A 115,013-nucleotide genomic window follows, 5' to 3' on the forward strand; every position below is an offset into this window, starting at 1 on the left:
CCTGTTTCGGAGTGAAACAGTTGGGACTCCTTGGACCATGGTGGAAGTGACAGCTACTCACCCTGCCCAGGGTGAAGGTGCCGTGAACTTCCGTGGTGACTAATGCGGGTAAAATGGACATCTGTGTAGGGACCTGGTTTATATGCCTCCCAACCCTGAACTCATCTTTTTTTTTTTTTTGAATGTACTTTAAGAGAGAAGAAGAAACCCTAGAAAACTAAGGTGGTCCAATCAGCCCTCTCCCTTCAACCTTACGTTACAGCCGTTGGTGGGACGCCTTCCATAAACGACCTGGGCCCTGGGGACCCCACGGCATATCCTGCTGCTTATTTAAACAGCCTAGAGCCCCCCCTTGAGCGTGCCTCCTACTCCCCACATCTCCCACAAACCACCTTCTTCCCAGACCCCAGAGTGGGTGGGCACCTCAGGGGATTTTACAAGCGGGTCTTCAGTGCCCGACGTGTTGAAAAATGCACGCTCCTTGTTCGGGGGAAGCTCCTGGCGTGGCTAGGAGGCCCTCCTCAAAGCTGCATGTACATACTGTCTTCTTTTCTCTGTCATTGCTGTTTCTTTATCCCAAGTCCTGAAGGTTTCCACACCCCTTGTCCCTCCCTCTGCCACTAGGAAGCATTGAGACAGGCCAGTCTTGGATGTGAGGGCTTTAATTTATCTACCTCAGTTATTTTTATTTTTGTAGTCAAAAAAAAAAAAAGTCTCTATTTTGCTATTTTTGTGACCACCAAAGTATTTCCAGGTCTTAAACCTAAGAGCTAATGTACTGGTGAGTGGGGCTGGGTGATAAGTCTTCATGCTTAGTTCTGTGCCCTTTGTTTTTAATTGCAGTTCTGTGTGTGTAATGATTTTGAACAGCTGTTGTAACAGTGTCTTGATGGTTCAGTGAGGAAGGAGAGACTTAACTTCTCCAGCTCCTGGGTAGACAGTTCTTCCTGCCCTGTTGAAGGCCTTTGCCAAAATGGAGGTGGAGACGAACGGTCCATCGGAGTCTCCTCTCTTTGTTCTTGCACCTGATTTTAGGATCCAAACTTTTTGTTGTTCTTTGCCAAGTTGTGCCTTTCCTTCTGGGATTGTAAGTGAACCCTGCGTGAAGGTGTTCGCCCGTTTGCCTGTTCACCTGTTTACACTGTGAAGTGGGTATTGTTACAGAGAACACACCAGCCGTGGCTTGCTCACACCCGTGAATGAATGTGTGGACTATGCTGTAGTTTTACCTGCTGATGCTGTCTGTCTGAAAATAAACTGAATGTTTTCCCCACCACCACCACGTCTGTGTGTAAGTTTTTCTGGTATGTTCTGCTCCCAAGAGTCAAGAAAGACTTTGTTTCTTGTGGTTAGGGGTTTGTCCTGGACCTGTGGGGTGGGGTTGCAAGGGGAAGTCAACCGGGCTGCTTGGCCCTCCTTTTCCCGGGTCTCATTCTTGGAGTGCTTATGTGTTTATGATTCATTCATACTTAACTCTTGGTCCTGATGGACACACCCCGGCACTTTCACTTGATCGGGACTGGGAACTTCTGGTTCCAGGCGTTGCTTGGTAATTGGGGTGGGGATGGGGTTGGTGATGTCTTAGGAGCTGCTTTGTGATCTCGCATTATGCTCAGAGGTGGATTATGCTCAGAGGTGGCGTTCTTTGGTGTCCTTTAAGGAGCCGGGGCTTTTGCTAGTAGATGCTCATCCCTTTAGCTTTTCAGAGCTGTGAGGTCAGCTAGTCTTGCCTAAAAGGAAATTGCTGTAGGTTGTGCTTTTGACTATCATGCAAAGTCTAATCAGCAAAATAAGGCTTTGGCAGTAAAGTGTGTCAAAGGCTGTCCCAAAGGATGGTAACTTGTACTTTCACCTTATGAATAAGGCCCTGGGGTAAACAGTCCCCAGCATAGTGAACCAGAGTAAGGCTTTAAAAACTGGGAATCCTGCATTCTAATGCTAAAAGGCGTTTGACCTTTTTTGGGAGAAAAATGAACTTCCAACAAATTGGACTTCTCCTATCTGCGTTCTCCGCCCTCCAGCCCTCAAGCTAGGTGGAACACTCCAAATGACATGCTCGCAGGTATGTTGAAATGAATTTACAAACTGAATGGAAGCCCAGCTAACCCCCACAGGGCAGGCCCTCAGCAGGTGGAAACGTCTGCATTTCCATTATAGCCCTGGATAGCAAAACGGCTCAAAGCGAATCAGGTCAAGGTCATCCTGAAGAGTGGACGTCCAGACTTTTCTCCAGGCCTCCGCTGACCTTCCAGGAGATTCCCCGCCAAGAAGCAGTTTCTTTTCCTGTTGACTGTAGTGTCTCGCGTCTCAGTCCCTGGACAGCTCAAGCCCTCGGTGCGCCACTGAGATAGGATCTTCCCTTGGAATCCCCTGCATTTCCTGGAACACTTTCTGGAAACAGCAGTATTTGAGTTTAAAGCCAGGTGTGAGCCCACACCCATAAAAGGGTAGTCTGGGCGGCATGAGTTTGAGAATAGCCGTTCTATCTTGGTTACATGGTGTCGCCCTAGGAAGCGTTGCTTTCCCGAAGCAAAAAAGGGGAAGAGACTGGGGTATTTAAACTCAGGCAGGGTATGGGGGCATTCACCTTTTGGGAGGCTAAGGCCTCTGTGAGTTCCAGGCCAGCCTGGGTTACATAAGCAAGTCCAGGACAGGCTCTAATACAGAGAAAAACTGGCTCAAAAAACCAAAACCAAAAAAAAGTTGAACTCCATTATTGACACTGGGTGTGTCTCAAACCTGTGATCCTAGATCTTAGCAGTGTGGAAATAGAGATAGAAGGATCAGGAGTTCAAGGCCAGCTTTGGGCCTTTAATCCCAGAACCTGGGAAGGGGAGGCAGAGGCAGGTGGATCTAAGTTTGAGGCCAGATCCAATTTCTAGGGCAGCCAGGGCTACACAGAGAAACACTGTCTAGAATATAGAAGTTGAAAAAAAAAAAAAACCCCTCAATTTTGCATGACTTTGATTTCACTATGCAATTCAGGCTGGTCTGAAAATTTTAGCATTTATTTGGGGCTGGAAAGATGGCTGTTCTTCCTGAGGTCCTGAGTTCAATTCCTAGCAACCACATGGTGGCTCACAACCATCTATACAGATACCTGTTGCTTTCTTCTGGCGTGCAGGTGGACGTGCAGACAGGACATTGTATACATAATAAATAAATCTTAAGAAAAACGAAAAAACAGGAAAGATACATTTATTTGCCCAGTGGTGGTGCACACCTTTAATCCTAGCACTCAGGCAGAGGCAGGTGGATCTTTGAGTTTGAGGCCAGCCTGGTCTCCAGAGTGAGTTCCAGGATGGCCAGAGCTACACAGAGAAACCCTAAACCCTGTCTTGAGCAAGTAAGTGAATAGGAAGATAGGATCTCACCATAGGCCTGGAGCTCAAGAGGTCTGTCTGCCTTTGCCTCTTTAAGTCTGGGATTAAAGGCAAGCTCTATCATGCCTTGCCCAAAATGTTTTCAAAAGTCGCACTTGTGCTTGAGCATCGGAGTGTGCATGAGCTGTGCGTGTGGAGGTCAGAGGAAACTCAGTGGCAAGCACACTTACATGCCCTTGCTCTCTCACACCTATGTGCGTGGGGTGGATCAGAGAATACCTTCGTGGAGTCCATTCTCGCAATCCCACTTTTCTGTGGCCTTGGGAGCCAGATCACTGGCCTGGTATGGTTCCCGCCTTTACCTGCTGAGCCGTCTCACCAGCCAGATGTCAAGAGTTTTGATTCATCCTGTCCCTGCCAGCACTCCTTACAGAGATGTAAGCAGTCCACAGCGTGGGGTCCACTATCAATTAGAGGCTCCGTATAGCCTGAAACAGCTCAAGTGTAGTCCAGTTCATACCTGTTGCCATTTCTGGAGGATGTCGGGTGAAACCCACGGGTGGGTGTTTCTGATTTCTGGAAAGCAGGTACTGGTGGAAGGCACAGCTGGGCCAAGAAGATGGTTCTGTGTGCCTGAAGCGGATCCCGTGATCCTGCGCTGTGCTGCTCTGTCCCTCCCTTAGGCTTGCCATAGGATACAAGAACAAGGGAAAAGGCTCATGGGGGTGGGGCCATAGCTCAGTTGGCAGTGTGCTGGCCTAGCATAGAGGAAGCCGGGATTACTGCCCTGGTACTTCAGGTCTGGTGGCACACACCCGTAAGCTCAGTTAGAAGCGGGGGGGGGGGAGGGGGGGAAGGGGTGATGAGTTTAAGATCATCCTTCGAGACACAGAGTTCAAGACCAGCCTGAGCTATATGAGACCCTAGTCGCTATAGCCAAGCTCTAGTTCTACAACCATAAATGACAGTGATGTGCTGTGTATGTTTTATATTATATCGACTGCCCAGAGGATCTCTTGCTTTTCTCATCTTATGGAAACATGGACTCTCACATGAGCTGAAAGGCTCCCAGTTGTTATGGTTGTTTTTGTTTTCTGAGACAGGGTCTCACCATATAGCCCAGGATAGCCTCACTGCAAACCTCAGTATTCCTATACCACTAGGCCCAGCTTATACAAAGTCCTTAAATGTCTCTGTCCATGAGAAGTTCTTTTATTGGGTCAGGCTTTACTGAATTCCAGCACTCAGGGGTCTGAGGTAGGAAAGTTGGGAATTTGAGGCCAGCCTGGGCTACCAATGGAAAGTCTATTTCAAACACATTTTTTTTAAGTTTATTTATCACAGCCACATTCTTGCTTCCCTGGAGCTTTGTCCACACAGTGCTTCTGACACGTGCACACACACACACACCAATGCTAATGACTGACTAATGCTTTAAACTCCTTCCAACACTCCCTGAGTCCGGAACTGTCCTGAGCTCTATTATAGACAAGGAAGCAGACCCCTGCCGAGTATGTAGCTTGCTGGAGGAGTTTCACAGCTGGAAGGTGCTGGAGGCCTACAGGAGCCTGGCTGACCTGTAGCTCCTGCTACAGTGCGGGTCCCGGGAGGGCAGCATGGGCCGCTCCAGGAAGCCAGGGAGAGCTTGACATGTGTGGGATCTTGTTGGCTTGGCGCTCCTATGTGTGATGATGACTGGTGGGGAGGCCTGGTTTCAGGGGACTGCAGTGTGAAAGGCTGGGGCCTTAGCGCCCGCTCCCTGGCAACCTCATGGGTTTGTGCAGGCAGCTCTGAGTTTCTGTGCCTTGCTCATGAAGTGGGTTTAGTTCTTTGGATTTAGTGGGCAGGGGGGCTACTGGGACTTCTGCAAGCTTCTGTAGCTGAAATCAGCTACAAGACTGTCTTTGGCTGGGCAGTGATGGTGCACACCTTTAATCCCAGCACTAGGGAGGCAGAGGGAGGTGGATCACTGAGTTTGAAGCCAGCCTGGTCTATATAGCAAGTTCCAGGCCAGCCAGGGCTACATAGTAAGACCCTGTCTCAACAGATGAGGACAGATGTGGGGGTAGGATTTGCTGTCTCACTGCATCGGGTCTACCTAAACGCACTTTCTGAGCCCTTGACTGTGTAGCATTCCACACACATGGGGGGGTGCGTGTGTGTGTGTGTGCATGTGCGTGTGTGTGAACGTGTGTCTTGATGCTGGGGATGAAACCTAGGACCTGGCTCTGACATACCATTCTGGAAGAGAGCAGGAAGCAAGCTGCCGGGTCTCCTGGTAGAAGGATGCTATTCCCCCCCAAAGGTGCTTCTGATGCCTCCTTCCTTGGGGAATTTTTTGGACTCTCAGTCACGTTTGGTTGGCATCTCCCTTGCTACACAAGAACATCTGGTGATTCCCTCAAAAGGCGGGGACCCTGACAGGAAACAGCTTCAGTGTTGCTTATGTTGGTTACTGATTGGTTAAATAAAACAGAAGGAGCTAATGGAGAGATGAAGCTATATTATATAAATGCAGGTTTATTGGGAGCAGCGAGGGAGGCAGAAGGAGAGCACGCCCTGGCGGGGGCTGGGAAAAGAAGAGAGGGCCAAAAGGGGGCGAGGGAACCAAGATGTCTGGTTATAAGGTGGCGTCTGGGAGCGTAGCCCCGCTCCTTGGTGGAGGGCAGGATAAGGCAGTCATGCCCTGCAGCAGGCAGGGACTTTAACAGTTACATGGCGTTCTATCTTGAGGGGCTTGAAAAAATACTCATTTTTTAAAGTAAGTGTTTAAAAGATTTGTATATTTTTTATTCTGTGTGTTTTGCCTTACCTGTATGGCCGCATAACATGCATGCAGTACCGACAGTGGCCAGAAGAGGGCATCATTCCCCCGTAACCGCACCACAGACATTCCTGCGCAGATGGGTGCTGCGACTCGAACCCAGGTCCTCTACAAGTGCCCCTGGTGCCATAACCCCAGAGCCATCTCTTTGGCCCCCTATATGCTGATTTTTTTTTTTTTTTTTTTGAGACAGGGTTTCTCTGTGTATCCCTGGCTGTCTTAGGCTGTGGAGACCAGAGGCCGGACGGCCTGCCTCTGCGTCCCGAGTTGCTGGGATTAACTCCCAGTTTCACTCCCGCGTGAGTGGGTTTGTTTTCCTTAGGCTTTTACCTAGCTCGTGCCTGTGTGAGTGTAGGCCACATGTGTGCAGGTGCCCTGGGAGGCCCGAAGCAGGTCTTGGATCGCCCGGGGCCGAGGCTGCAGGCGGGTGGACGACGGTGGCTGCTCTTCAGTGCTGAGCCAACCTACGCAGCCCTGAGTGAGGCGGACAGACCGACAGACGCAGACCCTGTGCGTGCGACCAGGGGTGGCGCAGGGCGGTGGGCTGGGCGTTCGGGCCAGCTGAGAGTCTGTTACCGTGATTTAGGAACGCAGCTGACGCGAGGGGTGTGACGGATGCTAGAAAAGGTGCGTGTGGGAGTCTGACACCTGCCCGTCTCCCCATCCCCCTACCCGGGCCCCGAACCCGCGGCCCGCCCGCTGCGGGCCCCGAGCGTGAGCGAGCCGCAGGGTGACGGCCGAGGAGGGAGGCCGCGTGTGCTCCGGCCGCGGCGTGGAGGTGGGGTGAGCGGGGCGGGGTGTGTGCACACGGCCCGGAGCGCGCAGGAGAGAATGCCCGGGGTGGGGTGAGTGCGGCGGGGCGTGCGCGCGCGCGCTCGCGCCCGGGGACGGCGGGGGGGCGCGTGGCCGGGGTGGGCGCGCGTGGGGGAGGGAGGGGGACGCGCGGCGCGGACCGGGGCGGGGACACTGCGGCGGCCCCGCGGCCGGCGGGCGCGCGCGTGGGCGCAGCGCGGAGCGGGGGCCCATGGTGCGGCCGTGTCCGTCTGTCGGGCCGCGCGGGCGGCTCCGCGCGTGGCCCGGCGCTCGCGATCTCGCCCCTGCGCTGCGGGCCCGGCCCGCCCGCTGCCGGCGCCTCCTCCCCCTGCCCCGGGGCGGCGCGGAGGCCGCGGGGAGCGCGGGGGGCGCGGCGGGCGGCGACATGACGGACAGCATCCCGCTGCAGCCCGTGCGCCACAAGAAGCGGGTGGACAGCAGGCCGCGCGCGGGGTGAGTGGCCCGGCCACGGGCAGGGAGGGGGCGACGCCATCCGCGGCCCCCCGAGAGCCTGCCCCGGGGCGCGGGGGGAGGCCGGGGCGGGTCCGGTCCCCTGGGGGGACGGGGGTCGGGCTGGTGAGAATGCAGAGTCCCAGGCTGCGCCCCGGCCCGCCAATCAGAGCCCCTGGGGGTGGGACCGGGGAGGTGCGTTTCTGCGGGCAGGTGAGCCGATGCGGCTGGGCGGGGCCTGCGGCGCCGGCTCCGGGGTCCCCCCCGCGGGACGCCGGGGCCGGGTGGGGCCGCTCGGCAGGTATCCGTGTCGTGAGGAGAGGTGCCAGCTGCCATCTTGTGGGCTCTTTGTGCCTGGCTTCCCGGAGGCCTCGGGTCTCAGGCCCTGCTCCGTTTTTTCTTTACCGAGTGGGAAACGGAAACGGAAGGCCCTGGGGGTGGGGGCGGGGGTGGGAAGGTGCTGGAACGCGGCCCCCACGCTTCCTGCCCCACGCTTTCCTGCGGGTGGCGTCCGTGTTGGACCGGCTTTCTTATTGTCTTTGGGCTTTGGCGGTGCTAGGGATCAAACCCCGGTCCTCGAGCCTGCTAGGCAGTCACTCTACCACTGGGCCATACCCCCGGCTCCCCAGAAGGTGTGTTTTTGTGAAGACGCTTCGTTAGATCTCTGCCAGGAACCCCACCCCAAGCCTCGCAATAAATACTTGAATTACTAAGCTCAGCAGACTCTGATGTGCTGTGGTTGGTTCGTGCCGCCCTCCTAGGTGCCAGGTGACCGAGATTGTGGGCTTCCTGACTGGGGCAGCTGTAGGGGGCTTCCCTGGGAAAGTGGACCCCCATCCCTCGCCCCATTCAAGGCTTTGAAATGAGACTCTGAGGCCTGTACGGTGGCCTCCGTGCCCACAGACTCAGCCACCTGCTGATACTTGAAATGTGGGAAATGGAAATCGCCAGCGTCCTGAACCAGTCAGCGTTGCCCTCCAAGGCCCGCCCAGTGTGATTCTCTTTGTGGTATTTACGTTTTACTGAGCGCCGTACAAAACAACCGGAGTGGGAATTCTGTGCCGCCTTTCTGGAAGGCCCTTGGGTTCCGGTACTGGAGGTCCTGGGCACACTGTGGAGGCTCTGTGTGTGTGTGTATGTGAGTGTGAGTCTTCTTGGCACTGGTGATTGGGTGCAGGCAGGAGGCCCAGCACTCAGTTGTAGCTTCAGCTTTTTCTGCCTTTTATTTGAGTTGGAGTCTCACCGAAATTCTCCTCCTGGATCTGAATGCCCAGGAGGGTCATTTAAAGCCCGAGATCCTCCTGCCTCAGCCACCATAGTAGATTAGCTGGGATGACAACCCTGTGCCACCAGGCCTGGCTTTTTGTGTGTCTTTCCAAAGGCCCTCCCGACTGATTTTAAACAGGAGTCCTGGTTGAGAAGCCCAGGGTGAGTGCATAAGAGAAGACTTTGAGCAATAAATTAGTAAGAGTGGTAGTTTACGGGATAGAAATATGCCCTGATTTTCATAGGCTTAGAGGAAGTAGGGCAAATCATTTTATATTAAAAAAAAAATCGTGGCTGCTGGTGGTGGCGGCTGCAACATAGGCCTTTAACCCCAGAATTTAGGAGGCAGAGGCAGGGGGATCTTGGTGATTTCAAGCCCACCCTTGACTACAGGTGGGTGCAGAGAACTAGCTCCCCCAGGCTGGCCTCTGACCTCTACATTTGCACCTCGGTGCTCCCTTGCATACACACACAGAGTAAATACTTTTCATTCTGTGTTATTTAAAGACTGATTTAGGAGCCGGAGAGGTGGCTCAGCAGTTAAGAGCACAGTGGTTCTTCTAGAGGGCCCAGGTTCGATTCCTATCAGCTACGTACATGGTGGTCATGACCATCCATACTTGTTCCAGGGGATCTGAAGGCCTCTCTTGAGTTCTGGGAGCTCCAGGCACTCACCTGGTGCACATATGTACACATAGGCAAAATGTGTATACACACACATAAATATACAGATGGGTTTGTTTTTATTCTACACATATGGGTGTGTTTGTCCCCCACCTCCTCCCCCGCCTCCTCCCCCGCCTGTATGTACATGTACTGTGTGTGCAGTGCCGGCAGAGGTCAGAAGAGGGCATCCGATCCCCTGGAACTGGAATTTTGGGGATGGCTGTGAACCACCGTGTAGGTGCTGGGGTTTGAACCTGGGACCTCTGGAAGCACAATTAGTGCTCTAAACCCACTGAGACGTCTGGGTAGTCCCCCAGATAAGTAATCATTAAAGAATTCTAATTGAGTGTGGGATGCCAGGCTGTGGAGCTGGGCCACTTCCCAGAGAGTGACAGGGACTCAGGGTTCAGTCCCGAATCTGAAGGGCCTCGTGCTGGCTGCCTTGTATTTTCCATATATTGTCTGCATTTTGGAAAGTAGCGATGTCAAGGTGAGATTTCTAATTTTTTTCTTTTAAAGATTTATTTAATTTTAGTCTGGCACAGTGGGCTGCACCTTTAATCCCAGCGCTTACAAGGCAGAGAGGCAGGCAGCTAGGTCTCAATTTTTGTTTAATCTTTTATTTTATGAGCGCCTCCTTACCTGCATATGTGCGCACCATGTGTGTACATGTGGAGGCCAGTTGACCTCAGGTCGCCCTGGACCTGGAGTTACAGACAGCTAGCTGTGAGTCACCGTGTCCGTGCTAGGAATCGAACCCTGGCCCTCTGCAAGCACAGCCAGTGTTCTTACCCGCTGAGCCATCGCTCCAGTGAAAGGTGAGAATTCCGGGATTTGGAAACACAGAGACGGAAGGCCTTCCTGAATCCTAACCCGCCAGCGTGGTTAGCAAAGAGGAAACTGATGTTGGCCCCAGTCTGTGCTGAGCCTCGTGCTAATCCCCATAAAAATGTGAGATCTGGGCCGGAGAGGTGGTTTTTGAGTTTGAGGCCAGCCTGGGCTACGTGAGACCTTGTCTTACACAAAACAGGGACAAGGTGACACAGCATGGAGAGTCCTCGAGTGCTGAGGCTTCTGCCGGCCCCGGAGGGAGCTTCTCACTATCGGCACGCTCTCAGAGGAGCACTGTTTAGGCAATTCAGTTGGTCACCTGCACCACACGGCTGGAAACCATTGATGACATCATAGCCTTAATTCTGGCTGAGTGGCATTCCCTTCCAGGTCAAACGTCCTCGTCCTGGACTCTGAGTCTGAGAGCTGGGTTCAAGGCGATTGCTGTTTCCCAGTTGTGAGAGCTCAGAAAAAAATGCTTTAAATTCTCCTGCCTGGGTTACTTTCTTTTCTCCCCAGCGGATTTTGTTTATATTTGTTTTGTGTGTATGAGTACTTGCCTGCATGTTTGTGTGTGTGCAGTGTGTGTGTGTGTGTGTGTGGGGCTAGAGGAGTATTGGGTCTCCTGGGACTGGCACTGACCGGGGACTCTTGTGAGCCACCATGTGGCGCTGGGAATCAAACCCTTCGTCCTGTGTCCTGTGCGAGAGCAGCCAGTGCTCTTACTGAGTCATCTCTCCAGCCCCAGAGATTTTTTTTTTCATCTTTAAAGTGGGAATAATAAAAATCAAATGCATATTTGTTGGTTTGTTTTGAGACTTAACCCATGTGAGGTTCACGACAGTAAGCGCTGACATACCTCAGCAGTTGCCTGGGTCTGAGGGTAACCCAGAGATCCGCCTGCCTCCGCCTCCTGAGTGCTGGGATTAAAGGGGTGCTGCGCTGGGCATGGAGCCCAGGGCTTCCATCCTGTGTGCTAAGCAAGTGCCCACAAATGAGTGACAGCTCCAGCCTATGGGTGTTCTTTGGAGAGGAGAGGAGAGGACCTTTGATGGAGGGGATTTAGAGACGTGTGACTTCGTTGTTAGTATAGAAAAGTACTCTGTCAGAGTGAGTCCACATGTGAGACCACAGGAAGCCCAGAAGCTTGGCCTCCAGCAGACCCAACTGACCCAAGATCTGCCTGCCTCTGCCCCCCAAGTGCTGGGATTAAAGATGTGCACCAGCGCCAACCAGCTTCTGACCTAAGGCTTACCAGGCCATATTTACCCCATTTTGGCAAGAAGGCCTTGACATTTGCTGTATTAACATTTGGAGACTATGGAGTTCTGAGCGTGAGTCGAGTTGATAAAGAAGAGCTCGTGGTGTAAATACACATGCATTTTATACATGTGTATAGTCTAAAACAGTATTTTTGTCTTTGAAACAATGAGCAGCTTTGAAACTGGCACCGAGGGTAGAGTGTGTGTCTGGCGTGCGGGAGGCCTTGGATTCAATCCCAGCAACTACATCCAACCAGAGATGATGGGGAATGCCGGTAATCATAGCTCTCTGGGAGGCAGAGGCTGAAGAATAAAGTCAGGGTTATCTTCATCCATTTAAGGAGTTCTAGATCAGGCCGGGCTATGGAGAAAGAGCTCTGGTCTCAGAAAACGGGTGAAGGGGTCCCGTGGATACAGCGCAGTTGCTGGGGTGTGTAGCATTCAGTAAAGCTGGGGATCCATCCTTACGTTGCATAGATGAGGTATAATGGCACATGCCCGTCATCTGTCATCTCAGCACGCTGAGTTCAGGCAGGAGGATCAGGACTTTGTTGTCTCATTGTAGCTTGTAGTCTGGGCTATATGAAACTCTGTCTCAGGAAAAAAAAATGGGTGGTGGTGGTATGGTGGGCGTGGCTCAGAAGTTAAGAGTATATGCTGCTCTTCCAGAGGACCTGAGTTCTGGGTCCCCAGGGCCCATGCCAAGGGTCTCACAGTGGTCTGTGCTTCCACAGGCACCTGTACTCAGGCGCACATACACACGTTCACACATACACATGGTTAAAGACAAAAAACATTAAAAAACTAAGACGGTGTGCTGGCTGATTTTTATGTCAGCTTGACACAAGCTAGAGCTATCTGAGAGGAGGGAGCTTCAGCTGAGAAGATGCCTCTGTAACGTCTAGTTGTGAAGGCAGTTTCTTGATGACAGATGTGGGCGGTGCCATTCCTGTGCTCCTGGAGCCTGGGTTCTCTAAGAAAGCAGCCTGAGCTGGGCGTGGTGGCACACACCTTTGATCCCAGCACTTGGGAGGCAGAGGAAGGTGGATCTCTTGAGTTTTGAGGCCAGTCTGGTCTACAAAGTGAGTTCCACGAGAGCTGGGCTACACAGAGAAACCGTGTCTCAAAAACCCAGCCCCAAACCAAACCAAACAAACAAAACAAAGAAAGCAGGCTGAACGAGCCATGGAGAGCCGGCCAGTGAGCCGCAGCCGTCCATGGCCTCTGTGTCAGCCCCTGCCTCCAGGTTCCTGCCCTGCTTAGTTCCTGACCTGACTTCCTCCCTGGATAGACTGTGATGTGGAAGTGTAAGCCGAATAAACCCTTTGCTCCCAAGCCTGCTTTTGGTCATGTTGTTTCCTAGCAGCAGCAGAGACCCTGGCTAAGACAGAGATGCCGAGAGATGGCTCAGGCTCCCGCAGCCAAGCCTGACCACCTGCGTTTTAGTCGTGTGCCCCAGGTGACGGGAGAGACCTGATCCCTGACAACTGTGTCCAGACTGGCACTCGGGAACCTTGGCACAGTTTAAACGCTTTCTTTTGTCAGTTGCTTTGGTTGTGTGTTTTGTCACAGCAATAGAAAAGTGACTAAGTTAGCCATTTAAAGGAAAAGTGTGTTTAAAAACAAAACAAAACAAAAACAGCGATGCTGTGTAGATAGATGCCAGGAGTTGCACGGTGTGGGAGGCCTTCAGAAGCTGGGAAACAGCATGCAGAACACAGCGTGCCACGGAGACACAGCCAAGAGAGACCTTGGGCAGTCCCTCGGCCCATTCCTGAGGTGCTGCCGCAGTCTAGATGGGGCCCGCTGGCGATGGGGTGGGTTCATGGCTTCTGTAAATTCCATACTGTTGGGACCGGGGTGGCGTGGGGTGGAGGTGGGTGTGACATATTTTATTTAAGACCCAAGAAAGAAAGAAACACTCTGGAACCGCTGCCATCTCTCCCCAGCCCAGTTTTGGCCTTTTCTGAGATAGGGGCTCCTGTAGCCCAGGCTGGCCTCAAACTGCAGGCTACCTTAGGATTCCTGCTGTGAGTTATCAGACCCAGAGTGTGTTCAATAGACTCCTTTGTTCAGTGTGAATTGGGTGCCAGCATGCCTGGTGTGCAGGGGTGTGTCTGGGGAGGAGACTAGAGCCACCCTTCCTGTCTCCTGTCGCCTCCTCCCATTCGGGTTGAGGTGTCTCTAGAAGGGCTCAGTGCGTTCTTGGCCGCGGACAGTGGGAAGAAGTCTTGGCAGTGGGCCATCAGGAAGTGATCTCCATGCCCTCTGCCAGCTCTTCTTGTGCCATCCACTGCCAGCCGCAGAGTCCCGCCCTCTGCCACTCAAGGAAACGGGACGCGCCTGTCCCTGTGGAGACCAGAGGATGTGTGGATGCCAGCCCAGGTAGGGCCCCAGGGGAGGGGGAGGAGGGAGGGGAAGCCTTTGGTGCCAGTCCCTGAGGAGAGGAGCCACTGAGATCTGACATTGACCCGAGTCACAGCAGTAAGGAGCCAGATGCCGAGTGGCCTGGGCTTGGACCTTCTGCTGCCTTCAGAACGCTGCGTTCTCTGTAGCACTCCGGTTCAGTCACGGACAGGAAGCGCCCTCTGCCTCAGTGAAGTGCATGCTGGTGTTTATTTGTTTCGAAACGGGGTCTCCTCAGCACGTTCCAGGCTCTGGGTTCTGCTCTCAGCACTGGGAGGGAGAAAAAGAGGGGTAGGGCACTCCCTGTGCAGTGCAGGCTGGCCTTGAACTCAAAGTCCTCCTCCGACTCCACCTCCAGAGAGCTAGCACAGCAGGTGTGTGCCGCCGTACCTGGGGTTTTGAGCAGTGCTAGAGATGGAACTCGGTCGGGCCTCATGCGTGCCAGGCAAGTGTTGTGCTAGTGAGCTATTGCTGTTGTTTGTTGAGAAGGGTTCTCTGGGTAGCCCTGGCTGTTTTAGAAAGCTATCTGTAGACCAGGCTGGCCTTGAACTCAGATCTGTCTGCCTCTGCCTCCTGAGTGCCGGAGTTAGAGGCGTGCACCACCATATCCAGCTTTGGTTTAGTTTTTAAAGAAAAAGATGAGTTTTAAAAAGATTAAAGAAAAAGATTGGTTTTAACAGGCAGGTGGTACACACCTATAATCCCAGCCCTTGGGGAGGAGGAGGCAAGAGGATCAAGAATTTTAGGTTAGCCTTGGCTACATGGTAAGTTTGAGGCTATTCTTGGCTACTTGAGATCTTACCTTCAAAAAGGATTGGTTGTAACGTTCTTATGGAGTACTGCTAGCTTTTTTTTTTTAATTAATTCTCGTATATTACATTCTGACCTCAGCCTCCCGCTCCCCTCCCCCGTTCCTCCTCTGTTTCCCTCCAGGAAAGGGCAGGCCTCTCAGGGATATCAAGCAATCACAGCAAGTCAGGTTGCCAGATCAGGCACCTCCCCTCATGTTAAGGCTGGTAGCTACAGGTGCCTGTCCTGTGGTTCGTGTAAGCTGACAGGTTCAGTCCACGCTTGCAGAGACCGGCCGCCGGGAACGTTGATCGATCAGTGTGGTCCCTCAGTGCCTAGCGATGTTTGTCTTCTCTTTGCAGCGGCGGCAGGAAGTCTCTTTTTACAACCCAAAGGAAAACAAGGGCCGTTTGACAGAAAGCCAGGCGGCTGTCCAGATGCTGGGCGCCACGGCTGCCGTTCAGGGGACAGTGGCCCGTGTTCACTGGCTCTGGCCAAAGGTGTAATGTTCCAGCCACAAGGTCCTGGGAGGAAGTGAAAGAATTGCACTGTCAGAGATTTTTAAATTTTAATTAATTAATTAATTAATTAACTTTGTGACAGAGTCGCAGGTATCTTAGGCCTGTGGTTTGGTGTGTAGCCTGGTATGGTCTAGAACTCCTGACCCTCCTACTGCCATATGGTTCCTAAGTGTTGGGATTACAGGTGTACACCCCCACACTTGGTCTGTTTGGTACTAGGGATGGCGCCCAGGGCTTCATTCACGGTAGGGTGTCTCCCAGGCCGGAGAACCTTTTCTTTATTTTAAAATTTAATTTTGTGTATGTGTCAGCCGCTGTGTGCAGAGGTCTTTGGAGGCCGGAAGCCAGCATCAGATCCTTGAGTCTGGAGTGAGAGGAGGCCGTGAGCCACTTTGTAGGTGCTGGGATTGAACCCAGGTCCTCTGGGAGAGCTGGAAGTGCTTTTAACTGCTTTTAACAGCCCTGGGCTGGGAACCTTAATGTTCCCTTTATTTCTGTCTTAATAGAATTTGAGAGGAGAGAGAGAGAGAGAGAGAGAGAGAGAGAGAGAGAGAGAGAGAGAGGAGGAGAGAGCTGGAAGGGACACCACGGGGAAGGAGGCTTCCAGCCAGAGCTGGGAAGGCTGGCCGCCTGGAGGCAGAGGCTTCTGCTGTCTCTGAGAGCAGCTCTTGGCTGCTGTCCCTGAGGAAGAGGCGGTGGCCACAGCATCAAGCAGGGTCTGCAGCCAGTGGTCCTGTGGGCACTCTGTGGTGATGGTAGATGAAGTGAGCTTGGCCAGGCCGGGCTGCCGGGGTTGCTCACCCTCAGCCCTCAGCAATACTCAGGGTTTGGTAGGCTGCCCTTCTATCATGGAGTGTGTGGTATCATGCCAGGCCAGGCCCCACCCACTGGATGCCAGCACCACCCGAGCCCCTACGCTGTGACAGCCAGCATTGTTCCCAGGCTTTGCTAAATGGCTCCTAACGGGACAGAGTTACCCTGGCCTCACGCTCTGGCACTCCCTTTGAGTGGCCCTGTTCCTGTTGTTCTCTTAAAGCATCTCATCCTGTCTTCCAACCAAACCAAGCTTTGTGGAGTCCTATCTGGACCATTGCTTTCCACAGGGAGGTCAGCCTTTTATGTTAGAATTGGAAGGAGCCTCTTGTTTCGCTTTGCCGCTTAGGCCAGCCCTGTGTCTCTGAGCCACACCCCCTGGTCTCTCCTCACATTTTATTTTAACACAGGGTCTTTCCCCATTGTCCGAGTTTGCCTTAAGCTCACTTTGTAGATGGGGCTGATTTTGAACTTGGGGTTCTTCTGCTTCAGCCTCCGGAGTATCTGGATAACAGGCCTGTGCCTTCCGCAGGTCTGGCTCCAAGGTGCTTTGAGCTCTTAGTAGGGTGTATTTTAGAGGTGATGTGGACTGTATTGTGTTCCCTACCCCCAGATTCCCATATAGAAACCCTAACTTTGAATGTGAGTGTATTTGCAAGGCCACTAAAGAAGTGCTTAAGATAAAACACGGTACCCATAAGATAAAAAGAAAGCATGGTCAGTGGGTAAAGGGGAGTCTGATGACCTCAGTTAAGTCCCAGACATGGAGAAGGAGACAATGGAGTCCTGAGAGCTATCTCCTGACTGCCACGTGTGTGCTCTAACAAGCGCGCGCGCGCGCGCACACACACACACACACACACGTAACGACATACAAATGTAATAAAAATAGCGCAGGATGGTTAGGGTGGCCTAGACCCAGCCTGAGACACCAAGGAAGTCCAGTAGATGGGCCCAGCCACCTGCAAACCGCTGAGAGAGGCCCCAGGGGAAACCAAATTACAGCCACCTTGATCTTGATTCACCTTGATTCATGCCATCGTAACTGGGCAAAACGGATTTTTACTCTCTAATGTCTAAACTTAAGATAACAGCACACACACACACACACACACAAAAAAAAAAAAAAAGGGCTGGAGAGATGGCTCAGAGATTAAGAGCACTGGCTGTTCTTCCGAAGGTCCTGAGTTCAATTCCCAGCAACCACGTGGTGGCTCATTAGCCATCTATAATGAGATCTGGTACCCTCTTCTTGCCTGCAGGTACAAATGCAGGCAGAATACTGTATACATAATAAATAAATAAATCTTAAAAAAAAAAAAAGATAACAGCACAAACATATAATAACTGCTGGTTGTGAGGTTGGCAGGAGTTCCACCTCACCGTTGCAGATAAAACTTTATTTTGAACTTATGCGATGAGTTCAGTAGAGCTTTTAAGAACTTCCTAAAACCTTGGTGCAGGTGAGGTAGATGGCTCAGCAGGTGAGGGCGCTTGCTACCAAGCCCGATGGTTTGAGTTGGATTCCCCAGGACCTTTAAGGTGGGGGGAGAGAACTGACTTCCTCAAGTTGTCCTCTGACCATGAGCGTGAAATGGTACCCGTCCCTCCCCGCCACCCCACTCACATAAATGAGTAAAAATGTAATGAACTGATCATGCTGCTTCCACCTCCTGAGTGCTGGGTGCAGACCTGTGCCGCTGCTCTGGGCCTTTGTGGGGCCGGATCCTAGGGCCTCGGGCGAGCTGGGCAAGCATCCTGCTGACAGACCACCACCCTCAGCTCAAGCTGGTGACCTGAAGTGCTCCCCAGGCTGAGCAGGTAACACTAGCAACTCATTCCGCAGTCTCTGAAACGGTGTCTGTTCTCAAAGGTCTGCACCACCTGAGTAATGTTTATGTTGATGAAAGAGAAAATAGAAAATACTTAAATGTCTGTTCTCAGCTTTGTTTATACTTATTTTTTAATTGCTGAAGCTACTTATGTTCTGATTGCATGTATGTCTGTGCACAAGATTGCATTACCCACAGAGGTCAGAAGAGGGAGGCAGATCCCCTGGAAATGGAGTGACAGATGCTTGTGAGCCATCATGTGGGTGCTGGGATCTGAACCCTGGTCCTTGGCAAGGGCAGCAAGTTCTCTTAGCCATCTCTCCCACCCCCATCCTATTCTCACCCTTTAAAATGGGATCATTGACTTGGAACACACTTTAGCTTTTTTTTTTTTTTTTTTTTGAGACAGGGTTTCTCTTTGTAGCCCTGGCTGTCCAGGAACTCCTTCTGTAGACCAGGCTGGCCTCAAACTCAGAGATTCACGTGCCTCTGTTTCTCAAGTGCTGGTATTAAAGGCAGGAGCCACCATTGCCTGGCCACATTTTAGCTTTTATACAGTCAGACTTTAAACTTAAAAAAAAAACCCTTTATGCACCACCAGTTGTAGAGGTACACTGCCTTAATCCCAGCACTCAGCTGGGAAGCTGCTCTCCATGAACTTAAGGGCATGAATTCCTGGTCTACTTATTGAGTTCCAGGGCAGCCAAGTGTACACAGTAAGACCCTGTCTTAGAAACACAACACAGAAAACCGTGCATAATGAGTAAACATGTTCATAAATATGCCGCATACACGCCTCTTCACACACAGAAAAGGTATAGAAATAGCGCTTGCCTAGCATGTGGGAGATGCTGGACTCAGCCCTCAGTACCACAGACAAATGCCCCAAACCCAGATAACAATAGCAACAATCACGGAAAGATTGATATGGAGAGAGAGAAGCGGCTGAGGGGGTCCCATGGTGCCTGATAATGAGCCAGCATTTCAGGTTTGTTGATAGAACGGGATCTTACTCTCTGGTCTAGGCTGGCCTTGAAATATGGTAATCCTCCTACCTCTTCCTCCAGAGCACTGGGATTACTGATATGAGCCACCACATCCTGCTGATTTTTTTTTTTTTTTTTTTTTCATTTTAAGACAGTATTGCTTTATTAGCCCTGGCTGGCCTCAAACTTGCCTCTGTCTCAGAGGGCTGGGGTACCAAGTGCACACACATCATGCCTGGCACAAATAACATTTTAAACAACATTGCAGAGGCTGTGGGCGTGACTCAGTGACAGAGTATTTAGCTAGTACCAGGCCTAGTTCGAGCCTTAGGACTGAAAAGGAAAAAGAGCAAAAAAGGCCCGTGCGTTTCTAGTTTGCGGAAAGAGAATGTTGCATTTCCCCAGGCTGGTTCCGGCTTTGGTCCTGAACTCTGCAGTCCAGAGCACAGTGGCAACAGAGGCAAATCGGGGAAGAGTTGGGGAGAGAGGCCTCTCTCTTGTGTGGGTAAGCCAGCCCAGCCCAGTAGCACTCCCTGGTCCTGTCTACCTTCTCACAGAAGGCCAAGCCAAGGCTCTCCTATCTGCCCCCTCCAGTCACCCAAAAGCCAACTGAAATTTATAGCATAGCACGCAGACTAAAAATAGCCCCCGTGACTCAGGCATTCATGCACTTCATAAATATTTACTGTGCACTGACTCCTTGGCCGGCAGGGCAGGGTCGGTGCTGGGGACACCAGAGGCAGACTCCTGGCCTTGGCAGCTTGTGTGGCCAGGGAAGGCTCGGGAGGACCTGGAGTCTTAGGTGCCAGCACCCTGCCCTCGGCGTGTAAGTCTCGTCTGGGGAATTGTGTGTGTGTGTGTGTGTGTGTGTGTGTGTGGTCCTGCTGCTAGGTGCCCCAGGAAAACGAGGCCTGCAGAGCTTAAAGACCCAACTCCAGGGGCTGGAGAGATGGCTCTGTGGTTAAAAGCTCTTGACTCTTCTTCCAGAGGACCCATGTTCAAATCCCAGCCCCCAGATGGCAGCTGACAACTGTCTGTAGCCTCCAGAATCTAACACCCTCACACAGACTTAGATACAGGCAAACCACCAATGCACATTATAAAAAAAAAAAAAAAAAAAAAAGACTCAGCCAGTCACTCAGCATTTGCATTTGCCCCGAGGCTGCTCAGTCTTCCTGTCCTTTCTGTTTGCTTTCCTCTCCTTCCCTTTGCCTTTCCTTTCTCTCTCGCCCTCTCACCCTTCTATAGCCCTTGTTTCTGTGCATATGTGGGGTTGCCAGCCCCTTCTCGAACCCTGGGTCACAGATTGCAGACTGAGCCCATACCTGCCTGCTGGCTGAAGTGCCCTGGTCCCCACCCCAGCTGGTGTGGCACCGAGTTAGCGTAACTAAGATCTCCCAGCTAACTTAACCTCTGGCTGAGCCACAGGACAGTCACCAGTGTCCCACCTGCGTACAGGGGGTGCTAGAATGATGGTCTGTGAGTCCAGGGCCTTGTTAAGAGGGCCCACAGGGGCTGTTGAACCAGGAAGACCTTGCACAGCCCGGAACTACAGTGAGAACCCCTAACCCTGGGGTCCTAGTGGGATGTGGAGGTGCGGCTTCTCGTAGCCCAGGTTGGCCCCATCCTGCGTTTTGTCTTAGATTCTGGCTAGTTGCTCATCTCACCCAGCTTCCCAGTGGGAGTTTTAAGCAGCAGCGCTTCCCCCTGAGTATTAAAGTGATGACACCTGTTAAAGAAGAGGTAATGGTGCGCTGAATGTGACCCTGAATGGTCACTAGCACCACTTCCTGGTGCTAGGGTTAGAATCCGGGGCCTTTGCTTTTGCTATGCAAGTGCCCCGCTCCCCAGAGTTATAGAAAGCTCAGCCTTCGGAAGTGTGTGTGTGTGTGTGTGTGAAGGTGTGGGTCCTTGAAGCTGGGTTTGCAGGCAGTTGTGAGCTAAGGATGTGCACGCCTCAGCCTCCATTGTTAACACTTAGGTTTGTTTCCCTCCAAGGCGAGTGGAGACTGGGTAGTCATTTAGTTCAGCTTGTTTTTGCTCTTGTAGAATTATAATTATAGATAACTATATAATTATAAACTTTGTACTGAAGATATCTTGACAAGCTATGTATTTTTTTTAAAATAAAAAAAATTAGATATATATATATGTAATATGCTAGGGTAGTGCACGACTCCAATCCTGGTGCTTGGGAGGCAGGCTGGTCTCTGGGAGTTGGAGGCCAGCTTGGGCTACACGGTGAGCCCTTGTGTAAATAAATAGACAAAAGTTTTACTGTTGTGGTGGTGGAGGTCGGAGGGCGGCTGTGTGGAACCTGTTGTCTCCTTCCGTCTACATGGGTTCTGGGACCTGGACAAGTCATCAGGCTTGGTGGCAAACGCCCGCACTGCCAACCCTCTCGGGGAACCCTGTCTTCGGAGGAATTTTTATTGGCCGCATTTTCAAGTCAGTAGATGCTCAGGGGCTCTGACCACATTTTATTATGTGGGTTTCTGGAAGGTTCTGCGAAAGCCTGGATTTCCTCCCGTTTGAGGGTTAGGACCTGGATCGATGGCCTTCACTGGCTGCTGTTTGATGTAAATGCTCTGTAGACCCACTGGGTGGCTTAACTCATGGCGTGTTAAGTGGCCGTTTAGGAACCCGTGGCCTGTTCAGTGTTTGTCAGATGAGTAAAACTAAGTAAGCTTAGTCTGTCCTTTTCGAGATAGGGTTTCACTAGGTAGCCCAGGCTGGTCCCAGAGTCTCCATATGAAGGCTGGGATGACAGGCATGGGTAATAGTTTGTCACCTCAATCTGTGGCGGGTGAGAGGGCTGGGTGCGATCATGTCTGGCTTCCCTGAAGAGGAGGTGGTAGGAGCCCAGGGGCCTGTGTCCCTGGCAGCAGGAATGGTGGAGACGACCAGAGTGTTCCTTCTGCCTGCTGAACACGAGACTGGTCTCATGCTCAAAGCCTTCCTGCTCTGACTCCCGGGTGCAGCCCCCCTCCTGGGACAGGCGCAGCATCCCTGTGGCCTTTATTTTGTTTTGGAATGCAACGTGAGCGTGGCCAAAGATGACCTTGACCTCCTGCCTCATCCGCCTGAGAGCTGGGGTTATGGCACCTCCATCCGACTGTACAGGGCTTTGGCAGGCTTCGCTGTGGCCAGGCTGAGGCTTTCCTGTGCCAAGGCCCTCCCTGCCCACGTTACAGCCACACTGTGGCAATGCTGCTGGTCTCCATGGGAGCCAGGAACGGGAGAGGAAAGTTCAGAGTGAGGTGGCCGTTCCCCAGGGCCTGACTGGCTTCAGAGACTGTGACTGTATCCAAACAAGACTGTGCGGTTCAAGTTTAGGCCATGCTGCTTATATCCACGACCTGGAACAAGTAAGTTCCTCTCTGAAAAGTGGCCAAGTTAACAACGCTCAGTGCTTTGTTGTTTGAGATTTTTGTTTTACTTAAAAAAAAAAAAAAAAAAAAAAAAAAGACCTTGCTAATTCCTGTTATGTGTGTGAGTGCTTCGCCTTTGTGAATGCATGTGCACCACGGACCTGGTGTCCGGGAGAGCGTGTCAGCGCCCCAGGGACTTGAGCTGCAGAGAGTTGTGAGCTGTCTGGAAAGGGTGCTAGTCGTTGAACTCTGCTCCCCTCCAACAGCAGCACTTTGACTCACCGAGCCATCTTTCCAGCCCCAGCTGTCCCTCCATTTATTTATTTATTTATTTGGGTATTCGTCCATTCATTCATTCACTTTACATCCTGATCTTAAGTTCCCCCCCCCCCCGCCACCCACCCTCACCTCTGTCTCCTCTCCCAATCCCTCTTCTACTTCTCAGAGAGGGGAGGCCCCACGTAGGCACCGACCCATCCTGATACATCCAGTCCTTGCAGCAGGACCCAGGGCATCCTCTCCCGCTGAGGCCAGACAAGGCAGCCCAGCTAGGGGAAGGGAATCAAAGGCAGGCAGCAGAGTCAGAGACAGCCCCGGATCCAGTTGTTAGGGGATCTACATGATGACCAAGCTGCACATCTGCTACATATGTGTAGGGGGCCTAGGGCCAGTCCATGCATACTCTTTGGTTGATGGTTCAGTCTCCATGAGCCCCCATGGGCCCAGGTTAGTTTATTCTGTAGGTCTTCTTGTGTGTCCTTGACCCCTCTGGTTCCCTCAGTCCTTGCCTCTACTCTTCCACAAGACTCTCAGACCTTAACATAAAACTGGATACACTAAGTCTAACAGAAGGGAAAGTGGAGATCAGCCTTGAACTCATTGGCACAGGAGGCAACTTCCTGAACAGAACACCAACAGCTCAGGCGCTAAGATCAACAATCAATAAATGGGACCTCATGAAACTAAAAAGCTTCTCTAAGGCAAAGGGCACTGGCGCTCACTGTCAGTTACACAAAATGACAGCCTACAGAATGGGAAAAGATCTTCACTAACCCTACAGCCAACAGAGGGCTAATACTTAAAATACATAAAGAACTTAAGAAATTAAACACCAACAAACCAAATAACCCAATTAAAAAAGTGGGGTACAGAGAATTCTCAACAGAGGAATCTCTGATGGCCAAGAAGCACTTAAGAAATGTTTAACATCCTAAATCATCAGAGAAATGCAAATCAAAACGACCCGAGATTTCATCTCACACCCGTCAGGGTGGCTAAGATCAAAACCACAAGTGACAGCACGTGCTGGCGAGGCTGCGGAGCAAGGGGAGCCCTCCTCCACTGCCGGCGGGAGTGCAAACTGGTACAGCCACTCTGGAAATCAGTCTGTTCGTTTCTCAGAAAATTGGGAATAGTTCTACTCCAGGTTGGTTTTTTTTGAGACTTGGTCTCACTGTGTAGCCCTAGCTGGCCTGGAACTCAGAGAGATCCCCCTGCCTCTGCCTCCTGGGTGTTAGAATCACATCTTGTGTTCTGCTTTTTTTTTTTTTTTTTTAAGACATGATTTCACTGTGGTGATCTTCCTGCCTTCCAGTGCTGGCAGCTGCTCATTGTACGGAAGAAGGAACACCACTGTGTAGCACCCTTGGACCCTGAGTCTTGGCACCATGATGGGTGCACAGAAGTGGGTATTAGCCACCGTGGGGAGGTGGGAGAGAGTCGGGCAGGGCCGCTGCTGGGGCGTGTCCTGCCTCTGTCCTCAGGTCATCAGTCTGGGAGCTCAGAGGCAGCACGCCACAGTGGGGTGGCATGGCAAAACCCAGGACCTGTCTGTCCTTTCAGTTTCTCATGGGCAGGAGGGGTTGGCTGGAAGCCACCCGTGGCTGCTCGGAGGCTGGAGGACTCATTGGTATGCATGTACAGACCGTGTTATAACTGACTGTTTTGATATCCAGGGGCAAACGGATTTTCATCTTTGTTGTTTTGTTTTGAGGCACCGTCTTGTGTAGCCTAGGCTAGCCTTGAACTTGCCATGTAGCCTAAGCTGCCTTGAACTCTTGATCCTCCTGCCTCTGTCGCCCACGTGCTGGGATCACAAGTCATGCTCCACCACACTTGGCCCTTGCTGGCACTTTCTAGGTCCCCGCTGTGCCTAGTGCTGGCTGTGGGCTGCATGCTACACCTGTTTCACAACCTGTGGCCAGATGGCCTAGATCACGGGCAATGTAGGCAGTAAGGAAGCAGTTCCCAGAGCCCGGGGCATGGGAAAGGCCTGGAGAGTTAATCATCAACACAGACAGGACAGACAAAGCTGGCGCCGTGCCCTGGCGGAAGCCGGTGAGCTGGGGGAGTGCCGTGAGACAGGAGCAGTATGCTTTATTTTGCAATAAAGGACAGAACCTAGAACCCCACAGGAGCCGAGTAAGAACTCTGCCTGAGATACTGCCCGAGCTGCTTCTTTATTTAGTTTGAAATGAACTCATTTTAGTCTCTCCAGAAGGGCTGGAGAGATAGCTCAGCGATTAGAACACCGACTGCTCTCCAGGAGGACCCACATGGCAGTTCACAACCCTCTGGAACTCCCAAGATCTGACACCCCCACAGACACACGCAGCCTCAACACCCGTGCACATGAAATAAAAATAAATTACTAAGAAATAAGTTCAGAAGGGTATGTGCATCCAGTTGACCTTCCTGTCAGCCCTCTTAGGTCACTCTGTGCTCCTTTTGGTTTCCCCCACCGCTTCTGCGTTACTTTAGAAAACACCTTTAATCATTTGCTAAAAATCACGTGTACTTTTGCATCTATGTAAGTCTATAGGTGCACACATAATTTTCTTGCTGTGCTGAGATCAGAACTCCTGTCTTCAATATACTGGGCAGGTCCTCTGCCAGGGGTCTGCACTCCCAGGCCCTCAGCAAACCTTTTTTTTTTTTTTTGATAGGGTCTTCTTGGCTGGCCTAGAACCTGCTGTGAAGACCAGGCTGGCCTCAAATTCACAGAGATCCTCTTGCCTCTGCCTCATAAGTGCTAGGATTAAAGATGTGTACTACCTGGTCTGGTTCTGCTTTTATTTTTATTTTTAAATAGGTGTGTGTGTGTGTGTGTGTGTGTGTGTGTTGGCTTGAAACCTGATCGGGCCCATAAGCCCAGGCTCTGCGGGAATGTGCCCACCCCTCAGCCTCTTGTCCTTAAAAGGCTCTGTCTTGTAGCTCATCTCTCAATTCATTTAAAACGTGGCATAGAGTCTTTGTGGTTGTGGCATGGCGGTTCCCTTAGGTGTTAAAGAACACCCCAGCAGGGCTGTGGATGTCGCTTCCTCCAGGGTGGTCTTGTCTAGTGGTGAGGCCTGAGATTGGATCTGCAGTACAACATGAACAAGGATGGCGATTAGAAATCCCAGCGCTTGAAAGGTGGAGGCAGGAGGACCGGAAGCCCAAAGCTGCCCTCAGTTCCGTAGTGAGTCTGAGGCCATCTTAGAATGCGCGACACCCTGCCACAGCCAAAGCAAAGAGCAAAAGCAAGGTGTGGGCTTATGTAGGAGGATCCAGGGCTCAGGGCAAGCCTGGGCTACAAAACACACAAACAAAAGAAAATACAAATAGAAATAGAGCCACAGGTCCTGAGAGCACCTGGTGTGGGTGATCAGCCAGGTGAGGGCTCTCTGTCTGCTGTTGCTGCTCAGCAGGAGGTGAGGCAGAGAGAGCGGTGGCTGTTAGGAGGTCACGGTGTACCCCTGGTCTCTGGCAGCTGTGATGAAGGGGTGTGGGAGCACCTAGCTTTTGCAGCTGGGAGCAGTAGGTGGGAACATGGATTTATTCAGCATCTGGAGAGTGCGCACGTCTAAGCCACAGCCTATGGAGGGTCTGTGCCAGTCCCCCCAGACCGCCCGCTGGGACCACCTGCAGATTTCTTCATTCAGAGGCTTCCTTCTTCTCCTGCCCCTCTCCCTCCCCTCCACTGCAGCACCTTTTCTGCCTAGTCACCAAGGTGTGTTCTTTTTTTTTTTTTTTAAGTTGGTGTGTGTGTATGTGTGCGTGTTTACATTTATTTAGTTATTTTGTGTGTAGGGCTTGTGCATATCACAGTGCGTGTGCAGAGGTCAGAGGTCAACCTACAGGAGTCAGTTTCTTCTATAAGGAAGTCCAGGGGACTGAACTCAGGTCGTCAGGCTTGGCGACAGGTTCCTTTACTCACTGAGCCGCCTCACTGGCCTCAGGCCAGTTTTCAAAATTAAACCAAGAGGCTGGCACGATGGCTCAGTGGGTAGAGGCACCGGCTGCTCTTGCAGAGGACCTGGGTTCACTTCCCAGCACCCACATGGCAGCTCATGGCTGACCGTAGCTCCAGGAGACCCGTGCCTTCTGACCTCTGTGAGCACTGCATGGATGTAGCACACATGCACCTACACACAGGCAGACAAAACATGAAAGGAAGCGTAAAGAGAAATTTAGAATGTAAAGAAGGCCCCTCCGGTCTGCCGCTGCGGCTCCAGTGAGCTCTACTGCACGTGGGTTAAGACCCACCCTGGTGATGTGACCCTGTCATTTCCACCTCGGGTCCTCGGTTGCCTCTACCGGGGACGTGTTTGGTACTGGGACCATGAAGGAAAAGTCAAAGTCAAGGATCTCGTTCTGGTGTTTGCTATTCTCAGGACTGAAATATGCCTTTTTTTTTTTTTTTTTTAAACAAAGACAGGGTCTTACTTAAGCTCAGACTGGCCCTGAACATGCTCTGTTCTGCTGTCAGTGGGTGGGTCCTTACGATAATGAATATGACTGGCAAAACGACAAAACAAAACATTTAGTCTCCTAGCCAACACCTACATAATGTTAAAAACACAAACACAAGTGAAGTGTGTCCAAGTCTGTTGCTGGCCTAGAACTTGACAAGTAAGTTGATCTGGAAGCCCCAGGAACCTGCCTGTCTCAGCTGCTTCAATCCCGGGGTGAGGAGCATGCTATCATGCTTGGCTGTTTGTCTTTTAAAGGAAGGAAGGGTTTATTGGGGGACAAAGTCTGTAGTTACTAAGGAATAACAACCTGATATCTTGGGATGTGGAACCTTTTGTCAAAACAAAGCAGAAAAGTCCCAAACTTGAACAATTAACTGAGGTTCTTTTGTTTTTGTCTCATTGGATATACGGCACACAGTATCTTCTAGTGACTCACCTGTCTTTATTCTGTTACTTGTTCGTGTGAGTGACATAAGTGTGGATATCAGAGAACAACCCTCAGGGAGAAGTTCGCTGCTGCGGGTTCTGGGAATTGAACCCAGTCCGTCAGGCTTGTGGAGCAAAAGCGTTTAGCCACTTCACCAGCCCTTCAACAGGATTGCTGGGGACTGAGAATTATCAGAAATGTTGTACCTGTGGTCTGCCGCCTGTGAGTTGAATTCCTCCTTCCATCTCGCCCCCTCCCCCTCTTCCCTAGCTTCCTAACATTCAGTTGCAAGGCTTCAGCCAGTGTTCCCTCGTGGCCAGTGTAGTGTGTACCTGTGTGGCTTCTGGCCTTAGAACAGCTTCCTGGGCAGCAGCGGTTACTGGCTGCAGCACCTGTCTGTATCCCAGCATGCTCCACCCAGCCGAGTTTACTGGAATGAGGGTGCTATTTTTAAGAAAGAGCATTATGTTTCATCATGGAAATTTTGAGTGTCTGAGCAGGCAGCTCGCCGGCTGGCTCCGCTTCGAGGTCCTGCTACACATGGACCCCATGGACTTAGCTCTTATACCCCAGCATCCTACCCAGACCGGACCTGCAGGAGGAAAGGGAAAAGGAGGGTCCACAGCGGACCAGTCATTATGTGAGTCATAGCAGCTATATCTGGCTGGTTTCGCTTTGCTCGGTGATATCGCAGGGACCGGCAATCTGGGAACATCCTCCTCCTGGCCCGTGCATGCAGGAGCATGGAGTAAACATTGAGACTGTGTGTGTGTGTGTGTGTGTGTGTGTGTGTGTGCAGCCAGAGGGGGCTTGTGGTTGTCATGTCCCCGGTTGACAAGCTCTCCTGAAACAGGTTTTCACAGTGGCTTTACTGTGCTGGTGGTAGAGGCCCCTATGTTCCCTTGGCTTGTGTGAGGTGACCTGGAGCCGGGATCTAGGTGCTGGATGGTTGGTACCAATGACCAGTGCTTTCCGGAGAGCTGGGCGGGGGTCCCTGCTCCTGCAGCTGGCTGTTGGCCCATCTCCAGGTTCTCTACGCACACAGACATGGCCTTTTTGCTGTGCGCCTTTAACGTGTACTAAAAAGAGAATGGTGGGGGTGGAGAGGAGATCCCCCACTATCCTTTATGTAATAGCTGTGCTGAGCATGGGAGCCACACAGGTTAGGTCGGATCTGGCTGTTGTTCATATCATGGCTTATGGGCATCATTCTGCACCCCCTACTCTTGTCAATGTACAACAGCCAAAATAATTCTTACTGAGGTATGTAAAGCTTCTTGGTGTAAATGTGTGTATATACACATATATATTATTTTTAGAGGACTGCTTCTTTTGAAATAGTTTTGGGTGTCAGAGTTGCATTAGTTACACTTCTCGATGGTGTGAATAAATAACCTAACAGCAGCAGCTTAGGGAGGAAGGATTTACAGTCCATCCCGGTGAGTGAGGTGGCTGGCTGGTCACACCATGTCTGAGGTCAGGAAGCAGAGACCAGCAAATGCTGCTACTCAGCTGGATCTCTCCTCGTTGTTCAGTCTGGGAGCCCGTGATGCCGTCCACAGGCCCCTGGTGCCGTCCACAGTTAGGGTGGTTCTTCCTAACCATGTTCACCCAATCCAGTAACTCCCTCACAGACAAGCCCAAGGGCTCCGGTTCGGGATGAATCTTTTCAAGTGATCCCAGGGACACGGCACCTTCTCCTTGGGCCACACTGCATCTTAGGTCAGTGAAAGTTGGTTGTTAGCCCAGATTGAATGGCTGTGGCCCTGCCCTGGCCAGGACCCCTTAGAGAAAAGCATTATTCGGAGAGTGGACAGGTGTGGGCGTGGCCTGGATGTGTGGGCGTGGCACTGATGGTGTCAGTTCCGCCTTGGTGAGGGTTTCTGGCTCTTGTAGGCAGGGCCTTGATGGTGTGGGCGTAGTCTTGGTGATGTGGGTGTGACTCAGATGTGGGTATGGCTTTGATAACAGGGGTGTGGCCTTGATCCGATGTGGGTGTGACCTCGTGGTGCATCTTTCCCACAGGTGCTGTGAGTGGCTGAGATGTTGCGGTGGAGGGGAACCCAGGCCCCGTACTGTCTGGTTGGGACACCCCGAGAAGAGGGACCAGCGGTACCCTCGAAATGTCATCAACAACCAGAAGTACAATTTCTTCACGTTTCTTCCCGGGGTATGTGCAGCTACGTTTCTCTCTTTTCCGCCATGAGGTTATGCCATGGTTCCTGTCCTAGCAGACTGACTGGACTCTCTGGGGTAGAGCTTATGAGCGTCCTCTCTGTACCGTCTTCACCACTGACCCTTCATCATCCCCGGCCCCCATCTTCAAGACCATGGCGTGTAGAAAACCTCATTGTTAATTGGGCATTTTGGAGACAGCATTATAGTCAACATGCCAAACAGACTGTCTGTGCTTAACTTGTTGTTCTGTGCCACTGCAGTCTAGTGCCACTGAAATCTATCTATATATAAATACATGTTTCAGGAGAGCTGGGGAGATGGCTCATTTGGAACAGTACTTGGTACCAACATAGGACCTGAGTTAGGATCCCTAGCACTCCTGTAAACCTGGGCATGGTGACACACAGCCCTAATCCGAGAATTCAGGGAGCAGAGACAGGAGATCCCAGGCCTCACTGCGCAGCTTGTCTAGCCAGTGAGCTACAGGGTCAGTGAGAAGCCCTTCTTTAAAAAAAAGGAGCATGATTGAAGGAGACACCGACGCTGAGCACTGGTCTCCACGCTGAGCACTGGTCTCCACGCTGAGCACTGGTCTCCACGCTGAGCACTGGTCTCCACGCTGAGCACTGGTCTCCACGCTGAGCACTGGTCTCCACGCTGAGCACTGGTCTCCACGCACACTTGCACACACATGTACATGTACACAGCAACATGTAAACACATGCCCACAGGAGCCCTAACACTCCCCCTTGATCATGTGTAAACCGGAAGCCATGCACACACTCACTGCCACTGAGAAGCGTCCACAGTTGCTTTGGGGCCCCAGTTCAGGGAGGAGGAGAAGTGACAGTGACGGGCACTGAGCGAGGGCGGAGGTGTGAGCAAATACATCTTGGTCAATTCAAGGCCAGTGTGAAGGGACTCTCTCTTTCTCTCTCAGTCATAGTCATAGACTGTGTAGCTCCGGCTGACCTGAAACTCTCTATGTAGACCAGGCTGGCCTCAAACTTACGGAGATCTGCCTGCCTCTACCTCCCAAGGGCTGGCATTAGAAGTGTGCACTGCATACCACCAGACCTGGCCATGCATTAAAAAAAAAAAAAAAAAAAGATTTCATGTATATGAGTACTCTATCTGCATGTACCTGCGTGCCAGAAGAGGGGCACCATATCACATCATAGATGGGTGCTGGGAATTGAACTCAGGACCTCTAGGCAAGCAGCCATTGCTCTTAACCCCTGAGCCATCTCTCCACCCCCCCATGCATTATTTTTAATTAGCTTATATTATACATCCTGTATAATGTATTTTGATCATATTCACTGCCTTGCCCTCTCTCTTGTCCCACTCTCTTCGTTCCCACTGATTCTTCCTCTTCCCAAATAGAATCCCTTCTATATCCCTTCCAGGCCTTTTTTCTTTCTTTTTCTTTTTTTGGTGACCCACCGACTTCATTAGGCTTCTTTACCAGTGCATGGGCACCTTACTGGTGGCTGTACCACTGAAGAAACCCTCTCCTTCTCCCCAGCAACTGCTAGTTGCCAGTAGCTCTTCAGAGAGGGTTTGTGGCCCAGTGAGCCCATCCCCAGCCCTGATGGGGTGCTAACAGGTCCTGTCTCCATCGCCTTCCTATATGCTGTTAAAATTCTGTTGTGGGGCTGAGAGATGGCTCAGCCCTTAAGAGCACTTGTTGCTCATGCAGAGGATCTGGGTTCAAGTCCCAGCACCCACTTAGTTGCTCACAAACATACATAACTCCAGTTCCAGGAGATCCAGCGCCCTCTTGTGGCCTTCTTGGGCACCAAGCCCTCATGTAGGGCACAGATCTACCTGCAGGCAAAACCCGTATAAAATAAAATGAGTATTTCTATTATGGGCCGGGTGTGGCAGGGCACACCTTTAATTCTAACCCTCTGAGGCAGAGGCAGGACATCTCAGAAGCCAGAAGCCAGCCATCTACACAGTAGTTCCAGGACAGCCAAGGCTACACAGAGAGAGCCTGTACCCAGGAACAACATTAAAAGAGAAGGTCTTCCTGGATCAGGGAGATGGCTCAGTGGTCAGGGCATTTACTCCCATGCCTGGTGACCTTAGTTCCATCCCAGAGACCCATGTGGTAGAAGGAGAGAACTAATTCCTGTACTTTGTCCCATGGGACAAGTGTTCCTGCAAACACACACAGATAAAAAACAAAACAAAACACAAAATCCACCTCAGAATCTGACTGACATAACAACATGGAGAGTGTGATTCTCTCCATTAGCTGCTCTTGCATTCAGGGTTTGCTTTTTGAGACAGAATTTCACATACTCCAGGCTAGTCTTGAACTTCCTGTGCAGCCATGGATGACCGTCAACTTCTAATCCTTCTTCCTCTATCACCTAGTACTGATGTCATCAGCATGCACCACCACGCAGGTTCACACCATGCTGGGATTGGAACCCAGGATGTCATGCGTGCTGGAGGTGGGGTGGGGGGCAGGGGAGGACATGGATGGGGACTGGAATGAGGTCAGTGTCGATTATGACGATGATGACGACACAAGGACAATGAAGATGATGTTGGACACTTTACCCGCTGTGGCCATGCCCCCAGCCCCTGCAGCTCTGATTTCTGTTGCCCACATCGGCCTTCCTAGACCACACGGAATTGTTTAAGCCTTGTGTGGAGCAGGCTATCGGCTGCTCTCTCTGCAGGAGCGCTTCGTCCTTCCTCTGGGCCCATCTAGCTCTGTCATCCCCAGAAGATGCTGATGTCCCCCATTCTCCACTCCAGGTGCTGTTCAGCCAGTTCAGATACTTCTTCAACTTCTACTTCCTCCTTCTCGCCTGCTCCCAGTTCGTCCCAGAGATGAGACTTGGCGCCCTGTACACCTACTGGGTTCCCCTGGTGAGTGGTCAGCCCCAGGTTTTTTAACAGGAAGTTCTTTCTTTCTGTCCCCTGGGCACCCAGGCCTGAACAGTGGCCTTTTAAGGGACATGGTACTTTCTCTCTTTCTCTCTCATATTTCTTTTTATTTTATGTGCATTGGTGTTTGACTGCACGTATGTCTGTGTGAGGACGTCAGATCTCCTGGAACAGTAATTACAGACAGTTGTGAGCTGCCATGTGGGTGCTGGGAATTGAACCCGGGTCCTCTGGAAGAGCAGTCAGTCCTCTTAACACCTGAGCCATCTCTCCAGACCCTGGACATGTTGCTCTTAAGCTAACACACTGGGCAGTCCACTCTTAGCATTCTGGCTGCAGTTCAGGTGCCATCAGGATCACACCACGAGCCCAGTCAGGTCAGCTGCCAGCTCTGTCACCCCCTCCTTCAGCAGGGCCTTCCTGACCTTGCCTTCTGTGGCATGAGGTTCCAGATTTGAGTTACAAGGGGAAGACAAGCTCTTGGTCCTCACCGATGCCGGGTTGCTTTGTCTCACTTTGTCCCAAGGATCAGGAGAACACAGCTGGCCTCGGCAGGGCTAACCTCCGTCCCTTCTCTCCACAGGGCTTCGTGCTGGCTGTCACCATCATCCGAGAGGCGGTGGAGGAGATCCGATGCTTCGTGCGTGACAAGGAGGTCAACTCCCAGGTCTACAGCCGGCTCACATCCCGAGGTCAGCCTATACCTTAGGCAGTGCCTATAACTTAGTCGCTTGCTGCAGACAGTGCGGGGAGCACAGTTGTGGGTCCAGCCTTGGGACAGCTGCTCAGACACTAGGGGACGAGCTCAGGTCACTGCCACTGTGTTCTGGGAGTTAGCCCTGTCAGTTAACCTGGGCTTCCTCTGGCTTGTCGGCTCACCTTTCCTTCCCTTTGCCGGCCGAGAGGGAGGGAAGGTGCCTCCTGTTCACGTGGTCCTTGAACAGCTTTATTTTGCTTTTAGAGTTAATTTATCATGTATGTGTGTGTTGGTATATGGGGCAGAGTTTGAGTGTCTTATGGCTTGTATATGGAGGTCAGAGACCAGCTTGCAGGAGTCATTGCTTCTACTATGTGGGTTCCTGGGCTCAATCTCACGTTGGTGACATCAAGTCTCTGGTGAGCCATCTTGCCGGTCCCGGAACAGCTTTTAAAAATATATTTTTGGAGTGGGGAGAATAGGCAAGTCAATGAAGTGCTTCCTTGCAAACAGGAGGACCTGAGTTTGACAGCGCGTGCTTAGGGTCCCAGCACTGGGAAGGGGGATAGGTGGGTCTTGGGCTTCCGTGTTGCCTGTCCTGGCTGAATAGATGAGATCCAGGCCCGTGAGAGGCTGCCTCAAAATACAAGGTGGGGTCTGGAGAGATGTCTTAAGCACTTAAAAAACGCTCACTGCTTTTACCCAGGTTCAGTTCCCAGGACCTGTGTGGCATCTCACAAAGGCCTGCCACTTCAGCTCCAGGGGACCTGATGCCCTCTCCTGGCCTCCGTGGGCACTGTGCGCACGGCACACACATGTGCATGCAGGCAAACATACACATACAAATAAATAAACACAGACAGCTCCTGAGGAGCAGCGCTCAGCACTGTTCTCTGGACTCTAGGTGCACGCGTGTGCGTGCGCACACACACACACACACACACACACACGAACGGACACTCACAAAAATTAATAAGCGACAACTTTCAAAGGTAGCGTTCAGCCGAAACTGTGTGTAGTCGAGCATTGCGGCCTAAGCTTCTTGCAGAGGCAGCAGCTTTATAAAACCGTGTACCTGTGGAGACATCCTTGCAGGCTTCGAAAACCCTGGATGTGGTAGCGTGGTCACGCTGTAGTCTTAACCCAAAGAGAAGTCACCGGCTACCCTCCCGTTCGTCCCTGACTCGTGGCAGGATACGTTTCAAATGGGGGAACTTTGATTTATTGCATATTTAAATTTTCGTTTAACTTAAAATTTGATGTGTATGTGTTTGGGGGTGCATAGTGCCCGCATGTTTGTCTGTGCACCGCTCTTACCTCCAAGCCTGTGGCCTGTATGTAGGAGCCGGGGATTGAATCTGGGTCTCTACAAGAGCAGCCAGCACTCTTAACCTCTGAGCCGCCTCTCCAGTCCCAACTTTATTATGTTTACAAAAATATATTCTGTGTGCGTGCGCGTGTGTGTGTGTGTGTGTGTTTGGGGGAGGGGGAGATTCAAGAAGAAGTTTCAGGAGTCGGCACTGCTCTTCACCATGCTGGTTCCAGGATGGAAGTTTTCGGGTTTGGTAGCGGGCATCTTTACCCACTGAGCCGGTTCACCCATCCTGAAATGATAGAACTTCAACCGCCCCCCCCCACATCCACCCATGGAGAAGCCCAGCCTTGATCCCAGCTCCTGGCTCCGACCAGGTTGGGGTGTGCACTGGCTCAAGAGTGCACTGGACGTTGGTGAAGTTGGGTGACCTCACAGGCGGCAGGAGCGTTCCAAGCGCCCCGAGAGCACCCACCCCACTCAGCGAGGGCTGTTCTTTTAGCAGAGACCCAGCATCAAAGGGTCCTGTTTTCGGGAGATCGGGAATTGTGAGAGGGACAAGCTGGACGCCTGAGAGCCCGTGAGACGCTCAGCGTGGCGGGCTCGGCAGGCAGCCCCGTTGCTGGGGTCAGAGTCCTCAAGAGAATTCCCTCCTGGGAAACACACGGGGGCGACGCACTTAAAACTGTTCTATTTTGTCTCAAGACGTCTTCGAGGTTGGTGGTCTGAGAAGCTCACCTCCCCGGAACAAGGAGAGATTTGCGTTAGGCTGGGACCGCCTTGGTGTGGCACAGCTACTGTATTTCGGACAAAGGTCTTGATAGGGGCGGGGGGCCGTGGGGCTTTCCACGTGGCCGGTCAGAAGAGCCCTCCGCAGGGTGCTCTCTGGGGTTGTGTATGTTAAATCCCCTCTTAATAACATTCTTCCCACAATGTTAAGACCCTTGGCAACCAACAAAGCCGCACCCGAGATAAACGGTGGCTCTCTTGAGAAGGCGAGCAAAGCGAGCGAAGCGGCCTCTGGGCTCCATTCAGCCAGCCAGCGCCAGCCCCCGCCCTCCTGTGCCTCTTTTCATATTTCAACTCGCTCGCGGTGAATGATTCTTCAGCCCTCCCCTGTGCGCCCGGTTTCCAGCTCTTGCCTCGATTCTGCTCGGCTGTTGAAAAGACGCTAAGAAGAACTGGCAGATGGCTCCAGCATGAAAATGTGTCTTTTGTCGGCCCCCGCCTCCAGTGCCACCCCAGTGTACCAGCAGAAGAAAAACATGCAGCTTTGAAGGCTGGCCCAGGCCCTGGCTCTGCACTTTGTAGTGGAAGTCCAACAAAAGCCCCAGGAAACTGTCACCCCGGAAAGGGGTCCAAGGCAGCTGACAGACGCTGGAGGGGAGAAACAGGAAGCCTGCCCTCCCCAGTATTGAGCTAATGTTTCCTCCAGGGACTCGCTGAAGTGGGGGGCGTAGATGCGCCCGAGTCTGTTCTTTTCACTGCAGGATTTATTTGTGTGTATGTGCGTGCGCGCGTTTGCACAGTCGCGTTCAGCAGCGGGGATCAGAGGAAAGGGTCGATGATTACGGGTAGTCCAGTGTTGGCCACAGAGAGCCCCTTTACCCTCAGCGGCCCCTCATCACAGTAAAGCCTAGTGAGTAGGTGGTGTTACTTACTTAAAGAGCCTGGGTGACTCCCCCACCCCTCCAGACAGTTGTGTCACCACAACCTCCCACCCCGATGTGGATGGCACCCTCACGAAAGCTGCATCATGGGATCCCCACAGTAAGTCTTTTGTTTTTTGTTTTTTTGAGACAGGGTTTCTCTGTGCAGCCTTGGATGTCCTGGACTTGCTTTGTAGACCAGGCTGGCCTTAAACTCACAGTGATCCTCCTGCCTCTGCTTCTCTGCGTGCTGGGATTAAAGGCGTGTGCCACCACACTCGGCTCCCATAATAAATCTTTTTTTTTTTTTTTTTTTTTTTTGGTTTGTTTGTTTGTTTGCTTTTTTTGAGGTGGGATTTCTCTGTGTATCTCTGGCTGTCCTGGAACTCTCTGTAGACCAGGCTGGCCTCAAACTCAGAGAGCCATCTGTCTCTGCCTCTGGAAGGCTGGGATTAAATTAAAGGTGTGTGCCACCATGCCCAGTGTACTGCTTAGAATTTTGACCGGTAGATTCCAGGGCATGGTACTTATCCACATTGGCTCTCATTTCCTGGTCAATTTTATACAAGTATTAAAGTTTTGAAAAAGTGCTTTGAAGTTTTTTTTTTATTAGTATGTATTAATTATACATGATGGGGTTTATTACATTTCCATACTTATATATGATGTATTTTGTCCTAATTCTATTCTCTTTCTGTCCGCTTTCATCCTTGTTGATCCTTTCTATCTGTCAGTCTTTATTTTACTGACCCAATGAGTCTCATTAGGTTGCTTTCGGGAGCACATGCTGCCTCACCAGCATCTGTCTGTACCGGTGGAAAAAAGTTCCCTGTAACCATTAACTGCCAATACATTCTCAAGGTATAGATGCCAATTAAAAAAAAAAAAAAATGTCCTTCCTCACAGTGATGGGTTCAGCAGTGTTTGCAATCAGATATGTCAAGCACCTTGGTCATATGCATTTCCTGTTGCTCTTTTCAGTCTCCCTCTCCCCACCCCCTGAAAATCCCCTCCTTCCCAAATCACCACCCTTGACCTTTCACGTCACATGTCTCTGTGTGTGTCTGTAACTATATATGGAATCTCCAGCTACACAGGCATGCACAGGCAGCATTGGTCTGAGTTTGGGCCAATCTAATCCCAATCCTCTAGTTCCAGCCACTTTCCTGCAGGTGACATGACTGAGTTCTTTGCGCTGTTGCGCTGTTTCTTTCTCTGTTCATCTGCTGGGGGACACTGAGGCCCGCTCTGCCTGGCTTTGCGAACAGTGCTGCAGTAAACACAGATGTGCAGGTGCCTCTGGGGTACTCCAACTTAGACTCCTTCGTCTGTACCAGCACTGGTACCCAGGTTCACAGGGCAGGCCTGATTTTATTGTTTGTGAGGAAACATGAAAGTTTTAATGCTTTATTTCTAAATGGCAAAATTTTCTACCAAAAAAAAAAAAAAGCCAGGAACTTTAGGAAGCCCTTTTGGTCTAGATATATCAAATTTTGTTTTTGAGACCAAGATCTGAAGCCTGATGACCTGAGTTGGATCCTGGAACCCACATAAAGTTGGAAGGAGAGAACTGACTCCGCAGAGTTGTCCTCTGACCTCCACACACGAGCTGCGACACGTGTACCAAAAATAATTGAAGTGTTTCACTTTAATAACAAAATTAGCGACCACTGTGGATACAGTGCATCTTTACTCTTCGAAAAGAACATTGACATCTCCGTCCTGTGCTACGTGGATGGCGGCTGGCTTTATGCATTACAGAGTTTCGTGGAAACCGTCACTCTGCTGAGGAACACAGGCATGTGGACAATACCGGAGTTGAAAAAAGTAATGATTCTACTGTGTGGTAGCTGTCCTAAAGGATGTCGTGTGTGTGTGTGTGTGTGTGTGAGAGAGAGAGAGAGAGAGAGAACTTGTGTCCATGGATGTGTGTGCATATGTGAATGTGTGTGTTTATATGTGTGCATGTCTGTCTGTGCAGAGAGAGGCTGGGTGCTGGTTTCAGTTGTCTTCAGTTGCTCTCTGCCTTAGCGTTTGAGATGGGCTCTCTCACTGAACCTGGGAATTGCTGATCGGGCTAGACTGGCTGGCGAGCAAGCCCCGGCATCCTTCTGTCCTTCTGTCTCTGCCTTCCAGCACTGGGATTACAGACACATGCCACAGCCCCCAGCTTTTTCTGTGGGTTATGAGAATCCAAAGTCACGTGCTTGTAATAACTGAGCCATCTCTCTGTCTGCTTTTTTTTTTTTAATCAGGGTCTTACATAGTTCTCGTGGGCCTTACAGTTTCAAGTTTTTTTCTGTAATCATTGTGGTTGGGATCCAGCCAGCTGGTAGGCTGGCATGGTGCTTAGAGCAAGTTGGAGATGGTGAGAGACTCAGCAAGACTGGGCCTGGTGTGGGCTTTTGAAACCTCTAAGCCCACCCCCAGTGACACACTTCTCCTAACAAGAAGGCCACACCTCCTAATCCTTCCCAAACAGTTCCACCAACTGGGTACCAAGCATTCAAATATGTGAGTCTATGGGGGTCTTTCTCATCCAGACTTCCACACCTTGCTTGTTTTGTTTTGTTTTTGAGACTACAAAGGTGTCACTTTGTAGCCTTTGTTGGTCTGCAGCTCAAAATTCTCCTGCCTCTTCCTCTTGAGTGTGAGAATTAGAGATTCGGTGTGCCTAGGTTTTACTGCGTCCCTGCTTCTTAGCAGGTCCTCACCATCAGCACAATGGTTCCAAGGTCCATGCTTTGCACTGTTTCTCGGTTTCCCTGCCATATGGGCTGGTCCAGCTGTGAGTTCACCGGGGCTCGTACAGTCTCTACCTGGGTGCACTGCTGTAAATGTTTCTCTCGTGTGGAGCCTTGGTGTGTGCTGAGGAAAGGCTGTGCTCTGGGTGGTAAGCGTGCTTCATATGTGTTAGTAAATGGAAAAGAGACATGAGCCCAAAGTTCAAGGCTGGAAGAGGTGGCCCCCACCCTGAGTCTCACAGGACACAGGGGTCCCTGGTGAAGTGAAACAAGGCCCATGTACGTAAGGGTTTCATCCAGCTGTGGTACCTCACACCTGTAATGACAGCTTCGGGGAGGCTGAGGTAGTGGGACGGTAAGTTCATGTCTGGCCTGGGCCACTTGTAAGATCCAGTTTTAGTCATGCATGCTGGCATACACCTTTAATTTCAGCATCTGAGAGGTGGAGGTAGGTAGAGCTCTGACTTTGAGGCCAATCTGAACTATATAGTGAGCCAAAGCTAGGCAGTAAGACCACGTTTCTAAACTAAACAAAACAGAACTGTGTGTGTATGTGTCGGGGATGGGAGTGGTTCATAGGCAGATGTATTGATGACTTTTGTGTTGTTCTGACCAAATTACTTGACAGAGACAATTTAGGGGATGAAGATGACCTTGGCTAAGAGGTTCAGTCCACCTTGGTGGGAAAGGTTAGCAGGGCTTCATGAGTGTGTGGGGTGAGGCTGTTTGCATGTTTATATCCCCGGGGACCAGGATGAGAACATGAGGCTGCTGGAATCAGGGTAGAAGTCACCTTCCAAGGCCAGCCTCTAGAGACTGTCCTCCATCTAGGCCCACCTACCAAAAAGCACCACACTCTGCTGAATAAGCATTCCAGAACCCGAGCCAGCGGAGGGGAGATCACATTCAAACCACACAGACAGGTGTGTCCATGCCTGAAGCAAATCCATAGGCAGGGTCATTCACACCGTGATAGCTCCAGCCACTTGGGAGGCTGAGGCAGGAGGATTCCTTGAGCTCAGGTGTTCAAGAGCAGTTGGAGCAACATAGGGAAGCCTTGACTTTAAAAAGGAAAACAGACAAAACTGGGTATGTTGGTACATGCTGAGAACACCAGCACTCAGGGTTTGGAAGCAGGAGGATCAGAAGTTCAAGGCCAGTTTAGAGCTAGACTGAGCCATAGGAAACCCTGTCTCAACACTCCTGGGCCTGGGAAAACAGAAGGAATTTCAAGATGGTTCTGGTGGAGCACTGAACCCAATAAGGAACCTTCCGAATGTGGTCTCCTGCTTGTTCCAGTTGCGTGCTCAGCTCGCCCTGGGAAAGAGTTCCACAAAAGCCAGATGTGGTGGCACATGCCTCTGTCTCCAGCACTCAGTTGGATCTCTGGCAGTTTGAGGCCAGCCTGATCTACATAGTGCGCTCCAAACCATACAGGGTTATAGAGGAAGACTCTGTCTCAAAAAGGAAAAGAATTCTGCAAAAATAACAGGTTGAGTATAGGGCAGAACCAGTGAGGCCCCGAGGCCCTGGGAAGGTCAGTTCTGCGACCTTATGTACAAACTGTGGCACAGGAAGAAAAGGGCACTGGGAATTGGGACTATCCTGTCCCACAGAGGGAGACGGGACTGCCTTTCCAAAGCCATGCAGGCACCAGTGCAGGCCTTGTCAGCTGGTTTAAGTGACAAGAAGGGAACTCTCGGGTGTGTAGGGGAGAGGGAGCGGAAGGAAGAGTTTTCTTTTTTTCCCCATTGCTCAGGCTTTGGCTGAGGCTCTGGAATAACAGGGAAACTCTGTATCTGAGAGGGCAGAGTGAGGTCAGGGCAGAGCTGAAGAGGCAACCCAGGCCTGCCGGAACATAAGGCGGCTCCTCTAGACGCAGGTGCCACAGTGCAGGAGCCAAGGGAACGCTCAGTGTGTGTGATGAGCTCAGCTGCTCCTGCGTGTGCAGCCCTAAGGCTAGTGTTACGGAGGGCTCTTGCTCTCAGGCTTTACAACTTTTCTGTGTGTGTGTGTGTGTGTGTGTGTGTGTGTGTTTACATGTATGTAGGCCAGAGAATAAAACCAGGTGTCATCCTCAGGATAGCCATCTACCTCATTTGAGACAAGCACATTTCTCTCTCGCTCTCTCTCTGTTTCTCTCTCAGACTCTATCTATCTATCTATCTATCTATCTATCTATCTATCTATCTATCTATCTAATCATCTATCTATTTATTTACTTTCAGAAAGGGTCAGATAGTCCAGGTTAGCCCCAAGGATAACCTTGAACTTGTAATCCTTTCTGCTTTCTACTTGGAGATTAGAGGCGTGTACCCTCACACCCAGTTCTGGGGACCAACCCAGGCCTCTTCCATGCTAAGCAAGCATTCTACAAACTCAGCTCCTACTCCAGTCTGGTTCTTAGATATTCATGGATTTTTATAATACAGCTGTCTGCCAGGCAGTGGTGGCTCACACCTTTCAATCTTAGCGCTTGGCAGGCAGAGGAAGGTCGATCTCGAGTTCCAGGCCAGCCTGGTCTACAGAGTGAATTCAGGACAGCCACGGCTACACAGAGAAACCATTCCTCAAAAAAAAAAAAAAAAACAAAACAAAAAACCCAACCAACTAACCAACCAGCCAGCCAGCCAACCAACCACCCAACCAACCAACCAACCAACCAACCAGCCAGTCAACCAACCAACCGTCTTCCCCAACTAACAGTATTGAAGCACTCTGAAGTTCCAGCAAGTGAGGCCAGAAAGAGAGTGAAGGAGAGAGCCCAGCAGAAGTTAGTTGCTCAGAAAGATTTCACTTCACCTCAAACTGCAGAGAGCAAAACAGCAGCAGAAGACGCAGTTTGGGTGAGGAAGGGCCAAGCAAATGAACTTCTCTTTAGACTTTTCTAGTTTATATTTTTCTAGCAAGTTTGATTCTTGGGGGAGGAGCGGCTGTGGTGGTGTGGGGGGGGGGGTGAGAGACACGGGCTAGGGCTTGCATTTTCACACATGAGTACCTGTTTCTTCATGCGGGCCCGCCTTCCCAGCGAACTCCCCACACAGGGCCAAATGAAGCTGAGGTAATTAGCCTTGAAAGAAAGCGCAAGCAGAAACATAATGAGCACAGTGGCCTCGCTCCTGCTGGGGACATCTGGGTAGACGGCAAGTCATCAGTGTTGAGCCAGAGGCCCATGCCTGGTGTCCACACCTCAGCCATTTTTTCTTAGGGTGGTGCTGTATACTAAACATGGTCCCTTGCCCTCTCCGTTCGCTTCTACTCTGTGGTGTCCTGTGAGCACAGTTAGCTCAGCTACAGAGTACCTGGGGCCGGAGGGCTCCTCTTCCTTTGAGAACCCCTGGTTCAGTTTACCAGAGTCTCTTGTGGCTTGTTTCCTGGGGTGACCTTCTGTCTCTTCTGACCTGAGTGTTCCTGTGTTTCTTTTAGGGACTCCTGTTCCACTGGCTTTAATCACCATGAAGGGAACTTGTTCAGTTAATCATTAACTGCAGCACTGCTTTTCTGTCTTCATATATGGACTGTGTTTAATGACTGAATATGGACTTACGTGCTTTTAAAAAGTACAACCACAACTATCATCATTATCCTCATTATTATTATTAGAGACAGCATTTCACTGTGTATGCCAGGCTGGCCTTGAACTCACATAGATCTGCCAGCAATCTGCTTCCTAAGTGCCTCCTCTCTGGGCTAAGTTTTTGTTAGTTTGTTTGTTTTGTTTATGGCTGTTGTTTTGCCCATGTGTCTGTGCACCATGTCCATGGAGTGCCTGCGGAGGCCAGAAGAGGGCGTCAGATCACCCAGAACTGCAGTTACCGGTGGTCGTGAACTACCATGTGGGTGCTGGGAATCCAGTCAGGTCCTCGACAAGACAGCCATTGCTCTTGACATCAGAGCCATCTCTTTCGCCCACTGCTTCTTTATTTTTCAAAGGAGAGAATTTTAGTTATGGGCTTTGAAACTTCTTTCCTCTAATTTTAGCTACCAGTGTCTGTTGTGTGGGTGGGTGGTGGGGACCGGACTCAGGATATCAGGCTTGCGTGGGTGAGTGCTTTGTCAGCCGAGCCACGCTCCTGGCCCCAGCGATGGACTCTTCTCCACGTTAAGGTCTTAAAAGTCCTGCAAAGATCTTTCAGGATTTGGTTCAAGGCTGTTCTTCTCCTGAGCCTAGAAAGAACTCCCTCCCACCCCCACCTCTCCCCGTTTCCCCCAGCCCTATAAAGTTCAGGCCAGTAGCTCCACTGAGTTTTATTAAGACAGACCTACCACAGCCTTTCTCATGAGGTCAGGCAGATGACCGCAAGTGATGCTTCAGGTTTCTCTTTACTAATATTTCATCCTTATTGTAATTCATTGGTAAATGGATCTATTGTCTAGTGAAAAGCAAAACAAAACAAAAAACCCAAACACTATTTCACATTAAATTTGTGCAGTTATTCTTTTCAAATCACATGTATTTCTTTCTTTCTTGTGTGTGTGTTGTGTGAGAGTGCCTGGCACACCTGTGGACATTTAGGGACTGCTTGAAGTAGTTCTCAGCTTTCTCCATCCGGGTCCCAGGGACCCAGCCCAGGTCAGCAGGTGTGGCAACAAGTTCCTTTACCTGCTGAGCCCTCTCACCACCCCCTGCACTGCTAATTTTTCCCCAGTCAGGCTGTTAGCTTGTTTGTCGTTTGGGACATTGTCTCCTGGTGTTGACTGTTGATATATTTATTGAAAAGTCTCTATAGCTTATAACTTGAATATAAACTTATACTATTTAAAACCCAGTCTTTCTTTCTTTTAAAGTTCTTAACTGATTTAAACAAAGGTGCAGTGTGACCACACTTTTCAACCTTGGCTTGCTTTTCAAGTGAATCTTTTCCTGGGTTTGGAACTGCCGCTATTTGAATATGAAAACCTCACCTATAAGCCTCTGAACTCTGGGCCTGTGGAGGTGTTTCGATGTCAGCCACAGGAAATACACACACGAGTGAAATTTACAACTTGTCGCTGCCAGTTAGATTAAAGAGTAATCCATTAGCAGGGGCCCAGGAGGCCAGACCAGGACAGCAGTCACTGTCCTGTGCTCACGATGAAAAATAGAATTGCAACTCGAGGTGTTTAGGGTAAAAAACAGGGCCCCACAGACCGGTGCCCTGGAATTTGTTGAAGGATGGTTTTCACTCCTCTGGGGGGAGGGTTGGAGCGTGTGTAGATCTTTCTGAGTGGTCATTTACATGCTTCAGCCCAAGGAAACATCTGGCGTCTCCCTGCCATGGACACAGGCCGCCCTTATTCGGGGGCCGTCATCCATGAAAGGCGGCTTTAGCGCTGTTGGTTTGCTTATGAAAGGCTGGGGGCCAGCGCTGTGGAAATAAACAGCTGTGCTCACTGGCCATTTGGCCCCTGTTGGAAACCCACTGCAAGCCTGCTGGGGCGAGGCGGCGAAAGTGGATGGGATGGATTTATCAGAAGCTGGTTAATGGTCAGGGATGTGTCTGGAAAGTTTTCACTTTTGTAGGAATCTCACTCCAGCTTCTATCAGAGTCTCCCACAGTGCAGCAGAGAAAAGCCTCAGAGCCTTGGGCAGGATAGCTTAGTGAGTAAAGGCACCTGCTGCCGATCCCCATGACGCGAGTTCAACCCACAGACTCCACATGGTGGCAGGAGAGAACCAACACCTTTAAGTCACCCTCTGACCTCCACACGGATGCTGTGGCACACAAGCACCCACACATATGCGGAACAAATACAGAAATGAAATCTGTGTGTGGAGAAGTCTTAACACCTACAGGATCCCGGAGGGGAAAGGGTGGGTTCTGGATCTCCACTTCTCAGGGTGTTTTCTGAGGAAGATGCTCTGGCTTGTTGTCTTCCCTTGAGCCAGCTCTAGAATAGGCAGGGCTCAGTTCCAAATGAAATGCAGGTCCCGTGTTGAGATTTAAGAATTAGAAGTGTGTGTGTGTGTGTGTGTGTGTGTGTGTGTGTGTGTGTGTGTTGAGGTCAGAGGACAACTTTCAGGACTTGGTTCTCTCCTACCTGGGATCAAACTCAGATCCCAAGACTTGGCTTTACTCACTGAGCCACCTTCCTGGCCCTCCTTTAAGGATTTTAAGCTCCTGCCCTGGCTGCTCCTATGCTTTCTGCTCCTGTTTCTGAGCCTCCTGTTCCTCCCTCCTCCCGCTCTTTCCTCTTCCCCTCCTCCTTTCTGGAAGACGGTGGTTGGGAGTTGTGGATTCTAAACAGCCTCCATTCTGGGACTTAATCCCAGCTGCTGACCACTGGCCCCTCCTTTTCAGTGACTCGCAAAATAGGGCCAGTGAGGCAACTGAGTGGTTAAAGTCTCTTGTAGCCAACTTGACAGTTTAAGTTCTCTCCCAGGACCCATACAGTGGAAAGAGAAAACCAACTCCTAAAAGTTGTCATCTGGCTTCCACACACATGTGTACGTGAGCACACACGAGCACGCACACACACACACACACACACATACACCACCCCCACCCCCACCAGAACATATGAGGTGGGCAGTCCAAGTTTCCTGCTTGGCCCCCACAGCAGTGTAACAGGTGTGGATCTAGGTATCTCTTTTTCCTTTTTATGCTTTCATTTTAAGTGTGTGAGTGTTTTGCCTTGAATGTATGTCTGTGTATCACACGTATGCAGTGCCTGTGCGTGCCAGAGGGGTCGTCAGATCCCCTGAAGTGGGAGTTAGAGATGGTTGTGAGTCACCATGTGGGTACCGGGAATAGAACCCTAGCCCTCTGGAAGAGCAGCCAGTGCTCTTACCCGATGAGTCATCTTTTCTGGCCTGGGGTCTCTTGAAGCTGTGGCTCATCCTCAGCTCCTTTTGTGACCGTCTCTGGTTAAGCAGCACAGGGTCCCGGCCATGTTTGGGTCCTTGGGTCCCCTTGAGATCTTGCTGGCTGGGTCAGGCTTGCTTGCGTGAGGGACGGACCTTCAGGGGAGACCAAGAAACTGCAAACGCCTGGATTAAAGGGGTTTGCTGAGGTAGTGCAGATGGCCTGAGGGAGGCAGAGTTTAAAGGAACTGATTGTAATTCAGGACTGGGTGTAGAAGGCAAAGACTGTGGGCCTGAGAGTTTAAGAATTTTGGTTTTGTGTGTGTAGTTGGAAAAGCAACCTACTTAAACGCTTATTGTAAAAAGAAAAAGTGTGAAGGATTTAGAAGTAAATCCCCAAGTTGCTAGGACGAATCCCTGACAAGCCTTGGAGAGCCAGATGCTGTTCCCTGGCAAGCCCACACACAGATCGAGGGGTGACCGGTGAGCGCTAAGACAGGCCTAACCATGGGTGGCTGAGAGCTGAACCCAGGTGTGGTCATTTGAGTTAGGCCATTGGCATGTGTTTGCTGCTGAAAACTTCTATGTAAATTTAGGTTTGGTAAAGATGATACGAGGGAAAGTTCAATGGAGCCAAGGGTGGGGCTTAAGCTGTCCAGAGACTGAAGCCCTGAGTCCACCAGAGCTCTGATCCCCCGCCTGCTGGTGCTGTGCCCCTGGTGGACAGGTAAATGGGCCAGGCTCGTTTCTCCATCTCAAATTCCACTGGGCCCCAACTTTTCCATCGCCGGAATGGTCTAACCCTCTGTGAAAAAGATGTGCTGTTTATCGTGTATTTTGAGATAGGCTCTCACTATGTAGCCCAGGCTGGCCTCTAACTCCCTGAGCTCCTCTGCTTCCACTTCCCAAGGGCTGGTATTAAAGTTGTGCATCACCATTCTTGACCTTTAAGAAAGAAAGAAAAAAAAAAGCGTTATTTTGTGGGGGGGAGGGGAAAGATGTTCTCGGGTGCTGGAAAAGGCCCAAAATGGACACCAAATCCCCCTGGAGCCAGAATGACAGGCAGTTATGAGCCATGAGTTCTAGGGACTGACCTCAACCTTTGAGGGAACAGCAACTCCTCTGAGTGGCAGATGTCCCTCTGGCTTGTATGTAGGTCCTGTGGGTGGGATTCAAGTCCTCGTGTCTGTGTGTCAAGGACTGTACCCACTGAGGAGTCTCGCCATCCCTGTGCATTTGATCGTGGTGATTTATTAATGTATTTGTGAACATTAATTGTACCCGTGTCACTGATTGACTGAGAAATGATAAGCTATGGCAGGGACAGCCGGTCTTTCCTGAAGTGCCTGAGGTCTCCTGGTGCTTGGGAAGTAAAGACTGGGCTTCTGAAGTCCCTGCGGCCAGACCTCCTCCTCATGAGGCAGAGACGGGATGTGGGCGCTCTCGGGCCTTGCTACCTGTTAGAATCTAAGTGGTCCGAGACAGTGATGCATCGGTCTGTTGCTTTGCAGGGACCGTGAAGGTGAAGAGTTCAAACATCCAGGTGGGAGATCTCATCCTTGTGGAAAAGGTGAGTGGAGGCTGGAAGCTTCTCAGGGTCTGGGCATAGGTGGGAGCGGTCCATGGCTGGGTCCAGCCCTGGCTGTGCTGCCGAAAAGAAACCCTGGGATGCCGGCAAACATCTCTGCCCTGCGAAGAAAACCCCTATCCCCTGAGACAAACACAGAAAGATTTCCCAACATACCTGTGCTCTGGGGTGCTCGTAATTATAAACACAGGATAGGTCCGATTTTCTGCCTGCTGTGTTTGTTGGGGGTGGGTTCAGGAAGAAAAAATCCCCACTTAATCAAATGTCTTTTCTACAAGACAGCTTGGCACAATGACACTTAAAAATATTTACTGAATTCACCTTTGTGGATCCGTTAACCTGCATGTCCTGGCTCATGATGGCCGCCAACCGTTCTGTGTAGAACAGGGCTGGAGAGTGACGAGCATGGCAGAGTCTGTGTTGACATTTGTCACTTGAACTAACGTTGACTTACTGAGTCTTTTTGGAAGGTGGGAGGTTTGGGGGTTGGGGTGGAAAGCCTGGGGATGATATTTGGTCAGAAAAAAAGATGCTGTCTTAACCTGCTTCTGTAAGAATTATGGGGGGGGGAATGCATTTGTTAGCTGGTTAAGCAGTTACTCAAGGTTAACTTAAGGGAAACAGGAATGCCTGGGGTCAGAGCCCTGTCTACTGTCAGATTCCTTCTTACCACGGCCACACAGGGCTGTTGCCCCCATCTCAAACCCCGTGTATTTGTTTCTGTTTATTTATTACTTGTTTCTGAAAAAAGGTCTTACTGTATAGATGAGGGAACCCACATACCTGCCTGCCTCTGCTGGGATGAAAGGCCTACACGCCACATCTGGCTTTCCCTCTTTATTTTGAGACTGGCCTTAGTTACTTCTCACAACTGTACTTCCTTATGTCCAACTGCAAGCCAAACAAGAGGACAGGGAGAATGGTTAGCCACACAAAAATAAGAACCCAAGTTTGGTTCCTGACATCCATGCAAAAAAAGAGCTGGGTGTGGTGGCACATACTTCTAATCCCAGCACTGGGGAGACAGAACCAGGCAGATCCCTGGGCTCACTGGCCAGTCACTTGGCAAGTTTTAGGCCAGTGTCAGATCCAGTCTCAAAAAAAACAAGGACCTCTGTCCTCCACGCAAATACACGCACACCCACAAATGTACATATACTCTCATGCATACGTGCACACCCACACACATAGGAAGAGAAAAGCCCAGTTCGGAGCGGGGCTGAGGTGGTAGAGAGTGCTCACGTCTGCCTTCAGTGCCCATAGCTGGGGTGTGTAGGGTGGGGCCAGCTCTGGCTACAGGTTCAGGAGGCAAAGGCAGGACTCTGGGAACCCCCGGAACCCAGATGACTCATTGTTGGTGGTTGGAAAGTGCTTAAGAGTGTGCAGGATCCTGCAGACTCCAGACAAGGCAGCCCTGAGCTTAGCCATGACGGAGGCTGGGACGAGACCCCACTGTGGCCGCCACACTGACGGGGTTCCTTTCATTTCCCAGAACCAGCGGGTCCCTGCTGACATGATTTTCCTGAGGACGTCGGAGAAAAATGGTAAGCATCTGATGGACACAGACAGCGACCTTTCCACTGATAATCCGGCAGTGTCGTTGTTTGGAAATGTCACCCAGGCGAGCCAGAATGTCTCTGTAGAGGGGTCCTTCACCGTTAGAAGTGTATTGGGTACTTGTAGGTCCATGAGATTTTATCATTAAAAACACAGACTACTTGGCTGGGGGTCCCCGATTTAATCCCAGCACTTGGGAGGCAGAGGCAGGCAGATCTCTGCGAGTTAGAGGCCAGAAAAACTACATAAGTTCCGGGCCAATGAGGGGCTACATAGTAAGACCATGTCTCAAACGAATGAACAGCCTCTCCCCCCAAACTAACAAAACAGCAAAACACAGAAGGGTTGGTTGGTGACATGGCTCAGCAGAAGGCATTTGTCTCCCAGCCTGTAGCCTGGTGTCTGGGACCCTCATCATAGGAGAAGAGAACCAGCCCCATGCAGGTTGCCCTCCAGACCACGTACGTGCCTGTACGCCCCCACGGAATAAAACAAAAGAAGCAAAGAGATGTCATAGAGATTTAAGAAAAAACAGCACAGTAAAGCCGGGTGTGCTGATTCATGCCTGTAATCCCAGCTTCCAGAGACTGAGGCAGGCGGATTGCATGGATTGGAGGCCAGCCTGGCTCAGTAGTGAGGCCTTATGTCAAAAACAAAAACAAAAACACCCCAAAAATCACACCGGAAACCTACATGGCTATTTGTGTTCGGCCTCAATGTGTGGAAGTTTTTTGTACTCCCCAGGATTCTCCTGTCTCGGTCTCTGTTCCTGGAATATGAAGGCAGGGAGTACAGCATGCCCTACCTACCGCATCCCGTTTTACACGGGTTCTGGGGATCTGAACCTGGATCTTCACCTTCACAGGGCAAGCACAATAAAATGAAACCCTCTCCCCAGCCCGGGGGCTTGGAAGTGTGACCTGCATGTCAGTGAGAGTCAGTGACCTGGACTCACTTCCTGTCTGACCCGCTGTCCCAGAGCTTATGACACAACTGAGGTTTATGTCCCTAGAATGTGCAAGCCTGTCTTCGTCAGTGTCCCTTACAGGACCAGAGTGTTTCAGGCTTGAGATTTTACGTATGAAACAAAGCTTTATTGTACAGGGTTTTTGGGATGTGACTCAGTTTGTAGAGTGCTTTCCCAGCATGCCCCAGGCCCTGGGTTCCATCCCCAGCTCAGCATAAAACTAGGCACGTGACGCACCTGTCAGCCCAGCACTCAGGAAGCAGAGGCAGGAGAATCAGAAGTTCCAGGCCAGTCTGGGATATTTGAGACTCTAAATCAGTTAGTCATCGATCAGTCATGTTGGATTTTGAAGCATCATGGATTTCGGGGTTCTGCAGGGGTTTACTCTGCAGTGAGAGCAGGCCCTGGCATGGTTTTTCCAGTAGCCATGCCCAGCAACCATGGCTTGGCTTTTTAGCCCTTGTATATCCCTGGAGGGTAATCTTTCTGTCTCCATTCCTACACCTCGGGAACGTGAGCCTCAGAGATACCAAGTCAGTAATCGACAAACTTTGGAACCAAATCCAAAGCTCCTAAGAAGGGTCTGGAAACTCTTGTGCCCCAGCCTAGGAATGGTCAAGGAGTGACTGTCTCTGTGTTGGCTACTGTCCTGTCACTCTGCTGGACTGTTACAGTGGTCTCACTTTTTATACACATAAGGGCAGATGATGGCTCAGCAAAGTCAAGGGCCTAACCCTAGACCCTACAGTGAGTGGTCGAGTGAGGATTTGAACCCAGACCTTGTAGAGGAAGCGGAAAGTGGAGATTTATTTTCCCTGTAAGTCACTGGCCATTTGATGGGCCATTTCTTCAAGGACCAGAGCAGACAGTGTCCTGGAGCTGCTGAGGGAATTAACATTCCATACTTGAATTACAGACATCAGACCGTGCCCAACTCTCTCTGCAGGGTCTTGCTTCTTACGCACGGACCAGCTGGATGGAGAGACGGACTGGAAGCTCCGGCTGCCGGTGGCCTGCACACAGCGGCTCCCCACGGCCGCCGTGAGTAGCTTTTCTCAAAGAGCTGCCTGCTGGCCACTGAGTCACAGCTGGTTTTCACACTCAGATGTACTTAGAGGCCAGAGTCCCCGTCCGGTGGTGATGGGGGGTGGGGGGCAGTGGCGTGTGAAGGGGGCTGGTGGGGAACTGGAGAGCCTTGAGCCTGCGTTGGTTGGTTCACTTACCTGGTTGTACCAAAGGCAGCCCCAATCCCATATGAGGTCTGAGCGTACCGAGGGTGACCCTGCCGGTGTGCTGGATTGGCAGGGAAGGCCTTTTCTTCTTCTAGGGGCATCTATAGCAGTGGTTCCCACCCTCCCTACCGCTGCGACCCTTTAATACATCACGTCGTGGTGACCCCCAGCCATAAAATTATTTCCTTGCTACTTCATAACTGTAATGTTGCTATTGCTATGAAATGTAATGCAAGTGTCTGATATGTAGGCTGCCCTCTGTTTGACCCCTGAAAGGGGTCGCAACCCCCAAGTTGAGAACTGCCGAGGCGGCACTTACTCAGGTCCTGTTCTGCAGGTGTGGTGGTTTGAACAAGACCGGCCCCTCTAAGCTCATCTATATGAAGGCCTAGTCATCACGGAGTGGCACAACTTGAGAAGGAGTAGGAGGCATGCCCTTGTTGGAAAAAGTGTGTCACAGGCGGTGGGCTTTGAGGTTTTAAAATCCCATGCAAGGCTCAGTCTCCCCCTCTCAGCCTTCGTGGGTTGGGATGGCAGCTCTCGGCCACCTCTCCAGCAGCGTGTGTGCCACCGTGCTGTCCCCATGGCGATCATGGACTAGCCCTCTGAGACTGTAAGCAGGCCCCCAGTGAAATGATTTCATCTTATAAGAGTTGCTTTGGTCGTGGTGTCTCTTCACAGCAGGGAACAGTGACTAAGGTATCAGCCTTGCCATTGTCCCCAGCCACAGGCACTGTCTCTGCTCTGACCTTGGCGGCCACCCCTCTGACTGCTGGCTCCTGGCTCAAGTGTATGTCTGCCTGCCTTGGATTGGTACTTCCTCTAGCAAGATGCTCTTTCCCAGGGGTCATCCTGGCAGGCCCATCACATAGGCTCTGCACAAGTGTCTCTCCAGCCTATAGGCACTTGTATGGATTTTGTTTTTTTTTTTTTCTTCCCTTTGTTCATGCTGGGAATAAACCTAGAACCTTGCACACAGTAGGTAATTGAGTTACCATTGAGCTGCATCCCACATTTCCTGATCACTCTTACCTGGCATCCTCTCCCTCCCCATTTCTAGGTAGTGCCCCTACCAGTGGTCACCAACAGGCATGTACATTTCTGTGTCCTAGAACATAAACCTAGGTGGCCACAGAGCGAAGCCCCTGTCCAGAGGCTTGGCCCAGCAGCTGGCTAAACTTAGTTAGTTTGTTTGTTTCTCTCTCTCTCTCTTTTGAGACAGGATTTCTCTGTGCAGCCTTGGCTGTCATGGACTGGCTTTGTAGACCAGGCTGGCCTGGAACTCACAGTGATCTGCCTGCCTCTGCCTCTCTTGAGTGCTGAGATTAAAGGCGTTTGCCACAACACGCAGCTTAAATTTATTTCTTACTTTTAATTTTAATGTATGTGTGTATGCGTGTGGGTCCACATGTCTGAAGGTCATAGAACAACTTGTGGGCATTAGTTTTTACTCTCTACCATGCCAGTTGGTCCCAGGGATCAAACTCGAGTGGTTGGGGTTAGGGTTAGGATCGGCTGTGAGAGCCTTTACATACTGGGCCATCTCAATGCCCCGTGTCAGATATAGATGGCCAGAGACCAGCTTTCCCTTAGCATCTGGAATGGCGAAGTGGAATGCCATTCTTCCTGGGCTCGGAGTGGAGAGGAGGCGTGGGCAGGTGCAAGTTCCGTGTGTGTCATCAGCACGACGATAAACATGTCCCTCACACTCACCGGCCAGAGACGTCCTTTTCTGTAGTTCATTTTAGAACGAGAAACCCCAGAATGGTTCTGGCCATGGTCCAAGAGCCCTGACAGCCTCTTCTGCTTGGGAGAGAGTTAATCCAAGGGTGGGACTCTGTTCTTCTCTTATGGGCCTGTGTTTTATTTCCTGGTAGGAGTTTCCCCAGAGAAAGGAATCTGACCCTCAGAATGATGGGGAGGTTCAGGTACCAGAGTCGGAAGCTAAGATGGCAGAGGGTTCCACAGCCTTGGCTCAGAAGTGTCTTCTGGTTTAATAGACACTCATTTTTTTGGCCCAGGCCTGGGGTGGTGCCATTAAAAATAGATAAGATACTGTTGACTTTGCAGTTGGGGAGACAGTAATTGCCTTATTGGGGTTAGGAGAGCAAGAGGAGCAGGTTTTTTTTTTCTTGTGTGTGTGGCTGATTTGTTTGTTTGTTTTAAGAGTAAAAGTATTCTATCAGAGCAAAGAAATCTACCGGGACAACCTTCCCCAGCAACTCCTGGCTCTAAAGCAAATGGAGCTGTGTAGAAAGCCCTGGAGAGTGGGAAGTCCTGCTCCCCAGCCTCTGTCCCAGGCCTTATCTGTTCCAGAGGGGATTCTGTAAAGGAGGTGCTGATCTTTCCAGATCTTTCTCAGGCTTAGCATGTGAGCCTTCCGACCCATGGATGATGGTTTATGGAGATAGGACCCTGCTACTCTGACTTTCCCCTGCTCAGAGTGCAAGGAAATCTGCAGGTCTTTCCTTATCAGTGCTGAGATCCGCAGTGCCTCCTGGACACTGCAGCCTGCCTGAGGGCTGCCAGTGGCCTTCTCTAGCTCTCAGGGCCTTCTCATGCCAGTCCCCAGTCTGCTTGAAGCCCTGGTTATTTGTGGAACTATTTACTTTTTTTCTTTTTTTTTTTTTTTTTTACTGTTTTGAGACAGGACTGCAATTTGTGGCCCAGGCCAGCCTCAAACTGCTGATCCTTCTGCCTCTGCCTCCTAATTGCGGGGGTGACAGGTATGTGCACATGACCAGTCTGCAGTCACTCAAATTGTGATGTAGATCATTAAAAATTCTTATTTCTTTGCATCCACAGACCTCTTATAACCAGGCAGCTCGGTATGTTTACTCTTTTGTTTTGTTTGTTTGTGAAGCCAGGGCCCCACATGTCTAGGTGCCGCACTGGGCTATATGCCAAGCGTTTTGAAGTAAGGTTTCTCGGGCTGGGGTGTGCTCAGTGGGTAGACTACTCACCTGGCATTCGTGAAGCCTGGATTAGTCCCCAGTATCACATAACAGGACATGGTGGCCCGCTCCTTAGTCCCAGCACACAGGAGGTGGAGGTAGGAGTTCAAGGTCATCGTTGGCCTAACCCGTGAGTTGAAGGTCAGCCTGGGCTATGTGAGGTCCTGTCTCTAAACACACAAGCAAATAAATAAAGATCTGTTTAGTAGGAGAACCCTTGTTTGCCTTTTCCCCGTAAACCATTTCCGTATCCCCTTGAAATAGCAAGTGAGGGGGAGGTAGGAAGACACTTTTCAAGGAACAAGAGTCAGGGTAGCCCTGGGTGGGGCGCTTGCACATGCGTGATGCCCCAGAGCCGGTGACCTGAGCTCAATCTGGGCACCCACACAGTAGGAGGAAGGGAGTGCCCTCTGACCTCTGCATGTGCACTCGGTACATATATACTTGTTCACAGAGGTGAATAAAGTGTGGGGAAAAAAAGTCAAAATAAGTAGAGCAAAGAGAGGGAGAGGCTGTATTAGATGAACACGTGTGAGGGGGAGGTGGGCACAGTGAGGCGGTGCCCTTTGTCAGGGAGCCTCCACTGCAGGGCAGCTGTGGGACCTGGCCCTCCCCACGTCTTATCTTATTGTAGTACTTTGCTCTGCAGTGGTGGGTACGGTCACATCCCAGGTAAGGGTGCGCAGGCCAAGTGCAGTGGTGATGGCCCTGTGAAGGAGCTGAGATGCCGTCTTGCACCAGATGTTTCAAGGCCATAGCTGCCATGGGCAGGTGATTGCCCAGTGAGCAAAGCTACAAGAGCGAGCAAGGCTACAAGAGCAATCAGTGGATGGTTTCTGAGTATGTGGGGCCGTGCCTGTGGATAGTGAGTGATTGACCAAGGCCAGGAAACTTGAGCTCTCAAAGCAGATCCTGTTACTCTGTAGCAAAAGCTTGAGAAAATGAAGTTAAGATAATGGCTCAGCGGTGAAGCTCTTGCTGTCATTCTTTACATTTCTAGGACCCACAGGGAGGAAGGAGAGAATCAGCTCCTGCAGGTGGTCACTGAGTGAGTGTGTGTGTGTGTGTGTGTGTGAGAGAGAGAGAGAGGTGTCTCCCACCTAAAGACACAACACAAATAAGAGAATACATTTAGTAAATTAACTCTTCCCCTTGGAGAGTGGCTGCTTCTCCTGCCTTTTCTCCCTGCCTGCCCCCAGGCCCCCATATTCTTTGTTTTACAGGGGCAGGGCTGCCCCTCCCTGTCCCTGTCGTTTCCGGTAGCCATCTTCTCCACGCTGCAGCTCTGTGCACTGGGGTGAGACACCCAGGCCATCTGCCCTGCCCGTTCTCTGCAGTGTAACCTGTGCTGGGTGGATGAAGTCAGCAGGTGTCCACACAGGGAATGTGCGGTTTGTACACCACAGCTTCTCCCTAAGGGAGGAGTTTTGAGGGTCTGTTTAGGAAGTCACAATACGTTTGCTTTTGAAACCTTGGCTCCAGACTGCTGTTTTTAACCGTGCGTTTTCCCTCTGGAATAGGACCTCCTGCAGATCCGCTCTTATGTGTACGCTGAAGAGCCCAACATCGACATTCACAATTTCCTGGGGACTTTCACCAGGGTGAGTGGACCTGAGCTCTGGCTTAGTGTGTGGCCGTGACGGTGCCCCAGGCTGGTGCACACTGCTGCATCCGTCTGAGGCTCCTTGCCAGAGCCCCACCTTGAAGGCTGATGGATGGACGGCTTCTCGGTGGGGACAGTAACAGCTAGAGTGTTCTTCCAGTTCTGAGCCCGAGTTCTAGAGCAGCAGGTGTTGTCATCCAACCCCTGTCTTCTCCAGGCAGACGGGGCCTCTTCTGTCTTGCAGATCCTCTCTGCGTGTGTCAGCATGTCCCTAGAAACCCAGTACTGAGGCAGGAGGACTGCTGTGAGTTCATGGCCAGCCCGTCAAAATGGACAGCCCAAACGACAATGAAATCAAGCCCTACCTGCCAGCTTTGAATTTGAGCTCTTTTCAGATCTTTTATAACAGAAAGTATATTTGAATTTGCTATTTTTAGAATATAAAGTTAAAATCCACCTGTGGAACAGAAGTTAAATACCCTGTGTTACCGCTTTCTTTTTTTGAGACAGGGTTTCTCTGTGTAGCCCTGGAGGCCTGGAACTCACTCTGTAGACCAGACTGGTCTCAACTCATAGAGATCTGCCTGCCTCTGCCTCCCTAATGCTGGGATTAAAGGCACAGGCCACCACCACCTGGCTGCAAAAATAAATCTTAAAAAAAAATAGGGAAGTATACAAATCAACTTGGGTTAGTTCCGTACAAAACCCTGCAATTTCTGGTGCTGGAAACCAAACCCAGTTCTTCCTGAATGCTCAGCAAGCACTGTATCACCAAGCCACGCCCCCACCATAAAACTGCCTCTGGGTCTAAGTCTGGATGGCCCTGACTTATGACCCTTCTGCCTCAGCCTGCCACCTAACTTACGTATGTATGTATCTGTACATGTGTGTGTATGTGTGCGGTGTATTTGTGTGATGTTAAAGATGGAACCCAGGCCCTTGTGTATGTCAGTAGACCTCTACTACCCCCAAAAGCCCCAAACCAAATCTGCCATTTTGTAGAAAGGGTTTGAACCCTGTTAGACATTGGTGTCTTTGGGCCTCGGAAAGTGAGAGACGACTGTCAGTGAATGTGTGTGTTTGGTCTTTTCAGGAAGACAGTGACCCTCCAATCAGCGAGAGTCTGAGCATCGAGAACACGCTGTGGGCTGGCACCGTCATAGCGTCAGGTGAGACCTGGCTAAGGAATGTGGGAGCCATTGAACAGGGAAGACAGCTCTTCTGGAATTAGAATCATCACCCCGTCAGCTGGGAAAATGAGCTGTCAGTCAAATGGAGTTGCCCATTTGCTCTAGCATTTCTGGGGCCTGAAGTGACATCTGACTGTGTCTTAGACACGACATCAGATTGTGTCTCGGACACTTGCATACACGTGCAGCCCATGGGCCTTCTGCAGCATCCACCCTGGAAATGGCCCATAACCATCACTTCAGTTGACATCACAGTGCCAGAAATTGAAGTGGTGTGCATGATCTGGCTGGAAGCCATGTCCACGGGGGCTGTTCTCTTTTCAGGGACTATCCACCCTGGGGTAGAGGCAGGAGAGTACCAGGAAGGCAGGGTCTCTGTGTTGAAAACAGCAGAGGGAGGTGGGAATTGTCTTAGTTTGGGTTTTGTTGATGTTTCGTCAAAACACTCTTTGTAAGAGTGAACCATAGGACAGAGTCTATCCTGGGCCATTTTGAGATCTCATTTGCAAATGTAATCAATCTAAATCGTTTTACGTTAGCCTCAGGCAGACTCTTTGGACAAGGGCAAAAAGCAGCCATATTCTTCACCAAAATATCACAAGAATGATCTAGGCAGAATACGAAAATCTTCTCCTTTGAAGCCTCCTGTGCCAGGTCCCACAGGTCCAGTCACCTTCAGCTTTCCATGTTCCTACTAGGATGGCCCATTAAGCCCTGGTTAAAGCATTCACTGATGTCCTAACCCACAGTCCCCAAATCCACATCCTCCAAACAAAGGCATGCCAGGCCTATCACAGCACTCCTGGTACCAGCTTCTGTCTTAGTTTGGGTCTTATTGTTGCCAAGAGACACCTTGACCAAGGCAGTTCTTATAAAGAAAAACATTTAATCGGGGCTGGCTTACAGTTCCGGAAGTTTAGTCCTTTATCTTACTGGGAATCATGGCAGCACGCAGGCAGACTTGGTGTTGGAGGAGTCAAGAGTTTTACATCTTGGTCTGAAGGCAACAGAAGAGGACTAGATTCCATACTGGACAGAACTTGAGTATCTGAGGCCTCAAAGCCTGCCCCTACAGTGGCACACTTTCCCCAACAAGGCCAGACCTACTCCCAGCAAGGCCACACCTACTACAACAAGGCCACACCTCCTAATAGTGCCATTCCCTATGAGCCAAGCGTTCTGACACATGAGTCTCTGGGGGCCATTCCTATTCAGACCACCACAGACGAGACGGCTTTGATACTGATTTCTGGAGTGACTATGAGCAGAGGGGCCCGTGAGCCAGGCCTGGTCTGCAGCAGCAAGGATTTATACTGGCTGCATGAAGCCTGGCGTTGGGTGCTGCTGGGTGTCACCTGCTCTCAGCGGCACCCAGACTGTAGTTATCATATCTACAGAGGAAGGACCTGAGCTCCAAGAGGTCAGAGCCACATAGTGGGTCAACTTCCTCAGAGGTCAGGGCTGCATAGTGGGCCAGCTCTCTGCGAGTCAGGGCCACATAGTAGGCCAACTCTTAGAGGCTAGGGTGTAAGAGTCAAAGGCAGAATGAGGAACAGAGCTCAGGTTGTCATCTTGGGGTGGGTGGGAGGGGACAGTTGTTTCAATGTGTGGGGTGCTGCAGTGTGGACAGAGTGTCTGATTATGTTGCATTCTAATCCCAGGACAACTCTCCTTTACTCACAAAGGGCTATTTTCCCTGCTCATCACCCCTCACCCGTTTCTCTAGGTCGATGTTTCTCATAGCTGTGGTATAAAGACAGGTGGGGATTCCGTGACTTTGGCAGTGACCAGACATGTACGGTGTGCTCAGAGCAGGATGCAGAGACCAGCACCTCTGGGGACAAGTGTCTCTTCCCTTGCCATCATCTGCTTGTGTTTGCACCACACTCGGCAAGGCCCTCAATTTCCCTGAAGTGAGAGGTTGGTCCTGCGGAGTCTGTCCTCCCTGGGCCTCCCAGGCCTGGCCACGGTGCCGGGGCCTGCGGTGCCCTCTGTTTCACAGGGCAAGCAGCAGCCCATGCCCATCCTGCCACCTCCTGTCCGTCTCTCAGTGCCCCTGTGTTCCTAAGAGTTCTGTGCTTTTAGGCCATTCATTGGTAGCTCTTTATTTGTGATTGTGAGACTGGTATGCTTTGATGATTGAAAGTAAGATTCTCTTTCCTTGGAAATTTTTATTTATGTGACTGTGAGCAAATGCCTTTGGAGCCCAAAAGACGACATCCATCCCCTGGAACTGGAGTTACAGGCAGTTGTGAGCTGCCTGACTTAGGTGCTGGGAACAGAACTCAGGTCCTCTGCAAGAGCAGCGGTCTTAACTGACAGTCTCTGCAGCCCTGAGGTTCTCTTTTTACCCTTAACAACCTTAGTTCTCAGGAGCCATGACTGGAGGGCCACCAGTTCAAGCCCAGCCTGGGCTACAGTGAGAACCTGCTTTTAAAAATAAACAAAAATCAGGTGGGGCCTGATGGCGGATACCATCAAGAGGCAGAGGCAGTGGGGTCTCTGTCAGTTTGAGGCCAGCCTGGTCTACATTCAAGGAGAGCCAGAGCCATGTAGAGAGAGACAGAGCCATGTAGAGGAGGTATAGCTTAAAAACACAACAGAAAACTAAAGAAGCAACTGGTGTCATTTCCAAGGCTGCCTGGGGGTTCGGTCATCTTTGTTTCTGCCTCGTCAGTGTTAGTCGTTTTTCTGTCATAGTCCTTATATTTTTCTTACTCATTTTTCAAGTGTTTTTTTTTTTTTTTTTAAGACATTTATTAGGTGAGACCAGACGAGGGTGTCTTATTCCCTGGGCCTGGGAATTGCAGATGGTTGTGAGCTACCATGTTGGTGCTGGGAACTGAATGGGGTTCTCTGAGAGAGCAGCATGTACCACACCGGTGAGTGTGTGGAGGTCAGAGGGAAACTTGGAGGAGTCAGCTTTCTCCTTTCACCGTGTGGGTCCCGGATCAAACTCAGTTCAGCAGAGTTGATGGTAGGGCGCCTTACACCTCTGAGCCATTTCACCTGTCTCTCTGCAGGCCTTTGTTGTGCCTCTGTTTGACACCACGCTGTTACTTGGACACTGAATGTCGAAGACATTTATGCAGCAGGCACTTTACAGAGCTCTGCAACCATTTTCTTCTTCTGGCTTTATAATAAGGAGGCAGCCACACAGAGCACGAAGCTGGGACTTGCATCTCTGGTCACAGAGCTTTCTTTAGTGCCGAGCTCATGGAAGCACTGCCCTATTAGAGCCAGATTGCCGACAGCCCACGTGGCTGTGCTGGAGTACGGGAATGTGTCCTTTGGGTGCTGCTCATTTCTGTCACCCTCTCCCTTGGGCATGAGGAGGGGGGTGGCCCAGGCAGGGCTCTGCACTGTGTAAGAGAGCATGGGGGGCCACATGGCCACCTCAGCTTGTCCCCGGCTGGGGTCCCGCTGTCTAACCACCTGCTCCAGCAACAGGCTGAGAGTGGAGTGCCCTCATTCCCCAAAGCCGGCCATCTGCTGAGTACGATGCTCAGGGCCCTCCTGCTCGGCCATCTGCCGAGCCTCCCGTGTGGAGCCTCATTGTGCGTTCAAGGCAGGCGTGGCCAAGCACGTTAGACTCTGGTCATTGTCCCATCGCAGCCCTGCCACATTGGGGGGCGGGGGGACTCCTCCCAGATGTCTTTAAACCCATTCACAGTGGTGTCCTGATGGGGAGGGGCAGGGAAGGGAGGGGAGGGATTTGCTTTTCCTAGCAGGGAACACGTTGCTCTTCTTCTGACTTTCCCAGTAGGGCCTGCCTCTCCTCACCTTAGACTTACACCCTGGGTGCCTTCAGCTCTGACACCTGTCTCCACACGCTTCCCCTGCCGGGCGGTGCTGCGGCTTCCTCTCCTTGCCTCTATGGAGGCGTTTCTTGCCTTCCTCATCAGGCTCTGAGCATCCGCATTCTCACAGGCCGGGAAAGGGAGTTACACTCAGACAGCACCGTTAAGCGTCCATCACGATAGATGGTACCACCGTGCACACCAGCCGCCAGTGTGTGCAGCCAGGTCCGTTTCCCCTCTTTCTGGCCAATACCAGATGGTGACAGCCTTTCAAAGCGTGGGAAGATGCTCCTGACAGCTTGCTCGGTTGGGTGTTTTCCTACTCACCTTGCTGTTCACATTTCTTCTATAAACTGTTTCCCCTTAGCAGGCGTAAGGTGAGAGGAGGATGGAGGAGGAGGGAAGTTCTGGGGAAGGATTTCCTTCAAGGGGCCAAGTTAGGTAGATATGCAGAAAGCAACCGGGCAAGAGAGTGGGCCAGGGACAGAAGGGAGGTGCTTTTAAGTTTCCATGTAGATGGGAATGTTCTGGTTACTTCTGGATTAGTCCAAGGCTAGTGGCACAAGAGACATGCTCCTATCCCGTGACTCACCTGCCAGGAGAGGAAGCTGCCTTCGCAGGCCAGCCCTGGCCAGAGCTGTAGGTAACGGCAGGAATGCTGTGCCTTCACGGAGGCTCGAAATGGATGCTGGCCCCACGTGGCTAGTGAAGGCTTCTGTGTGTCTGGGAGCTGAGGGTGTTAACTCTGCACCCGCAGAAGTTTCAGCCATCGCCTGGGGGCTTGTGGCACCGCACTGCTCAGTGCCACTTTGGCTCAGCAGCTCCTGGAACTCCCATGCCCTGGCTGTGAGCAGGATGTGAAAAGCGTCCTCAGGCTGGGATGGGCTTGTTTAGAGACCTGCCTCCCTCCCTGCCTCGGTGTTTATGTGGACGTGGTTTCTCTTTTCCAGGCACTGTGGTAGGTGTTGTGCTTTACACGGGCAGAGAACTGCGCAGTGTCATGAATACTTCTGACCCCAGAAGTAAGGTATGTGAGACTCCACGTCCATCCGTGCTGATGATAGGCACCGGTGGTGAGGGACCGGGCTCTAAATCTGTCCTGCACTAGCTGAGTGTCTGTGTGCGCACGTGCGTGCGTGTGTGTGCCTGTGTGTTCCCGTGTGTAGCCACTGCAGGCCTGTGTCCCATCAGCATTTCATCTCACTCCCCTCTTACACACACGATTCTCCCCACCCCCTTGCTTCTCCATCCTTTCAGTCAGAATGTTGCAAGCAGGGTGTGGTGGTGTCTCCCCATTATCCCAAGGCGGAGGTGGGCAGATTGGGAGTTTAGGGCTATCCTTGACTAGAAGAGAGAGGGCTAGCCTGTGTTACAAGAGGCAAGACGGTTTATAAAACAAAACAAAAGTAGAATATTGTAAGGAGGTTTATGGTATCAGTAGCACAGATGGACTATGTTTCTCGGACTTCAGTCAAGTTCACCCCAGCACTGACCTCATCCTGTTGTTGATCGTAGACCGGGATTTTAGGGGTGCGGTGTGGGACTGAGAGTGTAGGACCAGCGTAGGGTCTCAGTGTAGCATGGTACGGACCGTGCAATGAAGAGTTCAGCCCGGCCCAGGGGTCACTTGCTTTTGTGTTTCCAAGTGTGAATCTTAAGTGAGAAGAGACATGGGTGGTGAGGTTCCCCAGTGCGCCCCGGAGGTCTGTTAGGAACTCGGCCACGGTTCCTGCTCACAGGTCCCAGCTGTAAGGGTGGCGCCTCCTCATATCCCACACCTCCCTGGGCGGGAGTGTGGTGTGGTGATGGGGGCCGTACCGAGATCCTCTTTCTGTCCTGGCCGTGGCTGCGCCACCACCGTCTGCACCCTGCGCTTTGTCTCCAGATTGGCCTGTTCGACCTGGAGGTGAACTGCCTTACCAAGATCCTGTTCGGCGCGCTGGTGGTGGTGTCCCTGGTCATGGTGGCGCTGCAGCACTTCGCCGGCCGCTGGTACTTACAGATCATCCGCTTCCTGCTCCTGTTCTCCAACATCATTCCCATCAGGTGAGCTGCGGCGGGGCGGGCTGGGTGGGCTGAGGGAAAGACGCTCCTCTTGACTCACTCAGGGCTTCTGGTCCTGGCAGGATTATAGACCTGTGGTAGGCCCATTGTCTGGCATAGGCAAGGCCCTGGGCACCTTTACCCCCTCAGCTGTGTCACCTGTCCGAGAACCAGTCATTAAAAAGGAGACACTTCCCCTCCAGTGACTCAGTGACTTCCGTCCATGCAGAATGGGTGTGCAGACTGCGATGTCTCCCGCTTCTGGCCGGGGTTCCGGCCGGGGTTCTGACTCCGTGCACACAGCACACACGTGCAGTCCCCGTGCCTTACAGATGCCCCGCTCACCCTCTGCTCTGTCCCCCGCCCAGCTTGCGCGTGAACTTGGACATGGGCAAGATCGTGTACAGCTGGGTGATTCGCAGGGATTCGAAGATCCCCGGCACGGTGGTCCGCTCCAGCACCATCCCTGAACAGCTGGGCAGGATTTCTTACTTACTCACAGACAAGACAGGTGAGCGCCTCTGCGGGAGCAGAGAGGGGCCGCCTGGGATTCCACTGGGCTCCCTCTGGAGGTGGGAGCCGTGGCAGCAGCTGCCTTCCTCACTGTTGGATGAAGAGGGAATGTTCGGTACTGGTGGTGTTGCCGACACACACCTGCTGGACTGCTGCCCGCACAGCCTGCTCCCTGTTCATTCCCGCACGATGCCATCCGAGTCAGAAAGGATTTTTATGCAGGACACAGATCAGAGGGACAAAAGTGTCCCTCAGAGGCACAGAGCCCTGTTAACCCAGGCGGCCTGGCCACGCTCACTGCTCCCTGCTTTACCCCGTGCTGGGCTCCGAGCTGCCCCCTGGTGGTGAATTCAGGGATTGGTGGTGGGAGACCTGACCGAAAGGCTTTCTCTCTGGTAGCTGCAGAGAGTGAGAAGCCAGCACCAGGATGGGGTGGCTGACTGCACTTGGTGCTTTTGTTGCTATAACAAACAAACAAACAAACAAAACAAGAAAGCAAATGTAAAGGAGAAAGGCTGTATTTCAGCCCCTGGCTTCAGCCGTCTCGGTCCATGGCCAGCTAGGTCTGTGCTTTTGGGTCTGTGGGGAGGCAGGTGCACTGTAAGGGTCTAAGGGTGGCGGAGGAGGACAGGCGCTTGCTCATTGGCTGTCAGGAAGCAGGGGGAAAGGTCAAGATGAACTTGAGGTTATGGTTTCATTTCTGTTTCTGTGACAGACCCTGACAGCTTACAGTTCCAGGTCACAGCCCGCCAGGTAGGGGAAGTCAAGGCAGGAACGCTCAAGCCACTAGTCACAGAACATCCGCAGTCAAGATCGGGGAGAGTACATGCTCACACGCTTTCTGCTCAGCTGCTTTCTTCTCTCTTACACTGTTCAGAGCCCCTTGCCTAGGGAATGGTGCCACCCACAGCTGGGCTGGTTCCTCCTATACCGTTTGGTAATCATACAGCCCCCTCAGCCACACCCATGGGCCATCCTGGTCTAGATAATTCCCTATCAAGACTCTCCTCCCTGGTGATTCTAGGTTGTATGAAGTTGACAGATGAAATATCCCATGAGGAGCCTCCGCTGTCTCCCTTCCTGATTCAGCATTAAATCAGCAGTGGCTAATCCACTGATGAAGTTAGTGCCCCCGTGAGCCATCAGCCCTCCACAGTGCCATCAGCTAGGGACCACACCATCCACTCTTGAGCCATTGGGGTCATTTTATTTCTGACCCAAAACACTCATCAAGGTAGCAAAAGCCAGGATCCCGCAAGGAGAGAAACGGGAGGGTCCCAGTACTGGGCCTCTGGCGTGGTCTCTGGGGCCTCTGGCATCATGTGGTCACGTGTCTCTGCTCATCTCTCCGTGTGTGTATCTTCCTGCTCAGTGCAGGCTGATGGGCCCAGTGTATGCCATGTGCTACCCCCTTAAGTCAGGGAACAAGGCCAGCACCTCGATTGGCAGCCCCAGGGAATAGGTACAGTCTTGTCCTCCTGGGAGCTAGGATGCTCTTTTCGGAAGAACAGTGGGTCCCTCTCCTGTCTCTCTGTCAGGGAAGCAGTGAGGCTAGTGTGTGATGCCAACTCTGGGAGAGTGGAAGGAGTGCCCGAGTCTCTTGTGTTCTAGGGACCCTGACCCAGAACGAGATGGTGTTCAAGCGGCTGCACCTGGGCACCGTGGCCTACGGCCTGGACTCCATGGACGAGGTGCAGGGCCACATCTTCAGCATCTACACCCAGGTAAGGCCTTGCCCTCAGCACTTCAGTCAATGGCTGTGCATTATTTTTAGCCCAGGCTGGCCACACACTCACTGCATAGCCACTGGACCTCGAATGCCTCATCCCCTGCCTGTACTTTCCAAATGTTGGGATCACAGGCTTATGTTGTGCTTGGGAATCGAACCCAGGACTTGGTGTGTGCTAGGCAAGCCCTCTACCAACCAAGTGAGAGCCTCAGATCTCCTGAACACTAAAAAAAAAAAAAAAAGGATGTGTTCTCTAGCTTTTCACTTCGTGTGTGTGTGTGTGTGTGTGTGTGTGTGTGTGTGTGTGTGTGTGTGTAGGTATGTATGTATGTTTTTGAGATAGGGTCTCAGTATGTAGACCAGGCTGGCCTCAAACTCACAGAGATCTCCTGCCTCTGCACCCCAAGTGCTGGGATTAAAAGTGTGTGTACCACTTTGCCCAGCCACAGTGTATTTTTAAATAACTTCTGAGATATACTTCATACACCAAAAGTTTCAGTCATGTTCAGCATGATGACTTAGGAGTCATCAGAACTGGCATTTGCTTCATTTGTTTGTTTGAAAGGGTCTCACCGTGTCCCTGGATGCCTGGGACTCACTGGAGTAGCTTGCTGTGATCTTCTGCCTCTGTCTTCCCATGCTGTTGTTCTTCTGTGGGTTCTGGGGACCAGGCCACGCCCTGAGCCACCTGACCCCCCTAGTCTTTAGTGGTGTCTGCACCCCCAAGCCAGATGATCCGGGTCAGAGCTGGAAGCCTGCTTGTCACCCCCACACTCTTTAGCAGGTGAGCCCCGAGACTGCACAGGCCAGAGTAGCTGCGGTGAGCACCGCTGGGGGAGGTTCAGCTCACCCTTGCTCTCCAGAGCTTTGGTGTATGACCCACTGGCGCTCTTTGCCTTTCTCCCTCCCTAGGATGGCCAGCTCAGGGAGTTTTCTGCAGGACAGAGAGCCAACTCTGTGGGTGCTGAATCTGCCTTTGGTTTTCCCTTGGTATTTTTTAAAGTAAGAAGAAATGTGTGTGAGTTAAAGAGTCTGTGGGATGGTACATGGTGTCAGGTGACAAGCTCTTCAATGTGGGAGTGTGCAGCTGTCACGGGCCTGGCAGAGTGATCACCATCAGAGGCTCCGTGATACACGTGCATGCATACGCGAACACACACACACACACGCCTCTACATATATACATACAAATACACACATACAGGCCTCCCTGTATATACACACACATATATACACCCTCCACAAACAGCCCCATAGACCCAAACACAAACACTATACACACACATACTACACACATATACCACACACACAGATAACACTATATACAGACAACATACATATATATACCAAACACACACAACACATACAGACAAACATATTCACCACACACACATAGACACATACACACACACACACACACAAACACACACACATACATATATATACACACCACGCCCCCATACCCACATGCACCCATAAAGTCTCCCGTAGAGACTGATGATGGCGCAGGCTGGTGAAGGTGCTCGCTTCCAAGCCTGTCGATCTGGGTTGGATCCCGAGGGATCCACGTGGTAGAAGGAGAGAATCAGCCCCCCCAGCTGTTCTCCGACTTCCACACATAGCGTGGCGTGCACACTCATGCCTCCCATCTCCAGAAAATAAAAATCAAAATCGTAAAAGTCTGATGTAGTTAGGCTGGGCTCCACCTTACTTTTAGCTGAGGCTAACCTTGAACTTCTGATCCTCTTGCCTCCACTCCTGGGATTACAGGTGTCGGCCCTGCACACCTGGTATGTGTAGCACCGGGGTCAATCCTCAGACTTGATGTGAGTTAGGCTCTACCGGCTGAGCCTCACTGGGCTCCTGTGAGGGAGCCACTGATCCAGTGGAAAGAGGTGGTCCCGAACTCATGCTCACTTCCTCTCCACCTTAGCCGTCTTACCAGGACAGGGGGAAGGTGACGATACAGGAAGGTAGGAAACGGAGGTGATCCATGTCCTCCCCTCGATGCCCAAGGAGCACTTCCCTGCTTGGGGATTGCAGTCTCCGGCAGTTCTGGCTCTCCTGGCCAGGCCTGGGACGTCTCCCAGAGCACAAACCGCCTGGGTCCCCAACAGCAGTGGATGCGCTGGCTTCCAGCGGTCCTGCTGTGCTGCTAGCCCAGCACCCCGAATCTGTTAAGTGCCCCTCCAGGACTGCCCCTCGAGGTGCTCTGCTCAGCTTCCCACCGGCCTCAGCTGCTCCCGCTCTGCAGCCCCAGCCGCTGCCCTGCCAGAGGCTTCTCTCTTGACCCCGATCTCAAACGATGATTCAGTCCAGGTGCCGAGGGGTGTGGGCAAGAATGAAAACATGTCTTGGTGGCGCCATCGCCTACATTTAATAGAACGTAAATTATAGACGGACAGAAAGTGTCATTTCTCTGGCAGGGGGACCTTCTCTGCAAACCTTCGGTTCCCTGTATAATTTTAAAGTAAAAAAAAGAAATCTTCTTAATTAAAAGCACTCGGCTAATGACCCGTTGAGGCTGGAGTTCTGATCCCTCACTCTTAATTATTGTTACCATGTTGCGCCCTTTGACCTGGAAGTGCAGCTTGTGTGCTCTTGACACCAGAGGTTAGCAGGGCAGGAAGCCGGAGGCCTGTGGGGCCCCCAGTGTCCAGAATAATTTAGTAGTTGTCTAATTACCCGAGGAATCTAATGCCACTGCTAAAAATAGTATTAAAAGTTAAATGAATGTCACTTTCTTGTTTCTCGGGCCATCTGTTCTCTGTTGGGGCTAACCACGTGGCGTGGGTACTAAGCATCGCGCGTGGTGAAGTCTCACGTGGCTTGTCTCCTGCTGGGTGTGCGCGCCTTTCATGGAACATGGAATCCGGGAACCCCAGAAACACCTCTAGCTCCCTCTTCAGCGGTTATGGGCGCCATTTGTCCAGAGCTCAGCTCCAGTGGTGTGTGCGTGTGTGTGCGTGTGTGTGTGTGTGTGTGTGTGTGTGTGTGTGTGTGCGTGCGTGTGCGCGCGCATGTGCCAGGGCACACACGTGGAGGTCAGAGGACAAGCTCCAGGACTGTGTGCTCTGCTCCCTGTGGGTCCTGGGAATTAAGCCTGTGTCGTCAGACTTGATGTCAGGTGCCTTGACCCACTAAGTATTTATTTTTTTCTAGAAATGGAGGGAAAACATGCTGAGAATCCCCCCACCCCCACACACTCCAGCAGTTTGCTTATTATTTACTTACTGAGATTGGGTCTCATGTAGCCCAGGCTAGCCTCCTTGAACTTCTGATATCCTGCCTCTGCTTTTCCAGTGATGGGATGACGGGTGTGTCATGCCTGATTTTATGGGATGCTAAGGATGGAATTCACGGCTTCATGTGTGCTGGGCAATCACCTACAAATTGTGCCATAACCTCTAAGGAGAAGATCCTTAATTGGTCCATTTGTTCAGCAACATCTCCCCTGCCAGGCACTGCTCTGGCTTTGGGGAACGTGTTGAGTAGGGCACACTGACAGCCTCCATCCTTGAAGGCCAGTCGGGGGAAAGTCACCCTCGTGAACAAGCCAGGCTTAGGTCACGAAGACATCAAGACACCAAGAGCGGCAGGCCTGAGCTGCTGGGAGGGGGAATGGATCTGAGAGCACTCGGGGCCTTCTGAGGCCTTTCTGAGCTTACCTTCAGACAGAGGCCTGTTGTGGTGCGACTGAGCAAGCCGTTCTTGCAGAAATCCAGAGGGAATGGTATTCCAGGCAGAGGGTGCTGGAAAGGCAGAGGCTCCAGGGCAGGAGGAAGCTGGTCAGGGTGGCTGGTGCAAGGAGGGAAGATGGGAAGATGGTGTGGGATCCTGGAGATCTGGGCAGCGGCCAGTCCAATGGGTCTGAGGGACAGGACTTGGGTTTTACTGAATGCGGAGCCATGGACCCATGTGATGTGATGTGATCTGTGTGTGTGTGTGTGTGTGTGTGTGTTGACATCGGTGTCTCCCTCAATTGCTCTCTGCCTTGCTTGTTTTCTTTCTCTTGTTTTGCACTGGGGATTGAACCCAGAGTCTGGAGCATGGGTAAGAGTCCTGCGTGCTGGACAGCACGAAGAAAACAAACACTAACCACCGTTACCATAACGTGATGTCCAGACCCCCATCTCCCTGCTCACCTCCTCTGCCCTTTTCCTTTCCGGTAGCAGTCTCAGGAGCCACCGGCTCAGAAGGGCCCCACGGTCACCACCAAGGTGCGAAGGACCATGAGCAGCCGTGTGCACGAGGCCGTGAAGGCCATCGCCCTCTGCCACAACGTGACACCCGTGTACGAGTCCAACGGCGTGACGGACCAGGCTGAGGCCGAGAAGCAGTTTGAGGACTCATGCCGCGTGTACCAGGCATCCAGCCCAGATGAGGTAACCCCGGGGAGGGCCGCAGCCACGCCACGTCCTCCATCCCTGGACTTCAGACGCAGCTCTGTGTGGCCCTTGACTGTCCATGCTCCAGGCTTTGCCTTCTTGAGTCCCTCCCTCCTCCCCACAAGACTCAGTATAGAAACAGTTTTTGTTTCTTTGGGACAGCGTCACGTGTCGCCCAGGCTGGTGGCCTCATAGTACCAGCGCTCTGCGGCTCACAGCGGCTGGGATCTGGCACCGTGTAAGCATTTTTTATTTGAGACCATAGGTAAAGGACTATCTCCCTTCCCAGACCTGTCACGTTTCTCCTTTTTGAGAAGAATTTGTCCCTGGGGGAGATTCCTCCCCATAGTCTACGTGGTATTGTGGGGTAGCTCAAACCAAAAAGCCCCGTACATCCATGTCCATTGACAGGCGTTTTAGGGGGGGAATGTGGCTGCTTCCAGCTTGGGAGCCGGGGAATACCGTATAAGTGGAGGGGATAGATGGGGAGAAGGGGCAGGGCAGGGCCCTGCTGTTGTAAGTGATGTCACTTACAACTGGGACCCTTTGGGGTTTGGGCTGTGAGAAAGGACGATATTTTCTTTTGGTGGTTAGTGACCAGGAGCAGGTGTAGGTGTGTGATGACATTGGAATCTGAGGTACTGACGCTCTGCACGGCCAGCTGTGGACCCTGTGTCTTCTGTGGAGAAGCGTCAGGTTCTGCTGGCCAGCTTCGTCTCTGCTGAGCATCGCTGTGTGTGCTTTAGGTTCGTGGGAGGGCGTTCCCTGGCTTGCTGTTTCACGGATGCCGGGTTTGGGGGCTTTGTGTAGGGAAGCTACTTCTGTTCTTCTAAAAGGTATTCATGTTGTCTTGTTTCTCTAAGTTTCTGATATTTGTTTAAAAACAGAAAAGGCATGGTTTTTTGTTTGTTTGTTTGTTTGTTTTAATTTCTAGAGTCCTTCGTAGCCCAGGAGGATCTGAGACTTAAAATGTTGATTAATTACATTTACTTACTTATATGTGTGTGTATTCATATGTGTGCATGTGTGGGGGTCAGGGGACAACTCTCAGGAGTTAGTTTCTTCCTTCCACCGTATGGGTTCTGGGGCACAAACTCAGCTTGTCAGCCTTGGTGGCAAGCACCTTTATCTGCTTAACCACCTTGCCAGCCTTTCTTTCTTTCTTTCTTTCTTTCTTTCTTTCTTTCTTTCTTTCTTTCTTTCTTTCTCTCTCTCTCTCTCTCTCTCTCTCTCTCTTCTTTCTTTCTTTTTAATTCAAACAAATTTTACTATTTGTATGTATGGGTGTGAGAGTGTGGGCTGTGGTGTACATCTGGGCTCAGAAGGGAACTTGTGGGGATAGTTTATCTTCTCCTTAGTGGACTCTGAAGCTTGGCTAAGTGAGGACTTTTACCCATTGAGCCGTCTTAAACCAGCACCCTTACACCCTCTTTTTAAAAGCTACTTTTTTGATTTTTTTTTTTTTTTAAATGCAGCTTCTACCATTAGCACAACATAGATAAGAAGAGAAAAATAGCTGTGGTCCACAAAGGCTGTAGCCGCTGTTAATCCCATGTAGGTCTGCCTTCTACACAAAATACCAGCACGTTTATATAAACATGCCGGAGTGATGGGAAGAAGGCTTGATGTGAGATCTTCAAGAAAGCCCCGCTGTTCTGAGTCCCTGGGGGATTCCCCTTGAATTTGGCTCTCTACCATGAATCCCCTGACTAGGAAAATAGCCCACCCCTTCTATGCTCAGCTCCCAGCTCAGTGGCTTTAAAACTAAAGATTTTATTCATTTTATATATATGAGTGCTCTATCTGTATGTATAACTGCATGCCAGAGGAAGGCATGAGATCCCAGTATAGATGGTTGTGAGCTACCATATGGTTGCTGGGAATCCAACTCAGGACCCGTGAAAGAATAGACAGTGCTCTTAACAACTGAACCATCTCTCCAGTTCTGGCTTTTTCTCTTTTCAAGTATACGTGGCAACCTTGAAGGTGTGGGAAAGGGATGTGGCAATGAGGCGACTTTTATTTTTTTTCTGCCTGAGACAGTGTCTCAGTCTGTATCCCTGGCTGTCCTGGAACTCACTTTGTAGATCAGGGTGTCCTTGAACTCATAAAGATCTATCTGCCTCTGCACCCTGAGTGCTGGGATTAAAGGCGTGGGCCACCACATTCAGCAATGACAGAAGGAGTGCTATTCTGGAAGCTGGAATCCACCCTGTCAATCTGACATTCACCTGAATTCTTGCTATTAAAAAAGCCCCGGGACCATGGTTGTCCTAAATTGGCAGGCTGCTGTCTGACACGGCTCTGGTTCCATTTCCAGGATGTGGTGGTGGCACACGCCTGTCACATCACCAGATAGAGGCAGGAGGGTTAGAAGTTCAAGGCCACTAGCAAGTTTGGAGCTAGCCCGTGCTACATGCAACTCTTACCCTCTGAAACAGTCTCCTTTAAATGCCTCAAGGTCCACAACTCTTTGGGCACCTTTGAAGGACCACAGTGGAGAATCCCACACCTGACCCCGTGAGAGGTCAGCCTCAGAATGAAGGTTCTCTCAGCACCATGTAAGATGATCTTTGGGCCACATGTAGAAGGTATATGTGAAACATGAATGATTGTCCTGTTTACACGTGGCTCCTGTTCCCAGGGGATCTCATTATAAAAGTACCAGGATCCCTCCCCAAACCTGAGATCCAAAATACTTGTGGCCTTAGGCATTTTGATTGAGAGATGATTCCACCTGAATTTACCACCACTGTGTAATCACCTCCATCTACTAGCTGTATGCTGTGTTACCTCTTTCTTTCTTTTATTTATTTATTTATTTATTTATTTATTTATTTATTTATTTATATGTGTCTGGGTGTTTGCCCGAAGAAGGGTGTCGGATCCTCCAGAACTGGAGTTAAAAGATGGTTGTGAGTGGCTGTGTAGGTGCTGGGAGTTGAACCCATGTCCTTTTGAAGAGCAGCCAGTGCTCTTAAACAGTGCTGAGCTATCTCTCCAGTCTTAACCAATTTCTTTTTTTTTATTTAATAATTTTTATTTTTTATATTAATCACAGCTTATTTACTTTGTATTCTTTTTTGATTTTTCTTATTACATTTCTTTCTTTCCTTTTTTCTTTCCTTATGCTCGTACGGTTTACAAGCACATCAGGGTGCGCATGTGGAGAACAGAGGTCAGGTTGCAGGAGTCAATTCTCTCTCCACAGATTGAACTCAGGCCAGCAGCTTTTGTGGCAAGCACCCAGAACCATCTCACATGCCCACAGGGATTATTGATCACCTCCCCCCCGCCCCAGTTTTGGAGATTGAACCCAGGGCTCCCAGATCTAAGGCAAGCGTTCTTCCCCTGAGCCATACCCCAGCCCCGTCCCGTCTTACCTTTTTTTTTGAGGCAGGGACTCATGTAGCCCAGGCTGGCCACAAACTCTGCATGTAGCTAAGGATGACCCTAAACTTCTGATCCTTGTGCCTTCACTTCCTAGGTGCTAGGATTGTAGGTATATATTTCTGTGCCTGGTGCTGGGGACGGAACCCAGGGCTTCAAGCATGCTGGCCAAGCACTTTGCCAACAAAGCCGCGTTCCTCCATCACTCGTCATCTGACTGTGCATGGCTGTGTAGACACAGCTCTGATGACTTAGGTCTCTCGAGCGTCCCATTGGGAGCCTCCCCACCTCACCGTGGTCGCGCCTCGCGCTGTGGCCGTGCAGGGATCTCGGCTGTCTTCCCTGTGCTTGTAACACTTCTGTGTGACTCTGGGGAGACTCCATCCTGCAGCCCTGTCATGGCTCTGGGAGGTCTTTTCCCCACAGTCATTCACACCCCAAATGCTTTCTTGTTCCCTGTGAGCTCCCGGGACAGTGGCAGCATTCAGACATGCCACAGCTGTGCTGAGAGCAGAATGTATCAGAACAGCTATCTAGATTGTGTGCTCAGACCCACAGGGCGAGGCCAAAAAACCAGACCAACAGGATATTCAGGTTAAAATTCCACAAGATCTGGGCACGGGGGAGGGGGACACATGCCTCTAATCCCGGCACTTAGGAGGCAGAGGCAGGAGAATCTCTGAGTTTGAGGCCAGCCTGGTGTATGTAGCAAGTTCCAGGCCAGCCAGGGCTACACAGTGAGACCCTGTCTCAACAAGACAGAGAAGCCTTCCACGAGTGTTATTTCTCAACCATTGAGGTGAGATCTTGACTAGAATTCAGAAGGGGTTAAAGATGTGTGAGGTGTTAGGGCTCAGGGGATAGCTCGGCTAGGAAAGTGCTTTCTGTTCCAGGATGAAGCTCAGATCCATCAGCTACAGTCGTCAGTCAGTCAGTCAGTCAGTCAGTAAAGAGTCAGGCACAGTGGTGTGCCCATGAGCCCTGTGCTGGGAGAGGAGCTAGCCAGTTCTCTGGAGTTTGTTGGCCAGGCTGTCTGGGAGAAGCAATGAATTCCCAGTTTAGTGAGAGACCCTGTCTCAGAAAATAAGGTGGAGAATAATAGGAAGAAGTCAAACTTGCAGTGGGCCTCTGGCCTCCACATACATATGTACACATTCACACGCATCTGCCTACACCCACACTCACATGTATGCACAAAGAGCATGGATGGACACACACACACACACACACACACACACACATTCTCTCTCTGGTGTTAGCTTATCCATGCATCATACACTCAGGCATGTCATTTCTAAACGACTCAGTTTTTTGTTTTTTTTTTTGAGTTAAGGTCTAGAGGTTGAATGTTACATCCCCGAAATCTGGATCCGCTCAGCCCCAGTCCCAGCCCCAGCCCCTGACTCCTAAAGGTAACAGGCCTTTCTGTTCATTGCATGGTGTCTTTAAATTCTCCCTTGAAATAGTACTTTAAAAACACCTCCATCTTTTCTGAAGATAGGCTTCTATTGGGAAGGGTCAGGTGTAGAAATGCCAGGTAGCACCTAGCCAGTCTGCTTCAGCTCTCTGGTGGTATTGCCTCAGCTTACCCTGGCCTCTACATGCCTGCTTTATTCCTGTCTGGTGGCTGCTCAGCCCCAGCTGGCATTGGAACCTACAGCCACCATCTGAGTGTGTCTGGATGCATTTCCCGAGAAAGGAAGGGATCAGGGATTGCTCAGGCCTGTGGTAGATTTATAATCCTTTAGGCCAGCTCCTCCATGAGCCCCCAGTCTATCCTACTGAAGACCACCAAGGAGTTCCTGGAATGAAATGTCACATTCTCCCTACAGAGCACACCCTGTCTCATTAACAAGTCTGTAAGCGGACAGGAGGCTCCTGAGTGTGACCTGGCCTGTTAAGTGCACAGGCCCAGGTACAAAGGGCCATTATGAAAGCTTGTCATGGATGGTTTACCACCGACCGATAGATGAAAAGGCTTCAGGGTTGGCTCCTGGCCGAACGGGCACTTAGAAGGAAAAGTAAGGTGTCTGTCCCCCCGCCCCCCAATACCCTCTCCCACTCGAGGGCACAGCAGGCTCCCGAGGCAACATATCCCGGCCCCAGGTCTGGTCCAGCTAGCTGCTCACACATCTGCTCACCACCAGCTCTGATGAGCCTTCTGTCTCCGTGACAGGATCTCACTATATAGCTCAGGCTGGCCTCAGACTCCCAGTTGTCCCGCATCAGCTTCTCGGGTGCTGAGACCACAGGAGTGTGTCATGCCCACCACATGGCCTCTTTCTCTGCTTTTGGCCTCCAGACCCCGGCTGAGGCGAAGGCTGCCGAAGCTGAGGGCCGAGGAGCGATTCCACTCTCTGTGGAAGCTCAGAATGATGGGTAAGGATGCGCTCTGTCTCTATGGCATCCTGTGTGGAAAGGCATGTACCCCTTAGATATCCCACCAAGCACGCCGAGTCCTCTCAGGAGGACTCCAGGGGCTCACATGCTGTGGAAGGCAAGCTCCCCAGGAGATACTGACATACATCTGTGCCTCGTCCCTCCCTGGGGACGTTTGTCATGTTAGAGCTTTGTAGACCCACAGTTGGGCAACTCCTTCTTTGTAGCTCCTGGGGCTACTTCTCTTCCGGGTTCTCTCTCCACTGAAGTAAAGAGCAGGCTCAGGGGTATTGGTGCAGCTCATGGAAGCCTCAAACTACATAACTGTAATTTTGCTACTGTCAGGAACCATAATGTAAGTACCTGTGTTCTCTGACAGTCTTTTGGGGGAGCTCAACCCACAGGTTGCGAGCTGCTGCTCTAAAGGGTTTATTTTTTTATTTTTTTATTTTTTGGTCTGGCCTCAAGCTGGTCTCAAACTTGCTGTGTACCTGAGGAAGATCTTGACTTTCTGATCCTCCTCTCTATCTCCTAGGTTCTGGGATTAAAGGTGTGTGTCCGAATGGGCTGTTTTATCTGGTGCTGGAGACAGAACCCAGAGCTTCGTGTGTTGTTTCAACACTATCAGCTAAGTCACACCCCAGCCCTCCGTAAGCGTTCTCTCTCTCTCACTCACAGACGCAGGCGCGCACATGCACACACGATGGAGGCTCAACTGTAGTGCCTGCCTGGCATGCACAAGGCCTGGGATTCTGTCCCCAGTACTAGACAAACCAGAAACGGTGGTGCATGCCTGTAATCCCAGCAGTTGGGAGGTGGAGGCAACATGACCAGGAGTTCAAGGCCATCCTTAGCTCCACAGGATGTTTGAAGCCTGGACTACATGAGACTCTGTCTCAAAAAAACAAAACAAGACAAAAAAGTGAAGACATGTATGTATCTTCACTGTTCAGAGCTGAAAGCTACTTACTCCTGGCTGACTGAGAGCATTTCTCAAAACAGGGTTGGATCATGGAAGTAACTTCTTGCTAATGTTAGGTTCATCTCCACAAACAGAAACCAAGATAAAGATCTATGGCTAACCTCACTTAGACATCTAAGTCAAGATGGCTAAAGATAGGACTAAAAATTTCTTAATAAAAAAATTAATGTGTATGGGTGTATGTCTGTGCATCATAGATATGTGTCTAAAGCCCAAGGAGGCCAGAAGAGGGCTTCATCTCCCCTGGAACTGGAGCTTCAGATGGTTGTGAGCGACCATGTGGGTGCTGGGAATCGAACTTCGATCTTCTGCAAGAGCAGCAAGTACTCTGAACCACTGAGCTGTTTCTTTCCAGCCCCTAAAGATAGGATTCTGCAAACTGAGAAGTTTCTGCTTGAAGTTACTTATTTACAGACGCTTTGAGGACATCAAAAGGGACCCAAGACTTGAAGTCCAGAGTGATCCACCTTAGGGACCAGCAGGTCAGCTAAGGTGACACCAACGCAATATGGAGCTGACCTGGGAACAGCAGACCTGGGAGTCTCACGGGCCTGGAGGTGGGACTCAGGAACGCAGTGTTTGACTGTGGACCCATCCTACCTTTGTACAGTGCTGCAAGCCAGTGCGCACTCGGAAACTACTTTGAACTTTGACCTCCCCTGAGCTAGTCTTGCTTGTGTGATATGGTCCTGTCTCTGGGGCACTTGTGGGGGTACATCTACCAGCCACCCCACTACTCTAGGCAGGACAACAGGTACCATCTGGCTGAGCCAAGGATTGCAGTGGGTTTTTGCACTTGATAAAATTTCCCCTCAGGGTGTTATGATTGCTTTCTCTTAATTCTAGCAGGCAGCCCAGTGTCCCCTTTCCAAGTCTAACCACGGTCATCAAGGCAACCCTCTGCGAACTTGTCTCCTTAACACCCTTAAGACTAAGCTTTATAGCAAGCTGGATGTCTGTCTTCCTCATCACCATGATCTCCTGTTAAGATCATGTCAAGATCCCCTCAAGAGGATGGCCGTGAACCTCTGACCCTGCTGTCCCCATCTCCTGAGTGCTAGGATTACAGGCGTGCCCACCATACTCATGGTGCTTATGCAGTACTGGAGCTCAAGCTCGGACTTTGTGCATTCGAGGCAAGAGCTTTACCAACCACCTCCAGCCCTGGAAATCCTTTTTTGCATTGTTGCCTGTGTCTTGCCAGCAAGTGAGTGGGTGTGAGAAGCTTTAGGATGAAGCTGTTACAGTCCGGTTCTTCAGGTCTGACAGTCTCCCAGGCTTCAGGTCAGACTGTGGCGCAGCCTTGTGCCTTCAGTCCGATCCAGACACTAGGGTGCTTCCTGCAGGCTGTACATATTAGTCACGGTTCTCCAGGGGGTCAGAACAGATAGATTGAATTTATATTCTATAAAGGGGATTAATTGGAATGCCGTACAGCTGTGGTCCAGCTAGTTCAACTGGCTGTCTACCAACGGGAGGTTATAGGATCCAGTAATTGTCCAGTTCTCGAAGCTGCGAATTTCAGATGGTCTTCAGTAGATGCTGGAATCCGGAAAAGGTAGGCTTTAAGGAGGAAAGAATGAGCTTCGACGTGGAGAGCAAGGGCAAGCAGAGAGAACAAGCTTACTCCTTCCATGCCCTTTATATTAGCTGGCAGCAGAGGGTGTGGCCCAGATTAAAGGTGGACCTTCCCACCTCAAAAGATCCAGACTAGAAGTGGGCCTTCCCATTTTAAATGATTTAATTAGGGGTTGGGGATTTAGCTCAGTGGTAGAGTGCTTGCCTAGCAAGTGCAAGGCCCTGGGTTCCGTCCTCAGCTCTGGGGAAAAACAAAAAAACAAAACAACAGCAACAACAAAAACCAGGTAACTAATTAAATGATGTAATTAAGAAAAAACAATTCCTTAGCTGGGCCGTGGTGATGCACATCTTTAATCCCAGCACTCAGAAGGCAAAGGGAGGCGGATCTCTGAGTTTGAGGCAAGCCTGGTCTATGGAGCAAGTTCCAGGACAGCCAGGGCTACACAGAGAGACCTTGTCTAAAAATACCAGAATAGCAAATAAATGAATAAATTCCCCACAGGTGTGCCCAGCTGCTTAGGTTCTGGCTAATTCCAGATGTTGACAGCTGAGCATAGCCCTCACACTGCATTTCCCTTGCTTGCGCTTCCTTCCCCCATTTTGGAAGTCTCCCTTGTCCCTGCATCTGCTCCCATCAGCAAGCATATGTCCCTTTAATTCTTACTGTTTAAAAGTTTTTATTACTGTATTTGTTGTACAAAGTGGTAGGTCCTGTCATGACATTTTGCTGGATTATATAATATGTGGGCCATATTCATATACACATTCGCTCATACATGTATACATACATACACACATATATACTATATACTACATACATACATACATACATATATATGTTCTTTCTTGTTACTCATCTTTTCCTCTGTCCATGTAAATTCTTTGGGTCCTGCTGGCTGAGTTAGTAATTGTTTGATTACTCAACAAATTTTCTTAGTCTAGAAAATCAGTGTTTTTTGCATGTTGTGATTTTCATGTGCATGAAAGAGCAGGGCTGAGAAATAACAGAGCATGAACACATACACGTGTATACATACATGTCCAAGTATAGATCTAGGCTCTACCTGCTTCTTCTCAGACTCCTAACATTGGGAGTAGGGTTCTTGGCCGGCTCTTGGGACCCCCTTTCTCCTGGATTGCCTCGTCCACCTCCGTATAGGGTATATGCCAAGTCCTACTGCAGTTTGCTATGCTGTGTTCGGTTGGTATCCCTGGGAGTCCTGCTCTTTTCTGAAGGGGAACAGGAGGAGTGAATCTGGGTGAGACAGGAAGTTGCAGGGAGGGACTGCAAAGAGAGGAGGGAAGGGAAACAGCAGTTGGGATGTAATCTATGAGAGAATAATATTTTTTAAAAGGGTACACATATTTGTATGAGTTTATTTCTAATTAAAAAAAAAAAAAGGCTCTCTAGTGTCAGTGGAGGTCAGTCTCTGGCCACAGCCTGAAAAGCTGCCCGTGAGTCATCTAGGAAAACCTTCCGTGCTTAATCCCACCTGCGCCGTCCATATTTCAGGAAAGGGACTTTTCCCCATGGGCCTCTTTATCCCGTCAGCTTTCTAAGGGTGGCAGAGGGTCCCAGTGACACAGGCTTATGTGATTCAGGAGGGGGTTTCCGACTGGCCTTGGATTGGGATTCTCCTTTGGGCCTCCTATGCATCTGCTAAGGTGGATCCAGGCTGCCTGAGGCTGGGGGAGAGCCAAATGGCCCTCCAGGTGAGAACACCCTGGACTTTTGACCCAGGCATGGTTACAGGTTTCCTCCTGGCCTGGCCCTTGCCACCTCTCAGCTCCCTCCATCACTGGCGGGCAGTTCTTTGAACTTCTGGGAGTCTCTGTTTGTGGCTAGTGGACCAGTCCTTGGCTCTGGCCTTGTGGGGCTGTACCTCCAGGCTCTCAGTAGTACCTCCTTCCCAGTTGAGGTAGCCATAAATGCCCCAGATGGTGCTGAAGGTCCCGTCTCTTCGCACCCTACTGGGCAGGGTGAGGGGCGCAGAATCACCCATTAAAGACTAGAATATGTCTAAAGGAGAGCCAGGGGTGAAGAGCCCCCAGTGCTCTGCTCCTTTTTGCCGTAGGGTCACAGGCTTGGTGCAAAGCCTTCCAGAAGTAACTGCTTCCAGGGTCCAGAGGAGCGTCTGCCACAGGCCTGTGCTATGCAGCTTGCTTTAGGGCCTGCCAGACCAGACGAGTCCCTCCTGCCTCCCTCTTCCCTCCTCCTTCGGTGTTCGTGCGCAGGGTGCCTGATCTCCCATGCTTCATTACCTTCAGGTGGCCCTGGTCCAGTGGACGGAAAGCGTGGGATTGACCCTGGTGGGCCGAGACCAGTCCGCCATGCAGCTGAGGACCCCCGGCGACCAGATCCTGAATCTCACCATCCTGCAGGTCTTCCCCTTCACCTATGAGAGCAAGCGGATGGGCATCATCGTGAGGGTGAGTCCAGTCCACACCACCAGCATGCAGCAGGCACCATTATGTCTTGCTGGGGCCTTGTGATTGTCACCCAAGGCTAGTAATTGCCTGAGCAGGAAGAAAGAGACCTCTCTCTCTCTCTCTCTCTCTCTCTCTCTCTCTCTTAGCAGGTCTTAGAACATTTTTCATCATGTCTTAAAAAATTACATTTTTATTTAGCATATATGAGCAGGAGTCAGGGAAAACATACTGTGTGTGTGTGTGTGTGTGTGTGTGTGTGTGTGTGTGACAGTCAGAGGAAAACTTGTAGGAGTCAGTGCTCTCTTTTTACCATGTAGATCCTGGGACTCAGATTTACACCATCAGACTCAGCAGCAAACACCTTAACCCGCTGAGCCATCTCGTTGGACCTCACATTTTTCTTCTCTCTCTCTCTCTCTCTGTATGTGTGAGTGTATTTTGCTGTGTATGGGGAGTTCAGCATCTTGCACATACTAAGCCATCAACACTCCCGGTCTCTATATTTCTTTCCTTTTTTTTTCTCTTTCTCTTCTTTCTTTCTTTTTTGTTGTTTGTTTTTTCAAGACAGGGTTTCTCTGCGTAGCCCTTGCCTCTGCCTCCTGAGTGCTGGGATTAAACGTGTGTGCCACTACAACCTGGCCTATATTTCTTCTCTTAAAAAATAAAGAGATTTATTATTTATGTGTATGCGTACATGTCTGTGTGAGTGTATGCTGCCTTCATGCAGGTGCTCAGAGAGGCTGGAAGAGGGGGTCAGATCGCCTGGCGCGGGAGTTGTGGGTGGTTGTGTGCTGCCCAGCATGGGTGCTGGGATCTGAACTCGGATCCTCTAGAAAGAGCAGCAAATGTTGGAAACCGCCGAGCCGTCCCTCTAGCCTGCCACCTGTATTTCATAGGTAAAACTCACGCCCACTCTCTCCGTGCTTGGGAAGCTGAAGCAGGAAGCTCGCTGTAAGTTCCAGGCTGACCTGTGCTATACAGACTGTGACCCTGTCTCCAAAGAACAGAAGTGCAATAAAAAATTCACTCAGTGTAAAATAACCATTTAAAAAAAAAAAAAAACGTTTAAAAGTTGCTGTAGTTTGAAGGTGCAGTGCTCCCTTGGCTCCTGAGTCTGCACTCTTGGCCTCCCACTGGTGGTGGGGTTTTAGACAATTCAAAACTTTTAGGAGGTGGAGCCTTGCTGGGGGAAGTGCATCCTTGAGGCGGTTCTTGAAAACCCAGCCCCACTTCCTCTTCACTCTTGAGTTCCCGAAGGAGGCAGTGTGATCAGTTGCTCTCTTTCCTGCCTCCATGCCTTCTCCCACCATGGTGGATGTAGAAGCAGAAGACGCTCACCCTCCCTCCCTCCCTCCCTCCCTCCAGTACCTTTATCCCTCTTCTCATTCACCTCCCTCCCTGAAGAAGCTTCTTCTCAGGTATCTGGTTATAGCAAAGAGAAAAGTGACTAACAGAAAAATGAGTACCTGGGCTGGTGCCCTCCTCATTTGCTGACTTTATAATACTGTTCAGATAGGCTCTGTGTTCACCACACCCCTAAATATTTTCATCACAGCAGGAGACAGCTCTTGAGGGCTGGCGGGATGGCTCAGTGGGTAAAGATGCTTGCCACGAAGCCCAAGGACCTGAGTGTGATCCCCAGGACCCACACTAGGCAAAGCGAGAACAATTGTCCTGCAGATTATCCTCTGAGCTCCACACACGGGCTGTGACACACACGTGCTCATGCCATGCACAGAATAACCGATGAGAATGTGATCATAAAGAAAGATAGGAGAGATGGCTCAGTGGTTAAGAGCTTTGGCTGCTGTTCCAGAGGACCCAGGTTCAGCTCCTAGCACCTACATGGCAACTAACAGCTGTCTGAAACTCCAGTTCCGGGGGATCTAGCATCCTCTTCCGACCTCTGAGGACATTGCATGTGCCCATTGTACAGACACATGTAATGGCCAAACATACACACACATAAATAAAAATAAATAAGTTTTAAAGCAATTATTAAAGAAACCCCTGCACCTATTAAGCCACCTCACTCCCCTGCTCCCTGCCCCCACAGTCTGCTTCCTGCCCTGCAGATTTTCCTGCTTTGGACTCTTCCTCTAAATGGAATCTTGTAGCATGTGGTCTTTTGCTTCCCTCTTCCTGTTAACGGGTTTCAAGGTACATGTATGTCATTGTGTATATCAGTCTTTCCTCCTCTTTTGGGGGGCTGTGTAGTATTCCATTGTATGCCTATAGCGGTTGAATCTCCTTTCTATAGATGCCTGTGACTAGTGTGGAACATTTGCATTACTGTGAGCTAGCTTGGAGAGGATACCCACATCCTAACAAGAAATCCGCTTCGGTTTACTATGCACAGGGGCCGTAAGGCAATTTTAAACATCGTTTGTTTTCTGTCATTTTGTTTTGTAACCTGAGTCAGGTGTGGAATTCTCTATCCATGGTATTTTGTTGATGCCCAAAGAATTCCGAAGCTTGTTGGCTGGGGCCTGGCTTAGAAGGCAAAGTGCTTGCTGTATGAGGTCCTGAGTTTGATCCCCAGCACCCATGTGAAGAGGGCTGGGTGTGATGGTGTGTGCATGCCATCCGAGTGCTAGGGAGACAAGTAGGTGCATTGTTGGGGCTCGTGGCCAGATTGGGCGGACATCAGCAATGAGGGGCCCGTCCGCATCTAGCGGGAGCTGTGGCAGTCAGCGGTGGGAGGGATGTTAGCAGTGAAGAGGGGGGTTCTGACAACGAGGTAGCCATGGGGAGGGGACCAGCACTAACAGCCATGGGCAACAGGGGGACTGGTGCTGTGTCAGGGGCTGTTCTCAGTGACTGACATAAGCTGACTGAGTCACAAGCTCACAAGTTAGTTATGTGATTTGCATTTGACAGAGAAAGCCCAAAGGAAAGCACTTGAGCTCACACAGGGAGGTGATGGGTCGGAGATTGAGTCCCAGGCTGTTTTGTTCCCAAGCGTGTGCTAGGGCTTAGGGTGGGACAGGAGGGACGTGGCCCTGGGTCTGTGTCGGGTGCTGTGTTAGTTATGCATGCTAATAGATTGCCTCCCCCCCCCGCCCCCATTGGATTTAAACCACGATGCTTGTGTTCTCTAACAGTTTCTCTGTACCAGGAAGCTGGGTGTGGCTGGGGCGGGGGGGGGGGGGTCCTCTGGTTCAGTGTCTCAAAGGCTGGCTTCAAGATTTGGCCAGGTCACTGTCTCCTCAGGATCTCCTAGGACAAGGTTCACTTAAGCACTTGAGCATCAGTGGTCGACAGGATGGAGTCTTCATCTTTGCTGACAACTAGGCAGAGGCCATCCCCAGCTAATGCTCTGTGGGCCTCGCCCTGGGCTAGCCTCCTGTCATCTGGCTTTACCTTAGTGAGAGTGTGAGCAAGCTGGAAGCCACCATCAGGAACCAGCCTCAGAGGAGACGGGCCGTCACATTAGCCGTGTTCTCTTGTCAGGAGTTGTTGGCTCCAGCACATCTGTAGGGGTGTGGGGGCAGGGCCGCCTCCATCCAGGACTATGGCCGCAGTGACTCCATGAATCGCTGCTCAGAAGACCCAGTGATTCACAGTGGGTGTGCTCCGAAACATCCCGTCTGAGTTGACTTACACCCCAGATGCTGGTTGGGACTTTTGTGACCCTGTGGGACACAATTCCTTGGCGGATGTCAGGCCTTGAGGCAGCTTCTCCCTCCCACACAGCTGCTGCTTTTTCCTATGGCTGCATCCAGCCCGGTTCTTGGCCTTTGGCTCTCACATCTCCAGGACTCAAAGCTTGAGGCTATCAGCGACTAAATCCCTGGGGTGGGTGTTTCCTGGAGTTAGTCAGCGAAGTCATCCACAGAATTACTCTCACTTGGTCCCAGCCATTATTTTTTCAAGTTTTAGAGCCTTGGACCCCGCTAAGGTCATTCGAGAGCTGAATCATCAGATAGTCCCCAGTGCTCAACTCTGAGAATAAAGGGGAGCGTGCATACCACCCCTTCTTTAGCTCAGAAGGGCTCTCATTCCCAGATGTCCGTCATATTTAGTGAGCAGTGGCTCTGCATCTTCACGCAAGGTGGCTGGAGCAGAGTCCCGAGGGCTTAGCAGGTGTGCTCTTACGTAAGGATGGCATGCCCCTCACTCTGCCTACTCGTTTATTATTGTTATTTTATTCAACCCTTAACTTTCACAGTTAAGGGTCTTAAAAGGGGAAATCAAGCCAGGTGTGGTGACACATGACAGTAATCCTAGCACTTGAGATGCTGGGGCAGGAGGATTGCTGTGAGTTGGGGACCAGCCGTTTACCACGCCAAGGGCCTTTTTAACAAGCATGAGTGTGATCCACAAACACTGTATAAACTTACCTTTTGCCTTTACTTCTAGCTAGCTTCCCATCTCCTTACTGAAGCGTGTGTATGTGAGTGTGTGAGGGAGTGTGTGTGTGTGTGTGTGCGTATGCACCTATGTGTCTAGGTGTATCTACGTAGTGGAAGTTACGCTGTGAAGACAGTTTTGCTGATTTTAATGTGTGCATGGAGTTCTGAGGGAAGATACTCTTATCTCATTCACTTCTTCTGATTCTTTTAAAAATTACGTGTATGTATGCATGTCTATTCTAGAGCCTTTAGATTTTTTTACAGGTTTACTTATTTTCCATGTGTGAGTGTTTTGCTTCTCTCTGTGTATACCCCATGTGTATACCCCATGCCTGGTGCCCTTGGAGCCTATAACAGGGCATTGGATCCTCTGGACCTGGAGTCACAGATGGTTGTGGGTGCTGGGACTCGAACCTGGGTCCTCTGTAAGAGCAGCCAGCGTTCTTACCTGCTGAGCCTCTCTCCAGCCCATGTGCTAGCTTCTTAACTGTGAGTGTTGCTTCTTCTAAGATTTCATGGTGCACATGTGAATGTGTGGGGCTTGGTCCTCTCTTTCCACCATGTGGGAAACCAGACTCTTCAGACTTGGTAGCAAAGTGCCTTCACCCACTGGGCCGTTGCAGGTCCCCTTCTCTTCCTTCTAAATAGGCCGTTCTTCATTCTTGGTTATCAACAACAACCAAAAATTCTGGGAGCGCATACCTTCACATGTACCGCCTTAGGCATTTGGAGAATACCCACTAGTGAGCTAATGTTCCACCCCTGCCTGCCTGTCCCCCCATTTCCGGCTGGTTCCAGGCTTCAGGAAGCTTTTTAACTCTGGACCCACCTTGCCAGGATTCCCCAGCTCAGTGACTCTCCTTGGAGTGACATTTGAAAGTCGCCACTTTTCTAGCTGTCACCATCCAAGAATGGGGTGCCGCTGGCATCTCGTGGGGCCCACCTGTGACGGATAGCCTGTCCATACATGTTTGCTGTACAAAGTCCGGGAAACCGTGTCCTGCTGTGCTGGAGTGATGAGCTCGTTGTCTGCATGTGACTGTCCCCGCTGTGGACAGGTTTCATTCAGTTCTTTTGGCTTCCCGGGGTTGGAGGGCATTTGAGACAGGCTCACAGGCTGGGGCCCTGGCTGGCCTCACATACACAGCAGCCCGCCTCTGTCAGCCTACCAACCCTCAAGTGCCAGGATTACAGGCGGGAGCTAGCTCCTTCTGCCTGTGACTAGGTTCGGGATATCGTACCCAGCCTTTTAGACTGGTGTGAGTAAGCTCGCAGTGTGCTCACAGCCTGTTCCCGACATCCCTCCCTCCGCCCTTTCCTTCTGTGTCTGAGAGCCTGCCTCCTAAGGGGTCAGGGAACGGCCTGTTGCCAGGACTTTTGTGCACATCTTTCTGAAGGAACTGGGTTTCCCACGTTGTACAAGATGTCCCTTTAGGCTCCCTGCTTCCCATGCGGAGAAGTGGCGTAGCATCGCTGCTGGAGACCACACCGTTGGCCTTGAATCGGTGAGGTCTGTAACCAGGTGTCAGACAGAGACACCAGGGGGACACAGCAGCACGGCCAGCCCATTGCTGTGTATTCGCGGTGTCATCTCGCCATAATATGGGAACACAGTAAACTGGGGATGAACCGGGTGGGTGGAAATGACTCACACAGAGGAGATAATGGCTGGAGTATTTATATTGGACGGCATGGCTGAGCTGGCCAGAGCCCCTCTGGTAAAGGAAGCTGGGTGGGGGTGACCTTTCCTGCAGCCATGGTGTTAAGACCGCGTTCCGGAAGGGGCAAGGGAGAAAACCCCCTGCCGCTTTCATGTTCTTTTGGCCCGAGGGTCATCCTTCCTGGGCAGAGCGTGCAGTGGGCCTCTCAAAGCGTAGGTGCCTCTGCTTGGCCGGGAGGGCCGGGAGAGATTGAGTCAGTGTGTCGCTCTGACGCTTGGACTGCGGCTAAAGGGCATTCGGAGGATTCGTCAAAAGAGGAGCCATATCCGTGGTTAACTTTGGGCAGCTAATCTTTGCGTATGTGTGCGTGCACACCTGTGCATGGGTTCGAGTGGAGCCAGAGATCGATGGCAGGCGTCATCTTCGTTCGCCCGCTACCTTATGCTTTGAGACAGGTTCCCTCACTGACCCTGTAGCTCATCACTTCACTTAGATTGCCTGGCCAGCAAGCTGCAGACTCCTTCTTTGGGACTGCAGGCGCACGCTGTCATGTCCAGCCTTTTAAAGTTTTTATTTAATGTTTGTTGTTTTTTTTTTTAAACATACGTAGCAGGGATTTGAACTCAGGTCCTCATGGTTGTGGCAAGCCCTTTACCTGCTGGGCCATCCCTTAGCTCCTCTACTTCATAGTTGGAGGCAACTTTGTAGGTAGTTCTTTGGCACTTTCTAGAGTAGATCTATGCATAACGTATTGATAATCCTGCTCCCGTGCCCTCTTCATCGCCAGGGTCGCCCGCCTTCAGTCCCTCAGCATTCCTCAGTGCCAGTGTCTCGGCCCCCCGCACTATTGAGGTATGGAGCCTGGTGATGAAATCTTGGTTGTGTGCGGCAGCACCCGAGGCCTCTCTGCAGCTTACCTCAGAGCTGTGGCAGCCGACAGCCTCTGTCTTGGGTCTCCTGCTACAAATCTGGGCTGAGCCTCCTCCCCACAGAGTGCGCCGGAGGGACTTGGGGCACCCCTCACTATCAGGAACCCTGTCACGAACACCACGTTCCACGTGAGGCCAAAGGCCAGGTGCCACGCAACAGTGCTTTTGCTTCGTTCACTGTGGTCAGTGCGTAGGCATGCACTGCACTTCCTGCCTGACAGGTGAGGAAACTGAGGCAGAGAGAGGAGGCACAGTTTACCCAGCGCTCCTGGCTAAGAACTGGTACCAGGCTGAGTGTTTGTGTCTGTCAGGCTGAGCCAGAGTCGGGTGAACCAGAGTATGAGAGGTCATTTACTGCCGGTTGTCACCCTCCCGTGCAGGGCTCAGCGGTGATGCAGGCGTGTGCAGCCTGTGGATAGCTGAGGACATGACCTGACACGTAGAGAAAGATTAGGTGTCTCCCTAGAAGACACACCTCCTAGTGTTTAGAGAGATTGTGGCTGTCACCATGGGGCCAGTCCTGGCCTCTGGTGGGTGGAGGCCCATCATTGCTCAGCATCCTGCAAGGCTCAGGGCAGCCCCACATGGAAACAGTGCTGTGATGTGGAGGGCCCCCGACTCGGCCTCGCTGTCTTCCTGCTGTTTATGGAGCAGTGTTAGCCGCCGCTGCACAGCCCATGGGTACAGTTGAAACAGGCCGAGTGCGTGCGTGCGTGGGTGCGTGCAGTTCCAGCTGGAGTGGCAGCACTTCACAAACAAAAGTCCTGGCTCTCTTTGATCGTGCTTTATCATGTGACAAGTTTCCAAATGCTCCCAGCTGAGCTTTCTTCTGCCTTCTGCGGCCTCTGCCCCTGAGTGAGCCTCCCCTCTGCCCCTGTGTTTCATCTTTGGCCAGATGGGAGCTCTAGGAGGCTGGAGAGATGGTGAGGCAGTTAAGAACACTGGCTTCTCTTCCAGAAGATACGGGTTCAACTCTGGGCCCACATGCAGATCAGACCCATCTGTAATTCCAGTCCCGGGGGATCCAGTGCCCTCTTCCCGTCTCCAAGGGCACTAGGCATACGTGCGGGCAGAAACCCGTACATATGAAAATGGGTAAATGAAATATATATTTAAAATACAAACAAAAACTCTTAAAAGCACGGGGCTCTTCGAAGTACTTTGTACACTGCCTGTCACAGGAAGTGAGTAAGACCTGGCGTTGGCCTCCATGCTCATCACCTTCTGTCCTTCTCTCCAGGACGAGTCCACGGGGGAAATCACATTCTACATGAAGGGAGCAGACGTTGTCATGGCCGGCATTGTCCAGTACAATGACTGGCTGGAGGAGGAGGTGAGCCCGGGCTAGTGAGTTGAGGCAGGGTCCTTCCAGGGGCTGGCGACTGGGTCTTTGTCCGCTGTGGCTGTGGTACTGACTACCATAAAGCAACACAGCAGTACCTGCTGCAAAGCTTAGCTGCTTCAGCAGCATGCGTTTCCGTTTGTGTGGGCTCTGGGTATGGCTCAGCTGAGGTCTTTGCTTCAGGGTTTCCCGTTGACCACAGCCAGGATGTCCATAAGGCAGTATGTCAGTTGAATACCCACCTGGGAAGGGATGTTGTCTGAGCTCACTCTTTGTTCCTGGTGCTCCTTGCACAGTGTTTAGAGCTTGGTGCTCATTGCTCAGTCATTGGTGAGGGCAGCACGAAGCTCCTTGGGGCTGGGGTCCAAGGCCTTGGGTCTTTGTCAGCTGTTGGCCGAGGCCACCCTTTGTCCCTTGCCCTGAGGGCTTCTTCACGGGTACCCCCAGTGTGACGGCTGGCTTCGTGGAAGAGGGCAGATAAGATGGAAGGCCCCATCCTCGGTGGCCTGATTTCAGAAACAGCATCCCTTCCTTCTGTGTGTTGGGAATGAGTCACAAGGTCCAGCCCACACTCAAGGGGAAGGTGATTGTGTGGGGGAGTTACAGGAGGTGAAGATCTTGGGGGCCACAGATCCCAGCTAACCAGTGGGTGAGCTAGAGGGAGGAGCGCTGGTTGACGTTAGCCAGCCCTCAGCTCCAGGCAGTTTCCCCCCGGGGGACTGCAGACAGGATGCCTCCAGGGCCAGGAGGGACACACAGATGGATGGCAGGCCTGCCCGTGTCTTTCTCTTGGGCTTGCGCTTGGGCATGTTCAGCCTGTGGAAATGGTCTGTGGCCCCCGTGTTTCGGGGGTGCACAGGGGCGCAGCGGCGGCACAGCCATGGTGGATGGTGTTTAACCCGAAGCCCACCCAGTTTGTCCACCAAGCCAGCCAGCCAGCCATGCTTGTGTGTAACCTTACAGTGTCGCTTTGGGAGACACGGTGCTGGCCTAGCATCCCGGTTGCCCCTCTGCAGTTCCAGCTAGAAGGTTGCCGCTGGGGACCATAGCTCTAGGGGAAGGCAGTTTTCTTAACCGCCCTCTTCCCGACCCTTTGGCTTGCCTGGGGCGCTCTGAGACCTGAGCCTCAGCACAGATCCCCTCTGATGGCTGTCTGCTTTGCAGTGTGGCAACATGGCCCGGGAGGGACTGCGGGTGCTCGTGGTGGCCAAGAAGTCCCTCACAGAGGAGCAGTACCAAGACTTTGAAGTAAGTGGCTCATGACCTTGGCCTTTCGTCCCTTACCTACCTCCTTAGTCACCTATCCTAGGGGCACACCCTCTTGCTCATTCCGTTCTAGCCGTCCTGCTCTTTTTTAGCTTCCCCATTAGCTCAGGGCCTTTGCTCATGCCATTTGCTCTGCATGGGGCTCACTCCAGGGCCGTCTCCTCACTCCATCATCACATGTCGCCTCTCCAGGAAGTCTTCCCGCGCCACCTGTCACTTCCCGTTCATCTCCCATTTGGCTTACCTTCCTCGTCACCTGCTTTAGGAAGATCTGAAATAGATCATCATCTACACCTCTTGCCCCATCTCAGTCTGCCTGTCTTATCACTGTTTTGGGACAAGGTGTTGCCTGTAGCCCAGGCTAGCCTAGAATCCTGCTTCAGCTTTCTGAGTGTTGGGGTTAGGGTTGAGCTCCATCTCTAGTCTGCTTGCGGCTCTCACCCCATAGATCAAGTTCCCAGTGGAACCTTATCTGGCTAATGCCTGTGTCCCTGGAACCTGGCATAAGGCTGGCGTTCATGATTGCCAGGGTGTGGGTAGTTTAGGGACAGGCTTCTGAGGTCCTTAGAAGGTCCCCCCTCCCCCCCAGCAGTTGGCTTGGCCCTGTCTCTCAGCTGTGCCCCATGTGTTTGTTCATGAGACATTAGTTATCAGGTTCCTTCCGTGCTGTGACTGTTCACACAATCCCGAGAGGGCAGTTTGGCCTTCCCACGGATGTCACTGACAGATAAAGGGGCTAAGCAGGTCGGGTTGGAGTCAGTCATCTACAGGAGGCCAGTGCTCACCTTGGAGGCCCTTCCGGCCCCAGGCAGCCTGGCACGCTGTAGCCTTACCTCTCCGCTCCCCAGGCCCGCTATGCCCAGGCCAAGCTGAGTGTGCATGACCGCTCGCTCAAGGTGGCCACCGTGATCGAGAGCCTGGAGATGGAGATGGAGCTGCTGTGCCTGACGGGTGTGGAGGACCAGCTGCAGGCCGACGTCAGGCCCACGCTGGAGACGCTGCGCAATGCAGGCATCAAGGTAGGGCTGCCCAAGAGACAGAGTGTGGCCAGCGGCCTGGCAGCAGCGTTAAGAGCTTTAGCCAGGCGTTGAGGGTGGAAGGCTGGGCATGGTGCCACCTGCCTGTAACCTCAGTCAGTGGTAGCATCTCAAGTTCAGGGCCAGCCTGGAATACAGTGAGACCCTGTTCAAGAAATGGAAGAAATGAAAGAAGAAAAGCAGCAAAAGGCAGAAGGAGTCAGGGGAAACGAGAGCGCCCCACCTCTGACCACGTGGCTTGGGAAAACACCCCGCATGGCTGTGCTTCCACAGGCTGCCTCCCCACAGGACCTGGCTCCTTGAAGGTCAGGGGCACGTGTCTCCCAGTCACTCACAGCAGCCCTGTATCCAGCCGTACAGTGTGATTCAGTGGGGTGACCAGCTCAGTGAGAGAGGCATGCCCACCCAATAGGAGCAGAGAAACCTCCCCCCATGGAGCTGCTGTTGGAGTGAGAACAATCCAGACCGCTCCTTCGAGGGGCCAGTAGAGGGCGACTGAGGACTGGTGAACCTTTGAGGGTGTGCCTTGATCCTGAGGGCTGAGGCCATTGCTCAGAGGGCTTATGTAGCCCAGGCTGGCCCCAGGTTCCGGATCCTCCCACTTTTATCTTCTGGGAGCTGGGATTGTAGCTGTTTCTTTTAGATTTTTTTTTTTTTTTTTTTTAATGTGACACTAGGGATGGAACCCAGGACTCTCTGTGCATTCAAGACAAGCACGCCACCCGTGGGGCCGGTACATGGGCACCCATCCATGTGTGGGCACAGCAGAGATGGCATCATATGTCTTCCTCCATCGCTTTCCGCCGTATTCCCTCCAGCTAGGGTTTCTCGCTGAACCTGGGGCTAGACTGGCTGCCGGCCAGCCCCGACACCCTCCTGTCTCCGCCGCTCCCCTGAGCCCAGTACTGAGGCTCTAGGCACACACAGCCACACGTGGCTTCCTACGTGGTGCTGGAGATGAAACTCAGGGGTTTGTGCTGACGCAGCCAACACTCTTACCTCCCTCCGGAGCCGCCTCCCTGGCCTGTCGCTGGACAGCACCGACTGAGGCCTCCACCTCCGGCTACCCAGTCAGCTCTCTGTGGCGTTTAGGAATGAGCTCCGCCAGGGGCACATAAGCCTGTGCTGTTCTTACATACTCAGTTAGTCAGTGGCTGACAGTGGTACATGCACTACAGCTCCAGCTGCCCAGGAGAGCGTGCTGGGTGCCGACATCACTCGGCTGCTTGCTGTGCAGTGTCTGAGCTCCACTGTAACCTTACGGCCTCGCTGTCATATGTGGGGTCTGCCCTCCTCCAGCACACCGTAATGTGGCCCCAGCTGCGTTCGTGGGCTCCCCGACTGCCCTTTTGGAGGAGCCAGGCTCAGTCCCTAGCAGCCACGTGGCCATCCAACCTCGGTGCCAGGGGATGCGTCCTCTTGTTCTGGCCCCTGTGGGCACCAGGCACGCTGATAGGCCTAGGCCTACACACATGGAGATCACTCATGCACATAGAATAAAAATAAATCTTCAGAAGAAGGGGCGGTCGCGGAGATGGGGGACCCACAGGGACAAGTGAACACAGGGCGGCAGGCAGCCCTCACATGGACTGTGTCTCCCTGGGGCTCAGCTTGCACTGGCTTGCAAGTTCATCACAAGAAAGTGGCAGAAGGACCATTTGGGGCCCCTGTGGCAGGCCCCTGTTCCTGCCTCCCTGGGGAGTCTCAGCTCTGCCCCACTGGGGATGTGGTCAGATTTGCCCCAGGCTCACCTCCTCAACACTGTCCCATCCCCAAGTCAAGGGTCTTGATACAGCACAGACAGGGTTCTCTGTCCCGTTCCTGTTCAAAGGGTCAGGCAGGCCCTATGGTTGCCAAGATTTGGGGTTCAAGCCTACTCTAGCCTTTGGACAGACACAGAAACTGAGCCAAGAAAGCCAGTCACACTTTGCAGGGTCTCACCCTGTGAGGTGAAGCAGCAGGCTCTGGAGCCTCAGCGGCTTAGGTGCCACCTGTGAACCCTCCTGTCAGCCTGTGAGAGATGCAGTAGGCTCCCTGGGGGCAGCAACGGTTCCATCTGAGGCCCCACGCCAGTCAAATGTTGCGTCATTTGCTTTGCATCCTGAGGTAGTATCTGGAGATGCAGCCCGGGTTGGTCTCAGTCTCATAATCCTCCTGCCTCAGTCCTGACTGCTGGGATTACAGGCATGTACCACCGTATCTACTGCCTGTAGTTCTTGTTTATTCTATTGTTTGTTTTTGAGGAGGAGGTTCTTGATATGAAGCCCAGGCTAGCCCCTAATTCACAGCAATCCTCTTGCCTCAGCCCCCCCCGAGTGCTAGGATTATAGTTATACCCCAGCACATCCCATTCCAACTGGCTCTTTTTTGGCAAACAGTCAGCCCTGCTCCCATGAGCAGTACCCAGCAAGCCCTGTGGTTGGCTGTCCCTGGGGATCACAGGGCTGCTGAGTCTCAGGAGGTGTGATGTTCTTAGGAGCGCCACTGCCCCCAGGGACAGGCCAGCTTCAGAGTCCAGCCCCCAACTATTTCCTGCTGTAATTTCAGGTTTGGATGCTGACAGGGGACAAGCTGGAGACAGCCACGTGCACAGCCAAGAATGCCCATCTGGTGACCAGAAACCAAGATATCCATATTTTCCGGCTGGTGAGGCATCTTGCTGTGGGGCGGTGTTTGCATCTGCCCTGTAACCTGTGACCTGGACCTGGGCCTCTAAAGGGAGGAGGGGACCTTGGATGGTTGCCTAGGTTACTGAAGGGTAGGGACCCAGGCAGGCATTCTTTCCGCCAGTGTTAAGGCCCCCCACCACGAAGCCTTGAACTCTGCTGTGCTCTGACCCCTTTGGGCGGTTGTGCTCTTCTTTGGGGAGCAGAGCAAAGTAGGCACTGTGGCTGCTTTTGGCATTGCCGACAGCCAAGCACAGTGCACAGAGTCCATACAGCATGTATGGAGAAAGGAGGTACAGGTGCCTGGCCCCCAGGACTGCTCCCCAGGGCTCTGGTTGTGACACCACCTCCCAGCTTCAGTCTCCTGAGGTGCAATTCGGGAGGTCCTCATGGTGCCCGTCCCGTTCTGACTGTGTGCAGATTGAGTCCTTGGGAAGTGGAAAGGGATGAGCATCACACACAGAGGCTCTGGCCCACAGCATCCTTTAGCTACAAGCTGGCGATGGGATTGGGAAGGACATTGTCTACACAAGCTCCCAGAGGCTAGCGTTCATCTTGTTGTCTGGCCGCTTCCAGAGAGCCACACCTTCTCCATCTCTGTCCCCCTTCAGGTGACCAACCGCGGGGAAGCACACCTTGAGCTGAACGCCTTCCGCAGGAAGCATGATTGCGCCCTGGTCATCTCTGGAGACTCTCTGGAGGTCGGCGCTGGGGCACTTATGGGTGGGGTACCTCTTCTTGCGGTGGGCTGCAGGGAGGTGGCAGTATTGGCTGATACACACACACATACACCCCTCCCGCCCCAGGTTTGCCTCAAGTACTATGAGTATGAGTTCATGGAGCTGGCCTGCCAGTGCCCAGCTGTGGTGTGCTGCCGCTGTGCCCCGACCCAGAAGGCCCAGATCGTTCGGCTGCTCCAGGAACGCACTGGCAAGCTCACCTGTGCAGTAGGTAAGCCCACCTGGGCGGCAGGAGGCTCCCCTGAGGAGAACCGGCCGCCTGGGCGGGAGTCAGGCTTGCTTGGGTGGTAGCAGTCATCATGGGAGGCCCTGCTGGCCCTCTCTGGGCACCCTGCCCTTCAGATGTTCCGGACTTCCTTTTCACGGGGACCCCTGAGCTCTGCTGTCGTGTACTCAGACTTCCCAGGCCTCTTGGCTCGAGCCATGCCTGCTTTCTTCCCACAGACGCTAGTTTCCCCTATGTGGCCTCTGTTCACATGTCCCTTGAGAGAGACAAACGTGCCTGAAGGGAAGGGCCTTTTCTCCTTTGCACGTGACAGAGGGCCATGGCATCCCAGAGGGGTGAAGTCCCCGTGCTGAAGTTCAGATCCGGGTTCAACCCTCTCAACCTGATGGTCACTGACTGGCTATCCCGAGTGGCTTCCTTGACCTGCTTGGGCCTTCGTTTGCATGCCAGCAGGGTGGGGACAATAGCGGTGACCTTCTCACCTCTGTGTGCTAAGACCAAAGTATGAGGAGTGCCAGCCACAGCGTACTAGGGACGTCTGTGTCACCTTGAGAGGAGGGCCTGCAGTGGTGGATGCCAGCAGCTGCTGCATGTGATCCTGGCGGGCTGCCTGGTTGTCCCCACTCAGCAGCTGCCTCTTTTGAAGGTGGCTGGATACGTGGTGTGGGGCATAGTCCACCCTCAGGGAAAGGCAGGCTGTAGACTGATACTCAGAGGACACCGGGTGCATACTCGCTTGTGTCTCTCTCATGTCTCCATTCCCGCCTCTCAACTCTGCTCCCTGTGCTCCACAGGTGATGGAGGCAATGATGTCAGCATGATCCAGGAATCCGACTGCGGTGTGGGCGTGGAGGGCAAGGTGAGTATGTCTGCTCCGCCCCTCTAGATGGAGTTTCTAGTCTTTTTTTTTTCTCCTTCCTTCCTGCCTTCCTTCTTCCTTCCTTCTTCCCTCCCTCCCTTCCTTTTTCCTTCCTTTTTCTCTCCCTCCCTTTCTTTCTTCCTTTTTTTTTTTTTTTCTTTTTCTTTTTGAAACTGGCTGTCATGTATCCCGGGCTGGTCTGGAGCTTGATTCACAGCTGAGGGTGCCCATGAACTCACGCTCCTCCTGTTTCCTTGAGGCTTGCACCACTGCACTCTCTCTGCGGGTGGTCCCCAGGAGAGGCTTTGTACCAGGATCTGTGCAGATTCCTTAAGCGTAGGTTTTAAGATGCACAATCAAGCCAGCTCTGGTGGCTGATGGCGTAGGTGTTGTGGCAATTTCCCCCCAGGCCCAGCTCACAGAGCAAGACCCTGTCTCCGAACCTATCTCCCTCAAAAAGTGGGGGCCGGGGGAGGCGTGTGGCTAGAGAGATGTTCAGTGGTTCAGAGTGTGTGCCATGTTGCAGAGGACTGGCGTTTGGTTCCGAGCAGCCACATCCAGCACTCACACCCACGGCCACCTGTAACACCAGCTCCAGGGGATCCAGTGCCCTCTCCAGCCTTGTGGGCACTTGCCACCCCCAGTACACAGACACAGAATTAAAGATAAGACAAGAATGCCTGAGCTTAACACAATCCTTTTATTGGTTGCTGTAAACAAGCAGAACAGTTTGCCTTCTGTTAAAAATTATATCATGATTCTTTTAGATTTCAGCATTTAAAAGCAGTGAGTGCTCACCACAACGAAAAAAAATTAAGTTACGCCCACTCTGCCTCTTACTTACACCAAACTAGTGCATTGTGTCATCTTCCAAAAGTGTTTTCTGTGCATTGCTGGCTATGGGTGTCTGTGCATTCATCATAGGTACTGTCTACGCATATTTTATCCACGTATATATACTATCTTCATGTATGCTTTTAAATTAAAAACACACCACACACTCCATCACGCAGCTTGCTCAGATCTGTTACGTCTTGAACTCCTTTCTTCTTCAGAGACGGGGACAGCTGTCACTCCTATCCCTCGCCCTAACTTACTTATTCTTTAAATCACCAGCTTCATTCTTAGGACCATCCTTGTTATCAAGGCCGTCATCTCTTTGAGCTGTCCTCAGCACCACGCACCTTGTTGCGTCAGAACTCAGACTGAACAACTAGGCTCGGCCCTTGGGCCCAGCTTCAAGTCTTTGTTCCCACTTCAGCAAAACACAGCACTGTAAGCTTCTACCTTGACCTGGGGATGCGGCCCAGTGGTCGAGAGTGTCCGCGCCGCTGCGCGCGCACACACACACACACACACACACACACACACACACTAATTATACATATTTTAAAACATCATTTGTTCAAGACATTTGCTGTCTGGCAGTGGGCTCTGTCAACCTTCCCCCATCTTTCACCTGTTCTGACTTCCGCTTTTTCTCCCTCTGAGCCCTCTGACTGTAGATTGCACATAGTTCCTGTTAAATGCTTTGCAGGGGCCTTAAGCAGCAGCATCCCCCTGCATCAGCACAGCAGCTGGATCCCCTCCCCCGCAACAACCCTGTCCCCTGCGCCTTAGATGTAATGCTGACCTAATGAGTCACGGGCACTTTGCCCGATTGTCCCCAAAATGTCTTTGTAGCTTAAGAACAAAAGCTCCAGGAAATAATCAAGGACCCCGAGTTTCCCTTATTAGCGTGCACTCGTGTCTCTTTAATCTTCTTTAATGTAAAACACTTCCCCGATTTTTCTTTTTTTTTTGGAGGAGTGTTTGGCATTCATGCCATTGATACATACTGTATTTATTTGTTTATTTGAACGGGAGTACGTGTGTGTCCATGTCCATGGCCCAGCTCACGTGGAAATCAGAGGACAGTTTGTGGGAATCAGGTCTCGCCTTCCATCGTGTGGGTCCTGGGGCTCGAACTCAGACCATCAGGGTTGGCAGCAGGCCCCTTTACCTGCTGAGCCGTCTTGCTAGCCCTGCATTGATAGTCCTGAAGTAGTTAGCATGCCAGTGAGTCCTTGGATCAGCTTGCTCTGAGCGGCCCATGTAGCGAGATCGTGACAGGGGATGCGTGTCTTTGGGTCGCATGACCAGGCTCCGCTGTCCCTCTCCCTCAGTGCTCAGAGGTCTTCTGCCTCTTAAAACACAGATGCCACCGTGCGGGTGCCCTGCGAGCCATCGCCATGCTCTCGAGCATGCAGGACCATTCAGGGAGGTTTTGCCACCCTGACTGGCATCAGGCTTCATCCATGTTTAACCCTTTAGGACCCTAAATGTTATAAAGCAACCACTGGATGCTTTTTTTGCTTCCCATACACACGGGGGGGGGGGGGGGGCGGAGGGTGACTTAATACTAGACTCCTCTGACCTCCAAATTACAACTATCTGCGATTTAGTATGTTTTTTATTTAAGTAAATTCCTCTTTTTAAATCAAATTTGACTTGGACCACCAACTGTGTGTAGCCTGAAACCAAAGAGTCTCATTATTGAATGTCTTCAAAGGTCCCCTTGTCATGTCTTGTTGTTTCAATTAAAAAGAGAAATGCGCCCTGACCTCTGTGTGCGGATTGCAGGAAGGGAAGCAGGCGTCGCTGGCTGCAGACTTCTCCATCACCCAGTTCAAGCATCTCGGCCGGTTACTCATGGTCCATGGGCGGAACAGCTACAAGCGCTCGGCAGCCCTCAGCCAGTTTGTGATCCACCGGAGCCTCTGCATCAGTACCATGCAGGTGCGCGGCGGCTGGTGGCGCTCAGGGAGTCACGTCTTCACAGACGTGCACTGACATGCTGCCCGGGTGGGTGGCCACTAGCACCTTTTCACATGGGCGTGGCATCCAGGTAGGCAGGCAGCTGGCGCCTCCCACAGGTGCACACAGGTGCACTGTCCAGGTGAGCAGGCATCTGGTACCTTTTGATGTGTGTACATGGGCAGTTGCCCAGGTTGGGTGAGCAGCTGGCACCTCCACATTGGTACATGGGCCCATGCCCAGGTGGGTGGCAGTTATCTCCATGCTCAGGTGCTCGTGACAATCATTCTTACGGAAGACGCCAGCAGCTGGACAGTACTTTAGAGTTGTGGCCCCACCTGGCCAGTTTAAATCTCTGCCTGCTCACAGCCCAGCTGACAGCGTCTAGCCAAGTCCCTCCACGAGGAGGGAGAGGCAGAGTGACGGTCAAATGAGTGCCCCAGCTCCTGTTTAACGTGTGCAGAGACAAGAGGCGGTGACCACCAAGAATAAATGTGGGTTTGAGACGGGGTCTTGCTAAGGAACCCGGGCTAATCTGTGTGCCTCAGCCTGTGTACTAGATTATAGTCAGGGGCCACTGCCCCTGGCTTTAACTCACCTTTCTGGAGCGCATCCTCTATCCTGGCTGTTGGCTAAGTGTTTTCAATATAGTCAGCATCTCCCGTCTTTCCCCGTAGCCTGAGCCCATTTTACAGGTGGAAAGGCTGGGGTTGAGTCAGCGTGAGATCTGTTCATCCCAGGGAGGTCTTAGTGTTACCTGCCCTTCAGACTCAGACCTCGCTGGAAATCGGCTGAGGCAGTATCTGTCAGCTTGTGGAAGGCGGAAGGCATGTGCTCATGGCCCGGGTTTCGAACTCATTCCCCACCCCAGCCAGTCCGTAGGCCTCAAGGTGAAGTACTTGACTTTGGTGATCAGAACATTTGCCTCCTGTGCCACTGAGGAGCTGTAAGGCCCCTGGACACACTGTTCCCTGACTCCAGGCCGACCTTTCCACCTGTGAAGTGAACCGCTAGGATCTGCCTTGGCCTTGCCCTTGGAACTTGGAAAACCTGAGTTCAAGCTGAAGGCACCTTCACCATCCCCAGTAAAACCTAGTAGGACATTTCATGACCATAAGGCAGGCTGGTGAGATGGCTGAGCCTGTGAAGGTGCTTGCTGCCAAGCCTGAAGACCCAAGTTCAGTCCTGGAACCCACATGTTAGGAGGCGCGAACTGACTCCCACAGGCTGCCCTTTGACCTCCATTCTAGTGCTGTAGAAAGCTCACAGGCAGGTGCGCGCGCACACACACACACACACACACACACACACACACACACACACACACAAACACGCACACACACACTTGCAGGAGAGCTGTATGGCCAGCTCACGTGGAAGGTAGCTCGCCCTGCACAAGGCACCTGTCCCGCCTCTCACGTGGGAGAGCTCCCCTCTGGCCTCTTGCAGAGAGGCGGGGGATGTTCTAAAGCTACACAGCTGCCCTGGATCATCAGGCTGCATCTGTACTCTTAATTTATGCTAATCTGTCATCAGACCGTTATGCTAATTCACCAGTGGGACCAGGCCGAGCAGTGGTTTTAATCACTGGGAGATCAGTGATCTGGTCCCTGGGTGCATCCACGAAAGCAGGCAGAGGAGCCGCCATCTGCGGCACCTAGGCATTCCCGTGGTGTCCACTCTGCAGTTCTCAGGTGAGGCTGGCCCTGTTGCTTCTGCTCCTGCCCACGGCAGTGAGTTATGACAGGGCTCACTCTCTGGTGAGCAAGACCCGGTGTCTTTATCTCCCATGAGTACCCTCGTCCAGACACAGGCTTTATGGCCAGTGCAAAGGGAAGGCCTTCTGATGCGGGTCTGCAGAACGACCCCATCGGGCGTGTTTGTATGGCCCAGCTGGTTGAGAAGCCACTGGGGGGTGATGCTCCCCGCGGCGAGGTTGTGGAAGTGTGTCAGAGGGGCCGGGCTCCCCGTGGCACAGTGTTGAGCGCCACTTTAAAGCGGGCCTCTTGGCATGCCTTCACTTGGCACCCTGCAGATGCGGGGAGAAGCTGGGCCTGCCCGCTGCTGCACAGGCCCCCCTTCTCTTACGTACACTTTGGGCTGGCCTCCAGCTCTGCGTGTCAGTAGGGCTGAGCTCGAACCCAGGATCTACCTGCCTCCGCTTCAGAGTATGAGCCACCCCAACCGGCTCAGCTGAGTTTTTGCAGAAAGCCTCCGATCAGCACTCCCAGCGTTCCCTGGGGCTTCCTTACACGAAGGGCATTAGTTCTCAACCTTCCTAATGCTGCAACCTTTCAATACAGTTCCTCATGCTGTGGTGACCAGGAGCTATAAAATGATTTCGTAGCACTTCATAACTGTAATTTGGCCACTGTTATGGATTGAAATGTAAATACCTGATATGTCATGGCCTCCAGGTTGAGGAAGCGCTTGGAAGCCACAGTCCCTCTGTGAATGTGTAGGTGGCAGTGTCTGGGAAGCTTGGCCCCCCCACCAGGTCTTTCCAGCATGCACTATTTCCCGGAGTTTGAAGCACTTACTTCAGGGAGAGCTGGCAAAAGTCCTTACTGCTCTTTCTCACTGAAACACCTCACTCACATGCTTTGAAAAATAATTTCCTCATGTACGGTCCCAGGGCACAGCTCGCTCAGCAGTGGCAAGGTCCTCGCTTTGATCCAGACCGGTCCAAAAATAATTTTTTTTCCTTCCAAATTGCAAATCACAGTTTTTTCCATCCTGGCCTCTAAGGTGGCCAATATGGAAACATTGGTATCGGGGTCCCCGGCTTGGTTTCAGCGTACTGTCGGGGCGCACAGCTGGCAAGGTATAATTCGGAGCTGTTGGGAACGTAGGCATCTTAGGTGGGACCCAACTTGAATCCCAGAGGGCTCCACCATTTCTCCCATAAAACATGAGCGACCTCAGGACCTGGGTGCGAAGCCTTTCCAGCCACGGCACACAGGATGCTAATGCTGGCACACAGGGCGCGATCCTCACCAAGGAGGCCCAGACCGTCTGTGGACACTCACTGCTTCTGGCCTGTCATGACTGAGCTGTGTGTTCTGGGGCCAGCCCCTGGCCCTCTCTGGTCTCAGTGCCCTCACCTGTGTCGTGGAGAGGATGGTGATAGTCCTGACTTCCCAGGGTTTCGAGGGCTGCAGGAATGTCCGTAGGGGGCACTGGGCATTATGTGGATGAGGGCTGTGCCGTGACTCTCAGTGACACCCCCTCCCTTCCCTGGCAGGCCGTCTTCTCCTCTGTGTTCTACTTTGCATCCGTTCCTCTCTACCAAGGCTTCCTGATCATTGGGTAAGTCATGGCGTCCTGAAAAACATCCCACAGGCAGCTAGGCCTGAAAAGTCTCCCTGGAGCCTTGGCTTCTAGCCTCGAGGCAGGGTTTGAGCCTCCTTGAATTAATAAGGCTTAAGTACCCTCACCAGATGGGGGGTGGGGCGTAGTCACCCCCATGCCTGAAGATGAATAGTCTCAGCAGGACGGAGCCCGAGGTGGCCCTACTGTGATACTGGGAAAGGGAAATGCTTGCAGTCTGCCCTCTTGGCTGGAGCTTGAGCCCAGTAGGTGTTGGAGCCGAGAGCCTTGCACAGAATGCAGAGTGTTGATGGGGCATTGGCTACCACCAACACCGCCAGTGTTCCTGGCTTGCCAGAGAGGCCCCAAGCTTTTTCCTACCCAGGCACATAGCGGGCAGCTGTACAGAGGCTCAGGTACCAGGGCACGAGAGCCCAGCCGTGCCTACAAAGAACCGGAAGACGGCTTGGACAGGCTCGGACTGTGGCAGAACCCTCTTCCTTGCTGCCTTGCCGCCTGGTTCAGCCCCACACTGCTCACCACCTGTTCCCAGCGGGGAACCAGAATGTCCCTTCAAGACCTGTGCAAGGACATGCTGGGCCAGGATGCAGGGTCTCTGTTCTTTGTGGCCTCCTGTGATCCTACCCTTGTCACCTGCAGCCCCAGCCATCGTGGCTTCCCTCTGTTCTTCACCACAGCTGAACCCTCACCTCAGGGCCTATTCACAGTCAGTGATTTTACCTGGTGTAGGCCTCCAGATTGGGCACAGCTGTTCTTTGAGTGTCTATAGAAATGTCCCATCCCATGCGCTTACACACACACACACACACATACACACACACACGCACACACACACTCACACACCCTTATTCCCTCTTTCCCATTCTGCCTCCTCCTCAGCACTGGAGGAGGTTCACTTACAATACCCACAGTTCACTTGTTCAGTGACGTGGAGACTATAACAACAGCCCTTGAGTTCTCAACTGTGTTTCATATCTTGACTCTCCAGTGCTAAGAGCCGGGCGTGGTGCATGACGGGCTCACAGTGGACATGGGCAGGAGGGAGGTGGGACTGCAGAGGCCGGGATTATGGGCCATCCCTGACGGTGGCCTTTTCCCCTCAGGTATTCTACCATCTATACCATGTTTCCCGTGTTTTCCCTGGTCTTGGACAAAGACGTGAAGTCAGAAGTCGCCATGCTGTATCCTGAGCTCTACAAGGACCTCCTCAAGGTTCCCAGGCCTCCCCAACTTCTACATCCCACCTCTCCTAACACCTTCTCCTTCCTTTTTCTTTTCCTTCACACTTGCTCCTCCTGTCTGATGGGGCAAGGAATAGGGGCTTTTTCCTCTGGTGGGAGGTATTTGGGGTTTATGCTTTCCTTTGGGCTGGGAGGTGTGTGGATTTATGCTTTGTGTTGGGGTGGGAGACATTTGGGGTTTATGCTTTCCTTTAGTCTGGGAGGTGTGTGGATTTGTGCTTTCCTTTGGGGTGGAAGATACAGGGTTATCCAGCCAGTTACAGGTATAGGTCAATGCAGCCTGCCGGCAGTCAGTGGCTTCTGAAGAGCCACCAGGCCTGCTCTGCAGCTGCCTGCTGTGCTTCTGGAGCGATCTCCCTGACACTGCGCTGCCAGAGAGGCAGGGGCCTCCTGTGTGCACTCGTGGGATTTCCCTTTTGCTGTTTTTGTTTCGTTCTGCACGAGCCCAGGGCCTTGTGCCTGCCAGGCAAACACTCTACCACTGAGCCACATCCCCGGCTAGCCTGGAACTGGCTGAGCTAGCTTTGCTTTCTAGTGGCCTCACTAAGTTTCCCAGCTTAGCCTTGAACCCACCATCCTTCTGCCTGCCTTAGTGCCCTTAGCACAGCTGAGAAGACAGATATCTACTGACTCTGTTCTCTTTGAAAGATGGCATTTCATTCCACACCAGTGTATGGGGGTTTACCACGAACATCTTTGTGGATGTTTGTGATAAAAGCTGTGGTCAGTGGAAGGAGTCCCAACAAGGCAGATAGCAGCGAGCCTCCGGCCTCCGTAGTAACCGCTGTTCTTTCTGTTTCTCATCCAGGGGCGGCCACTATCCTACAAGACATTTTTAATTTGGGTGTTAATCAGTATCTATCAAGGTAAGGCCGGGGGAAATGCCTGCCTTTCCTTTGCTTGAACCTGGGCCTTTTGTGGGAAGCAGGTTGTGGGAGGTGGTGGGAGTTTGTAAGTTATCCAGAGAGAAGCTGGGACTAAGACAGTGCAGGGACTGGGCGGGTGGCCCAGGGTACCACAGCACCGCAGGGCTCTACAGAGCAGCTTGGTTGCTTTTTGGTTTGGTAGAGTCAGGGCAGAGGCTAAACAGTTCAGGTCCACTGCCCCTAATCCGAAATGTTCAAAACTACCAAAAGTTGTGAGTCCTGACCTTGTGGGACAGAGCACAGGAACACTAAGGGCCCCGGGTAAATAATAAGCACACGGAGTGTGAGATAAATGGACATGCTCTGTAGACTGGGGGCCCAAGATTCCTCATATGCATATGTGACACTGAGACACCCCAGGAATTTCCCAGGTCCGCTAACGAAGGGCTTGCTAGCTGTGGGCTGGCGAGACGGCTCAGCCGGAACAGGTGCTTGCTGCCCAGCTGCCAAGCCTGAGTTCTGTCCCTGGGACCCACATGGCTGAGAGTTAAAACTTCCCAAATTGTCCTCTGACCCTCACGTGCGCACGCACACAAACACACACACACACACACACACACACACACACTACATTAATACAAAATTGAAACACACAAAAATCCAAAAACTGCTTGCTTGAGGTGATATTTTAATAAGAATACCTAAACCCCCTCCCCATTTGTGTTCAGTTGTTCAATTTTTTCCCTCCTCCCTCTCACAGTTCTGTTTCTGTGTCTTTTATAGCACAGTCGTGTATTTGTGCACCAATCTCTGTGTCTATACGGGCACACGTAGCTTACTAGTGAACATGGACGCTGCCTTGTGTTCTTTGTGTTCTAACCCCTACAGGGGTATAGTCAGAACATTTAGAGCCGAGGAGTTTGGAGAGGGAGAAGTTGTCGGTGAGACATTGCTCTGCTGTCTGAAGCCATGTTAGAGCATAAGGCCTGCATCCATCCAATGATGACAAGTGGTCCTTCGTCCTCCCTCCTCTGTCCTTCCTCCTCTGTCCTCCCGCCTCCCTCCTCCGTCTTCCCACCTCTCTCTTCCTTCCTGCGTCCTCTGTCTTCCCAGCTCCCTCATCCCACCTCCCTTCTCCCTCCTCCCTCCTCCGTCCTCCATCCTGACTGTGTCTGCAGAGGTCTCAGGCCAGGTTGAGCTCCGTTGGTAGAGTGCTTGTGTGGCAGGAAGGGAGTCCTGGATTTGATCCCAGCACCACGCAAGCCAGGTTGTAGTAATGCACACCCGACGCCTCAGCACCCGGGAGGTGGAGGCAGAAGGGTCAGAAGTTCAAGGCCAGCCTCGACTACGTGAAACCTCATTTCAGAAACAAGCAAGCAAGCAAGCAAACAAACAGATCTCGAACATGAAAGGCAGTACTTTAAGAAGCTTGGCGTTTGAGTTTCCCTGGCAGTACCTTCTTCTGATGGAGTCCCTTGATCAGGTGACAGGGCACAGTTCTGTTCCCAGACATCCCCGCAACACACACACCAGTTCTCGGTCAGTCAGTCAAAGCTCAGCAAGGGAAGTAGAGAAGCCGTCGCATAGGGCTGGGTCAGTCGCCCAGGATTATCAAGGCCTTTGGCGTCTGCCAGGCACTCCCTGGGTGGCAAGGGGAAGCAGGCGCGCCTCAGGGTCCCATTTCTGGTGTCCACAGGGAGCACCATCATGTACGGAGCGCTGCTGCTGTTCGAGTCGGAGTTTGTGCACATCGTGGCCATCTCCTTCACGTCGCTCATCCTCACCGAGCTGCTGATGGTGGCGCTCACCATCCAGACATGGCACTGGCTCATGACGGTGGCCGAGCTGCTCAGCCTGGCCTGCTACATCGCCTCGCTGGTGTTTCTCCATGAGTTCATCGGTACGACCCCGGGCCCGGGGACGAATGCCCGCTTCCTGTTTTATCTTATTTGGGAAGGCTGGCCTCCAGCCCGCAGAGATCCACTTGCCTCTGTCTCCCCGGTGCTAGGCTTAACGGCACGCACTGCCACATCTGGCAGATGTCCGTCTTTCAACTCCCCGGAGCCGGCTGGCTTAGGAAGGGCCATCCTTAACGGAATTCACCGAGCACGGTGGGCGGCTCAATGGGTGGGCACCGTACCTCCAGATTTAACTAAACTCCGGTCCAAAATATTAGAAGGAGAAGCTGCCTGTGCCGGACATAAACTTTTGGTTTACTTGTCAGTGAAATCTAGCAAGTGTGTGCACAGTGCTTTAGTGCCTTCTGTCCCCCAGACGGAGCAGCTCAGCATGTGCAGAGTACACGAATAGGCTCCAGAGGCAGTGGGGAGGGGTGGACAGGAAGAGATTGCAAGGGGCTGTCGGGAAGCAGGGACAGCACGGGAGTGGGGCAGCTGGGAGGGGGAGTGTGGGGCAGTTTGGACAGGGAAGGGCAGGGCGACTTCTCCGCCCAGCTGCAGACCTAGGTTTGAGCGTGTCTGCGACTGAGGGGCCCAGCCCCGTGTTTACACTGCACTGACTTGCGTCACACCTGCCACTGGCAGCTGAAGGTCGCATTAGCTCTCTGTTGGTGCTTAATCCATGTGTTTCCAGCTGCCCGACTGACTCCTATTTCTAGCTCCCTTCCATACACTTCTAGAATGGACCCAGTTCCGGCTGCCTGGACTTTTCTCTGCTGGGTCTCCTTGCCTCTCAGCCAGGGTGGACGGAAGTCTCTGGGCTGTGAGGTCCCCGGGGCCTGTGTCATCCTGGGCTGGGAAGTCCCTGGGGCCTGTGTCATTCTAGAAGGCCAGTAGGGGGTGTGTTCTGGACACTCTGCAGTAGGGCCGTTAAGCTTTCTGTGTTTGAATGAACTGGGACACCCCAGGACAGGTGACAGCCTGGCTCCCAGCGGCTTCCCCGCCCTTACCCCTGCAGTCCGGGTGGCAGGGCCACCCCTTCAGAGACTTTGCACTGGTTACAGGGGGTTGGTGGTGGAGTGGGGAGGCCTGCAGGGGGCCAGGGGCTTTTGAGAGTGCATGTGAGTCATGCCCAGCCCTGAAACCTGGTCTCGCCTTGGCCAGTGTGAACAGGTCCGGGCACAGAATGTCTGCGTCATTACCAGACCCTGCCAACCGGTAGCATCAGAGGAGGCAGATGGGAAAAGGTAGTCTACCAAGCTTCCTTAGCGGATGCTCAGGAGGAAAACAGATGTTCAGACTTCCAGGGAATGCCTTTGGTCCAGGCTCTCTTCCCAACCAGTCTAGCTCCCCCAAAACCATCAGGGAAGATAAAAAGAGCATCACCTTGGGAAGTGGGGCACTAGTTTACCCTGGTCCCCTCTCGGAGAGCTTCGGTGAGCACTTGCTCTGTGCCCAAGCGCCTAGGTCTGAGGGAGTACAGAGGTGTGGTCCCTGCCTGGGGAGACTCGGGTAGGGGAAAGGTACAGAAGTGGGTCCTGAGCCCCTGCACGCAGTAGGTATTTCATTGGTGACATCCTCCCTTACATGCTGTGCGCACGACTAGGAAGGGCTTGTCCCTCATCCCGTGTGGAATCTGTATCCTCCTCCCTCCAAGCGTCCCCGCTCCGAGTGTGGGCCTGATCTTGACGGATGGGCTCTGCCCACCTGGCCCTGTGGCCATGGGTCCCTCTCCTGGCCTTCTGTAGGTGTCACTGAGACTGAACAGCCGCTGAGAAGCAGAGCCAGGCATTGAATGTCACTTTCTGTGTTCTGTGGCTTAGAAGAAACTAATCGTCCTTTAGAATGAAAAACACCTGTGGGAATGTTTCCGGAAGGCCCCTTTCCTAGTTGTTGAAAGTAACATTTCACCAGGTGTGGGGGGGTCAGGTGGGAGAGGGAGAGGAAATGAGGGCCATGCGCCCCACCGGCCCACAGGCATGCCCTCTGCAGAAGAGAATGGGGAACAGGGCACACAGAGCACTTTCTCTCGGTGGCTTCAAGTACACGGTCATCTTCTTCCTTCCAGACGTCTACTTCATCGCCACCCTGTCCTTCCTCTGGAAGGTGTCTGTCATCACCCTGGTCAGCTGCCTCCCCCTCTACGTCCTCAAGTACCTGCGGAGACGGTTCTCTCCCCCCAGCTACTCGAAGCTCACTTCCTAAGCAGCAGGGACTGCGGTCTCTGCGCTCTCCCGGGGGAAGGAGTCCAAGTTCCGTGTGCATGAAGCGCCTCAGGTGGACAGTGCGGTCACGGCTGGCGCATGCAGCTTCACCGAGGCCAGATAGGCACCTAACGGGGTCGGAACCCTGAAGGAGTGGGAGGGAGGGCCTGAGGGGTGTACCTGTCAGAACCTTGGGTGCTATGCTGAGGTGAGGGTGAAGACGCGGGACCGGGTGGCTCGCTGAGGTCTGCGTGGGTCACTGTGCAAGCTTCCTTATGGCTTGAACCTGTTGTCATGTGATAAACGTTTCTGTCTAGTTGAAGGTTGCAGAAGGCTTTTTATTTTTAAACAGTCTTATCACAAATTCATTTCTTCATGTCTTTCTTGCTCTTGAAGAGGCACTCGCCTTTAATCCTGCCAGGCACTTGGGAGGCAGAAGCAGGCAGATGTCTGAGTTTAAGGCCAAAACAGAAATGGAGAGAGTTCTAGGGCCACATAAACATCTTTAAAACAAAATAAAACAAAAAGGTGTTTTCAGAAAAATATAAAGTTCTAAAGTTGGAAATAGTGCATGCTTGGAATCCCAGTACTCAAGAGACAGAGGCAGGGGGTCTCACTGAAAGTTTGAGGCTGGCCCTGACTGGTTAGTGAGTACCAGGCCAATCAGTAAGACTGACACACACACACACACACACACACACACAAATAAAAAGGAAAGTAAAAATACAAAACTGTCCATGTAGACGTCGGAGGAAGAGGGTACGATTTCAAGAGTTCCTGAAGTCCTCCTCTCGCGGGTGGGAGAAGCTGAGTCCCTTTCGAGCCTGCCTGTGTCGCTGTGGGGACCCTTAGCACAAGGAGGAGAGGCTGAGGGGAGAGGGACAGGCAGCTGCATTTATGTTCGATCGTGTTTGACAGCCTGCAGCCGCCCTGAGTGACTGTCCCTGCCACCTCATAAAACAGTCCCCGCGGTGTGACCCCACCGCTGACAGCTGGTGGCCAGCCCGGACACTTGGAGCTCAGTGGCTGTAACTGGACGTATGCAGCCCTTTAATGTGTCGACAGAGTGATAAGAGCTCTGCTCATTGTTTAGACGACACGGCAGCTCTGACTCAGATGTTCTAAAGCTGGGTGGAGAGGTCAGGGCTCTGAGACCTTCTCTTCCCCAGCAGCCCACTTCCTGAGAGGAGGAATTACCGAGAACCCAGCTGACAGGCAGAGACTTCTCATAGGCTCATCCTTCATGGGCCGCAGCTCCCAGGAGGCTGAGGGGGTCAGGAGGGGGTCTTTCCCTGCCGGCATGGCCAGCTTCACCTCTGAGGTGTGGCCTTGTATCTTAACTCTTCTTTAAAAAAACCTCCCACTGCCTCTTGACGTCCCTTCTATTTTTTTTTAAGAGCTTGTGTTTTGGCATCGTTTCCCCCTCTGTTTCAGCCATTTCTCCTGGGGAGCAGAATCGTCCAGGTAAGGGGTATCCTGACACACAAGTGACAGTCCAGGAAACACCCTGGTGTTTGAGAGGGGTGGAGCCAACCCCACATCTCAAGATGGAGGGGCTCTTGCTCAGTGTCTCAGGGCTATCCTTCCAGAAGTCACCCCAGGAAACTGGAAGCCTTAAGAGAAATCTGTGCCGTGTTTGCATACTCGAACCCAGCCCCACACAGAGGATGAGAAGCCTCTGAGAGTTCCCTGTTTGGATCCTGGGTGATGCCTTGAAGGGAAGAAGTGCTTGAAATCTCAGGTACTGGACAGGGTCCCCCACGAGCCACCGTTCTTTGAGGGGGGGTGGTCACAAGCACAAAGGACTGAAACACCCTGTGAGGGCTCTCCGGTGAATCAGAAGCTTGGCAGCACCAGCCCCTGGATGTCCCCGAGTGACCGAGGATGTGCAAGCTTGGTGTCACCTGCATGTACAAAAGGCAGGGGCCGGAGCACTTGGGCACTCCGAGAGGAGATGGCCAGCGAGCAGGCTCTGAGCCTGCCAGCCTTTTCCTTGGTCCATCCATTGGAAGTAAACTTCTGGTACATTCCACTGACACCCTCACCTGGGAACCCCAAGAGACCTACTCCTGCCACAGAGCATTTATCTTGAAGTCCTCGGCAGAGTCACCTTCCTTGGAGTGTGTGAGTTGCTTTGGGACTAGGTGAGCAGGGACGCAGTCTCTGCTTTGGGCACCGTGAGTGTGGAGCAGACTGGCCCCAGCCTGCTGGAGCTGGCGTGCCTCCACGTATGAGAGCTCCAGACGTCCGGGCCCTCTGTGTGTTGGTCTTTCACACCTTCATACCGTCCCTCCCTGCCAACGTATCTATTTCCACAATCCTGAAATTTGGGGCCATCAGGTGCTTTTCAGTGTATCTTGAATTTTGTGCTCATTGGGAATTCAATGCCTCTTTCTTTCCTCCATATTTTTGTTCTGCTTTGTTTTGTCTCCCAGGGGGGATGGGAGGCGGGAGAGACCTCCCCGCCTCAAGGATAGCATCTTAAACTTTTGGCACAATTTCAAATGGGACCTGCACATTCTTCTCTTCATCCTGCTTAATGAGGGTACCAGTTGGACAGTTCAGCGTATGAAAGTGCCTGCTACCCTGAGCTTGCTCCCTGGGACCCACTTCGTGGAAGAAGGGAAAATCTCCTGAAACTTGGCCCCGACCTCCACGTGTGTACCATGGCTTAGGCACACATACATGCACAAATGCGTGCCAAGACCCATAGCTATTGTTATAAACTGTTCTGGTACTTGAGTAGGTCAGTGATGCCATTTCCGGTATTTACAGGACTATTTGATTTTCTTTTCCAAATTGTGCGTGTGTGTGTGTGTGTGTGTGTGTGTGTGTGTGTGTGTGTGTCTGTAAATACAGGTGCCTGGCAGAGGCCAGAGATACTGATCCCTTGAAGCTGGAGTCACAGATGGTTGTGAGCCCTGAGATGCAGGTGTGTGGAGCCAAACTTGGGTGGGTCCTGTGGAAAATCAGTAAGTGCCATCCCCAAATACTTGGTTTCCATTTCTCTAAAATTCCACCTCTGCCTGGTGAAATGGATGGGTCAGCATGGGGACCTGAGTTGGAGCCCCAACACACAAGTCAGGCATGCATCACCATGCCTGTAAACCCTAGCACTGGGGACAGCAGGATCCCTAGGCCAGCCAGCTTAGCCTAATGGTTAAGTTCCAGGTCCCAGGGAGAGAGACCGCCTCAGAAGGCTGGAGAAGGGGAGGTGCTGAGGCTGACCTCTGACTTGCACCCCAACACACAAATGCATGTGTGCCAGCGTACATCTGTGCACCCCAGTGGACATACATGCACAAATTCCATCTCCCTCAGACTTCTCACTGAAAGAAAAAAAAAAAGAGCTTTATAAATGCAGTGCTCTTTTTTTCTCGTTTTATTGTGAAGCTTTTTGTTGTTTTTTATGTTCCTAGACTATTTTCAGCAGTTAAATCCACTTCTTCTTGTGGGTGGGGGACGGTCCTTGTTTGTGGAAGGATACTGCCACTCCAACCTGGAGCCCCAGAGGCCTGCTCCAGTCACACCTTAGGGTCCTCTGCTATGTGGCTTCCCCGTCCCCGACCCCACCATATCCCCATGTGCTCAGAGCGAGTTCCTGAGTGCAGACTGGGCTGTGTCAGTGCCTGTTGTGTCTGTGGGCGAGATGGGCGTGTGGTACTTAGGATAACAGCAGTGAGTGTGAGGAACACAGGCTCCCTTACCCAGGAGCCTCATTCCCTCCTTGGTGACTGCTGTGGGGTGTGTGTGCGTGTCTGTGTGTGTGTGTGACAAGCTCCACCTCACCAGGGCATCGCTTTTTGATTAAAGTAGAGACGCTTGAGCACAGCGTGTTTTCACTTATTTAGCAGGAACGTCCAGATGCTTCGATTTCCCACTTCTGTGGTGACATGTGTGACTGGCTCAGTTGTGGGGCGACCCGCTCCTTGTTTGCCAGTGTGGTCTGTTGCAGCTGTGCAATAAAGCGCGTGTTCTCTCTGTTTTGGGGCTCACTTTCATGTATATGGGTGTGAAACACAGGCGTAGGCAAGATCGTGCTTCTAGTGCGCGCCTGTCCATGGCAACACACGTAAATCAGTCTTTCCAGTTACAAGTTACTCGGGGGGATGGGACGCAGCATAGCCAGAGAGCGCCCACTGCGCAAGCTGGAGGACCTGAGTTCGGGTCCAGGGGCCCACGTGAAAGTTGGGTGTAGCTGTCCACATCTGTGGCCCCAGACCCTGGGAGCGCAGAAGGAGAGATCGCTGGGGCTCCCTGGCCGGCCAGTCTGCCCCAATCAGTGAGCTCCAGCTTCGGTGAGAGATCTCGTCTCAAACATAAAGCGAAGAACAGGGAGGAAGGCACTCGGCATCAACTGCTCATGTCCACTCGCACCTGCACATACATGCTCACATATCAAATACCAGCGTGGACATAACGCATGCGTTAGTTTGATTTATGAAAAACAAGACAATCATTAGCACATGTCAATTTTCTTTTTCTCTCTTTTATTTTGGTTTTCCAAGACAGGGTTTCTCTATGTAGCCTTGGCTGTCCAGGACTCGCTTTGTAGACCAGGCTGGCCTCAAACTCACAGTGATCCTCCTGCCTCTGCCTCCCAGAGTGCTGGGATTACAGGTGTGCGCCACCATGCCCTGCTGACCAGGCTGGTTTTGAACTCCCAGAGATCCACCTGCTTCTGCCTCAAAGGTGTGTGCCTCTATCCCCTGTGCACGTAAGTTCTTACCAAACACTCTTGTTCATTATGTGACGTCAAAAATTTTTTTTTAAAGATTTATTTTATGTGTATTGGTGTTTTGCCTATGTGTATGTCTGAGTGAGGTTGTCAGATCCCCTGGGGTTAGTTAGAGTTACAGACAGCTGTGAGCTTCCATGTGGGTGCTGAGAACTGAACCCTGGTCCTCTGGAAGAGCAGCCAGTGCTCCCAGCCACTTAGCCATCTCTCCAACCCTGAGATGTCAAAAATGTTTAAACCTGATTGATAAAAAGGTCAACACCTACTCTTTCAGTAGGTGACATGACTTTTTCTTTCCCAATCAAAGAACGGAAACTTCAGGAATGAGTTTCCATACACAGGGGGTTTATACACAAGAACTTGGTATTTCATTAGCTTAATCCAGTCTCTTCTGCCAGAGGAGGCCTGTGACCTCCGAAGACATCCTCCGGTGTCTCAGCTGCTGAGCAGTTTCTGGCTACAATTGTGCAGAGGTCAGGGTGCACAGAGCACCCCACCGTAAGATGCACCCGACTTCCGGTGACAAAGCTGCTGAACTTGCACAGTGCCTTCTCCTGGGCTCAGGCCAGTTTGCCACCTGTATGACAGTATGAAATGCCCTGTCTGTGGAAGCACGTTCTAACACCCAGCTTGTCCAGTTTAGTCAGCAGTGTGGTCTCGAGGAGGGCATTATGGATCAGTTAGAAATGCCGGTGGCATGAACGGTGGTGTCCTGGGCAGAGTGGTCACATGCGTCTAAGATTAGTTGGATTTCAGGACTCCTTTGCAAGGAGATGCTATTGCCCAGGCTGCCACTGCACATCTCGGCCACCCGGGGGCGCGTGAGGACTGAAAAGTCCCTGGCTGTCCTGCGTGCAGCTAGCTAGCTGCCCAAGCTCGCTCTTCAGGCCTCCAGAATTTATTTCATGGCCAAAGGCTGCGTTAAAAACAGATATTTCTTTTCGTGTTGTTGGATAGAGTATTTTGCTGTGCTTAGGGTTTCAAAAAGGGGGAATGGCTGGGAAGGGGAGGGGGGCACAGGAGATGAATATTAATTTGGTATTAACTATTTGCATTTTTGAGCAACTGGCATCTTGGAAGCTGTGCCAAACGCCCTGTTGGGGATCACTTGGTTTAGAGACTCAGTGTTCCGATACCCTGAGTACTTCAGCTGTTTTTGTTATGAAACTCTGCAGGGTGACATGTGGCCTGGTGGTGTTTGCGAGGTGGCCTGGGAGTGATGGATTGGTTCACCTCAAAATAGAACTGTCGGGATCCAGGCTTTCCAGAAGTCGGAATACAGTAACAGGATTCATTCAGGCCTTGCTAATTTCCGACTTTAAATGGGTTACATAACTTAGTGGGCCCCGCCTTCGCGCCTCTCAAAACTACCCTAGAAGCCACGGGGAATCTATCATTAAAAGACAGAAATAACTGTGCTGGGCTCTGGGAAAAACTTGAGTTGTTTTTTTTTTCCCCCTTCTCTGATACCTCCCTTCACTTCCCCACTTTTTTTTTTCAACCCAAACATTGCATAATTTTTTTTTCTTTTTTTTTTTTTTTTTGTCAGATCCTTCCATGGGATTTTGTTTCAACCCCATGCGGCTGTGGTTGGAGGGGCAACTTCAGCGCTTCAGGGGGCTGATGAATTTTTGGAGGATCACGGAGTCCCAGATCGGGTTTCCTTCAAAGCCCAGTGCTGGGTTTTCTCCCTGCCACTCCCCCTTTTATGAGTGACCTGTTCCATAGCATCTTTGCAGACTGCTGCCTGCTGGCGTAGATGCCAGCGCAGGGCTCCGCCCTCTTCTCCACGTTGAGGTTTGATTCTGAAAGAGAATCCCCCCCCCCCAGAACTCGGGGTAACTGAATCACTATGAAGTCACCCACAACCTGGGCTTGGGCATAAGCCAGATCCCTTTCTTAGCGTTTGGCTGTCTTTGTCCATAGGAAGAACTTGATGTTCTGAATTTGGAGGAGAGTGAAAAGAAAGAAACTGTCTCCTGTTGGGTCGTCCACTTGAGGATCTTTCCATTGAGAAAGACCGGGGAGCTTGGCGTAATGAGATGGAGGAAGGGGCAGAGTGTGGATGGACAGAGCTCCTACTGTGTGTGAGGAAACACAGACTCTGCTCTTGGAGGGATGGTGCCGTCTTTCTGTGTGTGTAACAGGCACGTGGTACACTGACAGATAGGATTCTAGTACCCGGTGGAGTTGAAGCTTGGTGAGCAAGACAGGGTCTAGGCCAAGGGTAATGGATGCGAGGCAAGGAGAGGCAGAGAAGGGCTGCTGGGATTCAGCCACCAGGTCCTGAAAAGAAGGGAGCCAGAAAGCCTTACAGGGAAGGCCATTCGGGCAGTGATATGCAAAGGCCCTGGGGTAGGAAGCCCTAGGCTCGTTGGAAAGACCCACAGTAGGAAAGCTGAGGTGTGACAGGGCTCACAGACCCCCTCTAGGCCAAGGGGGTCATGCAGCATTAAAAACGGCCTTGTGCACTTGAGCTGTGTCCTGTTTTCTAGCTTTACTCCTTGTCCCATCTCCATCCCTAACTAGGGGGGCCCAGATGAGGACCACCTCTACAGCCTGCCCTGCCCATACCAGGTCATTTGCTGACTCTGAAATCCAGCGTTTGGGTGAGCTGTCTGCTTGCTTTCCAGGTAAACAACAAGAAAGAGCCTGTGGCCTGGGTGTCAAGGGGCCGAGGTGACTTCTGATGCAGAGATCAGCCACTTGGAATTAAGAATGGTGTCCAGAAAGAGCAGGCAGAGGGAAACCCCACTGTGTGTGCCCCCCCGCCCCCATCAGTGTACTCATTTGGGTCCAGCTTTGAAGGAAAAGCTTTGTGCAGTCAGAACTGCGGGTGCCCAGGCCACATTCAGGCCCCCCCCCAAAGACAGTAAGAAGAGCAGCCGCAGGAAGAATGCAGCGAGTGTCCTAAAGACAGGGAAGAATGTGTCCTCGTTTGTCCTT

General features: G+C 51.8%; 1 protein-coding gene across 5 annotated transcripts; it reads left to right on the forward strand.

Moving 5' to 3' along the window:
* The first annotated feature begins 6,942 nt into the window (after positions 1-6,942).
* Atp9a (ATPase phospholipid transporting 9A (putative)) lies at positions 6,943-107,651 on the forward strand. Of its 5 annotated transcripts, none has more exons than XM_021634837.2 (28): positions 6,943-6,992; positions 29,342-29,486; positions 32,270-32,383; positions 32,985-33,093; positions 47,099-47,157; positions 48,668-48,719; positions 50,646-50,740; positions 55,406-55,486; positions 56,582-56,657; positions 61,429-61,505; positions 62,364-62,524; positions 62,890-63,032; positions 64,646-64,758; positions 68,936-69,148; positions 79,752-79,913; positions 88,099-88,191; positions 89,365-89,448; positions 90,315-90,485; positions 93,051-93,149; positions 93,781-93,870; positions 93,976-94,120; positions 94,930-94,994; positions 97,617-97,772; positions 101,035-101,099; positions 102,224-102,332; positions 103,170-103,227; positions 104,924-105,127; positions 107,194-107,651. In XM_021634837.2, the coding sequence occupies exons 1-28, from the start codon at positions 6,979-6,981 to the stop codon at positions 107,328-107,330; spliced, it is 3,090 nt and encodes a 1,029-aa protein (XP_021490512.1). In that variant the 5' UTR covers positions 6,943-6,978; the 3' UTR covers positions 107,331-107,651. The 5 variants fall into 5 exon arrangements, with proteins under 5 accessions (XP_021490512.1, XP_060238765.1, XP_021490510.1 ...); XM_060382782.1 differs by lacking the exon at positions 6,943-6,992 and adding an exon at positions 7,111-7,413 and having other exon boundaries at positions 68,939-69,148; XM_021634835.2 differs by lacking the exon at positions 6,943-6,992 and adding an exon at positions 7,113-7,413.
* Positions 107,652-115,013: the final 7,362 nt, after the last annotated feature.

This window comes from Meriones unguiculatus, chromosome 4 (assembly GCF_030254825.1).
Source record: "Meriones unguiculatus strain TT.TT164.6M chromosome 4, Bangor_MerUng_6.1, whole genome shotgun sequence".
In the NCBI taxonomy this organism is placed as follows: domain Eukaryota; kingdom Metazoa; phylum Chordata; class Mammalia; order Rodentia; family Muridae; genus Meriones; species Meriones unguiculatus.

Bases quoted from the DNA above. Each gene is read 5' to 3' on its own strand.
- Atp9a (XM_021634835.2), top strand. From the start codon at position 7,172: ATGGTGCGGCCGTGTCCGTCTGTCGGGCCGCGCGGGCGGCTCCGCGCG. The intron at 55,487-56,581 runs GTGAGTGGACCT...TGGTCTTTTCAG, and splicing joins TCCTGGGGACTTTCACCAGG to GAAGACAGTGACCCTCCAAT. The intron at 56,658-61,428 runs GTGAGACCTGGC...TCTCTTTTCCAG, and splicing joins TGGCACCGTCATAGCGTCAG to GCACTGTGGTAGGTGTTGTG.